We start from the raw sequence: 132,137 nt of genomic DNA on the forward strand, positions 1-132,137 counted from the left end.
TGCTTCCAAAGTTCCTTAGAGACTTATGCTATCCCTAACCCTCTCCCCATTTAAAAGTATGTCATCGCCACTTCTCATGACCCCCGTGCAGCTCTGTCTGCTGGCAGGCCCTGTCCCCATGCATTCATAAAACCACCTTTTTGCACCAAAAATGTCTCAAAAATTCTTTCTTGGCTGTCGCCTCCAAACCCTAACATCTTTCCTACATCATCTACACTGCCCAAAGCATCAAGTTTGCAACATTTTGCCACAAGGGGCCCCAAAATGATTGGCAGAGGTTCAGACCAAACGTGGCTGGATTCCATGTGCTTCCCTGAGCCTTTGGGGGGACACCGTCCAAGCTGAAGAGTCACACCGCAGCGCCCTGACCACCTTCCCAACACAACGGGCGGGAAACCTGCTCTTCTGGATGGATCGATTCCACTTGGGTGGGACAGAGGCTTAAAAACCTTCACCAGCCCTTCCCAGATCCACTCCAGAGTTTGGAGAGAAGGCTGCTGAGAAAGACATGGAGACCTTCTCCCCCTGGTGGAGAAGCACTGCTTGTAAGGAATGGTCGGGAGCCCTTTGCCGGGCGAACAGAGTGAAAGCAGAAAATGGAGTCACTGAGAAGGAACTGCTTAGAACATTCTTGCAATGACCTTCATGACTTGAATTTGATTTTTTTTCCTCCTTTCAGATTCCTGAGTCCAATTCTACAGTAGCTTTTTCTTTAAAGAAAATAATTGAAGACCTAGCAGTGGGGTCCCGGGCCTGGGCTTGTCACACATCGCCGTGTGGTCCCCGCTCTTCCTCCGATGGATAACCTCGGGCAGAGTGTGTGACATCCTGAAATTCGTTTTCTAAACCTGCAAAATGAGCAGTTCGGACAAGATGATTTCTAAAATCATCTCCAGCCTTAGCCTTCTAGGACTTGCATAGGAAGTGTTAAAAATTAAATATTAAAATGTGCTATCCATACCATCCAAATATGATGATGGGGCAACTGCCTTTGGCTCAGGTCATGATCCCGGGGTCCTGGGATCAAGTCCCACGTTGGGCTTCCTTCTCGGAGGAGAGCCTGCTTCCCCCTCTCCCTCTGCTTCTCCCCCTGCTTGTGCTCTCTCTCTGTCAAATAAATAAATAAAATCTTAAAAAGAAAAAAAAAATACGATGATGCTTGGGAGTTAGGCAAGCCCAGAAGGGATCCCTCAATAGGGCCAAATCAGTCCCTCCCCTCTCCTCCGGATTCCGCTTCTGCCCAGCAACCCTCATGTGAGAGACGGGTGGCTGGTCAGAAAAAAGGATCGTGCGTGTTTTGTCACAGTAACATTTTCTCACTTGGTTCATTGCCACTAGGGAGATGAAATAAATACTAACTAAAATACCCTGACACAGCATCTCTCGTCCTGACAAATACCTCATCCCCATCTTTACAATAACAAATCTAAAAAATCATCTACGGATCTGGAGAGAGTAAAAGAACAGGAGTCAGGGGGCACCTGGGTGGCCCAGTGGGTTAAGCTTCTGCCTTCGGTTCAGGTCATGATCTCAGGGTCCTGGGATCGAGCCCCTGCATCGGGCTCTCTGCTCAGCAGGGAGCCTGCTTCCCCCTCTCTGCCTGCCTCTCTGCCTACTTGTGATCTCTATCTGTCAAATAAATAAATAAAATCTTTTTTAAAAAAAGAAAAAAAGGACAAGAGTCAGGCCACAGGCACCTTATATGTCACCAGTTCCAGGGCGAGCCTGTGAATGTAGCTATTGCAAATGTAATTACCTCAGTCACCCCCCACTGCGCAGGGACTGTTAAGGTCTGCTCAGCTTCTAGTGCATGGCTGGTGCTCAATAAATGACAAATGCAATTATAATAATTAATAATTCATATATTAATAATGCAATCCCTTTCCCATGCTCGGTAATTGCCCGCCAACATGCCACGCATACACAGAAGAGCACGGGTTTGTTAGACATCCCAGAATTTCTCCTCACTTCCCTAAAGCTGTGTCCAAAGGTCACCTTGAGGAAGCCATCCGCAGCCTTCCTTATCCAAAAAGTGCAAAGACCAGGGACCGCGGAAATGTCCACGCCGACCCTCCCCCATCAGGGCCTGGCCTGGGAGCAGAGAGCCTTGAGCCGTGGGGGAGCCTCTTATCTGGGGTGAATTGGTGGGATCCTTACCCCACAGTGAACAGATTGTTATTTCGGAGGCAGTCACAAAAATCAAAAGCTCCAGCAGGTTATTAATATCCTAGCAAGTCTTCCCAGAAGAGGGCTAATGTTCATCTCTTTATCTCCTCTGTGTTTTCTTTTTTCCGGGCATTCTTTGATTTTTCACAATGCAGGTAATTCTACTCTGTTTGATCAGAACTCACTCAAGTTGTCTAATGAATTTCAATTTCCCGTTTATTTAGTTTTCCAACTGGCCTCTCCTCCCCGGACATTCCAAGCGATTTCCAAACTAGGATTAAAACCTGGTGTTTCTAACCGCCCCACCTTGAGCCCCCTCCCTCCCCACTCCCCCTGGGCTCCCCGCGCTGGTCTGTGGTCTGCAAGCTCTTCCCCCAGACCTGGCCGCTTTCTGCTTTCTGTAATATTAAGGCCTTCGTCCGCAGGAAGCGGAGAGACTGATGTCATCAGACAACTCAGTAATCCTTCTGGAGCCCAGAAATGACCGACCTTTTGTTATGCATAAAATCCACTCCTACACCCTAACTCCGAGGGACCGGGACCGAGGGACCAGGGACCGCCAGGCAAAGGAGTCCTTTAAACTGATCATCCTGCTTCTTACAAATTGCTTTCTCACATTGCTTTTTCACCTTTATTTTTCTTCCAGGCTCCAAGTAAAACCAAAGAAAAGACAGCTTCTGGTTTCACCCTCAGAGGATAAGGTGTCTATGAAACGAACTTTCAGATTTAATGTTCTGGGTGCTCCTGAGATCCCATTCATCAAGATCAGGTTGAGTAGGAGAGCTCCATCAAGCTTACCGCTGGCTCCGAAGCCCTCCAGCTAGCGGCGGCGGCTGCTAAGACCACGTTCCCAGCTCCCACATCTGCACCACTGGGGCTCACTTCGGCCTCTGCGTATGTTTTTGGTACACTTTATGCCTCATCGGGGGCTGAGAAGGAACCCTTTGATACCAGGTTTTCTCTCTCCCATGCTTCTAGTTCCGAAACAGAGCCAAAAGTATCCGCCTGTGTTAACACTCTCCTTCCAGACCATTGGCCTTCAGCTCGGTTCTTCATTTTACTGAATTTGAGATTTCTCATTGAACAAACACATTGCTCACTCATCTGTAAACCCATCTAGAAGAGAAAAACCCAACATAGCAAACCCGTCACCGTTCCCTATAAATCTGTTCTTCCTCTCCTATCCTTTATACTAATTCGAGGACACCACCATTCCCCTAATCCAAGCGTTGGCAGCCTTTTTCTGTAAAGATCCAGATAATAAATACCATAGGTCTTAGGCTGTATGGTCTCTGTCACAACAACTCAGTTCTGCTGGATCGGAAGAGCAGTCATCGATGGTTCATAAGGAGGAGTGTGGCAGTGTTCCAATGAAACTTTATTCACAGAAACAGGTGGTTCCCCAGATTTGGCCCTTGGGTCACAGTCTGTCAACCCTTTTGACTAGAAACCTGGGAACCAACATGTCTCCTTCTCTCTTTAACCCCATAAAACCAATCAGCCGATGAGAGTCGATCTTACCTCCTACGTATTTCTGAATTCTGTTCTTCCTAACCACCTTTACATTCTTACTTCACTTTAAAGAAGCTGCCACTGCGAACTACGGAAGATGCAAGAAAGATGCTACCTGACTGACTCTTGGTGGAGCAAATAACTCTTGACCTCAGGGTTGTAGGTTCGAACCCCACATTGGGTGTAGAGATTATGTAACATACACACACACACACACACACACACACACACAAACTTAAAAAAAGAAAAGAAGATGCAAAGAACACACCAACCTATGTTCAAAGGAAATTGCTCATGCAACAGAAGATTAGAGAACAAATTCATCCTCACCATATTTCATCGAATCTAAGATACCATTGGTTGTAAGATGTGCATTATTTTATGCATACTACTAAGAAAGAACAAATAATAGCCAAAACTATAACCAAAGCTTTACCACTTAGAATTTTTATTTTATACTTCTTGAAAAAATGATCTTAGGCAGAGAAGTCATTGATTTTTGTTATCAGTCTTGTGCGTATCAAATATACATACGTATGAAATTGAACTGGTGAAACTTCTTGACATGCAGAGCCTGTCGTTTTCTTTCTAGAATCAAAGAAGTCTGTATCTTTCAACCAGTACCCTCCCCTATGCCATCATATCCACACAGATGCAGCAAATTTCAGTGCTGTCCCTCTCTTGATCTTACTAGAAAGTATCAAAGGGATGTTTGCCAACAACACCTAGGACTCCTCTTCCTTCCTCAAAGGGCTCGTAAATGGTTTGTGGCTCAGAACAGAGAGGATCTGCAGTTGTCCAGCGGTGTCTCCGGGAATAGCAGACTGAGATGCTTGTGCTGACAAGGACAAAGACTTCCTGAATTTTGCCTGGCAGGCAGCAATTACAAAACAGTCCTGATTTCAGAGAGGCTAATGTAAAAACACGTGCCTCTTAGCATCCGTGAAGTACGGACTAGATTTTAAGTTATAACAAATGTATTATGGCATGTGTGTAACATATTTATGATGCCCCCCAACTTCAACTAGTTTTTTAGATGAACTATCTACCAGTCATTGTTATCTATAAAATAATAAGAGCACTTCTGCTGTGCCTGCCAAACAGTAATTTTTTTAAAGATTTGTTTTACTTGAGAGAGAACAGATGCGCGGAGGGAGAGGGAGAAGCAGGCTTCCCGCCGTACAGGAAACTGAGACATGGAGCTTCCTTTCGGGACCCTGAGATCCTGACCTGAGCCGAAGGCAGACCCTCAACCGACTGAGCCCCCCCGCCCCCCGTGGTCCTGCCAAACAGTAAGTTGACAAGATCAGTCTTTATCAGAGTCGAGGGTGTGGAGCTTAAATAACGTTCACTGGGTGAGTGTGTCCCCAGCAGCTAGACCATCTTGCTGGCGCTACTGTTAGCAATCAGGAAAAAGGAAGAAATTCATTTTTGCCCCAAAACTCCTCCCGATGGGCTGGAACAATTCTTACTGCCCTACCGATTTGGTTTGGAAAACTTCAGCCATGGGGACAGAATGAGTAGTAAGATTCTGGGGCCACTGTCTTCTAGTACAAAGATTATACCATGACGGCAAATTTGTGAAGTCTTGTAGGACTCACAAGATATAAAAGAGAAGAGCTAAGCTTCACTGGGAAAGCCCTCTGACCCTGAGAGCTGGATCATTCTTCCTTGGAAGGCACGTGCACTGATGAAGGAAAAGCGTCTAGGCCGTTCAGGCTTACACAGGACAGGTCCCCATCAGGAACGAGGGCTGCCTCCAACTTCGCCATAGAATGAGTTGCTAGCTCAGCTTTTGATTCCAGAAACAATGCCACTTATCAAACTGGAGAGCTAGAAGGGATCTTGAAAAGACACACCCCTAAGATTCCATCTGGGAAGACCGAAGAAAAGTAGAGAAGAGTCACGTGCCTGTGGGAGCACACTGGTCAAGGGCAGAGCGTCCGGATCCTTCAGCCCGTGTTCCTTAGAACACATCTTGGGACCCTTTCTGGCAAATTCCTTAAAATCTCCAGATAGAGCCTACCAGTAAGACAATTTCTGGATTATTAGCATAAAATGCCACTCACCCCAAAGCCCATGATCAGAAATAATATTTTCTTCCCTTTGAAATGTGAATGGGAGTGGTATGGCCAAAAGTCCTGTAAGACCTCTTCTTTTAAGCTTTAAATGAAATCAATTAAAGAATTTGGGGAAAAAAATACTATTGTTTTGATTTTTTTTGTGAGGTTTTCGAAAGAAAATCATTATAGCTAGGAGAACCAGCCCAGGCCAGGGCTGGATGAAGCAACAGAGCTTCTAATCCTGGCATTCAGCATCTGAACTGCTCCTGATAAAACAAAACAAACCAAGTTAAGCACGAACCCACCCCTTCTTCCGGAGCGCCTGGGTAATCCCGAGCGGAACCACGGGGTGTGCCTTCGAGACTTGCCGATAGGTGTGAAGCGATGGGGGGAAGCCAGAGGCAAAGAGGAAGGTGGGGTCACTTTTCTCTGTCTTATTTCAGCTGTAAATTTTCTGGGCAATACGACCGTGACAATTGATTTATTTTTCATTTAATACAGATTTATTCTATGAAGCTTTGAACACTCGCTGACTCAGAATGGAGAATTTTCAGTTTAGCAAAGCAAACGCTCAATAAACATGATTGGATATGAAATTTGTTAATCTGCACTTCCCCTGTTTGGAGATAACCATATTTTCTGCTGCCCCATTTGACAGATCTCCAGCCCCTAGCATCTCAATGTTAATCTGAAATGATAAGGGATCAAGGCTCATCACCTATTTTCTTTTCAGACAAGACTGACTTTTTTTTTTTAAATCACCTTCTTAAAATCGCCCAAAGAACAAGTCAGGAATCCCTCAGGAATCCAACCAGCTCTATTATGCTAACTACGAAGACACTCCTGCCCCCCAGCCCTCAAGAAAGGATCTTAAGGAAGTAGAAATTAAATTGCCAAGCCTAATGGATTCCCTGTGTGACTAAATCACTGTATTATTTCTCATGTTTGAGGAGATACACAGATTTCACGGCCAGGCCCACTCCCAGCTTAGATATTCCTGCTTCAACAGCTGTTGCCTTGCACTGTGTCTAAGGTCAAGTTCATCGATGGCGGAGCCCAGCCCTTCCCACTCTAGTGAGCTGAAGCAAGCATGAAAGGGTTTCCTGTTGACCTCACTCCCCCGCTTCCAGGAGACCCCTCCCCCAGTCCGTCCCAAGGAAGATCCTGCCTCTCCTCCTCATGATGGGAGGTGACAGCCATTAAAGGAAGGGGGTAGCTGAAAGTGCTTTCATCTTTGTCTGCATAGGGACCCTCGGGGTCGCCCAGCTGTCCCAGAGAGGCCCTCGGGGCTCCATCCTTCACCTTTAGCTTCAAGGACTTGCTTCTTCTTGGTCCCCATTGCTTATGAAATTCCAGAGACAAGACTAAGTCTACCTTCTTAAATCCTTTGGGGGAAAGGCTTGGTATAAACATATTCAACACCGAGTGCTAACAAACACTTGACTTTTCTCCTTTTGATCAGCCTGTTTTCGGGCACATCCCCAGGAGCAAAATCTGAAATAGACCGCAAGGCTGGGGGCGTCACGGACAGCTCTTCACCCCCACTTCCACATCTGCATTCACAGAATGGTTTAGATTTTATACATATTGGAAATCATCGTTTAGGATCTACTGAGTAATGAAACGAACATAATCGCAAGGTTCCCTACTAGCACACGTGTTTACGCGCATAATTTTTTTCAAATGGGTTACAAATAAGGTTAATATCTTTTTAGCTCAAAAGTGGACCTCTTGGGCGCCTGGGTGGCTCAGTGGGTTAAGCCGCTGCCTTCAGCTCAGGTCATGATCTCAGGGTCTTGGGATCGAGTCCCGCATCGGGCTCTCTGCTCAGCAGAGAGTCTGCTTCCTCCTCTCTCTCTCTCTCTGCCTTCCTCTCTGCCTACTTGTGATCTCTCTCTCTGTCAAATAAATAAATAAAAATCTTAAAAAAAAAAAAAAAGTGGACCTCTTTATCCAAACTTAGACGGGAAGCATATCCTTCTTACAAATCCTAAGCTTAGCAAACATGAAAAATAACACCACGCCTAAGTTTAAAGTTAGTTCCTCGGGGACTCCTTTGCTCTGATCATTTTTAACCATTTCTATCCAGTGATTTCCTTTCTCCAACGTCAGTTTTAGTTCTGTTTAAATCGGATCTTCCCTCCAAAATCTCCATATTAGAAAAAGAAAATCAGAAAACAGTACGGCGACCACTCTCAAGCTTCCTCTTTCTGTTGTCATTGGAAACGGGCAAAGGGAAGAGAACAGACCGTTCTAAGTCGAAAACCGGGTGTGCAACCGCTTCGGGAGGGGTTCATGACACCTCTTGAGGGCAGGAGGCCCGCGCTCGCGAGGTCAGGGAGCGCAGGCAACGGCAGGCGGCTGCCCCAGAGCCCAGAGCGGGGCTCGCGAACGCAGACAGGGAACCGACAAAGAACCCAGAAGGAGGACAGAAGAAAACACTTCCAAACTGTCACGTCACGCGTGCATTCCCAGAGAAGGGGAGAGGGTGTGCCTCAAATGGGGAAGAGCTCCATTCCAGGAGGTGGCCCAGGACCTACAACTCTGCCCTGTCTGCTGCCTGAGCGCTCTACTGTGCCCGCTGCCTCGGCTCGGGCTCCGGACCGCAGGCAGGGGGGCTCTGATGACAGATGCTCCCTTTCTCCGGGTGCCGGAGGCTGCGGGTCCAGAATAGAGCGGGTGGACGGCTGCCTTGAGCCTGTGTGTGCAAGGGGACGGAGGGGGGTAGAGAAAGAGAAGGATGTCCCTGGTGTCTCTATCCAGCTATTTAGTCATTCATTCATTCATTCATTCTTTCTTTCTTTCTTTCTTTCATGCCAGGAGCCCAACCTGGGGCTTGACTTCCCAACTGGGAGATGGAGACCTGAGATCAGAGTCAGACACTTTACCAAGAGGTGAGGTTACTAACCCCATCAGACCAGGGCCCCACCCTGATGACCTTATCCAGTCCTAATTACCTCCCACCTGTTCTCTCTCCAAAAGCCATCACACTGGAGGTTAAGGCTTCAGCGCACTGCGGAGAGGGGGCGACACACCAACATTTAGTCCATGACAGGACCACAGGCCCTGAAACCACCAACCACAAAGCCCAGAGCCACACAAGAAGAGCCACTGATTTCTCATACATGCGTGAGGCTCACTGATGTCATGTGGAGGCCCAGCTTCTGTGTTTGAGGTCCAACGCGGGGGTTAGCTGATCCAGACGCCTCACCTGGGGCCGGTGTCTCTTTCCTCCAGCAGGAAGGCCACGTGCTCCTGATGGTGGCAGAGGACCGAGAGAGAAAGCAAGCCCTTGCCCTCCTCGTCTGGTGGTGTCACATTTGTTACCGCTCCATCGGCCCAAGCCAGGCAGAGCATCTGAGCCCAGAGGCAGCGTGGGGGGTACGATAAAGTGACACTCGTCAGCAGGGTTCAGAGAGGAGTGGAGCCCCAGGGCCATCCTTTAAGTTTGCACAACCCCTCCGGGATTGCTCATAGGACCTTACCTCCCTGCAAGGGCCCTCTTCTTAGGGCCATCAGGATACGTATATTAGACCCTTCCCAGCTTTGTCCATCTGTGATGAGTTTAATATAATATTTCATGTATCATTTCATCCCACTGATGAAATAGAGAAGTAGTGTTTTAACCCTCGTTAAACGGTGTTTTAAGAAATATTTTGACAATATTTTGGGTGTTCTATAATGTTCGATTAAACCAAGACCTTGTGATAGAGTGCACCAGAACGAAATACTGCTTGGGTTTTGTCTCTCCCCTCTGTGACCCCTCATATAATTTTTCTCTGAAGAGAACAGGGATTGGCTCAAGCAAGAGAAGCATCCAATGGAGTCTAATTGCAGCCAGTTCAAGTTCCTGTGAGAAAGATAACACCACATCCTGAGAAGCTCCTAGGTGTGGGGAAAGAAAGAAAAAGACAAAAGAACTACTGTTCAGACATCTTGACAAATTTAAAAAAAAAAAAAAAACAACAACACTAGAAGGAGATTTAAAAAGAAAATCTAAGACTATGAGCTTTTGAGTTGTCAAGATAATTGAGAACAGGTAATTTCCTAGGTGATAATGAACTAATGGAGGAGAAGTATCTTTTTTTCAGCCCTGGAAACAGATTGTACCAAAATATCAAATTTAGGGAGATCCCCCAGAGACAGTCTGACGTGTGTGTTAAGCGGGGAGGATAGCATCCTGACCCTTCAAAGCCAGGCTCATTAGTGGCCATAACAGCTGTTTCCGCTCCCCAAAGAGGCCAAAGCCTACAGCAGACTCCAGCCGCCATAACCAGCCCTCTCTGCAGGGGCCCCTGGGAGTCAGCCCCGGAAGGGACTGAGCTGGCATAAAGCAGACCAGTCCTTGTCCCGCACCAGCCAAGGGTGTGGGGCTTTGCAGTTGGGGAAGCTGTACCCCCTTGCTCCTCCCTGAGCCCCGCGAGTTGTGACTCCCCTAAGGCAAGCCCCCAACAGGCCCTTTGACCCCAAGGAAATTCCTGCGTCCCCTTTTTCCTTCGGTAGAACAGAACCATTCAAGCCAGGTCCACTGAGAGCAGGCCGTTAGGGCCAGAAGTCACTGCCCCGTGGCCCCCACTATGCCAGGTGCCTTGGTAGCCCCTTCCTACCTATCCAGTCACGTTCTCCGAGAAGTGTCAGACCCCACATTCTATGAGAGCCGGCTTCCCACCCGCAGACAAACTAGCCTGGCAGCACTCATGGGGCAGAAACCAGCCAAAAATAAAAGGGGGGGGGGGGAGTAGCTAGGATGTGATGAGGGGGCCCAGGGCTGGGCTGCTTTTGAGGGAGGAGCTGGTGTCCTGCTGGGTCCTGGGGCCCCCGACACAACGCCCTCCTCCAGCAGGACGATGCACGTGGCCCAGGGGAGTGGCCTCCTTGAATGCGGAGGTCCGCACTCAGCCAGGTAGTGACTTGGGGACGCCTGTGAGCACAAGCTGTCACCCCTGTCACCACCACCAAACGATCTGGTGAAACGCCTCCCAGCACTTGTGGTAAAACTGCAGTCTCGCCAGCCGAGGATAAAGGACTTGGAAAGAGGACAACGAGAGACTCCAAAAACCCAGGGCTGGGAGATAAAGCAACCGCTATAAAATCCCTTTCCATTGAAAGAGGGTAAACATTTAAACTTTTTATTTTTAAGATTTATTTATTTATTTATTTATTTGAGAAAGAGAAGAGCACAAGTAGGAAGGAAGGTCAAAGGGAGAGGGGGAAGCAGACCCTCTGCTGAGCAGGGACCCCAATGGGGGCCTCCATCTCAGGACCTTGGGATCATGACCTGAGCCGAAGGCAGACACTTAACCCACTGAGCCACCCAGGCGCCCAGATTTTAAGCTTTGAATAAGTCATCATCTAACACACATTCAGTTTGATTCCATCCCTGGGTTTCTGAGAAACTATAAGAAAATGAAGGTTTAACCTCCCCCACCCCACAAAAATACAGCTAAAACTGCTTTGATGCTCTATGTTCATTCTTGTGCCATTTTTGGTCACTTAATTGATGAACAAACAGGTGGTTCAAAAAGAACAACAAAAATGAAACTTAGAAGAAACCCTTCCCCCCTATCAGAAAATCACTGCAACCTAAGAAAACCACAAACTCCCAAAGGGAAGGCAGTAGGAGCCGAGAGAAGCAGGAGCGGGCGTGGCTCGGCGTGGAAACATGGGAGCGTCTCTTCCCCCGGCTGCCTCTCCTCCCCCTTATCTGTACGGAGCACTACAAAATAGGCTACTTTTCTACTAAAAGGAATTCGATAAAAGTGAAATACATAAAAGCCAGTGCTTATAGATTTTTATTAGGATTCTTTTCAGCCAGGCTTTAAAAAAGTCTCTGATGTCGGGAGAAGTACAACGGACGCATCTTGCAGGAGGAGACAAGATGTCAGGAACGGAAGCCGATGCATCGGCACCAAGACCATCCCAGCCCCAGACCAAACCCCCTGCCCCGCCCCGAGAACCACTTTCCAGCTTCACCCTCCTCATCCCCACATGCTTTGGGACAACCTGCTTTTTTGTCGGTCCTCTGGATGATTTTAGGGACCGAGGAGGTGGTCCCCACAAACCGTGTCTTTTTATGACTCTTCCCTGCAAGCCTGTTTTTATTCATAAGCAGCGGTAATCTGATGTTCATAGAGATGGATGAGGGGCCTGGGTGACAGCAGAGAAGCAGACAGATGGCAATTTTGACAATAAATAATCGTAATGCTTTTCAGTCTCTTGACCTCGACAATTCAAGGGTCTCAAAACACAGCAGAAACTTAGAATTAGAGGGAGGGTGAGACCTTGGGGAAGGGCATCCTGAATCTCCTTCCAGCTTCTCACCCAGGGCTCTGACTCCGGAAGGTACTCCTGTCGGCACGTGGCCTCGGACCACCTTGCGGACTGCTGCGTTCCTGGGGAGGACACGGGGGCAGCCCACAAGTTACAGGACGTGCCCCCTCTTTGCCAGCATCAAGGAACACAGTGAGCTCCAGAGCCCTCCCGGGGAGATGGAGAGGCTGAAGGGCAGCTGGTGACCCCCCCCCCAGCTGTTGGGATGGTGCAGAAAGTGGCCATGGGGCCCCAGAGCCCTGTCCCAGCCAGAGATGGCTGCTCTTGCCACCAGGTAAAAGCAGATGCTGCAGAATGTGGCAGCGAGACAAGCCAGCATGACGCCATGGCTGCCCTGTTCTTCCCAGCAGTACACGGTCCAGAGACATGCCTCTTCGAGTCCAAGTCAGGGCTTCTTCGTGGGCTGTTGAGCAGCTGCTGAGAGGGAATGTGGCCTGAGACCCTACAGAGCTACTCCCCTCACCTTCCCCCTGCGAGCTGCCACGACAGAGCGCTCCATGCACCCCAGGACACTAGTATTTCAGATGTGTGGACGGGGAGCCGGAGGACTCTTGGTGCTGCTCAGAAAGGATGGAGGGCAGGGGAGGGAGGGAATGAAGTTTTGTCTTCAGCTACCCATGTCCACACACCCCGACACCAGGGCCACAGGCACGAGGACCCGCTGAAGGTGGATGTCTGATGCATTGGTTGCAAATATAGCGATATTTAATTTTCCCCCTTTTCATAAGGTTCAAGACCTTTTTAGAACTCCCTCCTCACGGGCCCTGGAACCCTAAGGATTCCATCGCAGAGGCTCAGGGTTGTTGTCTGGGCAGGGAACTCTCCTGAATTTCATGCATATCTTAATCCTCATCTCCTTTGAAAAAGTTAATCTTGTCTCTGACTAGAAAAGCAGAAACTATCCTGCACCCATAAAAATCTATAACAGTGGGGTGCCTGGGTGTCTCAGTGGGTTAAAGCCTCTGCCTTCGGCTCAGGTCATGATCCCAGGGTCCTGGGATAGAGCCCTGCATTGGGCTCTCTGCCCAGCCAGGAGGCTACATCCCCCTCTGTCTCTCTCTGCCTGCCTCTCTGCCTACTTCTTGTGACCTCTGTCTGTCAAATAAATTTAAAATAAAAATCTATAACAGTATCTTTATTCTTGAGAGCCAAATTAAAAAAAAAAAAAAAGTGGAGGTGATTTCAGGTTCTTCTTTATAATGTCCAAACGCTGAATTGGAGGAGTTTTAAAATTTGACGAATTTCTTAATTTACTTTTCCAATTTAAAAAATGTGGATGCTGGAGGCTTTTGAAAACCAACCTTTGACACCACAGATGCCAGTGAATTGTGGGAGCTGACCAAACCCGAGGGGAAAATGAAGCACTTTTTATAAAAGTCCCGTTTATGGCCCAATTAATAGATCCAGGCATCATTTTTTTGAAGATTTTTATTTATTTATTTGACAGAGAGACAGAGATCACAAGTAGGGGGGCGGGGTGGCAGGCTCCCTGCTGAGCAGAGAGCTCGATGCGGGACTTGATCCCAAGACCTGGAGATCATGACCCAAGCCGAAGGCAGAGGCTTAACCCACTGAGCCACCCAGGCGCCCAGATCCAGGCATCATTAAAACAAGATAGAACTTAATGTCCAAAGTGTTCCAGAAATACGGACTGCACACGTCCACAGCTACTCTTCTCTGGGTCTGCCACATAAACCAGCCGCAGGGACGTCCAAGCAGCATAACACGACAGTGCTCTGCCATCTGGTGGCCATCAGAGAAATGACTCCGAATGTTCCGCCAACAGACAGAACAGAAGCATCGTGTGAACCGCCCCAATCATGAACAAAGCGGTTTTCTCAAGCCCACTACCAATGAGCAGGGAAAGCCGAGATCCTGAAAATATAAATTAGATGTGGAAGAATCGTCTTCTCTCAGCCTCACAGGTATGAATGAAACGCTCTTAAATCCCTTGCTTAGTGAGGAGCCTGTCTAGTTACCAAACGGAGGTGTAGAAAAATAGCAGTTGTTACGTCTGCAAACCCCTTTGGTCGTGTGTGCACACCGACCATCTGTCCATGCCGTGCACATCTCTGGTGGTCGTCAAATGGAGAAACAAGGAGCTTCTTTGGGTGATATGGGAAGGGGGACCTGGGACATTTTGAGAGCCACCTGGGAATGCATTTAAGTAATTATGGCCCACATGAGCTGGTCTATGGAACTCCAATCCCAGAGACAACTTACAAAACTGGTCACAGAGGGTGCTGGGTGGCTCAGCCCTGGGATGGAGCCCCACATCGGGCTCCCTGCTCAGCAGGAAGCCGGCTGCTCCCTCTCCCACTGCCCCTGCTTGTGTTCCCGCTCTCGCTGTCTCCCTCTCTGTCAAATACATAAATAAATAAATAAAATCTTTAAAAAAAAAAAAAAAGAAAAGAAAATGGTCACAGAAATTTGGAAAATGGACCTCCCTCTCTCTCTCCAGCACATCTGTCATTTTTCCCTCCTTGGTGATTCAAAATGTACTTTAGTATGGGAGAACCTCAGAGAAGTCCCACAGAAGATTTGTCTAACTTGCTTAACTCAGAACAGCCTAAATTTCTGGGACCTCTGAATTTATTTTATTTGTTATTATTTGGGGTTTTTTTAGTTAGGTTTTTATTTGAGGATCCTTTTTAAAAATTGTTGTTTTTCATATGACCCAGAGAATTTGAGAAACTCGAGTGTAAATGCTGCGTCAGCTCTGCTGCGAGCTGAGCAATATTTGGGAAAGTCACCTAACCTCTGTGTGCTTTATCCTCCTCAGAGGGAAATCCCGAGTGGAAAAGGAAGAGACTAGAAAACACTTCACTTCAGCCATCTCCAAGCTCTACCATTGTTTCCCCGTTTGCAACCAATTTTCAACTCTCTACTTCGAGGGCTGTAGGAAGCCATCCAGCTGCGAGATGGCCAACGGGCAACACACGTCCGTTCCCTTCCTCCCCCAACACCCAGCTAGGCTGCAAAAGGAATAATAAGGAAGAAATTATAAGGAAAGAAGACTAGGAGAGGGAAGAGCCAAAGCCACACAACTTCAAAAAAATGCTAGACGGATGGAGAAATGGTAACTAGCTTACATCCTAACACGCAGTAGATGGTATTCTCTCAGATGACCACACACTGCTGATCTCACCAGGTCTTCGCCACTCTCCCCTCAAGAGGGATGGTCTAGTTTCTCTCCTCCTTGAGTCTGGGCTCACCGTAATGACCTTCCTGTAACCAACAGCAATCTTGCAGCCCTGCACGGGCCTCTTGGAGAGTTCTCTCCCAAAACATTCCCTCTTGGATCCCAGCTGCCATGCTGCGAGGAAACCCAAGCCACATGCAGGAGTGCCGTGTAGGTGCTTTGGTCCACAAGCCCATCTGGGCCAAGTGCTTGAGTCATCCCAGCGCACCGGGCAGATGCGAGAGAAAAGATGCCCCAGACAGAGAAGCTTTCCTGGGCTACTCTCCCTTAAACAACACTGTCACTCTGCTTTGTTTTTATTCATAGCCAGAATGTCCTTCATTTGTTTACTATTCTCCCTTGCTAGAATATAATCTTCAGAAGGTCAGGGGGCTTTATCTTATGAACCACTATCTCCCCAACACGTAGAACAGTACTTAGCGCATAAAAGGCACTCAATAAATATTTGATGAATAAGTAAATGAATAAAACAATCAGGAAAAAAAAAACAGAGGAAAATGCAATCAGTGCAAAGAACAGAATGAAACTTCAACAGGTATTAATTAATGTTGGCCGAGCGATAGCATGCACAGGAGAAGAGCTGGAGGCTATTGGAGGGGCAGGCACGTCAGAGTAGACAGCGTAGGAAGAGCTTGTACGGGAGAAATACGGATGGGGCGCCTGGGTGGCTCAGTGGGTTAAGCCTCTGCCTTCGGCTCAGGTCATGATCTCAGGGTCCTGGATTGAGCCCTACATCAGGCTCTCTGTTCAGCAGGGAGCCTGCTTCCTCCTCTCTCTCTGCCTGCCTCTCTGCCTGCTTGTGATCTCTGTCTGTCAAATAAATGAATGAAATCCTTAGAAAAAAAAGAAAGAAAGAAAGAAAGATGGAGTTGCTGAAATAAAAAATCCAAGAGAAGGCTTATTAGATAATGCTGACTAAATCTTTCAGAAAGCTGAATCAAAAGAAAATGAGATGGAAAATGAGGGGGAGGGGAAACATTCGGGGATCGGTTGAGGAGGGCTCACATCCAATAACGAGATGTAGACAAACTAAGAAGAGACAGAACGGAACATCACTGAGCGGCACCAGGAAGCCACGGGAAGCAGCGTGCGCATCCAGCCCGGGAACACCACGCTGACTGCCGCGGACCACAGAGGGTGAGGTCCTAAGGGAAACACAAGACAGACACATTGCGTGATTTGTCTGAGCATTTGGAGAAGCCGGTATCAAGCGTTTGGTTGGAAATTTCTGTTGAAGTATTTAGGGAGAAAATGTAGTGTGTAGAGTAGTAGACCCGTAGCAAACTACGAAACCAAAAAACTAAGGTAATAATTAACTCCAGCTAAAGCAAAACATTATACAATTTAACCGAGCAGTGAAAAGACATGGCTACCATCTAACCTCCAGCTGTGAGGTCACCATGCTGGAGGATGCGCGAGAGAAAGGCAGAGAGGGAAGAGACATGGGAGTTAAATCTCCCACCACCGGGAAGCCAGGAGATCAGGTCCAAAACAGTTAACTAAAATGTCATAAGATAAGCATGTTATTTAGGTAGAAGGAATAAATACAGAAGAACCATAGAGTTCTCAATGGGGACCCATGCAGAGTAGAGAGAAATGAGCAGGAAATTAATGTTTTTCTTTATAAGCCTTGGTTTTTCAGCTGTGCAACTGTATGTCTTCTATATAAATACATACAGGCATAGAAAAGACGGGGAATTGACTGGAAGATAAGAAAAACCAGAGGATGGGTTGTGGCAGTCCTGGATGGCAAGATCCTGGACATTGTTTAGCTTTCTCCTTTTTCAGATTTTCCAGATTTTCAATAATAGGATTGTAATACGTTTGCAATGGAGAAGTTCCAATAGACCCTTTAAAGAACATGCTGCAAATATTTATGCCCAAGTGACACTCCCAAAATGTTGCTAGGCGCTGAAATTACTTGGGGAGAGGCTTAAGCACAGAGGCCCAGGTCTCCCCTGCTCCACGCTCCGCACCCTCCTCGGGAGTTTCATAGATGCCCTAAATATACCAGAAGTGCCACAGCCCTCCCCTCCTCATATAATTCAAAATGTATGAAACGCAAGCCAGGAAATTTTCTTTTAATTTCGTAAGTCATGCAGTACGTGACACAGATCAGATGGATCGGAAGCTCAGTGTCTTTCAAGGCTGAGCCGTTTTCGGATGTGTGCGAGCACGTGTTTCTGCCCAGGCCCCCGCGCCGCCGCACCCCAGCAGGTGCAGGCTGGGTGTGCCGTTGTGGGAACCACTGCTCCGGGATCCCACTCCGCGGAAGGTGGGGGGGGTTCTCCCCATCTGGTCCCCGTGTCTCTCAGTCCATGCTAGCAGTTCCTCCCTCCACAACGTCTGGGAACACTCTGCGACCCCGGGGACAAGGGAGACACTTGGAATTTTCCTGGAAAGTACCATTCGGTTGAGAGCAGCAGCCGCTAGTAAATTCAACTGCAGGAAAGTGCACATGGCACAGCAAGTTCCCTCAGGCAGCGGGGGTCCCAGCACCACTGGAGGTGTTCGGGCATCAGTCACCCCCACCCCCAGGGGATGTTGCAGTGGGCTTCCCACAGCCAGGAGGCTGGATCTCCAAGTCCCTCATAACCCTAGTGTGGTGGTTGCCTAAAGTAATTTTGCTGATCCACTGCCCCAAACGCAACATTTAATGATGTTTAGAGACATTCGTGTTTGCTACAACGGGGCACTGGTGGTGGGATGCCACTAGTATCCAGTAGATAGAAGCCAGGGGTGCTGGAAATATCGTGCCATATACAGGACAACGCCCCTACCCATTCCAATAAAGTATTATCTGGCCCAAATTTTTAATAGAGCCCAGACTGACAAGCCATGTGCCAGAGACTGTGATACAATTATTCAAATGAGCTGAAAAGAGTAGCTGTTTTCTTCTTTCACCTCTATTATCTATAAATACTCAGCTTGACGGAATGTGTTCCAGGCCATGTGCACAAGCTGGGACCATTTGTAGACAGGTGCCTTTGCAGGAACACCCGTCAAGCCTTCCCAAATAGTATCAAAACACACACTATTACCATCTCTCCTTAGCAGGCACAGACGTCTCATAAAAGACACTTTGCATGACATGCTTTTTTTTTTTTTTTTAAGTCTTATTTCCCAGGGGAAGCTGGAGATGGTAAAAATAAATAAAATCTGTATACAAAACTAGTGAGAAAAACAATTTGACAGAGCGATGTCCAATGCTAAAAATAAAGTAAGAGGTGTCAGTTTCCTAGCGTTGAGGAGAATGTTAGATGCTGTGAGGCCAGTTCAAGACATCAGGATGACACTTGTTGGAATGAACGGACGTTATAGACAATGCTGACCTCACGCCAAAAATGAAAGATCCGGCAGTATGCTGGGGTAGAAGGTGTTTCGTGAGTTGTAGATATGATAGGCCAAGCCATCAGGAGATGCCTTCTCAAGAGGAAGTGCGCGCCAAGCCCCAGAACCAGGGAGGACGCAGAAGAGTGGATGTGGGCGAGAGTCTGTGGGGAAGGATGGGTGAGACGGAGCCAGATTCAGAACTGTTTCATCGAGATCATTTCAGCAGGCTCTGGGCATAGGGGCTGCTCCTCGTTGCCTGGTCCCTGGCCCCAGGGTGATCAGGGTAGGTGGAGAGGGACCCAACCAAGAAGGTGGTTGTGGTTGTGAGCTCTGGACTAGTCGGTATGTGTTTGAACAGCACCCTCGAGAGCAAGCTGGTTATTTCTTCTAGAAATTGGCTGGGAGAGGCAGTCCCTCCAGGGTCTTGAAGGCCCCAAATAACCACGTATCAGGATACAGAAAATAGGGGCGCCTGGGTGGCTCAGTGGGTTACAGCCTCTGCCTTCGACTCAGGTCATGATTCCAGGGTCCTGGGATCGAGCCCCGCATCGGGTTCTCTGCTCGGCAGGGAGCCTGCTTCCCTTCCTCTCTCTCTGCCCACCTCTCTGCCTACTTGTGATCTCTGTCTGTCAAAAAAAAAAAAGAAGAAGAAGAAGAAGAATACAGAAAATAAAAGCCAGGGCTGATACACCAATGGAATGTCAGAACGAATAACAAACTATGGAAAATAGTAACCTTATTCTCACTAAGTGTGCATGGGTCTGTGAAAAGGAGATTTTGTCCAGGAGAGGTGAACGGTGCCTGACAGAGTTTCCCCTCTGCAGATCGGGTTTAACTCAAACAACTGGGTCATCTAATGAGCGAACAAAACCAAATATACACCCAAATGTGCATCAGCTGAAGGCATGAGATTCTCTCTCTCCCTCTGCCTCTCCTCTCCCCTCCCCGCCCCCACTCCTCCACCCATGCCCCCTGTTCATGCACCTCTCTCTCTCTTTTTTTTTAAGATTTATTTATTTATTTGACAGACAGAGATCACAAGGAGGCAGAGAGGCAGGCAGAGAGAGAGGAGGAAGTAGGCTCCCCACTGAGCAGAGAGCCCGATGTGGGACTCAATCCCAGGACCCCAAGATCATGACGCGAGCCAAAGGCAGAGGCTTTAACCCACTGAGCCACCCAGATGGCCACATCTCTCTCTCTCTTAAATAAATTTAAAGGAAAAAATTAAAAGAGTAGACTTTAGGGGCACCTGGCTGACTCAGTTGGAAGAATGTATGATTCTTGAACTCAGGGTTGTGGGTTCAAGTCCCACACTGGGTATAGTAATTACTAAAAATAAATAAACTTTTACAAAGGTATTTTATGGTTTATGAATCCCAATAAAGCTGTCACCAAAATTTTTTTAAAAAATAAACAGGCTGTGCAAGGTTTCCCCTAAGACAGAGTGACCAATTAACTGAATGAGTAGGCAAGAAAGTGGGGCCCAAGGCTAGTAGCCCTGGGGAAGGGCCTCTGGTAGCCACTGCCTGGTGTAGTGAATTGTATTTCACCCTAAACCCTTTATTACTTTGACTCATGAAGGCTTTTGATAATCAAGAGCCTCCTATTAACATGCAAATACTTCCCGAAGAGTCTAGAATAGTGATCTCTCATGAAGGTAGAAAGCAGTCTTGCAGAGAAGCTGTTGGCCACCTGTGTTCAAATATGCTTGCACAGGTATTGCAAAAAACGCCGAGACTCAGCTGAGCCCATAGGCGCGGGGGCAGAGGCGGGGATTGCGACAGGGGCCATGTGCCTGATCCCAAAGACACTGATGGCAGGTGAGAGCAGGTGTGGGATGGATGTGGGGCAGAGACAGGAGGACATGGAGTGGGAAAGTCTGGGGCTTTCAGTGCATCCTGGGAGGTGAATGTAGGGCGTGGCAGAGACAAGTCCGCACAGCCCACACTGAGGTCCCAAGCCTCCCTGGACCACAGGGCACTCCGGGAGGTGACCCTGCCACCACTCACGTCCGAACTGGATGAGGGCAATACTAGAAAAGACCTCTATAGGTTCACAATAGACTGGGATATGACAGAACTCGGGAGGCACTGTGTCACAAGCCAAGGTGGCATGGCAGGGCCCCGGTGGCTTCATGCCAGGAAGAAGATGCTGCCAAGGATGGGGGATGGGCCATGAGCCACAGTGGCAGGGGCAGCACAGGAGGCCCAAGTCTCCCCCTACCTTGGGAAGATGAGTGTGGGTCAGTTCTGCACAATCTGAACACAAACAATGTTCGTGCGACAGCCAGCCCTCCCTTGCCTCAAGAGAAGGGTCTGCACGAAGAAATCTGTCAGTCATCAATGGATTGCCATTCCTGCCTCCCGTCAGTCAACGCCACGGAAGGCCTACCTGGCACAGGACTGAGAGCCGCCCCTGAGCTCCTGGGGAGATCGACCGACTCCTGGTCCCTGAATGCAGTGAGGACAGAGTCACATCCAGAGTGCAAAGGAAAGCAGAAGATGCTCCTCCTGTGTGGTCCTTGCCAGAGAAAGCCATCTCCTTTTAGACTCGGAGAACCAGCTTGGGGTTGGGGGCATAAACGGTGTTCCCGCCACCCATTCTGGGAGCAGGTCTTACCGGACAGGCCTGGTGAGAGGGCGTCCAGGAAGGGTAGAAGGCAGGCCCATCTGGAAAGGCGGCTGCTGTACGGAGAGGCAGGAAGGCCATCCGGCACCGGCGGCTCTCAAGCTCACACACATCAGAATCTTCTAGGGCAGATTCCAGTCCCTCCCCAGCGTTTCCCCTTTAGGAAGGCTGGGCGGAGTCTAAGAATCCACATTTCTAGGAAGTCCCCCGATAACACGGAGGCAGAAACTGCTGAGGGCCCCCTCCCTAGATAAACGGTCTCACCTGTTTTCTCAGGTCACCTGAGTGCGTGGGTCCTGTGAACAGACCCACAGAGGGCCGCAAGGATGGGCCCAGCCTCAAACAGGCTGACGGGAGAGCAACAAAAGAGATTCCATTAAGAAACACAAGAAGGGGCACCTGGGTGGCTCAGCTGGTTAAGCCTCCAACTCTTGATCTCAGCTCAGGTCCTTCTTTTATTTGTTTGTTTGTTTGTTTGTTTTAGAAAGAGAGAGAGAGTACAGGGGAGGGGTGTGCAGAGGGAGAGGGAGAGAGAGTCCTAAGCAGACTCCATGCCAAACAGGGAGCCCTACGTGGAGCTTGATGCCGAGACACTGAGATCACAAACTGAGCTGAAACCAAGAGTCATACACCCAGCTGACTGCGCCACCCAAGTCCCCCTCAGCTCAGGTCTTGATCTCAGGGTCCTGAGTTCAAGCCCCACATTGGGCTCCACGCTGGGTGTGGAGCCTACTTCAAACAAGCAAAAACAACAACCACCCCAAAAAACCTTAGTAGTAGAATACTAATAGGAGCGAACATTGATTTCTTGTGCGTTTACAATGTGCTGAGCACCCGGTGCTTTGTAATTTATCTCATTTACAACACACAGCAACCCTGCAGAGCTGGTCTCCTTGTGTCCCCTATTTGTATGTATCAGGAAATCAAAGCACAAAGAAGGGAATAAGCACTAGGAGGGCCAAGATTCAAGTCCAGCTCAAGGGCCCTCACCCTTACCCACTGTGCCCTGCAGCTAGCAAAGGATATAGGACTGACACCAGGAAGAGAGAAACTAGAATTTTCTTTCCCTCATGAATCTTCCCACCAAGCCTTCAGGTAAGCACCTCAACCTTGCAAGCCATTCTCTTTGGAAGAGAACCAAAAAGGGAAGTGTGAGTTTGCTAGGGCTGTCAAAACCAAGTACCCCCCACTGAGGGGGGCTTAAACAATAGAAACATACTGTCTCACAGCTCTGGAGGCTGGAAGTCCAAGGTCAAGGTGCAGGCAGGGTTCGTTCCTTCTGCTGGTCAGGAGGGAGAATCAGTTCCGTGTTTCTTGCCCAGCTTTGGGCCCTTTACCTGCCGTCTTTGGTGGATAGACCCACCACCCCGATCCCCATCTTCTTGTTCACAGGGTGTTCTTGCAGTGTGTGTATCTGTTGCCAAATTTCCCCTTTTTATAAGGACACGATCATATTGGATTGGAAGCCATACTCCAATATGGTCTCAGCTTAAGTAATTACATCTGCAATAACCCTAATTCAGATAAGGTCATATTCTGAGGTAAAGAGGATTGGGACCTCACTAGATGAATGGCAGGGCTGGGGTTGGGGGCCACAATTCAACTCGCAACAGGAAGCAAACATCTTCCTGGAACTAACTCCAAATGCCCCAGTCCTAAAGATATCAAAAACACTTCCCAGGGCCAACCTGCCACCCCATCCCCACTAAGTAAGAAGTTCCACTTTCCTCCAGGACTTGAAAAACCAGCACGTATGATGTAGAATCAACTAGGAAAAAGGAGGAGTGTGTTAAGAGAATTTTAATAATGAGAATTCTCTTTTTTTTTTCCTTAACACTTGCCTTCAACTTTAATGTTACTCTTTCAGATGTATGTACCACCCAATTATAAGATAGAAATGCAGCAAGTCAGGGGGAAAATCGTCTTTTGGTACCTGCCACTAACCAGTGTGTGAACCTCTCTCCTTTGAATAGCATTTGAATAAACGCTGAGCTCGTTTTTGGAGAGCAAGGTTGAATTAGGGAAGACGGATGTGAAGATTTCCCTGAACAAAGGTCTAAGAAGTAAAGTGAGGAGAGCTGATGTTCTGTGTCAAAAGACTGGGAAAGAGAGCGTCGTCTCTTGATTTCATTATTAGAGATTTCCCACGTCCTTGTACCACTCAGCATGGGATGGGCCAAATGGAGAAAACCGCAATTTCTGAATCCTACAAGAAGTTCCTACGGTGAGGGATGGGAAAAGCAAACTTCCTCCGGGTGGTTCTTTTTTTAGGCAAACACCCTAACTGGAGGGAGACCAGTGCGGACATTGAGAAGGCCAGTTCACAACGAATGCAGATGCAATTTGGTTGACTGTCCACCATGCTGCGGAAGACAGAGAGACTTGGGTTCCAGTCTTTGCTCGAACGCCCTCTTCTTTCCTTTATTTGCTGTTGATCGGACCCCTGTGACACGCCGGGCACTCTGAAACCGAGTGAGGACGTCAGCTGCGCCCCTCAGCTCCTTTCAGGGAATCAGTACTTTTCCTCGTGGTGAGTTTCGATCAGTAATGTGAAAATAGAAAGTTGAAGTATCCTAAGGACTTCGGTTCCATAAACATCCACCCTGTCCTCAGCGCGGGTCCAGACAGTGCATTCAGTGTGAGAAGGCCGGAGAGCGAGACAGAGGGATGTGATCTACGGTGAGCGGGATAGGACCCCTGCCTTGGAGACGCAGAAATAGGGTAGGGAAGATGGACCTGTCAATCACCGAGATCAGTGCTCAACAGACACCAAGCAAAGAAGGGGTGCTGGGGTGGCTCAGTGGGTTAAGCCTCTGCCTTCAGCTCAGGTCATGATCCCAAGGTCCTGGGATCGAGCCCCACATCGGGCTCTCTGCCAAGGGAGAGTAGGGGAAGGCTCAACGGAGTGAGGAAAACCGTGTATGCTGGGCCCTGAAGAAAGAGATGCTTTCTTTGGTAAAGAGCTGATGAAGGACAGGCGAGGTTCAAGGTAGCGTGAGCAAAGGTCCTGGACATGAAAACGCCACACTGGCAAGAAGGGCCTGGAACGAATGCGGTCCTCCTCAGTAATACAGCTCCTGTCTCCCAGCCCTTGCGTCCTGCACTAGGGACCCAAAGAAGCCATTCAGAAGGCGGCCAGGAAACTTGCAGCCGGACTCCAAGAGCCATCAGAGCAACTCAGGTGAGTCAGTCATTGGAAAAATTGGCATGGGGCGGGGTGGTGACAAAGAGCATGTCAACTAAAGGGGACAGTCCCTGCTCGGCTTGGCATGCTGCAGATTAGAGCCGCCCAATTCAGGGATCTTTCAGAGAAGCCAGAAAAACACAGAGTGTATGTATATATACAGCCACACATATGTACATGTATGGATATATACATATGTGTACACATACATACTGTTACATATTTCTGCTTTGTTTAAATTTTTTCTTGATTTTAAATATCCTTAATACATTGTAGAGGACAAATAAAACACATCTGCATCTGCAGGCCAGACGCAGACCCATGGACCGCTCGGTGCAAGTTGAAAGGGCCCGGAGGTCCCGAGAGGATGAGCAACGTGCACGAGGCCACGTGGTGGGCGCGGAGGCCGGGGCGGGGAGCCCGGGGCTGGAGCCCGACAGTCAGTCCGCAGCAGGACGGACCTGGAGGGAAGTCGCTCCGAGGATGCTGCTGCACACGGCGGGAAGAAGTGGAACGGAAGCCTGAGGGCACACGGCGGGGAAGAACTGACCATCGAGGGACAAGGTGTCCCGGCAGGGGAGTGTCTTCTGCATGATCGGAAAGTCTACACACACGCGCGCTCAGAGGGGTGGGGGGGCAAGAATGAAAATACTAAAACTTGGGCGTGGAGAGGGACCAGAAAGCCGGAAAAGAACAAACCTGGAGTCACCACAACAGGACGGCTATCAAATTGTGGGGATGGGGGGCTGGGGAGGAACGACGCCTGGGTGACAGAGTCATTTGGGCGTCTGACTCATGGTTTCTGCTCAGGTCATGATCTCACGGGTTGTGGGTTCGAGCCCCGTTGCTGGCTGGGCACTCAGCCCCCAGTGTGCTGGTCCTTCTGCGACACCACCCCCACTCCGGCTGACACACACTCTCTCTCTAAACTAAATAAGTGACTCTTTTTTTTTTTTTTTTTAATTCTAAGGGGGTTAGTATTCAATAGCAGTTTCAAATACTAAAATGAAAATTTACTACCAATTTAAGAAAAACAGCAACCTGCCCAAAATAAACCTGAAAAGAGAAACCGAATCCTGGGCTCTTCACCCGCTGCCTTCCCTTTCGGCCACGATTTCTTTCCACGAATAATCAGAACAACATCCTCGAGGAGCACGGGTCTGAGGTGGGACCTGACTGGCTGTTCCCGCCGTCCGTGGGTCCCTGCAGCAGCTACGCATTACAGACAATGTGCAGAAGCTTCTTTCTTGCAGTGGCTGGCCACCATGATAATCCAGTTTCTGAAAGGGAATTTTTGCCGGCAGGAAATCAGAGTCCAAAGATGATCATCGTCATCTGAACCAGTTCCCAGCTCACACGGCTCTTGACCTTGTAGATGAGAAGATGTGGCTCCTCGAACAACACGCGCTTGAAAACCGCAGACTAGTTCAAGGAGTGGTTTGTTTCCGCATGTCTGACTGCAGGTCCTAAAAGACTTCCTATGCTTCATGACGTAAGGCAAGAACACGGAATAAAAAACTTCATTGATGTCTGTGATTTATACATAAAGTCTGCAATAAATCCATTTTATGAACCCAATTCTCCTATGGGATCAAGTGCATTTAGCAGAAACGTTCAGTTTCTCGGGAAGAAACATCTTTACGGTTGAATGCAGAAAAAACTGGACATAAACAATGTCATGACAATGGGGAATTCTCAGGAATGAGTACAGGGCAAGTAGCTTGATTAAATAGCTATGAAAGAAGGAAGGAAGGAAGACAGAAAGGAAGGGAGAGAGGGGGAGAGGGGGGAGGGGGAGGGAAGGGGGAGGGGGAGGGAAGGGGGGAGGGGGAAGGAAGTGGGGAGGGGGAGGGAATGGCATAAAGCCATTAAGGCTGAAGGCACAGCGGGTCGAACCCTATGGGGTGCGAGTAGCCAAAGAAAGCTTCGTCCCTGTCAAGGCTTTACCATCATCACACACACCGTTCGTGATTTCAGTGGAAATGAAGCTCAGAGGGCTTCTTGGGGCAGACTCACAAAAACCACAGAGCACATCTCTTTGCTAAACATCCGGGTGGTAGGGGGGCTGATTCATGGGAAATAAAAGGGGCAATGAATTATCCTTTGGTATTTGTGAAAAGTGAGGACTAAACATCTGCCAAGTGTCCTCCGGGCAAGCCACCTGCCTTCCCTCTACAGGTTTCCTCCTCTTTTACGAGGGATCCTCCCCCCAGCGCCGAGCTGTGTGAAAAAGGAAGGCGACACTCCATCCAGCGCGGCCCTGGGAGGGAAGAGGTCGGGCCCGGACCACCGACAGAAGCAGGGGCGGGGGGCAGCCCGGTGCTCGCGAGCTCCCCACGGAGGCCAGGCGCACAGTGTCAGGCTGTCCCCCCGGATCTCAAGGGTGGGGACGATTCCTTCTTCCCACTTTGGTAAAGACTTGTTTCTACCGGACCCCCATTTTAAAAGCTTCTCCCTCCTCTACACTGCATGCTGCTGCCAAAAATTCATTCAGGCGACTTTTTGGATGCCTTCGTGGTGTGCCTGTCTGGGCAGCTGCCTTGGGTACCGGGTGCCGCCTGCAAACCTGCCCAAACTGGGCAGTACTGAGGCCGCAGAAAGGAATGAGCATCGGGTGGCGGGGGAGAGCCAAGCACGGACTCCCCAGCAGAGAGGGACAGGGACATCCACAGCCGGGAGCCCGGTTCCTCCTGGCACTTCTGGAATCGATGGCAGACCTCAGCCGCCTGGAGTCATGGGAGGCTCGATTTCACTGACCTTGTATGTCTCCCTTTCCCTCTGCCTGATTGATGGCTTATGTGTGCGAGAAAGACACCTCCCAAAAAGTCCTGTCAGAAACCATGGAGTCCCACACATTCTGTAGCTGAGAAGCATCATCGTTCAGGGCTCCAGCTCTGGGGTCAAACACATCTGAGTTCTTACCATGGTTTCATCACTTTCTACCCACAGGAACTTCCATGCGTCAGTGGACCTCTCCAAGCCTCTATTTTCTCACCTGTAAAATGGACGACCTGATAAAGTTTGTGTCTGGAAAGAGAACATGGGGGAGGCAGCGAGGTCAGCTCTTTTTTCATAAGCTTTCTTGAAATACCTGACACTTTAAACCATTTTGGTTAAAAGGCAAAAATAATTTTAAAATATTAAAATACTTCAAGAAAGAAAAAGAGAAAGGAAAAAAAAAAAAGTCCTGAAGGTTGGAATAAGACACTTCTTTCTAACCAAAAAAAGAATATACACAGACACATAGAAATGAAATGGGTATTTGCATCCCTCAAACAGGTTTTCTCAATTATGTTATGAGGAAAGTGAGAGTAGAAGGTAAAATAGAGGGGCGCCTGAGTGGCTCAGTAGGTTAAAGCCTCTGCCTTCAGCTCAGGTCATGATCCCAGGGTCCTGGGATTGAGCCCCACATCAGGCTCTCTGCTCAGCGGGGAGCCTGCTTCCCTTCCTCTCTCTCTACCTGCCTCTACTTGTGATCTCTGCCTGTCAAATAAATAAAGTCTTTAAAAAAAAAAAAAAGATAAAATAGAGTGTTAATATTCACATTTCATTTTCAACCTGAGGAGCTCACTGGGCTTGAGCCAGCCTGGGTCTGTTACCTACTGTGTGCTGGTTAGTCATTTCTCTATTACATCTCTGATTTTTATTGCACATATATTTATTTTCTTTATGAAAATGATAATTTCTACACACAGCAAAATATCCATTTTAGTTCTCCCTCAGGTCTCTTAATTCTTTTTTCTGAATATTAAAAAAAAAATCTTTATCAGAAAAAGTTGATTAGATTTGCTTATTGGATGAAAAAATCCATTTTCCAAGTATAAAATGAATTATAGTATGAAAAGAGTTATTTGTAAAAAAATAGAAATATCAACTCTAGATTTGTGTAAAATAGCTTCTACTGCAATTTACTGTGAAGAGAGATTTAAAAGATGAAATAACATCACAGTAGCTGAAAATTTCTCTGGGAAAATATTCTCTCGTTCTGAAAGAATTTTGACAAACAGCATTTCAGAGGTAAGTTTGAGTCACGTTATAGGACAAAAACAGTTAAATGTCCGCAATTTTGTATGATTGAATTTCTAATGAAGGTGGACTCAGGAAAGTGTCATTACTTTTCTTCTTCGTTATAATGAAAATCCTACTCAGAACATACACTTAAGACGTGTGTAGACCTGGTGATTCACAGACCTGTACCCCTGGGGATAAAAATATATGTTTATAAAAAATTAAAAATTAAAAAACAAAAGAACATACACTTAAAACGCGTGAATTTTATGGCATGTATAGTGTGTCTCAATCTCATGGACTGAATGTTGGTGTTTGCCCCAAATTCACAGGTTGGACTCCTACTCCCTCCATGTGGGCTTTGGGAGGGAATAAGGGTTACATGAGGCCAGGGGGGGCGATGTGTTCATGAATGGGATCAGTGCCCTAAGGAGAGGGAAGAGAGAACTTGCTTCCCTCTGCTTCTGCAAGAGAGCCTTTCCCGGAACTCTGACCCTGCCGGGTACCCTCGTCTCGGGTTCCCAGCCTCCGGAACTGTGAGAAATAAGCCACCCAGTCTGGGGTACTTTGTGATGGAATCCCAAACCCACTGAGACATTCAATAAAGCGGTTTTTAAAAAAAATCAACTTCAGTCATTCATTCATTACGATTTTCAAAACCCTAACCCATAATTGATCGGTGGGCGATCTCACAGACTTCCCACGAAGCTAAATGACTTGTCGGATTCATTCAGAGACAGGCAGAAAACAAGGCCACCAGGAAGAGCACAGACCTTGTCCTTCTGGGCTCAACCCCCTCATTCATGAGACTTGGATATGAAAGGGCCCCGCCTACTGTCAATGTTTGCAGTACTCCAAGACGAGAGGATAATTAAACCAAGGCCACGGAAGTTTGTAGAAAAAGAACCAGAAACTAAAGTCCACGGTCTCAACTGCTTCTTCCTCCATGGTAGGTTAACCATTACCTCGAGACCAAACAAGGATCTCGGATGCCTCCCTCCTTGACTCTGAAGCACCTGCTTTACCCCAGCCCACCCCCCAACCCGCCCATGTACATGTTATCAGAGGACAGACAGCCTCACTGCAGAGTCCAACTCAACCCAACCAATCCATGCTGGGGGACCGAAAAAAAAAAAAAAAGGAAGAAAGAAAGAAAAAGACAACAAGATCTGGGTAGCAACATTCACAAAGCCTTTTTTGGTGGTTAGTAGCCACATTGCAGGGCTCGATGCGTTCCTGGTAGCAGAGAGGACCACTAAGCCTACAGGAACCCCCCGGGGCGCGCCGTGCTTCTCAGGCTAGCACATGCATCTGAATCACCCGCGGACCTGAATAAAACAGAGTCTTACTCATTAGGTCTGGGGAGAACGCTGAGATTCTGCATTTCTTTAACTGTTTTCTTTTTTTTTTTTTTAAGATTTTATTTATTTATTTGAGAGAGAGACGGATAATGACAGGTAGCGAGAGCACCCACAAGCAGGGAGGAGAGGGAGGAAGCAGGCTCCCTGTTTAGCAAGGAGCCCGACAGAGCCCAGAGCCCGATGCAGGGCTCAATCCCAGGACCCTGAGATGGTGACCTGAGCTGAAGGCAGAGGCTTCACTGCCTAAGCCACCCTGGCGCCCCTGAGATTCTGCATTTCTAAGAAGCTCTCAGGAAATGCTGATGCTACTGGGACTGGGACCACCCTTCAAGCAAATTCTAGGGCGGCTCTGTTCAGTAGAAGTGTTGGCTGCTGCAAAAATGCAAGCCACATATATGATTTTAAATTCTCGGGTAACTACATTTAAAAAGCCAAAAGAAATAGAGAAAATTAATTTTAACAGTGCATTTTTATTTAAGCCAAAAATTCAAAATACTGTTTCCATGTGTAACTAAGAGGGGAATTTATTTATGAGATGTTCGACATTCTTTTGTTCCTACTAAGCATTTAAATTCAGTCTGTATTTTATGGGGTGCCTGGGTGGCTCAGTGGTGGCTCAGTGGCTTAACCTCTGCCTTCAGCTCAGGTCGTGATCTCAGGGTCCCAAGATCAAGCCCCACATTGGGCTCTCTGCTCTGTGGGGAGCCTGCTTCTGCCTCTATGCCTGCTTGTGATCTCTGTCTGTCAAATAAATAAATAAATAATTTCAGCCTTTTTTTTATTTTTAAGATTTTATTTATTTATTTGATAGACAGAGATCACAAGTAGGCAGAGAGGCAGGCGGTGGCAGGGGGGTGGGGAGCAGGCTCCCTGCTGAGCAGAGAGCCTGATGTGGGACTCGATCCCAGGACCCTGGGATCATGACCTGAGCTGAAGACAGAGGCTTTAACCCACTGAGCCACCCAGGCACCCCTTCGGTCTGTATTTTAGACTCCCAGGACATCTCAGTTCCCTGCTGGGCATGTTTTGGGGGCTCCGTAGCCCGTGTGACCTGGGGCTGCTATGTAGGACAGCCAGCTCTAGGGCCTTCCTCAACGTGCTCGGGAATGCCTAGACAGGCACACGACAAGCTAGGGGAAATTATCCTCACCCTACTCCTTTGTTTTCTAGTGTGAGGTCTGCTAAGGGGTCCTACAGACTGAGAAGTGGAGACAAGAAATGTCTAGACTTTTGAGGTCTCCTTACCAAGAACAGGAAGGGTCATGATGGCAAGAGACAGAGGAGGGCATTTGCAAGGAGCAGCCTTCCCATGGGCGAGCGGCAGAGCCTGTAAGAGGCCCCAGGGCCCCTCCGTCGCACGCTTGTCTCTGACCCCTCACCACCCATCCCGGACCCCAGACACTTCGGCCACAGCCAAACTTACCAACCCCGTGGCTTGCATATAGTATCGAAAACGAAGTCAAAGAGGGAAAGGAAATATATATATATATTTAAAGAATAATGTAAAAATTTAAAAAGATTAAAATGGAAGGTGAGGCAAGGTACCTGGGTGGCTAAGCTGGTTGAGCAGCCAACTCTCCCTTTGGGCTCAGGTCGTGATCTCAGGGTCATGAGGTAGAGCCCCGTGTGTGGCTCTGTGCTCAGTAGGGAGCCTATTTGAGATTCTCTCTCCTTCTCCCTCTGCCCCTCCCCACCCCCACTCTCTAGAACAAATGAATAATCTCTAAATGGAAACTGAGGTTAGCAGGACATAACAGAATTCCAAGAAGAAGAAAAACTCTTCTAAACACTTAACCCCTACTGGTTTCTCACTCTTAGTTCCCAGGCTACACACAGCCAAGAGAAATTTGGGAACTTGATTTTTCCTGTCTTCACCTAGAGACAGGAGGAGGCCTGAAGTCACAGCCTTGAGCCCTCATCAAACCAGCCTGAGAGGCTCACTCTTGTCTCTTCTGCAGATTCTGCTTATGGAAGTCACAGAACCGGAGGGCTGTTGACTCCCAGCTCCATTCCAAGCAGGAATTATTTGAGAAACAAAGGCAGCCAGCCTCTCCCTGAAAACTTCCACAAAAGGCTTGCTACCTCAAGAAGACAGCCTTTTCCATTTTTGAGAAGTCTTACAAAGTCATTTCTGTCAAGCTGAAGTTTACCTTCATTTAAAGTTCACCCATGAGGGCGCCTGGGTGGCTCAGTGGGTTAAGCCGCTGCCTTCACCTCAGGTCATGATCTCAGAGTCCTGGGATCGAGTCCCGCATCAGGCTCTCTGCTCAACAGAGAGCCTGCTTCCCTCTCTCTCTCTCTGCCTGCCTCTCCATCTACTTGTAATTTCTCTCTGTCAAATAAATAAATAAAATCTTTAAAAAAAAAATAAAAAAATAAAGTTCACCCATGAAATAAAAATTAAATAAAAAATAAATCAAGTTAATCCACTAATCCAAGTCCTAGTTCCGGAACTAAGCAAACCACTTGTCATCCTTATTCTTTAAGTAATTGAAGACAGCTGTTGAGGCATACTGCTCCTAGATCTCTTGTTGTTCAAATCTGCCAACACCTCTACATCAACCCGAGACCTATATGTGTAGGGTAATTGTCCAGAAAGAGGATTAGTTAACTAAACTGTTGTACACCCACGCAATGAATTATTATGCAGCTATTTAAAAATGATAATGGAGATGTAGATTTATGGACACTGGAAGACTTCTGCTGTATGTTAAACAACTAAAAGGCAGGCTAGAAAACCATACGTATAGTAGAACCCTATTTTTTAAAAATCTATAAGTATAGTCTTACAGTGAGAAAAGTCCAGAAGAATACACACTAAAATGTCACGGAGGTTATTTACAAATGAAGGCATTACAGATTTTTTTGTCTTTTTTCTTAACCACATTTTCTAATTCTTCTATGTGAGCATGTGGTACTTGTATAATACTATTAAAGAATGTTCTGCATAAATAAATAGAAATTATAACTAGTCTTCATAGCAGATAGGGAGCAATGACAAATCATTCCTTGATTCCCTCAACGAATGAATACTTGTCATATGCCAGACACTGTTTTAGGTGCAGCTGTAGGCACAAGACAGAGAAAAATCCCCACTCTCTGGAACTTACATTTCCACGAAGGAGGCAGATGTTAAAAAATAAATTAGTAAAACACATTGTATATTAGTCGTGACAAGTGGTAACAAGAAAAAAAAATCTAGGTAGGGAAAAAGTAGCAAGTATTGGGGGAGATTGAAATTTTAGGTAAGATTGTCTGGGAAAACCTCACAAGAAGGTGCCAATTTAGTAAAGACCTGAAGTCCGTAAGGGGATGATCTATATCTAGGTACCTGTGGGATAAGAGCTCCAAATCAAAAGAGATTTAGTACAAAGCCCTAAGGCAGGAGTATGGCCCACATTCTAGAAGTACCAGAGAACTCAGCACAGCCACGGTGGAGGGCGTCGAGGGAGTGTCCAAGGTCAGGGTGTAGGCCCCACCAGCCGAGCCTCACATCAGCCTAAGACAGGCAGCCACACAGGTTTCTGAGCAGAGGACTTATGTGATCCCACTTAGGGTCTTAATAGAATCACTCTGGTTGCTTTGTTGACAACAGACTAAAGTGGGACAAGGACAAAATCTGGGTGACCAGGCAGCCACTGAAATAATCCAAGCAAGAGTTGACAGTGGCTTGGACCAGTGTGGTAACCAGTGGAGGTGGCGAATCAGACGAACCACTGGTGGCCAGAGTGTATTGTGAGAGTGGAGCCCCCAGGATGTGCCCATGAACCAGATGTAGGGGATGAGAGAAAGAGAGGAGTAAGGATCGTACCAAGGCGTTAGGTGGAAATAATGAGACAATGCGGTTGACTGTAGAGGGTTCCAATGGGTAGACACCAAAAGTTCAGTTTTGAACACTGAACTTGAAAACCTCTTGGACAATCAAAGGCAGATGTCAAAAACACAGGTATATATGTCTGGAAATCAGAAGAAAGGTACTGGATAGAGACGTTAAAAAGCGAAATCCAACCAAGTAAGTCTTAAAGATCTTACTGGCTTTATTCAGTGACTCATGAATTGGGCAGCATTCAGTCTAGCAGGCAGAAAGGAGTTCCAAGGAGCTGTACAACATGAAAGATTTTATAGGCAGAAGGAGGCAGGAAAAAGGAAGTTATACTAGGCAACACAGTGAATTGGTTATTGGAAGGTTACTTTCCTTGGATGGAAGAGAAGGGACCTAGCAGGCAGATGACTTAACCAGTGGTGACCAGGCAACTCCTAACTGGTTTAAGATGCTATTTCTGGGAGAACCAAAACTGTAATTAAGTTAAATCCCACTTTGGTGATGTGGGCTTAGCATAAGCAACTCCATTTGGGGCCTGTTGTCTTGGTTTTTTGTTTGTTTGTTTGGTTGGTTTTGGGTTTTTTTTTTTTTTTTTTTTTTTTTTTGACAGAGAGAGAGATCACAAGTAGGCAGAGAGGCAGGCAGAGAGAGAGGAGGAAGCAGGCTCCCTGCTGAGCAGAGAGCCCGAGCCCATGCGGGACTCGATCCCAGGACCCTGAGATCATGACCTGAGCCGAAGGCAGCGGCTTAACTCACTGAGCCACCCAGGCGCCCGTTTTTTTTTGTTTTTTTTTTTACCAGATATAAATCAGGAGCTATCAAATAGATGGAACTTAAAGCCAAGAGATTGGAGAAGTCATCAAATATGAGTGTGGAGAAAAGAGCTACAAGGTTTGGGTTCCGGAGCACCCCGTGTTACAGGAGCAGAGAGAAGAAGAGGGTCCAGAGAGAGACTAAGAAGCATCAATGAGGTAAAAAGCCCAAGAGTATCTAGCATCCTACATGTAAGAAGAGACAAATATAAGAAGGGTTTTAAGATGGCAGGTGTGGTCCCCCATGTCTAGTGCTACTGCTAGGCTAAGTAGAGTGAGGAGCAGGAGCTAACTTAGCAACACAGAGGTGTAAATGACCTTGAAAGGACAATTCTTTGGCCCGTGGGGACAGGAGTCAGTGGTGAGGGTCTCACAGGAGTAGGTTTGAGAGGGAATGCGAGAAGAGAAACTGGAGATTGCAAGCACATACGATTCTGCTCCAAGGAAAATAGAATAATAACTAGAAATAAGGAGGCAACAGAGGCTCTTGTTTTGTTTTGTTTTTTTCTTTTAAGATGTGAAACATACACCTGTTTGTATATACGTGGAAAATGATCCAGTAGATAAGGAAACAATAGGGAAGTGAAGGAAAAGTTCCTGGGGCCATGTCTCTGGGTGAATGGGATCCAAGTCCAAGGGAGGGGGGGGTCTTTGCTAGGAGCACAGACACATCACCTACGGTACCAAGAAGAAGGGGAGTAAATGAAATCAGAGACATCTGCTAATGAATAGAAGTGTCATAAGAGCATGTAGGACTTGTCTTTAACTGCTTTACTTTTGTTAGTGAAACAGGAAGCAAGGATATCTGCTCACGGTGAGGTATGAGGTATGAGGTAGGGTTGAAGGACAGAGGGGAAAGTATGAACCTGTCCTCTTAGGAAAGGGAGAAGCATAAAGGGAATACTTGTTTGCTAGGCAACATTAAGAGTATGCTTGAATTTAGTGACTACGAGTCATGTTTGAGACCTACTATTTATGATTCCATTTTTAAGAATAACTAGGAATCGGGGTGCCTGGGTGGCTCAGTGGGCTAAAGCCTCTGCCTTTGGCTCAGGTCATGATCCCAGGGACCTGGCATCGAGCCCCGCATCGGGCTCTCTGCTCAGCGGGGAGCCTGCTTCCTCCTCTCTCTGCCTGCCTCTCTGCCTACTTGTGATCTCTGTCTGTCAAATAAATAAGTAAAATCTTTAATAAAAAAAAATTATAACTAGGAATCAATAAATGAAAATACTGACTTTCACTACTTAAATAAGAATATCCTAGACTTTCTGAAATGGAAGCTACTTTAAAGTACTATCATTCTACTTCTTTCTTTCATAGAGAAGGAAATAGAAGGCCAAGGAAGTTAGGACATTTGCTAAACAAGGTCCCTAAAGAGGTCAGTGGCAGAACCTCTATGTTTATTGTGAAGAAGAGAATGAAAACTTGATAGGTGTGTCCCCCAAGTACAGAGGACACCCCAATGGCTGGAATGTATAGGGTTTAACTACGTCCAGAACTGTCTTACTAGAGTTGCACAAGAGAAGAGTTTACCTGAGGGGGTGAAAGCAGAAGACATCTTTTAAGTGTAGTGAAGAGGGGTTCCTATATTAAGGTGTTCGTCTAAATTACCCTTCCACTTCTGATATTCTACACTTCAAAAGGAGTCTTCAAGAATATTGTTCACAGGGGCTCCTGGGCTCAGTCTGTTAAGTGTCTGCCTTTGGCTCAGGTCATGATCCCAGCATCCTGGGATCCAACCCTGTGTCAGGCTCCCCGCTCAGCAGGGAGTCTGCTTCTCCCTCTCCCTCTGCCCTACCCTCCCTTACCCTACTCATGCTCTCTCTCTCTCTCCCTCTCTCTCTCAAATAAATAAATAAAATCTTTTTTTTAAAAAAAAAGGAATATTGTGCACAGGCTATGAGAAAAAGAATATCAGGAGCAGCATTGCGATGACTAATAACTAATGCCCACAGCCCCCTTAAAAAGCTTCCTCCAGGGATGCCTGGGTGGCTCAGTCAGTTGAACAATGGACTCTTGGTTTGGGCTCAGGTCACGATCTCAGGGTCATCAGGTGGAGCCCACGCTTAGCGCAGAGCCTGTTGGAGATTCTCTCCCTCCTTCTCCCTCTGCCCCTCCCCCACTCACATGCTCTCTAAATGAATACATAAATAAAATCTTTTTTTTAAATAGCCTCCTCCCTTAAATTCTTCAATTACAACTCTTGACCTATCAGAACCTCCTGCAGCTGCTTGCTTCCCCTACCCACACCGCGCTGTGCACACCTGCTCATACAGCTAGAAAGGTCTGTGGGACCGGTCGCTGGACCAAGAGCAGGGAGACCTCAGGAGCTCGGATCAGATAATAAACAGAACAGATAATTAGTCCTTGAATAATTGATGAACTTAGGCTTTAAGGCTATTACGCCAACAAACATTCTTAATGGCACTAAAACTAATCCAAACATCTTCCCAAGGCCCACCAGTGAATGGATTATAAATTTGCTCCAAGGGAAACACTGTTTAGAGATCATGCGTGTGTTGCTATTGCTACAGATGGAATTGCCACAGCAGAGGAGATGTCTTTAAAATGCAAGCAGGGGAAAAAAAACAAAAAACAAAAACAAAAATACAAAAAAACAAACAAACAAACAAACAAAAACACTCTCCAATCTAGTTTGTGCTATGGCACCTTCGTGCTTTTTAAAAAATTCTTCTGCAGCATATCTGGGGACGAACTGAGCGACTAAGCAAGGCGAGATACAAGGTGTCCACAGATGTAGCTCCGTGTGTCCAGTAAGGGCGGCAGAGGCGGTCAGTAGAGCAAGCAGCGGCCCCGTTAGATTTCGTTGGTTAATTGATACAGACGCGAAAACGAGCCCGAGCGCCAGCCCCCGCCACCCCCCACTCCCGGTGTCCTCTGTCCCGCAGGCCAGGCCTGAGACAGAAGGCGCGAGAACCTCCAAGAGGCAGGACGTCCTTTTGCTGGGCAGCCGGTGCCACAGCCCGCAGCTGAGGACGGGGGACCCGCCCTCTCACCTCCTGCGCAGCCAGGAAGCTACGAGAAACTCAAGAAACTCACAGGGCGACTTCCTGGGAAGACCAGGAGGCAAAGAGCGTCTCCGCACTCGGGTCTCGCGTTCCGGGACGATCGTGGGCCCCACGTGGAGAGAACCTGCCTCCCCGGGGTCAAGGGCAGCCCGTCCCGCACCGCGGCGGGTGCAGAGTCTCCTGGGAAAGATGATGGAAGAGAGGGATGCAGGGCGCCTGGGTGGCTCAGTGGGTTAAGCCGCTGCCTTCAGCTCAGGTCATGATCTCAGGGTCCTGGGATCGAGCCCCCCATTGGGCTCTCTGCTCAGCGGGGAGCCTGCTTCCTCCTCTCTCTGCCTGCCTCTCTGCCTACTTGTGATCTCAGTCTGTCAAATAAATAAAATCTTTTTAAAAAGTGAGGGATGCAGACTCAGTAAAAAGAGCCAAAGGGCTCTGAGGGGGAAGCTGGAGCACTGATCTGGCGGCAAGGGAAAGGGCTGGCAGGGTCCAGAGGTGGGGTCCGGGGGGAGGGGTGGGGGCGGTGTGGGGGGGAGAGTTAAGGAAAAACCCATTGGACACCGCGCGACAGGAGAGCCCGAGCGTCCCCAGTACCGGGATCCAGAAACACCACTTAGATCAACAACACCAAAAGCAGAAGCGGTTAAGACTTTCAGAACAAGGAATTTTTCCAAGCTAACAAAACAACAACATACTTTGAGAATACTGTCACGTTAGGGTGCATGAATATGCATTTGAAGAGTTTCCTCCGCGATGTGATAATCCCTAATTACCGGACTCAACAGACTTCGTTAAAATTTGGATCTTCCTAATCTTCAAGATTTTACAAAGCTAGAATCTGGTAGCATAAGGAGGGAAAAGTATGATTTTTTAAAAAAAGAATCCAAAACAGTTAGCTTGGCATATCTGTACTTCATAGCAAAGCTATTATTTTCAAAACAAAAAAATAAAAGTTGGGGCGCCTGGGTGGCTCAGTGGGTTAAGCCTCTGCCTTCGGGTGGGTCATGATCTCAGGGTCCTGGGATCAAGCCCTGCATCGGGCTCTCTGCTCGGAGGGGAGCCTGCTTCCTCCTCTCTCCCTCTCTCTCTGCCTGCCTCTCTGCCTACTTGTGAGCTCTGTCTGTCAAATAAATAAGTAATTCTTTAAAAATAATAATAAAATAAAATTAAAAAGTAAAAGTTGTTAGAATTTCAGATTTGGAAGGAGACGCAGAGACTATAGAATCTGAAGATATACAAACATTTTAAATCTCCGGCTTCAGAACTCACTGGTCATAATAACTCATGAAAAAAGGAAGGGGACCTGGGGATAAAAATATATGTTTATAAAAAATAAAAAATTTTAAAAAAAAAGGAGGGGGTGCAGAGCATTGACATCCCCCCCCACCCCCCGCCACCCCTCACCCACGTTGCAATCCTACCCACCACTCTGAGGGGCCTGGAGGACCTCCCAGAGCAGAACTCAGAAACCACTCACCTAACCCAGTGCCCTGTTTATGGGCGGGGACACTGAGGGTGAGTTTATTTTCCCAAGGTCAAACCTCTAGTTTAGAGAAGCTCGGACCCCTGAGCTCGCCTTTCCCATACAGGACTGTTTGCCGAGCAAAGAAAAGGGTTTCTGGAGAGGGAATCTGCTCCCTGCAAAGATGCTGTGAAGATTGTTGAAATGGCAACAAGGGATTTAGAATATTACAGAAACTCACTTGATCAAGCAGCGGCAGGATTTGAGAGGTCGGGCTCCAACTTTGAAAGAAGTTCTGTGAGCGAAATGCTATGAAGCAGCATCACATGCTACAGGGAAATCGAGTGGGAAAGGAAGACTCAGTCAAGGTGGCAAACTTCACTGGTATCTTATTTTAAGGAATTGTCACTCCCACTGTCAGCAGCCACCCCCCCCCCAACCAGGCAGTCTGCAGCCATCAACATCAAGGCAAGAGACCCTCTGCCAGCAATAAGATTATGACCCACTAAAAGCTCAGAAGATGGTTAGCGCTTTTTTTAAGCAATAAAGTATATTTTAATTAAGATCTGTACATTGTCTTCTTAGACATAATGCTATCACACACTTAATATATTTCACTATAGTATAAACATAACCTTTACAGGCACTGGGAAACCAAAAAATACATTTGACTCGTTTTATTGCAATATTCACTTAATCGCCGTGATCTGGAACTAAACTGCCAGTATCTCCCAGCAACGCCTGTATGTGGTTTTAATGTTTCATTACGTTTTCTACAAAGGTTTTTATTTAGTCTTAGACCCAAAACACTTCCCAAAGGAGATCATCTCCAATTTGGTAATTTATGTCAACAAGAAAATCTGATTAATTAGTATAGATCAGATTTACTGCCAACTTTTCAGGAATAAATTTATTTTGTCAAGAAGTCTATTAATTAAACAAAAATATGGTAAGAGAAACAAATGATAAAAATACAAATACATGACAGCCCCAAGTTTTTTATTATTTTCAGAAAGAAATATTTTAGGTAAGAGCCATGAGCGGAAAAAGATGTTACACTTAATTTTTTGTTTGTTTGTTTAAAGCAGGCTCCATGCCCAACATGGGGCTTGAACTCACAACCTCTAGACCAAGAGTTGCAAGCCCTGCTGACTGAGACAGCCAGGCACACCGAAGATGTTATATTTAAATATCAAAATTCAAATACAGTTTTAGCACTGCTAGTCCATCGGTATATAAAAGTCAAACAAAAACGATATGATATGCTTTTTTTTTTTAGATTTTTTAAAAATTTATTTGACAGAGAGAGATCACAAGTGGACAGAGAGGCAAGCAGAGAGAGAGAGGAGGAAGCAGGCTCCCTGCGGAGCAGAGAGCCCAATGTGGAACTCGAACCCAGGACCCTGAGATCATGACCTGAGCTGAAGGCAGAGGCTTTAACCCACTGAGCCACCCAGGTGCCCCATGATATGCTTTTTGAATGATTACTACTCTGCACAAATTTTTAAAAAGATCTTATTTAAGAGAGAAAGCTTGCGGGGTGGGGAGGGTTAGTGGGAGAGGGAGAAGACCCCCCCTGAGCAGGGAGCCAAATGCAGGGCTCGATCCCAGGACCCAGAGATCATGACCTGGGATGAGGGCAGATGCTTAACCCACTGAGTCCCCCAGGTGCCCCACTCTGCACATATTTTGAGGGCGATAGGACATGGATAAGTGAAATGCTGACAATCTAGCTTATGCTGCGACCAAGGACCGTTAGAGACTAGGTCCCCAATTTTAAATATCAAGATATATTGGATGGTGCCTTGTTTTCCCCCTACACAAAGAGCTCAGCTGTATTACTTAGCTTCTGCTGGTGTGATAATGAACAACAATGCTTTGAGGTTCTTCTGTAGGCATTGGGCCACCTCCCAAGCAATAAAGATTTTAAGAAAAGTCATTACCCTAACTAATGTTGCTCAGTCTTCTGGAGGGGGCAGTGGACATAGATGACTATCAGTCAGGGAAACATGATGTATAGCAAGTGAATGCTCCGGGCAAGGGGTGTTGCCAGGGAACAGTGACTCAGGGTTTCTCCGGAGGCAGAAGTCTTCCTGAGGGCAGCAAGGCTTGAAAGCAGGCTGGAAAGAAGGTGGCACTCGGATAAGCAAAGAGACGGTCTACATAGGGGTTGGGTATTCCCGGAAGTGCGTGGAGAGAAATTTGGCTGGAAGAGGAGCTGTGAAGGCAAGTACGTTTGCTATCGATGATCACACAACGAAACTGGGTTCAAGCAGGTTATAAAAAAAACATTCTGAGGAGCCTTGAAAATCAACCCATGCTGGGACCCTCCACGAAGGAATGGGAGGAGATTGAAGGAGGTTCAGATCTGAAATCAGAAATTAGTCCTGGCCGGTTTTGGAGGGTCCTGGGAAGATCAGTCTGGCGGGGTGTATGTAAAGGGCCAATGGGAAGAAGGGGAGGTGGGAAGTAAGGATACCAGCCGGGAAACTACTGAGCTGGTTTAGTCACCAAGTGATGGGAAGCTGGGAGAAACTGGGAGAAATCAAGATGACTGGAGATTCTAGTGTGGGTAACTTGGAGTCTTTATGTTTGCTGAGGGACTAAGTGAACAAATGAACAAGGGCAAAAATTCAGGTGCAAACTGGCTTAAAAGGGTGAGATGAGGGGCGCCTGGGTGGCTCAGTGGGTTAAAGCCTCTGCCTTCGGCTCGGGTCGTGATCCCAGGGTCCTGGGATGGAGCCCTGCATCGGGTTAGCTGCTCAGCGGGGAGCCTGCTTCCTCCCTCTCTCTCTGCCTGCCTCTCTGCCTACTTGTGATCTCTGTCTGTTAATAAACAAATAAAATCTTTAAAAAAATTAAGGGAGAGATGAGGGGCATCTGGGTGGCTCAGTCACTTGAGCTTCTGCCTTCAGCTCAGGTCATGATCCCAGAGTCCGGGGATCGAGGCCTGCATTAGACTCCCTGTTCAGCAGGGAGCCTGCTTCTCCCTCTCCCTCTGCCTCTCCCTGCAACTTGTGCTCTCTCTCCCTCTCTCTCTCTCTCTCTCTCTCATTCACCCACTCTCTCTCTCAAATAAATAAATAATAAAATTAAAAAAAAAAAAAAAAAGAAGGAAAGAAAGATGAGCCACTCTGGAAAACTTTTTTTTTCCTCAAAAAGTTGATTAAAAAGCTACCTTAAGATCCAGTAATCTCACCACTAGGTATTTACCCAAAGAATACAAAAATACTAATTCAAAGGAATACATGCACCCAGACGTTCATAGCAGCATTGTCTACAATGGCCAAATTATGGAAACAGCCCAAGTATCCATCGACTGATGAGTGGATAAAGAAGATGTAGAGTGTACGTAAATGGAGTATCAGCCTGAAGAAAGAATGAGATCTTTCTGTTTGCAATGACACGGATGGAGCTGGAGTGTATCAGGCTAAGTGAGGTAAGTCAGTGAGAGAAAGACAAGTACCAAATTCGCTCATATGTGGCATTTAAGAAACCAAACAAGCTAGCAAAGGTGAAAAAGAAAAGAGAGAGAGACAGTCATGAAGCAGACTCTTCACTACAGAGAACAAACTGAGGGTTACTGGAAAGGAGGTGGGGGGGGGTGAGACAGGTGATGGGGATGAAGGAGGGCCCTTGTGAAGTGCACCAGGTGATGTAAGGCAGTGACGCGCACCAGGTGATGTAAGGCAGTGACGCGCACCAGGTGATGTAAGGCAGTGATGCACACCAGGTGATGTAAGGCAGTGACGCGCACCAGGTGATGTAAGGCAGTGATGCGCACCAGGTGATATAAGGCAGGGCCCAATCGCTATATTTACCCCTGAACCTAATATTACCCTATATATTAACCAACTGGAATTTAAATAAAAACTTTTTAAAGGGGGAAAGCTAAGTTTGGATTTAGACAAGCTAAATTCATAGCGATGGTCAGCTCTGAAGGTGGAGGTCATCAGGAAGCAGTGGGAGATGGGAGGCTGAGGTCTGAGACCCGCGGAGCTATGCATGTGGGTTTGGAGTTCATCTCCAGGAGGTCAGAGTTTAAGCCATGGGAGTAGGAGGATCCAGCATTGGGAGCCTGGTGCAGGGGAAAAACAACCAGGAGGGCTGAAGAATGGGTTGGAGATGTGTTCAGACTGAGGTCGAAGAAAGAGAGTTGAAATGAACAAGGAACCCAGAAAAGACGCGTGAGAATTAAGTGGGGAAACGGGACAATGGCGGGTTGTCAGGACTGACTGGTTCGGAGAGGTTAGAGAGAAGGACAGCAAAGGTCACTGGTGGCCCTGGCAAGAACGGCTTCGGGAAGATGACAAGCTGAAAGCCAAATTGCAGTGGAACCACGAGTAATGGTGGAAAGAGCAAGTACGATGTTTAGCAGTGGAAAGAAGCGACAGCAGTTGGAAAGGGAAAAGAAGTCGAGGGAAGATGTTAGTCTTCAAGAAATAACCGTGGTCACGAGCGTCAGTACCGCAGGCGGCTTGTTTAGCTTCCACAGACTGTGAAGGTGATATATGGACTGGCTCTTTTTTTTTTTTCTTTTTAAGACTTTATTTATTTATTTGAGAGAGAGCAAGAGAGCACGAGAGTGGGGAGAGGCAGAGGGAGAAGCAGATTCCTTGCTGAGCCAAGAGCCCAACGTAGGGCTCGACCTGAGCCTCCGTCCCAGGACCTGAAGATCACAACCTGAGCCAAAGGCAGACGCTTACCCCTGAGCCACCCAGGTGCCCCAGAAACACAGGAGAAGTTTTTTAAAGTTACAAAGCAGAAGGCAAAGTTGTATTGCAGTTAACTGGATTTTAGTAACTGATTACATCCTAGAATATTTTGGAATGTGGTTGAGTAAAAGTAACCCCATCTGTATTTATGTCCTCTTGTATTACAAAAATCAGCACCCCTCGTCAGAAACTTCTTGACTAAGTTCCTTATCTATCCCTATCTTCCCCCTAATCTTTGTTCATTTGCTCATTTTCCCCTAGACACTTATTTTAGGAAGGAGCCTATGTTGCTTGTATCTTCAATCATTTCCTCTAGTTACAACATGAGCATCACTAAAATTTACCAACGCTCAGTAAGTGCCAGGGACGATTCTCAGTGCTCGCCACGGGCTGTGCCCAGTCATCCCTGCGGTGCACTCTACAGAGTAGGAAACCAAAGCAGGATGAGGTTAAGTGACTCACCTGAGATCACACAGTTCTTAAACAATGGAGCAAAGTTAGAACTAAGTAAGTCCTGTCCAGAGTCCACCGCGGTAGCCCATCGGGCCACTGCCTCTCACCAGATGCTCCCAAAATGTGCATTCCTTCTGTTCACAAACGTCTTGAGATTACTGACTCCCGTCAGAAATATGTACAACATACTGTGGGCAAACACTCCGTGCTTGGGGCCGGCGTCTCAGGAGCTAGCACTGTGGGCACTGGAGCATACCGTCCGGACGGGGAGGCAAGCAAGAAGACCATGGTTCGGATGGACTGTGGGGTGAGCGCACCCCCGCAGGCTGGGATCGGGGCATGGGGCTGCCTTCCCACAATGCCGCAGCTCCTGGGGGCGTGTGAAGGAGGCAAGTCAGCTCGCTAGTCTATGCATACCAGCTCCACGTTCCCCGGGTGTTGGGAAAGTGTTTGCACTCTTTCTGGGCCATACATAAAATAGAGTAAGAGACTGCACAGAGCTGCTCTCCAAAATCTGTCCTTTGCGTTCTTCCTTGATCACTTACATCTGGCTTCCACGAGGAGCTCTCTGCCCATAACGTTTCTACCTCTACTTCCAGCTCGAGCCTCCCTTCTGCCCCTGACCACACTGGATGTTGTGGTTGTCCATGCCCCCTGGATGTCCCTGCTTGCAGCTCTGGCTTTGTAAGTCTAAATCTCACTGGCTCAGGGTGCCTGGAGGGCTCAGTCGGTTGAGTGTCCAACTCTAGCTCAGGTCATGGTCCTCAGGATTGGGAGGTCGCGCTCCCCACGGGGCAGGAGGCCTGCTTGAGTCTCTCTCCCTCCCCCCTCCCCCACTCTCTCTAAGGTCTATATAAACTCATTGGTTCTCTCAAAACCCTTGGTCTTGAATGGGGCCCCCCACCGTGCCGCTGGCCACAGCACTCTTCCAGAAGCCTGGGGGAGGTCTCTTTCCATTCCACATGCTCCCCACCCTCGCTGTCTCATCAGTCTGTTTCCAAGTCTTTGAACTCCTCCCTCCTTTACATTTTACTGCCATGACTAGTTTCTGCTGAAGTTTCTACTGCCATGACTAGTTTCTGGTGAAGCCTGACTTGCGGGAGCCTCCTCCTCGCTCACCTCTCTCCCAAGAGCCTTCCCGAATCCCAGCCGGCCAGCCGTCTTGTGCCCCTGCCTGTTCCGCCTTCCACGCTCCCTACGCAATAGCCATTGGCCTCTCCCTCATCGAATTCAGCTGCTCCCTGCTCTCCCACGACCTGCTTACCCGCCTCCTCCATCTGGAACATCCTGCATTCTCCCAGCACGACTCACCCTTGCCTGCGCACAGGCACTGCGCTCTACACGCTTTTCTCTCCTTGGTTGGAAATCCTCTCCTTCTGACACGAACGTACAAAGCATGTTCTCTCTCTTCTAAGCCCTTGGCAATCTCTACCTTGTTTGTACAGCGACGCATCTTCTCTCTTCCACTACATGGCAAAGTCTTTGGCTGTCAAATCCGGGCCTGATTCATTTTCCGGTGTTCCGCTGCCTCTAACACCAAGTGCTCAGAAATCACCGTAGGTGAATAAGGAAAGGCCTGAAAGACAGAAGACTGGAAAGACGGGAGGCCAGAAACGGCACTCACACGCCGCCATGGGCTCCGCTGCACGCGGAGCGCGAAGCCATAGACATCCCTCCATCCCAGCGACTTCAAGGAGCAAAAGTAACAGACCACAGTCACATGTCAGTTAAAGAATTTTCCAGGAAGCCAGTAAGTGAAAGGAACAGAATAGTAGCACCTTAATGTTCGGATCCACACACTGTGGAAAGGTACAAATGAATGCAGGTAAGCAGATTTTTAAGTAATGTAGCCTTTCCCACCAAGAATTGACGGGGGCACTGGCTGGCTCAGTCGGCAGAGCAACTCTTGATCATGAATTCAAGCCCCATGTTGGGCAGGGAGCTTACTTTAAAAACAAACAAAACAAAACAAAACAAAACATATATAATGAAACAGAGCAAAGAACAAGGAGGTGAAGACATGCCAACAAAGAGTTAAAAAAAGGTTCTCCTCTAAACTGAAAATAAATTTTCTAAACTCTATTTTTGCTTTCACTTGGTGACCATAGGCTCTCAACACCAAGCTTTTAAAGATGTGGCCTCAACCCAAACATTTCACTCATGAGACTATCTCCTTAAGGCAGCTATTCTTAAAAAAAAAAAAAAAATCGACTGAGGTAGGGGGGCACTCAATCGATTAAGTGATGGACTCTGGATTTCAGCCCAGGTCATGATCTCAGGGTGGGGAGATGGAGACCCACTTGGGGTTCCATGCTGGGATGGAGCCTGCTTGAGATTCACTCTCACTCCCCCATCTACTCCTCAAAAAAAGAACTGAGTCAACGCAATCTCCAATTTTGTGATTTGTGCAAGTATTGAGAAAAGGAGCATCCTGAATAGATATGACAAGAGTTTAAGTCAACTGTCATATAGCCGAAGAAGTGGAGTGCCCAATTCCAAGCATTCTTCTTCATATATTGTCAATTTCAGAAGCAGAGCCTGGGATGGAGGCATTTGTCCCCACAGGCCATTTTCTTAGTACTGTGGGTGGGCACCTGCTTCTAGTCTCAAAATGTGAACTTCTTTTGGAGAAGCAAAAGCAGTCTAAATGCCCCACAAAAACGAATAGTAACTCTCTAACAAAAGGAATGTGATTAGATAACTAATTTTTCCTTATGAATTTTTATCCTAGCCTCTATGCATACCACAAAATCCTTTGGCAAAAGACAGCACAGGAAATGAAAACTTCCAATCTGCATATTAAAAAAATAAAGTAACATTTCAATTCCAAGGAGATACAAGGAAGACACTTGGCAATGCTTTAAAGGAAAAGAGTGTTTCTTCGAGGTGTTTTGGCTTTTTTTTTTTTGGTTATACAGTATGAAGTTCTTCTTGTACTTGTGAAGCTATGAAAATGAAGAGAGAAGGGGCTTGATTAAATGAGATAGAAATTGGCTTGTAAGACCTCCATCATGACATGTAACAATTTCATGTTACCAGAAATGTAACTTCTGGTTGGATTTCAAGGATCTAGATACCACATTAAGTTCACCTAGCATTTAATAGATCCATAGCTGTTACAAATATTAATCCTTGTTGGTCTCACCATAAAGAACTATGAATATATCTCCCTAGATTACTCTATTTAAATAACTAAGTGTTGGGGGGGGGGGGCGCCTGAGTGGCTCAGTGGGTTAAGCCTCTGCCTTTGGCTCAGGTCATGGTCTCAGGGTCCTGGGATCGAGTCCCACATCAGGCTCTCTGCTCGGGAGGGAGCCTGCTTCTGCCTCTCTCTCTGCCTGCCTCTCTGCCTGCTTGTGATCTATGCCTGTCAAATAGATAAAATAACATCTTTTAAAAATAAATAAATAAATAACCAAGTGGGGGCAGGGGAGGATGGATTTGCAGCTTCGATCTATATCCAGGCAAAGAAAATTGTACGCAAAACAAGGCTACTTCACAGCAAGATTTATTAATACATCCAAAAGAAAGAAAGAAAAATCATTTTGTCACACTATATACAGATAATACATACAGTGTTTTATACACATATTACATCAGTTTTTACACAAGAAAAATATACATAAAAATGTAAACTTTTGTATACAAAACCCTTAAACAAATTAAACAAGGACCAGATAACAAAAGGAGACCAATCCATTATTATTTCATCAAATTTTTAAAACAGTAATACAGTACATTCATTGAGATATATATGGAAAATGTGAGCCATCTCTTCACGTTTAAAGGGAAATTACAAACCAACAGCCTATCACCTCCCAAAATGTGGTCCCGCCCCCCCAGCCACACCACACTCAGTGCCACAGACCTGCCTTTCTGTCCGAACTGGGGGGCTCTTCACCAAACCTGCCGACGTCCTCATCTGGCTGCTATAGTCTGCGCAGAAACGGGTGGCCCCTTAGCTTTTGTGCATATAACTAAGCTTCTAGCCACTATTCACGCAAATGCAGACAAGATTTTCGGTTTGTAAGTTCCCTTTAAGCAGCTTTTTTTTTTTTTTTTGTAAATATTTTTAATGTATGGCCTGTTAAACATACTTGTGTGCCAAGGTGAATGAGAACACTGAAAAAGAAGGGCTCTGAGAACTGCTAGTCCTTGCTACCGTGCAGTTACTTCGTAAGAAGACATTTGAAAACTGTGCAACGTGTCTGTCCCTTACTGGATCCAAAGAAGCTATTGCCTCACCTCTGATTTCCCACTGCAACTTGGTTTCAATTTACACCTCTGTACTCCAGTTAGTACCATAACACGGCCAAGAGGCTTTGTTAAAGGCTGCTTCTGATATCAAGTTCCAGCTCAACTACTCTACGAAATCACTCAGACCCCAACCTCTCTGTTCTGGTCTTCAGGGGGTTCTCCTCCTTCACTGGCTTTTTTGTTTGTTTTGTTTTGTTGTTAACTTCTTAAAATTTAGGATTGTCCATCTACGTTCCTCTCTCTGTAAGGTCTTGAAATGTCATCTGCTGCCAACTCATCACAAAATAAAATATTTCACGTTTTCTTCTTCATAGTCTTTCCTTCAGTGTGCCAAACTGATGTACGGATGAAGACATCTGCAGCTGTAGGGACTAAGAATTAAATCTGTGGCAAGTGCATGCAGACTTGGAGTTCTTTAAAAAGAACAACAACAAAAAAAAAGTCTGGGAAGACCTTTAACTAAATAAATGCAAAACACGCTTAAGACAAGCTTCATGAGAGCTGCCTTCTCACAAAGTTGAATTTTGAACAAGGCAGAATAACAATTAGGGGATAGATTTCCCTGCAGCTAGAGAGTAGTTAACTTCCCCCAGGCAAAATGATCTCAATGATCATTATTTATTAATGAAAGGAAGAGGCAAATTGGTGAATTAAGTTGATCTAGAAGATGGTGGTTGACATACGCTAACGGAAATGACAGGATTGTTTTATAACTGAAATAAACAGGCTGGTTTGTGGTACATCTCCATTTCAGAGAGAGGAAAAACGCACCAGGTTCCTCAAGTGAATCCCCAGCTCTCTCTTTCTCCCATGGGACAGATGGCATTTTTAAAAATGACAGTCTCCCTTTCAGTTAAAAAAAAAAAAATGTAACAATAAAAAGGAAAAGGAAGATAAATAAATAATGTGTGGATGTCTTTAGATGAGACTTTTAAATGTTTTTTTTTAAATAATTTTTGATAATGTATTTTTAAATCATTACATACAACTGCCATTGCAGTGACAATATTCCAGTAGGGGCAGCATTTTGCTAAATGTAAAAGATTGCCATTTAAAACTCATACATATACATGTGTATATACAGTATATCAACACTATTTATATACATATATATCTAGAAAGCAACATTTCATTGCCTCTGAATATCTATATATTCACTCCCACAATATATACGAGACATACTGTGTGAGTATATACGAAAGTATATGTACACATGCTCAGACATGTATATATACACTTTTGTCTTGTGTGTGCATAAGAGCTTTAAAGGCACAATATATAGGGATGCAAGTTTTCTAGAGAGCTGCAGCGAGGTTAAAACAGAATGTCACAAATGTGGGAAAAAAGTCGAAAATATAGCAAAATTCGTTACGTAAGAATTGGCTGAAGCAGGGTCATCATGAGTAAAGTGAGTTACTTCTAGAATTCAGGAGGCTTATGTGTGACTTTGTATGCCTTCCATTAAAAAGAAAATGGTAAATGGATGATTAAAAAGACACAAAGTAAACCACATTTTTAGATGACAAATTGATGAGGATAAATGAGAAAATAAAGCTAACACTGTTATCAGTACTAAAATCAGTTATGTTCTTTTCCATTGTGAGTGAAATGTCCCCAAATTATCCAGGTAAAACTTTCAAATTAGTCTTATTTGAATGTTGGTTTTTTGGTTTGTTTTTGAGACAAGGATGAATGCCCAATCCTCAAAATTATTATACAAACTATTACCCAAAGTGACACCTTCTGGAAAATATCAGAGATAAAGATCTTTAGAAGACAAGACCGAGACGTTAATGAACTATGCTTAAGCCAAACGCTTCTGGCTAGAGAGGACATCATAAAGGGGAAAAAACTACCATGATGTGTGATGAGAGACTGCTTGAGAAGGCAGTGAAGACGAAGGACAGTGGAACTGGCAAGAAAGAACAGTTCTAGCAGGAATTCACGTAGAATAACCATAAATAAGACTATTAATCCAAAGGACTTCCATCTTGGTATGCACCGATAATGGACTCCAGACTGTCTCTTCCTCTTGCTTACAGAATCATCGAGTTTTCCATAGACGTATAATCTTAACAAAGGCTGTTAATCTATTACACACACACATTTTTTAGGGAAATATATGTATATAGCTTTATCTATACACACACATATACATACGTGTATATATAGATTTATACAAATGTATAAATAAACGTAATACTTTTCAATCTTTCCATTGACAAGGCAAGTTCACATTCAGCAAAGTGCCACCACATCCCATATACACATCTCTGTACAGATATACACAAAAGGGTCTATTTTCACCCTTCAATCAGGGGGAATTTATTCTAGCAAATCCCATTGAACCAGTAACTGAAGGGAGAAATGGCACCAGTACAAACTCCCTTCTTTCACTTGCATGCATATGTACAAGAAATATGCAGGATTTTTTTTTTTTAATTCATAAAGCAAGAATGAATGAAACTGGGAGATGCAGAAATACAACTATAAAAGGAACGACCTGTAGAGCTTTCCTAGGTCTTGGCTATACTTAAGATGAATGAGGCTTCAAAGAACTACAAATTCTGGTGTATTCTCAGAAGTTGTTTTGACATATATCCAAGTACATGATCTTGTCATATTAAAAATAATTGTGATTGGAGCATTTAATAACAACTCTAGTTTTGTCTACATTAGACCACCAGTTACTCCAGCAATGAATGTATAGCAAAATGACAAAACTCAAAACACAGGAATGTATCTTTTTTAAAATTCCATATGAATTAGGTAAAAGTCAAGGGTAGCATAATTTTTCTTATAACCAAAATATGGCGGTTGGGGGCACATTAACTTCATGAGTAATAGCACAACTGAGTAACTTTTTAAAAAAAATTTGGAAATAACTGAAATCATCCCAGCTTTGAAATATGCATGGTGAAATGATCCCACCAACTCTTCCAAAAAAGCACTCCCCCCAAAAAATGGTATTCTTTATAAAAAGCCTTTAATTTTCTTAACTTCACCAAGAAAAGATGATCACTAAGCTTTACTAACTCAGAATACGAAGAAATCTATTATTAACATTAAAAAAAAAGTTGTTTCAACTGGTCTGGTCCCATCACCCCAGTAGATAAACACAGCTTGTGTCTGGTTCGTCTCTCTCTCTCTTATTTTTATGCTCAAAAGTGAGAGGCTTGTCTTAGAACCTGTTTCTCATGTCATTTGAAAAACATAGCATAATATAAATTAATCAAAAGGTTAAAATAAAATGCACATGATATCAGAGCTAGCCTTTTAACATAAGATAGCATAATGAAGAATTCGGTGTATTTATACTACAGAGACAATGAGAAAAAAACTCTGATAGCCTCATCTAAATAAATTGTATTTCTACAATACATTCTGTTACCTTCCTCTATTTTTACCTAAGCACACATTCATCTCTCTCACACACGTGCCCCCGATGTATATTTTTGCATGTGTGTAAAAACACAGACGAGACATGCACACAAGTAATTTAATTCTATTTTTAAGTCACAGTGGGAATTCCTTAGTGAGGAGGGAGAAAAAGTTCCTGAATAAGACACTGAGAACATCTAGATTTATTATTTTCTCTATTTTTACTTCCCAACTTACAGAATAAACTGTAAATTAAAGAATAAATCCATAGGAACTAAAAGAGGTCTGAAAAACTTAGTTTACAAAATCCAGCTACAGTAGTTGGGGGAGTTTTGCTTGATCTATTGTGTATTTCTATATACCCTGTAACTAAGCTTCTAGCCATCTTAAGTGTAAACCACAGATCATTTACTAAAGAAACACGATTCCCAACAGTTCTATGAGCAGTAATAAATGGTCTAAAGGTGTTCTACATTTTGAGGCCCCAGGATATCCTTTTATTTTATATATCTGCAAGGTAGCAAAGGATAGCTATACACCTTGACACGGCAGAGATCCAGTGTAAAAAGGTGCTTCACTAGTTTGTTTTGTCAAAAAAAAAAAAAAAAGCTCATATATAATTTTTTCAGCTATTAAAACACATAGGCAACGTAATTCATTACACTCAATACAGCTTTAGTATAAAACTTATAATTTATGAGGTGATGTTAATAGTATAAATTAATATACCTTTTCTCTTAAAATCTACAATAAGTATTCTGAAAGCTCATTGGGGAAGGAAACTTTTAAATAAAACTTTTAAAGCTGTGCGTGATGGGAAAGGATTCTGTTTGCTGAAGCGGAGATGAGAGGCTGAAGGAGCAAGGAAAAAAACCCTACGCGAGACACGGTGGGCTATGAAACCAAACGTTTTCTCTTTCTTGCGCTCTCTTCAATGATGAGTCACCTTTAGTTACTTTTAAAACTATTTTCTTATTTTAAAAACTGCCCTAATTTCCACAAGGAATCCCTGAGACATACTCAACACTATACAGTGAAAAGAACAATGACTGTGAAGAGAGACTGATTTGAACCCTTCTGAGCAGATGAGGACCACGTCCCAAGCATCCAACGTCCCATCACTTGCACACGCATCTGCTGCAGGAGCCGACGGGGCCTTAGCGACACCGGGTGGAGTCAGTTCAGGGCAAATCAGTCTATTCCCCAAGCAAAAGCAACGGTGTGGCATTTCGCTGCACTGAATGGTGAACATCTTTCCAAGGGGAACTCTGGGTGCACACAGAGCTTACTTCAGTGGTCCCCAGCTCAAAAATAAACAAAAACAAAAAAACAAACAGAAACAAAACAAGTGAAAGAGGCAGCTTCTATTACTCTTAGGCCAGGATCAGGGCAGGTCAGGGGTGTGTGTGCAGACATGAGGACCCGGGTGGGCACTGAGGCCGCAGGCAGGAGGGAAAGGGGATGGGGAGCTGGGCTGCCCGACAAAGGTTACCAAGAGTTAGGAAGCTTTTCTCTTACAACATTGTTTTTCAGACTCAATTTCAGATTCCCCCAAATTCCGCCACTCAAGTAGTCAAACATTCCCAAGATATGGGAAACTGGTTTCCACTAAAGAAAGTCATACCAAATTTGCTCTCTCTGAAATGCCACCCGTCCTTTCTTGGCTCTGTATCACAGTGCAGAGAGAGGGAAGCGAACAGAAATTAGAGCTGAAGGGAGACTTTTTGCTATAGAAATGAGGCTCTCCAAGTCGGCCCCACGATTTTTGCATTAATGACACTGGCTATTAGGAGACATAATTACTCACTTGTATTTTAGGGTTTTTTTCCCTAACTTATTATTGGTCAGGGGGAAATGCTTAACAGACAGATACTCAAATAGGTTCTTCACTGGTATTTTATTTCACATCTTTTTCAAAATAAAATAGATTTTTCAAATCTATTTCAAATCAAAGATAGCATTTAAAATGTTACTTTAGTCTACTAAGCATGGATTCTGGTTCCCTCCAGAATAGGATACTGGAAAGCTCACAAGGCTCCAGATACTAAGATGTCATTCTTTCACCTTTCTACAGAATGCCAGTGATGAGTCCGTATTTTCAATGTACTGTGGGAGGGAAAAAGAAAAAAAAACTATGTTCTGTCACACATATATGTCCACCTCCCACCTCACCCCCAAGAAATGTATTTCTCATCAGGAATAGATCCTTGGAATGATGTAGGTGTTGGTGATGAAAGAGATACAGATGAAGACTATTCAGTATGACCACATTTTCTTCCAAGGGATCTTTGAAATCGCCTCTGTCGCCCGCACAGTTCTGCTGACCGTGGAGAAGACCACTGCATTAGATTAATCTATATATACCAGATTAAAAACAGAATTTAGTAGAATGCTAAAAGGCTAAAAAGAAAGAGGCTGAAGAATCTGGAAACTAGATACCTAGATATTTTTTAAATGAATTCCAAACCTATTAAATAATTAGTTTAGTGTTAAGAATAGCCTCATCTTTGTGCAATCCCAATCCACAACCGCCTACAGAACATGGAGAAAAGGCGATCGACCAGCTCACAAGAACACTGCCGACGCAGCCTACCATGACCGCCATCACCACCCCCGTGACGCAAGGGCAATGTCCCTTGCCTCCCTAGGTAACTCTGATGGGAGTTACCTACACAGGCTCCAAGTCTAAGGCCAACTAATACAAACTGAATGGTACCGGGGTATGTGGCTGGTTCAGCCGGTAGAGCATGTGACTTTTGAACTCAGGGTTGTGAGTTCAAGCCCCACACTGGGCGTGAAGCCTACTTAAAATAGAAAACCAAAACAAAACTGAACAGTATAGGTCAAGAGTAACATAAATTCTTTCACATAAGAAGAAAGCTTACAAACTGGGCATGGGGATGGATCACAGACACCGTTTCCGTCCAAATCAAAGCACTGTCTTTGCCTCTGGGTTGGGATCATGGACTGCGAGTGAGCTCGGATAAGGAAAAGCTTTAGTGTTAGTCACAGAAAGTGAGGATTCTTAGCTTGCAGTTGAGACTGGGCTTATTGAAGAAATAAATCTTATAAATAATTATTTGGCAAGGATAAAGTATTCACTTTCTTTAGCCTGATGCCACTCGAGACGGTAACTACAATTTTAAGGAAAAGAAACACACGCACACACGCACACACACACACACACATTTTCCAACTTTATCTCCATCTCTACTATTTGCTTCTCATTAAATTATCATCTTCTCGTGGAGGGACACTAGACACAATGCAGTGCCTGCCAGCATGAAATTGCTCAGGAAGTCATTTATAAAGCAGTTCTATCTCACATGGTAGGTTACTAGAGGAAAAAAAAAATCCTTCACCTTATAAGCTATGTGACAATAATTACAAAATTTTTCCATTGCATAGTCTGTCATTTGGTGGGTTAAGTGTAAATGCTATTTACTATTGTGAATTGTTTACTAGCTACATAACCTACGCAGATGTGCAAATTACTAAGCCATTTTTACAGAGGAAAAAAATCAATGTCTTAAGTACTTTAATTAAAATAATATTAACCATTATGTAGAGAGAGTAAAGGAGAGAAAAACACTTCTTCAATGCTCTAAGATCACAGCCAGTATCATTCCTTAGAATGGAATTCAGATTCTCCGAGCACAGAGTGTATCTATGAAACCGCAGCAACGGTGTAAGTAAATCACATGAACACAATCTAACTGGCCTTTATATATGGTCCCAAAGAACTACAGATATGGAGTGAACTTCTCTGCCACTATTTCTCCTGAATTTCACACTAGCATACAAGCTAGTTTCCACCAAACCAGGACCTCCTGTGAAGTTTGTTTGCGATTCCAGTACTGCCTTACGATAGGCGTAAGTGCTACTTAAAGACACGAATTTTCGTATTTCCAGAGTGAAAGACACTTCATTCCTTTCTCTACACATGAACAGCAAACCTACTAACAACAGACTAGAATTGCCCCACATTAGCTAAAAGAAAAACGTTAACAGGTTATCTCTGGGTTCACAGGATGTTCTTCTCTCTTCCGAAAAGGGACTCACAAGAAGCCGCGAGAGCAAAGCAAATTGCAAGCAGGGATGCTGGTTTTGAAGGAGATAAGATGAGAAGACAAATTTGTTTTTTTGCTAATTCCTCAAACCTACAGTGGTCCTTCCTACGGGAGCCCCTTCTTCAGCTATCCCTGTGGGCATCTAAACAAAAATGAACTGACTCGAAGTTTTTGGTGTGAAGCTGAAACTGGCAACATTCCTGATCATTTCATGCCTCCTTACTAGAAAGCAGGAAAGGGCTTTTCAATGCACATAAAACAGAAAATTGCAAACAAGAAAATGTGCAACTTACTGCAAACTCAGTTTTGATAACTGAAGAGTTTTAAGCAGCTACCACGAGAGACGAAGAGCCAGAGAAGTTCAAACCGACTACCCAAGACGTTCCCTTTGCTGTCAGAGAAGGGCTGGTAGGTTAAGACAGTCGGTGTGCTGCTCTGTTACAACCTTGAATTAGTACACAACGGAGACTAGATCGGACTGCTGGGAACGGGATGGTTATCTAGGGATGCTGAGAACAGGAAGGGAAAGAGTGGAGGAAGACCAACTGATACTTCTGAGCAGAGGGAACTACTCATAATCATTCCATTACAGTACATTAAAATAAAAAAGCTTCCTAACATAGGTTCACAGGTGAGAAATACTCAAATTATCTGTCCTCACCATTCAGAATAGAAATTTATGGTGATACCAAATATAATTTTGCTTTGTGACATAATTTATAATTTAGAAATTTCTCAATCTGCAAAAAAGGCAAAGCTATTCAAAAATAAATCTTCCAATCAATTATCATGATTAAAAAAAAAAACTAAATATATTACAAATGTATTTTTGGCCCACAAAAAGAAAACGTCAATAAATACAAAATAGGGCATATAATGATTTCATACAGTCATGTGACATTTCCCCCTCCATAATCTCAGGCACGTCGTATCTGCATAATGCCTGCCGATCACCATTATTCCTTTAAAAAGCAGAGAAAGAAAAGCTTTCAAAAGAAGGGACTGGTTAGAATTAGCATGGCATAAAGAGATTACATATAGGAAGTAGGAAAATACATCCAAATCTTTACCTATTGAAAAGGAATTAAGATCAAATATTCCCTGACAAATGAATTATTATATCACATCATTAATAGATATGTTCTCTCTACTCATCTTTTAAAATATATATATGTAAATTAGACTAGACTCGGGTATAAATAGCCAATGGTATCTCAGGGGACAGTGAGGCTTCTCAGCAAAAGCAGAGCACAGACGCCTTTCGAATCTAGTTCCACCCTGGGGGACGGGGCCAGGGCCGGCGCCGGGGCCAGGGACAAGGCAGGTAAAAAGAAACCTCACAGATTTATTTCATAGTCACCAACTTACTAAACTACCAATATGATTTTTGAACCCTAAAATTCTGGTACTTTAAAAAAAAAAATTCCCCAAAGTCAAACCTAAGTACTTCAATTATTTTAAAAGTACCAAAGGGTGGGTAGTCCATATTCTGCTTTGAAAGAAACTTTAAAATGTGTATCCTTCAGATATTACACATCACTTCACAACTGGTACATTGATTCTACAAGTGTCGCTGACAAGTTACAAATTTACCGAAGAACCACTACTGTAAACATGAAAAAGCCAAAAGGAAAAGACACACCAAGGAGTTCAGAGATCCCATCTTTCCGAACCTAGCTGACCTGTCCTGCTCTTCACATCAAAATGTGGTCTTTTTGTAATTACACCTCGGGAAGGTCCTCCGCGAGAGAGGGACGGAGAAACCAAATGCGCGTCTAAAAAGGCCAAGTGCCCACCAGACCTTGGAATCTCAGCAACCGCATGGTCGGTGCACGTGAGCTCGCTGTGATGTCCCCACAGCCCCGAAGTGAATTCGGCTTTCTGCGTTCCCCGATCACCGAGCACAACGGGGTTGTGCAATTCGCATCATCAGCTTGCCACTCTCTACACGCGGGAGACCTCACTAATTCAGGGGGAAAGAATGACTGACCCGATGAGGGTTCTGAGATGTGGGAAAGGAGAAGTCAGAGCCTTATCCTCTTTAGGAAAAAAAACAAAACAACAACAACAACAACAATGGGACAGCTGCTTCCTGCCCTGCACAGACACACACGGGCGCACACACACACACACACACACACACACGGTCAAAAGACTAATTTTTTTTTCTTTTTAATCGAACATGATCACAATTCGGAATGGAATCCTGGCCTCATGTGGTGTCTAGCAGGTGGTGCTGGGTCAGAGCCCCGACCCGTCCCCCACGCACCATCTGCTATCGCTTACACGGGAACTCAGTGAATAGGACCATTCTCTCTAGAACCACCTCCGTCAAGACCTGGTCACAGAATGGAAAGCATTGATCTGAATACTAGGAAATAGTAAAGGGCACTGGTAATCTGAGGTATCTTCCACTTCTAGGACTTGCTGCTAAAAATCAATTCTATCCAGTCACTGTGCTGAGCCACGAAGGAAACCATCGGGGGAGGGTGAACCTGCCAGGAGGGGATGAGCACCAGTGCGAAGGGGCACACGGCAACACTGAAGCGAGGTCCGCCGCAGGCCGACTTGCTGAACCGGAAAAGGGAGTCCCCCTGTAGTCCCCATCTGTTATTTTTAAAATCTCCGTTAGGAAAAGGGGGAGAGGGATGATACACAGGAGACGGAGATAGAAAACGCCAGGCTCCCCGCCTGCCTGCAAATACACAGACACGCTCAGTTAGGGGAGGGAAAGGGAGAGGACGCATTATTGGTACTTGTAGCTGTGGCACCTGTTACTGTGAAGCCTGTAGGAGGGGCTATCGAGCTGTGGCTGGGCTGCAGGTCCTTAGGGATGCCACTGTGAGAACTCAGCTGGTGGCCGAAGGCTGCGCTGAACTGAGGGAGCTGCTGCTTGGGGGAGGTGGAGGCCATGAGTTCAGCAGAAGGCCCCATGCCACTGAAGCTGGTCTGCGGTAACCCCGGGAGCACGCTGGAGCTGCTGGGGGTCACAGTGGCGAAGGCAGGCTGTGTGGTCTCTGAGTTCGAAGTGGTGGGTGGCGTGGAGAGGGAAGTGGAGAGGAGATGGCCATCTGCGCCGAGAAGGTTGCTGAACGGAGAGGGCTCTCCGAGGTTGACAGGGAGACTGCCCCAGTGAGTTCTGGGGTTGACGACTCCTCCAAGGGGCACCTCGAGTTGGGCTGGGAGCAAGTGCTGCGCCATGATGGGCATCTCTGCCGAAAAGGTAGCTGCCATATTCTCACCAGAGAAAGACGTCGTGTGGGGAGAGGTGATGTGGTCACTGTAGGGAGACGGCACGTGCTCGCTGTCGTAATGGCTTCCATGGGGCGAGGAGTGTGAATGATCACTGCTGTATTGCTGTCGTGAGGTGATTAGGTCATCTGCCTTGCTCAGCAGCTGGGCAGGATGTGGCCTCTGGGAGGCATGGCTGCCGTCGTGTAGTCCGTGAAACTGTCCTGGGAAGGCTCTCTCCCCAAGTGCACTCTGGCTGATCAGAGTGGCAGAAGTAAGGCCAACGTTGGCTGGGGCAGAGAACTGCCCCTGGATCTGCCCTGCCAGGGGTGTAGGTGGGTTAGACAAGGTAGCAGAACGGAGCAGGTTCTCATCCAGCTCTAGACTAGAAAAATTATCATGTACTATGCGCCCATTCAATAGCTCCCCTAGGTCCGTGTTCACTTCTCGGCTCAGGGACTGAATTCCTGAAGCTCCACTACCTGTGGAGAACACCCCTATTCCTCGATCGGACAACTCCTGGACTGGCACACCGTCTGACTGGGTAAGTACCCCAATGGTACTCAGGCACTCAAGAGAAGTTACAGCCTGCAAGGCCCGTTCGAGTTCCTCGGCCTCTTCGGTAGTCGGAAGGAGGTCTCCATTCTTTCCTGAGGAAAACAAAAGCCATCAAGAATGAGCAGAGCTTCCGCTGGGCCCGTATTACAAAAAGTAGATGCCTGTATTTATTTTTCAACAATATTCTGTATTAAAGGGGCACCTGGGCGGCTCAGTCAGTTGAGCTCTGACTCTGGATTTTGGCTCAGGTCATGATCTCAGGGTCATGAGATCGAGCCCCACATCGGGCTCCATACTCAGTGCCCGAGCCTGCTTAAGTCTCTCTCTCCCTCTGCCCCTCCTTCCCACCGCATGCGCGCTCTCTCTCTCAAATAAACAAACAAATCTTGTATAACCTGGATGGCTCAGTGGGTTAAGCCTCTGCCTTCGGCTCAGGTCACGATCTCAGGGTCCGGGGACTGAGCCCCGCATCGGGCTCTCTGCTCAACAGGGAACCTGCTTCCCCCTCTCTCTCTGTCTGCCTCTCTGCCTACTTGTGACCTCTCTCTCTGCCAAATAAATAAATAAAATCTTTTTAAAATTGGGCCCCTGGGTGGCTCAGTCAGTTAAGCGTCTGCCTTCAGCTCAGGTTATGATCCCAGGGTCCCAGAACACAGCCCCACATCAGACTCCCTGCCCGGCAAGGAAATGTTTCTCCCTCTCCCTCACCCATGTGCATGTGCGTGCTCTCTCTCAAATAAATAAATAAATATAATCTTTTTAAAATAAATAAATAAAATGGCCACCTGCATGGCTCAGTTAGTTAAGCATCCGACTCTTGATTTCAGTTCAGGTCATGATCTCAGGGTCGTGGGATCAAGCCCCACATTGGGCTTCATGCTCAGCAGGGAGCCTGAGATTGTCTCTCCCTGTGTTCCTCCCCCTGCACACGTGAGTGCTCTCTGATAAACACATAAATCACTGAAACCAAACCAGTATTCTATTAAAGAGGGTCCCTGTGGAACAGAGAAGCTTCCAAGGACTGGATTGGAACGTGCGTCACATCTTCCATTTATCCACAGCACCCTCTACACCCAGCTCATCAAAGCATTAAATTCTTAAGGATTCCAAGCAATACCAACTTAAAATGCACGGTGACCCGTCTGACTACACCTGTGTTTTTACGTAAAGTTAAAATCATTAAAATAGGAAACATATCCGTTCAGACTGGAGAAAAAAGGCTGTGTAGGCGTCCCCCTTGGTTCTTCTGCTCTTGAACTCGTTGCTCCAGCAGGAGGGCGCTGTGGGCGACTGGACACCAACTCATGCCTGCGCGTGAGCAGCCCGCATTTCCGTCCACTCACACACTATCTTTTCAAATGCTTTTCGCGGCCTGCTAATCCTGTTCCTCTCCTTCTAACTCACTTCCAGAGAAGGGAAGCCCATGGTCTGCTGCTGATTTCACTTCCAATATAAAAAATCTAGGGGTGCCTGGGTGGCTCAGTCGTTAAACATCTGCCTTCCGCTCAGGTCATGACCCCAGGGTCCTGGGATCGAGCCTGAAGTAGGGCTTCTTGCTTGGTGGGAAGCCTGCTTCTCCCTCTCCTGCTCCCCCTGCTTGTGTTCCCTCTCTCGCGGTCTCTCTCTGTCAAATAAATAAATCTTTAAAAACAAAACCTAACAAAAAAAAACTATACAGTTGGGAACTTGACTAATCACCACAAAAATATCCAGTTTGGTTTTTTTTTAATGGGGAAGAAACACTCTAAGAATATAAAAGGTTTCCCCTGAAAGCACCAGAGACCTGGTGAGATTAAGCAAACTTTTGTTTTGGAAAAATGCACTTCAACTGACATACGGGTATTACGATTGAGACAAGTTCCAAAAGGCTTCAATAAATTCAAGTTTAAAATGTTTTTGTTGGGAGGCCTGGGTGGCTCAGTCGGTTCAACATCTGCCTTTGGCTCAGATTGCAGGGTCCTGGGATCGAGGTCCCATGTGGGACTGACTCCCTGCTCAGCGAGAAGCCTGCTTCTCCCTCTGCCCGCAGCTTCCCCTCGTTGTGCATATGCGCATTCTCGGTTTCTCTAGCTCTGACAAATAAATAAAATCTTAAAAAAAAAAAAAAAAAAAAAAAGTAGTATGTTTTTGTTGAAAAAAAAAAAAAAGTAAAATGACTCATTGTAAAGCAACAAAGTTAAAATCCTAGCAATCAAATGATCAATCTATGAAGCCTATATAGCAGGGTGAGACACACCACACAGCTCTAACGTGTACAAGGCAAAGAGCTTTAGCAGCGCTGAATTTTCTGTGAGGAGGGGTACTTCAAACACATCTCAGAAACACTATTTCCCTTTTAAAAAGCTCATTAAAAAACAAAACAAAACCAAACAAAAACGGTCTTGAATCAAAATGTTGAGCATACCTTCAAAAAAATCAAAATCTTGTAAGTCATCAGGTAGCCGTGGCAGGACGTCGGAAAAGTCCTCCTGGTTCAATTCCAAGTCATGTGGAATGTCAGTGATCTCATTGGCAATGTCATCCGGCAACTCATCAGCACTCAGCTCTGGCGTGGACGGGCTCCTGGGGAAGAGGACATGGTTGGCCCCAGCACTCTCCTTGCCCCTTCGCACCCGGGTCCCCAAGACAAGTTCGTCAAACACAAAGATGGGAAATCCTAACCCAAACTTCTAACTTTCAGAGAAGGACATGTGAAAGCAAAAGGAAGACCTCGCCATCCACAGTCAGCATTTCTGCAGCTTTTAACCAGGTATTGAGAGAAATTTCGAGATAATAGTTCAACTTCAAATTAGTAGAATGAATTATAATTTTGGCACTGATTTCTGGTAAATTTCAAATCTAGTCGAAATAATAATTTTTAGAAACAACATAAACAAAGTGGAGATGCTGAGCTGAAACAGAAGCCTCATTCTTCAGGGGCAAATGCTAAGCCCTGCTGAAACTAGTAGTTCATCAGGATTCTGATGGAGTATTTCTGTTGAAACGTACATGGAACTTCTGTTAAAGCAGGAAAATCTTAGCGGACAATTAAATGCTCCATTTCAGCATCTGCTTTCTGCGTCGTAACAAAATGTTTTCCTTCACATCTCTCACTCAAACGTTCGGTAAAAATTATACTGGAAACTACAAAGCCTAGGCTGATCTATCAGATGCCTTCTGGAGCCCACGCACAACACTAGAGAAGAACGTGAAATTACACGTTCTGAGAACCACCCAACACAAGAAGGAAACGGGAGCTTCCGCGCCGCCACTGACCGGATCTGAACAGCCTCCACTGGCAGTGAGACGCTGGTGGGCATGCTGAGGTTCCCTTGGGGTACTGCAGGGGGGATGGGTTTTTGGGGTCGACGAGGTCCACGCCTTCTCTTCTTCTTGTGTTTTTTGGTAAGTGCAGGAGGCTTGGTTTTTTTCCTGGGTTTCCTCTGCTGCTGGTGCTGAACTTTACGGGAGCTATCTCCTCTCAAGAAATTATCCTTCGGAATGAATAAATGGGTATTTTTAAACTGAGACGGTTTGGGAAAAACCTAACAGCTACCTGGAAAAAATGCATCATGTAACATTCTTTGGAATGCCTAAAGCATCCTGCATGCCTACAGCTATGCACAGCAATAAAGGAACGAATAAAGAATTCATGTTTTAATTTAATTCAAATCAATTCAATATACACGTACAGTTCATCCCATACTCATACCCAGACACCGTGAGACCGTGGCAGGCCGAGGGGGAGGTGCAGGTGGGTAGAAGAGACACAGGAAAAAAGAAGACATTGGGATCGGTGTTGGAGAGTAAAAACATAATGAATGAAACCTAATGCACTCTCAAAGAACTTACTCTTCCATAGGAAAAATAGGAATGCAAGTATACATAAATATAGTACAGAGAAAACAAGGTAATAATGACCTTCTATGGGTATACAAAAGGAGCATCAATTATTTTCAGTTGCATGATTAAAAAGAAATGGCACAATCAAGAAAAAAGAAGAGCAAATAACCACGTATGACTTGTGTTTGGGGTGTGGCATATGGGGGACGGACTGTGGAAGTCTAAGCTGTGAAATTGAGCACCGGATCATTTATGACTCTGAATGCTGTTAAGGATTTTCAACTTCATCTTCTAGGCAATGGGAAATGACTGTTGATGAAAGGATTAACACAACCTGACAAATGTTCTGAAAGGAGTAACTAGGCTCGTAGCAATATAAAGGGACAGACAGACAAGGCAAGTGGAGGGAGGCATTATTTCCAATCAGAAGCCTACTTCAGCGGTCAATACAAGATAAACGACTAAGGCGATGTGAGTGCGATTGGAAAAACAAAGCCCTGTAGGGACAGAATTCTTAAGATTTGACAGCTCCTTGGCTGTGGTGCGGATGAAAGGAAGAGAGCACCTGAAGAAGGCTCTAGGGTTTCTAGGGTTGACTGTTAGATGAGATCACTAGTGGGGTCAGAGCACACAGCAGAGTAAGGATTCCGAAGAAAAGTTAAGGAATTCACTTTGGCTCACAATTTGAGGTATGAACATGTCCCAGGAGATAGGAAAAATCAGCGTAAGGGATAAAGAACGGGGTGGAGATGTAGTCTCAGAAATCACGACATGGTAGAAGTCCTTCCAGTCACTGACCTGGGCCAGGGAGACAAGGTGAAGAGAGAAGGCCGTGGGACCGCAGCGTTATAGAACTGTTCCAACTGAGTGGGTGGAGAGAGGAAGAACCAGCCAGGAAGAACCAGAAGTTGACAATATAACCAGCTTTCTTCAGCAGCCACCCTTCCATCTCATGACTGCATTTCACTAGTTCCAAGACACACACTGGAATGTGTCTGCAACTCAGGTGCATCTCACAATAATGGCATCTTAAAATTGCTGTTGACCCAGTGATGGTCATGATAGCTGGCACTCCCTACATGCGTGCAAAGAGGGTAACAGTTCTTGGTACTATGGCGGTTAGAGTCTAGGTATGTACATTGTTGCTTTTATATGAAGAAGAAAAACCGAGTGTGCGAAAACACAAAAAGAAACAGGACATACAACTGTCATACTGAAGCAAATACTCATTATTGAAGATCTGATCACAATTCCTTTTTCTTTCTTTTTCAAAGCAACAACCAAATGATAAAGGAATATAACCACAAAGTAGACCAAACTGTGTTCCAGTTGATGTACGTAGAAAACACTGCCTTTCCCAGTCAAGTAATACAGCAGAAACGTTAGACCAGCAGCATTAGAAAAGATAAAAATTAGAAAAGATAAAAACCTATGCCTGATTAAGTCTAAAGAAGCTATTTTGATAAATATAAAGCAAAAATTTTAAGTGGTAAGAAATGCACCATGCGGGTGCCTGGGTGGCTCAGTGGGTTAAGCCACTGCCTTCAGCTCAGGTCATGATCTCAGGGTCCTGGGATCAAGTCCCGCATCGGGCTCTCTGCTCAGCGGGGAGCCTGCTTCCTCCTCTCTCTCTCTCTGCCTGCCTCTCTGCCTACTTGTGATCTCTCTCTGTCAAATAAATAAATAAAATCTTAAAAAAAAAAAAAAAAGAAATGCACCATGCCCCATTTTTAAAATCTCTTGGTGGTATATAAAACAATCGTGGCTTTTACAATGGATGCCACCTTTCGTTTAATGAATTCATTAATAACTCATAACAAAATACATAAAGAGTACAGACAACAGTACTTGAAAACGAATAACTAAAACTAGTTATTAAGACTTAAACAAATTTAAGACAAGAAAGAATAAAATTAAAGTATCAATTCAGGAAATCCAAAAGAAGGTGAACACTAGCCAAATATTTGGATCGAAACACAAATACAGACTCCAGTCACAAATGTACAAATTTAGAAAACAAACAAAAAAGAAAGGCTGTTTTCCAGCATCTACAGTTCTTTGGCTCAATATTTGAGGTCTACTTTCACTAGATCCAGTATTTAATTCAACAAACAGTATCTGAGCAACCACTGGTACCCACCAGGATGCTGGGCACCCATCCCAGGCTCTCCCTCTAGGACCAGTGTTAGGTAGGAGAAAGTCTGTCTAGCCCAAGAGCTACATGTCCTACTTGTAAGACACTCGATACCACCTAGTTCTGGTTCTAGATGTGTGTCTTATTCTCCTAAGTTTATGCCTTGTAGCCCAACAATGTCGTGGTCATGTGCTAGGTACTCCACAGAGAACTGCCCCTGACTGAGGCCCTGCCGTCTCCTGGTAGTCCCCCAACATAGCTCCTCTAGGGTGCTGGCACCCCCAGGCCCTGGAGGCTTTCCTCATGCCTTCTGTTCATTGCCTACACTATTCACTCCCAACTTGTTCACGGCCTCCTTTTACCATGTTCTGTGTGTCAGCCTGGACTTCCTGTAGCTTGAGCTGCTTCTACCAATGGCTGTTCTGTCTACTGGTTGAACCTAATTCTTCATTTGAACCCTTCCCAGCCACGTGTCTGTTACTCAACAGTGACTTCCTGGGCATCTTTGTTCTAAACACCAGGGATAAAGCAATGAACAAAAAATGTTCCTGCCTTTGTAAAATTTACATTTTAATAGAGGGATACTGGCAACAGACAAACTAACTGAAAAATCATATAATAGGCTGATGCGGCTGGAACTCCAGAGGTGAAGGGGGTACAAGGTGCAGCTGCAAAGACCAGATCAGCAAGTCTCACAGGCCAGGTGAGAAACCTGGATTTGACTCTGGATGTGATGGAAAGCCACCGGAAGGTTCTGACCGGGAAACTAAAACGATCACGTGCACATTCTCAAAGGCCTGCTCTCATGGCCACATACTGGAGGATTCCAATTATACGACATTCTGGAATATGTAAAAATTATACGGGCAGGAAGACATCAGCAGAGACAGAGGAAGGGGCAGACTGCAGGGGTGGGTGCAGCCCAAGAGAATGTAGGCGGTTAATGGTGCATCTGGCTTATGGCGATGGTTACAGGACTGTGTGTGTTGTCCAACTCAGAGAACTGCGGACCAAAAAAAGTGAGTTTTACTGCGTATGAACTCAAATGTCTGCGGGGCGGGGAGGGCCACAGCAAGAGGAAGGGAGACCAGTGTCATCCGGGCAAAGGTGAGGACAACTAAGGCTAGAATGGTGGCAGCCAAGCTGGCACAATGAGTTTGGATCCAAGACTGTCTGAGAGCAGGGCCAAGAGATTTGTACACCATCCACTGTGAGCCTCTCACTGTGGGACTGATGGGCTACAAACGTTTGCTATCCTCAGTTGTGACTTTTAACTTACAACAGTCCCTGATACACATTTAGCTGGTGGCAACACCAGGAGCACAGCCTTGTACTGTGACATCCTGGTCCGGGGGCCATTCGGCTACCCTGATGAACCCCTGAAAGTGCAAAATGCTTACAGAGAGAAAGAATGGTCTTACTCAGCTTTTTACTGCCTTATACCTTGCATACTACCTAGCAAATAGTGGCACTCAGCAAGCATCTGGGTAAAAACAAAAAAACTGTACTTAATTACAAAAGAAATTGGCTTCTGGCTGAAATTCCATCAAGTATCTATGACATTCACCGAATTGTATATATAAAAAAGCAAAAATCTAGAGAAATGGGGCAAAGGAAACTTGAAAAAAATCTGTTAATCTGTTAAGTGTAAGAAAATGTACCTTGAGGGGGAGGGAGGTATGGAATAGGAATTAATAGTAAACAAAATAACCATATATAAGTAACGACTAAATACCTTCTGGAAAAGTTTTCTTTTAAATGAGGCTATGAAATTAATCCAATTGATTAGGACCAGCATATATATATATATTAATATTTCATATACATATTTCTGTATTAACATATATATTTACATACACACACAGTTTTTAACTAATGCAAACAATACTTTTTACTGTGGATTGCTGTCACAAGTTTGAAAGTCTTTGCTGCAGAAAATCAAATCTGAACTCACCATTTTTTTGGCATGTTCTTCACACAGCGGGGTCTGGTGTGTAATGTCGAACACGGGCACAGAGCACTGCTGTCCGTCTGCGAACTTGGCTGTGCAACTTGAGAAAAGCTGCTGAGAGCGGTTCAAGAGGATATCTGTGGTTTTCAAAGTTAGGAATATAACGCACTGAAACTCAAATTATTTAAGTTTTCAATTTTTATATAAAACCTGCTTCTGGGGCGCCTGGGTGGTGTAGTTGGTTAAGCGCCCAACTCTTGGTTTTCGCTCAGGCTGTGGTCTCAGGGTGACGGGAGCAGACTCGGTGCTCAGCAGGGAGTGGGCTAGAGAACCTCTCCCTCACTGCAGGCCCGCACATGCTCTCTCTCTAAATAAATAAATTAGTCTTTAAGGGAAAAAAAAAACCTTCTTCTTCCCTTATTTGTGTTTCCTAAGTAATACATTTTCTTATCTATAAAAGCTGAAGAACCAAGCCAACTACTGATGTGAGAAATGATCATTGTTGAATTTATCAGAAGAGATTTCTAAAATGAGTCTACTTTGCTAAAAGTCTCCTAATACGAATCTCCTTTATAGGCATTCTGATTTTTGTTATTCGGAAAAAGCAGGGTCATTTCATTCTTAACACACAACTCCTAGAAAGTCCACTACAATGGTTAGAAAATACCACTTTCTTTTAAGGAAAACTTTCATATATAATCCTCATCAAGAAGAATAAAAATTTTAAGACATAGTTATAAAAGCTCATCTATCCAAATTTGATTTTTCATTTCCCATTTCCAACATCAAACTCAAACTCACAACTTACGGAAAGTTACTTTTAGATCAAAACTTTATCATTAAAACTGGAACATCAGCTTTACTTGATCAACATTTTTAAACATCCAAACGTTTCGCCCCTAGCTGCATTTCCTCAAGACATATTTCCTACCTATCAAGGGACCACCTTTGTTTTTCCTTTATACTTTAATAGTTAAGGCTATTTATAAAGCCTTGAGTGCATAGAAAGTGCTGCTGAAAAAGTTGTGAAAATTTAATGCCAGGAACAGAAAGGAGGGCAAAAAGTCAAAGATAATAAAGAAGAGCAAGTAATTGCCACTGTATAAATTTTTTAAATGCTACTCAATTTTAAATGTTTAATAAAAGTGAGAGTAATAAGATTTCAAAACCAGCCTGAAGCCCTTTACCGCAGGTTTTCCTCGAGTATATTCTGTCTTAATGTATCTTCTTTCCTAGTCAGTGATGTTTATCTTTCTTCCATTTCAAATCAGCATTATGTTCAATACAAAGAGCAAATTCTTCCCAGGGCAAAAGGGACACCATAAAACTATGTAACTTTCTGGGAAGACTAAAATCAGATTTTGAATAATACAATTTGCCTTCTCCATGAACGGGTGTTGTAGTTGCCTCCTAGAAGCTATGCAGAACCACGGCAAGCACAAGATTTCCTGCAACTGAGTGAGCGCAACCGGAAGAACCTGCTACTTGCTATCAATTTTTCAGATTCTGATATAATTCTTGAAAAAGAATCACAACAGAAGTGGAAAAAAATTAATCGGGAGACTTCATGAAAATGCAGTTACACAAAAATTTTAAACACTAAAAATAGTTAAGATTTCAAAAGTCATCCACTCGGCTTAAGAATGAAAATACTAGCCCTGAATGAGTTAATACTTTTCAGTGCACACCCCATTCAGTTAAGGATACGCTGGAAACAGTGTCTGGTGAATGGAAGGGCTTTGTTAGGGCATCGTTCACCCTTCACGGTTCCACTGCACGCGGCTGGCTCTATTGCCCTCAACTTGGTCCGGCTCATGCTGAGAAAGCAAAGAGACAAAATTCATTTTTAAAAGAATGCTGGGAGAATCCAGGGCGACTTTACAACACTAGGCTGGCAGGCTGTAACACCAACATTTTACCTTCCTACGTTCATTCAATAAAAAGGTGACTATGAGGTACAATGACCAGTTCCAGTATTTCTCCAATCTGCTGACAAAACCAGTAATTATATATTATCATCAATCTCAACGACGCCTATTTTTTCTTTTTAAAGTGGTATTTTGGTTCCTTTGACGTCAGAAAGGGCCAGTAAGGAGACAAAAAGGGATAAAGAAAAGGAGACTGGATTATCAGACCTAATTCGGAATCTCAGCTCTACCTCTTCCCAGCTGTGTGACCTTGGGCAAGTTACTTAACCTCACTTAAGCCTCAACTTCCCCACCTATAAAGTGGAGATAAGAGTACCTTTGGGGGACAGGTAAGCACCAAAAGATACAACACATCTAAAATACTTATCCTATATGATATGAAATACTTATCATATAGGATAGTTTCTTACCTAGTAAATAGTTAATGGTTGTTAGTTCTTGGTATTATTATCCTCATTAGAGTCTGGTCATGTGAAGCTGCTAAATAGTAAATGTGCAAGAAACTTGACCTAATAGAGAAGAAAGGTGTAATGCCGTGGAGAAATGGTTGATTTGCTCTCATCTTCCAAAATGAACTCATTTTGGATATATGTTTTAAACTTCTTAAAATATGTGCAATTCCATCTTTCATTAAATGTTACCTCCCCTCCATACACTCAAAATTTAAATATTTGACTCTTACTTTTAAATTCATGAGTAGGCAATGTATTTACATGGTCCCAGAAAAACCAAAGAATAAAAAGCTAGGCAACAAAGAGTTGCCTACTTTCAGGGCGCCTGGGTGGCTCAGTGGGTTAAGCATCTGCCTTCCGCTCAGGTCATGATCCCAGGATCCTGGGATCAAGTCCCCAGTCCGACTCCGTCCTGGGCTGGGAGCCTGCTTCTCCCTCTGCCTGCCACTCTCTCTGCTCATGCTCTCTCTCTCACACACACACAAATAAATAAATAAAATCTTAAAAAAACAAAAACAAAGAGATTTTTATAAAAGAAATAAAATGTTTTAAAAAGTCTTTCTAGCTACCCTTGTCCCAATTTTCCAGTTCCCACTCCCTCTATAATGAGTATTCGTTTGAATAGTTTGTGGATCTTTCCATAGTTTATTACAAACATTAAAAATTAGAAATATATAATATTCAAGTTTAGAAGTACAAAATTGTCCTGTGATATCTGACTCTCTGAAGCATCACAAACTGGTAGGACTTTACACCTATCTGAGGGTAGACAAGGAAATCTACATGATATGCTGAATCATACGTCAGGCATCACGAATAAAATACCTTTTGAACTGTTTCTATATCTAAGGATGATTTTTTAAAGATTTTATTCATTTATTTGACAGACAGAGACCACAAGTAGGCAGAGAGGCAGGCAGAGAGAGAGGGGGAAGCAGGCTCCCTGCTGAGCAGAGAGCCCGATGTGGGGCTCGATCCCAGGACCCTGAGATCATGACCTGAGCCAAAGGTAGAAGCTTAACCCACTGAGCCACCCAGGCGCCCCTGTATCTGAAGATTTACACTAATCAGAAGGTTATTCAGAACCAAAAGTACGTATGAATCCAAAGAAAATCTAAATAAAATTTCTACTCTAACTTTCATATAAATAGTACATACAAATAGAGAACCAGGTACTGCCATCAAAGGCATTTTAATTAAGGGTTCTGCCAGATGTGTCAGAATCACAAGAGTGGGGAAGGGAGCCAGTAACTTATGTCTCTAAACCGGACAGACTATTTCAAATAAATGAAGCCATACTATTTTGGCAGCCTACCCCAATTCTCTTGGTCTAGATTTAAATAGAAGGCATTTCTCTATATTGAATAGATTATTTTTGTGGAACACTTCAAGAATCTGCTCAGCCATTCACCAAGCCTCGGGTACAATACAGTCCCTCGCTTTTTCTTTATCCTAGACTTTGAAGGGAACTACCGGTTTCATTTTGTAAAATTGCTGGTATGTTCCAACTCGCCAATCTTTCTCTTAAACGGTAACATAAACTCGAAGTCAGAATCTCAATACCCCCTCCCCCAAATGATTAAGATAAAAATGCCTGATGTTAGACAGATTTTTATTATCCGAATAATCTCAACAAAACAAAAGGAGAATGACTAAAACATTTTGATGTTTTTAATGTGAAAACACCTACTATGAGTTTCCCTTTTGTATGATTAGATCTCCCTTTTACAATAAAATTTCTATACAAACAACACTAGTCTCTGCAGGACTGTGGCTACAAGATAACTAGATCTGAGTTTACATACTTAAGCTATTTCAGTGGTTTAGTCCACATAGTCACCAATATATATGACAAAGCTCTTAGATGAGAAAGAATAATGTTATTCAGTTTAGATCCAAACTCTATGTTAAAGGATATCTACTAAAAGGCAGTCATCAAAATTTTAACTTCTAAAACATTTAAAGGCAACTTTTTAAATGTCTTTTGTGGAACCAGTCTTTGAAAGCAAAAACATCAAACAGAGGACATTATCCAACTAACAGCTGATTTTTTGTGAGCCTGAAATATAACTTAAGTAAAGCAGTAAACCACCCATCACCAACAAAGAATTATGGCACACTGTTAAGTGATTATCAGAGAGGCTCTGACTAATAAACTTTTTACTAATCATGAGTGACAGAAACAAATGACATCAAATTAATAATTAGAGTTTGTATTTGTTTAGTAATATTTAATTATCATGAATTTTTTTAAAAAATCACTAATGAAGGTTTGGGAAATGTTTTAGAAAAAAAAGGGGGGGGTGAGGGGGATTCTGCCAGTTAAAAATCATAGATAGATACAGTCTTCTACACAGATACCGAGTGTCTCAAACTCAGAGGACAGTCCCTTACATCTTTGACAAGATCCTAATAATATACTAGATTCAATGTATACAATGCTCTACACAGACAGCTTCACGCCAGACAAAACTGGTCTCTACTGAAATTATACACTTGAAAGCATTATCTAATGTAAATGTTAGATATCATTATTTCAAAACCTATGTTAAACCAAGTGAATTCTTTCGACAAATAGAGAACAGACACTCTTCACTTGTTTAATTCTATCCATTCATTCGTCAATACCAGAGACTTAAGAACAAAATGTACATTGTTCCTGCCCTTGCAAAAATGACTGTCTAGCTTGGGGCACCTGGGTGGCTCTGTCGGTTGTCTGCCTTCGCCTCAGGCCATAATCTCAGGGTCCTGGGATCCAATTCTGTGTCTGGCTCCCTGCTCAGCAGGAAGTCTGCTTCTCCCTCTCCCTCTGCCTCCACTGCCCCCACTGCTTGTGCTCTCTCTCAAAATAAATAAAACCTTAAAAAAGAAGAGACTGTCTAGCCTGACAGAAATATTAGTACACAACTGGACAGTGAAGCAGAGTACGAAACACAATAAGCATATGTAATTGGGGACCTAATGTAGTGGAACCTGGAAATGTTTCTCTAAGAAAAGTTAAGTCTCTTGAGTATGGAAGCTAAGATTTAAAGGACATTCTAGGGGCGCCTGGGTGGCTCAGTGGGTTAAAGCCTCTGCCTTCGGCTCAGGTCGTGATCCCAGGGTTCTGGGATCGAGCCCCGCATTGGTCTCTCTGTTTCTCAGGGAGCCTGCTTCCTCCTCTTTCTCTCCCTGCCTCTCTGTCTGCTTGTGATCTCTGTCAAATAAATAAAATCTTTAAAAAAAAAAAAAAAAAGATTTAAAGGACATTCTAGAACGGACACTACCTCCCCCCTACACAGGAGTCGGGGCTCTAAGAGTGAGTAATATACTGCAGGCAGCGGTCATTACGTAGTATAATAGTATACGTATTACTACATATACAAGACACACACACACCAAGTTTCAAACAACTCTAAATGTCCTAAGCAGCAGAATACTCTTAGGGGTAGAGTATCTTTCTGATATATGCAACTGAAAAATAGGTTATTTTTTATAACAAATATTAACAAAAACCAAAATACGTAAAACCAAAATGACATTTCAAAAAATATATAGGTACATAAGAAATATGATCAGAGGCTATAAATAAAGGGTTTTTTAAGTTTTGTTTTAAACTCCTTTTCCTCAGTGACTCATGATAACTATAGGAAAATTTTTTTAAACTTTCATTTATCAATAATCCTACCCTCTTGAGAAAGCTACTGCTAATATTATGGTATACAAACTCATAAAAGTGTCTGTGTGTGTGTGTATTTCAAGGTTGTTATCTGAAAAAAATAGTAAGTAAAAATTGTGAAATAATAAACTCCATAAAAAGCTATGTCTTCTGGGGCATCTGGGTGGCTCAGTTGGTTAAGCATCTGCCTTTGGCTCAGGTCATGATCTCGGGATCCTGGGATCCAGCCCTGCATTGGGCTCCCTGCTCAGTGGGGAGCCTGATTCTCCCTCTGCCCTCCTCTCCATGTGTGCTCTCTCTCTCTCAAGTAAGTAATAAAAATCTTTAAAAAAAAAAAGAACTATGCCTTCTAATCTGAAAAAAATAATTTTCAAAAAATAATTAAGGAAATAACCTTAATTAAATGTGAAGATATTTTGGAAAATTTTAATTCAATTAAGCTAGCTTGTTTTTAAAGATTTTATTTATTTATTTAGCAGAGAGAGAACATAAGCTCGCTTGTGGGGCTGAAGGAGAAGCCGACTCCCTGCTGAGTAGGGAGCCCAACACGCGGTGCTCATTCCCACAGCCCTGGGATCATGACCTGAGCTGAAGGCAGACGCCTAATGACTGAGCCACCCAGGCGCCTCTTAAGCTAGTATTTTTAAAGGTATATAAATAACTAATTATGATTTATGATTTCACCACCTAAACTGATTTCCAAAATGATAACACCATCAATTTCTTCATTGAAGTATCAGGTAACTTCTACATGTCCAATTTATGGATTTTCAGACAATAACATACTACGCACACATTATAAACCATATTTTTGAAACAAGTTTTTGAGAATATAGGTGAATGGCTATATGATATATTTTTAAGGGAAAAAATGGGCACATTGCTTTTAAATAACATAGACCCAGTTTTACTTAAATATATACCTAAAACAGAGAAAGCCCAAGGGCTGACATCCATATTACAAAGTCATTAAGAGCCATGTTTTAAAGAATTTGTATCATGAGAAAACGGTTATAATCCAATGTTACATGGGCAAAATTAGGAAATAAAATATACCTAGGGCATGATCTCAATGTTGCTTTTTAATACAAATACATGGCTCAGTGGAAGATTTCATACACACACAAACACACACATGTACACACACACAGAGAAAAAAGACTACAAGGAAATAATCAAAATGTTCACAGTGCTCATTCTCTGTTCTGTGCACAGTGATGTTACGGAAACCCACAGTGATGTTACGGAAACCCTCCTCCCATTTTTTTTTTTATATTTTCTAGATTTACAATACAACAAATACTTGGACTAATAATATAAACAGAAAAGATTCTCCCCCCCCCAAAGAAATGCAATGTAATGAAGTCTTCTGAAGACATAATATGCAGGATAATGGAGATACTAACAGAAAATACGCTGGAACAAAATTTTTTTTTTAAATGTAAGTAAAAAATATAAAATACTATTTCTCTAGTAAGAAAAAAAAACTGTAAATATCACTTTTAAATAATACATGAAATCTCTAAGCATTGTGATTGTTTTAGCATTCTCAAATACTTTACCCAATAAATTCTCATCAAACTCTGGCAAAGTGACGGCAATACTTTTACGGGCAGCTCGTGGCGATGATCTCTTACCACGTGATGTTAAATTTTCTTTGAGCGATGAAAACAAAACGCAATGCTCAAATATTTGAGGCTTAGATGCCCACTGTCGGCGGCGCCTCAACGAGCCTGTGGCAACCCAGAGAAAACGGAGCGGGCGGCGGCGGCGCGGGGCTCTCACCTGGTCCGGCCGCACGCAGCCCGCTGCAGCTCCTGCATCAGCTGGCCGGTGCTCTCCGGTTCGCGGCTGGCCGCCTGCAGCAAAGCTTTCCTAAACGTGTGCCGGCATTTCTTTTGACGAGATTCTGCCCGCTCCAGGCGGCAGAGGTGCTTATATTTCTGCTGAAAGTAAGTGCAAAGTTGGGTCACCCTGGAGCTCCTACTCTCCGTATCATCGTCATCGGACCTGGAGAAAGCAGGGAGACAAGGGAGGGACTGATGAAACGTCCGGCTCGGTTAAGAGAGGGGGAAAGCGGGTCAAGAAGCGGGTCGGAGGCACAAGGGTCACAATTTGGGGCAGGTGAGCACATCACAAAATTCGAGGAGAGAATTCCGGTAGGGCTGAAAGGAAGGACACTATTTCGACAATGAAGAAGGCAGCAGAGCCCACCCTGCGCTTTCAGACGCTTCACCTCTCCAGCATGTCAATATCAACTCAGTGCATCAGGGTCTTTTAAATGTTAAGGGACTTGGGGTTCTCGGGAAGAAAACAGTTTCTTTACCTTTACTTACCAAAACCTCGGAGTAAATGACACGGCAGTTATGCGGAAACACTCAGTGTAATTTCATAACAGGTCATACCAGAAACGGAGCAGTGAATTCCACCAGTGCCTTATCAAAGAGCTGCCTTTTTACATGTACTGTTTTTTGGTTGTTTTTTTTTTTAAGATTTTATTTATTTATTTGGCAGACAGAACACAAGTAGGCAGAAAGAGAGGGAGAGACAGGCTCTCCACTGAGCAGGGAGCCCAATGTGGGGCTCGATCCCAAGATCCCGGGATCATGACCTGAGCCGAAGGCAGAGGCTTTAACCCACTGAGCCATCCAGGCGCCCCCATTCTATAATAATTTTTATTATTTTCTTAACATGAGATACCATTTTAAAAAAAGATTTCTTAAAAAATTTGAGAAAGAGAGAGGAAGCAGAGCGAGTGAGAGGGCAAGGGGCAGAAGGAGAGGGAGAAGCAAACTCCCCGCTGAGCTCAATCCCAGGACTCCAGGACCATGACCTAAGCCAAAGGCAGACACTTTAAGGGACTTAGCCAGCCATGAACTCCCCACTTTGCAAATTTCTGATCTAAGAAGTAAGTCCCAAGAAACATGTTCTCTTCAGTATAGCAGCTGCTACAAAAACACCAAATGAAGGATCTTACTTCAATCTTTTCATTTATTTAACATTCAACATTTGCTATAACGTCTATTACACAGAGTCCTATAAAGGAGAAAAAAAATTTAAGCAGTTTGCAGTGCAGTTTAGACAAGATAAACAGATCCCCAAAGTTAAACAATTCAAAAGACAATCAAAACAATAACTAGTAACAGTAACTAAAAACAAGAACTAAAACAATGGAGCAGGCTGACCAATGACTCAAATATCTGATGATCTCCAATTAGAAAAATCTAGGAGTTTTTCACAATTTGAGATCCCAAGACCTACCCTAGATCTACTGAACCAGAATTTCCACGGAATGGGGCCCAGGAATCTTTATTTTGAATTGTTCCCTGAAGTCCCACACCAGGTTTTCATTCGGGAGTCCCAGTCGAGCCGGTAGATACTATAAATATCTTCAATGTGAGGCAGAGAACATAGAGAGGTCTAGGTATGGCTAACGTGCTATTAAAGTTCACGAGCAAGACTGCTGGATGAGAGGCTCGGCACAGGAGATGCCAACAGAACCGAACTGTGAAGGAAGGGTAGAATCTGAAGAAAAAGGTACCTCACAAGGATAAACGAATACAAGCCGGGCTTCAGAGATAGACAGGATAGAGAACATGAAGTACTAAGTAGCTTGCTTCGGCTAAGACGTGGCGTACATAGGGGAGTGCAGTGGGTAAGGCAAACTTTCTAAACCTAACCTTTATTCTACCAGCAGTGAAGAACCTTATAGAGTTTGAAGAAAACAGGTAACAATAATAGAACCGTGCACAAGGAAGACTGCACTGACAGCAGGCAGAATGAGGAAGACGGGCGCCTGGGTGGTCGTGATCTCAGGGATCTCTGGGATCGAGCCCCACATCGGGCTGTCTACTCAGCGGGGAGCCTGCTTCCTCCTCTCTCTCTCTGCCTACTTGTGATCTCTGTCTGTCAAATAAATAAATCTTTAAAAAAAAAAAAAAAGAAGAAGAAGTGAGGAAGTGACAGGAAAGAGGGCAGGGAGGAAATTAGTATAAAACTCCAGGAACCAGGTAACAAGAACCCACACGAGGGCAGCAGCAGCCGGACTGCATTAGAAGAAAGGGATCCTGCACGTATGAAAGGCAGACCTTGTCACCCGGCATGGGAGGATGCGAGGGACACTCATCATGTGGCCATTTCCATCAGCCAAGACCGGGAAGAAGAACACGAGCAGACCCGGGGCAGGAAATACATCGCATTTCAGACGTGAAGAAGGCAGAGTGCAGATGAGGTGTCCAACAGCAGTGGGACAAACTGCTGGAAATGATAAAGAGGAGCCCAAGAACGAAGGGACTGACTTCCGAGCCAGCCGCTGGCCAACTCAAGGACGGGCGGCACTGCAACTGAAAGGCCACAGAGATAGTGGAAAGAACAAGACCGTTACCATAAGGCCATTAGCATAGAAGAATTAGCTCAATTTGGTGCCTGGATATGAAGGATAAGAAGTTGATAATGGGGCGCCTGGGTGGCTCAGTGGGCTGAGCCTCTTGCCTTCGGCTCAGGTCATGATCTCAGGGTCCTGGGATTGAGTTCCGCATCGGGCTCTCTGCTTGGCAGGGAGCCTGCTTCCTTCTCTCTCTCTGCCTGCCTCTCTGCCTACTTGTTGTCTCGCTCTATCAAATAAATAAATAAAATCTTTAAAAAAAAAAAAAAAGAAAGAAAGTCGATAATGACTCAATGACTTTGAACTTGCATAACTAGGAAAATGGAAGGGCTATTAATAGAAAAAAAAAAAAAGAGAGGAGAAACTGCAAGTCTTAAAGGGAGAGTAAAGCTCAGGTAGATTATCACTTGCCTAAGCTGTTATTTGGAAAGACTCTCTTACAGCGGGGAGGACACACCAGATCGACAGTTCTCAAGTTGACAGTGAATGCACAGATGCACCTGGATGTTGAGGCATGCGCCATCATTGTAATAAAAATTTTCAGGGGCACCTGGGTGGCTCAGTGGGTTAAAGCCTCTGTCTTCGGCTCAGGTCATGATCCCAGAGTCCTGGGATCGAGTCTCGCATTGGGCTCTCTGCTCAGCAAGGAGCCTGTTCCAACCCCCTCTGCCTGCCTCTCTGCCTACTTATGATCTCTGCCTGTCAAGTAAATAAATAAAATCTTTAAAAAAATTTTTTTTTCAAAGCTTATGCAGAAGTTTCACGCTTCTCTTGCTGAAGACCAGTAAGATGCAGTCTGCAGACCCGCACAGGTCCACGGACTGTCCCCGGCATGTCCTTAACTAGAAAATCTCCAACATGCCTCCCACTTCCAAGATGCTGGTAACACTCGTATTTCACACCTGGCTGTGGAGGAAGAGTAGCATTCCAGGCAGAGTAAGGCCAACGGCCACTGTTTCCCAGCAGCGACAGGCCTGCCGCCTACTGCATTCTCAGTATTCTCTCTCCCCATCTGTGCAATGAAGGAGAGCGGGCTCACCTACCTCCCAAGGTTGGGAAGAGAACGGAAAGAAATGACCTAACTGAAATCACAATACAAGCATAAGTATTATTATTAGATACCGAAACCCGTATCTATTATCTAGAATCAAATCACTTATTGAATACATACATGCAAAAAACTCCTGGCCTAAACACTTTTACCATGAGCTCTAGCAACAGTCAAAGAAAAAAAATAATTCGAATCACACACAAAATATTCCAACTGTCCAAAAAGAGAGGGATTTTTTTTTTAAGATTTTATTTATTTATTTTAGAGAGAGATCAAGCATACAAGCAGGGGAAAGGGCAGAGGGAAAGAAATCTCCAGCTAACTCCACACTAAGCATAGAGCCCAATGCAGGGCTCGACCCCACAACCCTAATATCATGACCTGAGTCATAATCAGGAATCTAATAATATACCAACTGAGCCACCCACGTGCCCCAAGAGAATATTCTTTTAATTAAGCTAACCTAAACTTGACGCCAAAAACTTATTAACAAGGACTATATAATAAAAGGAAAATTATAGGAAAATCTTATTAATGACTTCAGAGGCAAAATATATTAATAAGTTGAATCTAGCAGCATAGAAGAACAAGAAGTATCCAATCTGGGTTAATTAATGTAGGAACGCAACAATTATTTTTCAGTCTGATCTTACTAGATCGCTCTCCTGCAGAAAAACCATTTATTCTTCTTTCATCTTCCAACTTGCTGCCGCCTTGCTTCCTCCCGTTGTTTTCCTCCTTTCCTTCTCTCTCTGCCCAGACCGCATCATCAGTTTGGAAATTCTTCATGTTCGTAACTTCAACACCACTTAAATACTGAAGACACGAGTTTGTTCTCTAGCCCATACCTACCTCACAGTTACATTTCAGACACAAGGTACTTATCTGGCGAGCGCAGCCACATCTGACTAACCCAGAGATGCTGGAATTAGGCAGAGAACTGGGGAGGAGAGAGGGGCACAGAAGGCGGCATCTGAAGACCTACAGGGGCCTTTCAGTTCTTCACTTGGGCACTGATCAGTGCAGGAGGGGGTGAACCGCCTGGAAAGAGAAGGCCAGACTCCCACAGAGCAGGCCTAGTTTGTGTTTTCATCATTCAAGGGGAAACACCTGCAACTTGCTGGGCACTGCGTAGCCACTCAGGAGCAGACCGCCGCCGAAGTGGGGGTAAAATGAGCCCTCCGCTAAAGGCCGGAGGAAATCTAAAAGGCGAGACTCTCATTTATTTCTACGTATTTTAACTATGTCCCCAAACAAAGCTCTTAAAGGAAGACAAAATACCAGAATCAAGTAAGTAAAATTAACAATGTCTGGCATCTAATAAGAAATTATCACATTCAGGGGTACCTGAGTGGCTCAGTGGGTTAAAGCCTCTACCTTCACCTCAGGTCATGATCTCAGGGTCCTGGGATCGAGCCCCACATCGGGCTCTCTGCTCAGCAAGGAGCCTGCTTCCCCCTCTGTCTCTCTCTCTGCCTGCCTCTCTGCCTACTTGTGATCTCTGTCAAATAAATAAACAGAAAACTAGGACCCATAAGAAAGAAAAATCAGGGGCACCTGGGTGGCTCAGAGGGTTAAGCCTCTGCCTTCGGCTCGGGTCATGATCTCAGGGTCCTGGGATCGAGTCCCACATCGGGCTCTCTGCTCAGCAGGGAGCCTGCTTCCTCCTCTCTCTCTCTCTCTCTCTGCCTGCCTCTCTACCTGCTTGTGATCTCTGTCTGTCAAATAAATAAATAAATAAATCTTTAAAAAAAAAGAAAGAAAGAAAGAAAGAAAAATCAAACAGAAACAGATGTAGAAATTATATAGATGACAGAATTAGTAAACCAAGAACCAAAGAACAGTTATTATAATCATATTTCACATGTTTGAGAAGGTAAAGTAATCATGACAGCATTAAGGAGAGACATGGACAATATTCCAAAACAAACTTCTAGAGATTAAAAATACAATGTCTAATATGAAAAAACAGACTGAATGGGATTGATGGCTGCTTAGATGCCACAAAAGGAAAGATTAATGAACCTGAAGATAGCTCTAGAAACTTTTCAAATGAAACACAAGGGTGCTTGGGTGGCTCAGATGCTTCAGCATCTGTCTTTGGCTCAGGTCGTGATCCCAGGGTCCTGGGATCAAAACTCGAATTGGGCTCCTAGCTTAGCGGGGAGCCTGCTTCTCCCTCTCCCTCTGCTGTTCCCCCTGCTTGTGCTCTCTCGCTCTGTCAAATAAGTAAATAAAATATTTTTAAAAAAGAAAGAAAGAAAGAAAAGAAACACAGGAAAAAATGGACTCGGGAGAAAAATGAATGCAGTGTAAGTTTTTTAAAAAGTGAACGGAAGATCAATAATGGAATAATTTCAAGTGGCCTAAAATATGCCTAACTAAGTCTCTCAAATAGAAGGGAGAAGAAAAATAACTCAAGAAAACTAGGGTAACATTTTTCTTAATTTCATGAAAATCATAAACCTACAGATCCAAAAAGGTCAATGAATCACAAGCACAAGAAACAAAGAAAAAGAATTACACAACTGGTTTAAAACTACGGATGATGGGTATTATACTAAGAGAAATCGGTCAGAGAAGACAAGTAACATATTTCACTTATAGGTAGAATCTAAAAAACCAAACCAAACAAAGCAGGAATAGACCCATGAAGAGAGAGGACAAACTGGTGGTTGCCAGAAGGGAGAAAGGTACGGAGACGGGCAAAATGGGATAAAAAAGAGAGGGAGGTGCAGACTTCCGGTGATGCGGTAAGTCATGAGAACAAAAGGTACAGCCTAAGGAATACAGTCGATGGTAGAAGGGTTGTATGGTGACGAAAAGGAGTTACACTTGTGGTGAACAGAGTGTAACATATAGACTTGTCAAATCACTGTTAGACGCCTGAAACTAATCCAACATTATGGGTCAATTATACTTCAATTAAAAAATGTTAGAAGGCATGTAAGGACGCTTGGGTGGCTCGGTCAGTTTAGTGCCCAACCCTTGATTTCAGCTCAGGTCAGCGATTGAGTCCCACGTCAGTCTCCACGCCAGGCTCCCTCTCCCTCTGCACCTCCCCCAACAGTGGCCTAGTCAATTATACCTCAATAAAATTTTTTAAAATGAAGGCAAAAGAAAGACTTTTCCCGGCATAAAAGCTAAAAGAATTCACTACCAGAAGCGCGGCACTACAAGAAATGTTAAAGTGAACCATTCACACAGAAAGAAAAGGACATCATATAGAAATATGGAACTAGTCAAAGAAGAACGAACCCGAGAAATTGTAAATATATGGGTGCAATACAAAAGAGTATTTTTCTTTTAAATACCCTTAAAAGACAATTAACTGCTTAAATACAACAGCAATGCATTACGGAGATCGTAACACATGTAGAGGGGAATGCACAGCACCAAACGTCTAGGGTAGGAAACAAGGAAGATCCCAGGTTTATGCTATCCCCTCAAAACCTTGAAAAAGACAAACAAATGAAACCAAAACAAAGAAGGAAATAATACAGATAAGAACAGAAAGCAATGAAATAAAGCTGAAGGAGAATCAATGAAACTAAAAGCTGGTTCTTTAAAAACCAATGAAAAAGAATAGAAAATGAACAAAGAGACATACAGATTCATGCCAAGGGTTCCAACGCAAGATCAACAATGTTTTCAATAGCACTGGTTCAAGAGAAGATCCACACGGGGAAAAATTGTCCTTAGCACCACACCTCACATTATATATAAATTATACAAAAATAAATTTCTGCAAAGATTGTCAGTAAAACAATAAAGCTTCTAGAAGATAGTATTAGAGAACAGTTTCATGACTGTGAAGCTGTGGGGTAAGCAATGATTTCTTAAATGGGTCACAAATACATTACCCATAAAGAAAAAGACCAATAAATTGTACTCATTAAAATTAAGAACTGGGGCCGCCTGGGTGGCTCCATTGGTTAAGCGTCTGACTCCTGGTTTGGGTTCAGGTCATGATCTCATGGGTCATGGGATGGAGCCCTGCATCAGGCTCAGCGCGGAGTTGGCTCCAAGATTCTCTCCCTCTGTCCCTGTCCCCACTCACGAGCGCCCTCTCTCTAATAATAAATAAATCTGGGTTCCTGAGTGACTCAGTTGGTTAAGCATCTGCCTTTGGCTCAGGTCATGATCCCAGCCAGGGTCCTGGGATCGAGTCCCTTGTTGGGCACCCTGCTCAGTGGGGAGCCTGCTTCTCCCTCTGCTTCTGCCCCCACCCCATGCTAGTGCACCCCCCCTATCCTCTCAAATAAATAAAATCTTTAAAAATAAGTAAGTAAGGCTCTCTCTCCAACCCCCGAACAGGTGACCGCGGCGACATAGGCCGCGGCCAGATGTGGGGCAGGAGAGCTGGCGCCTTGCTCCGGGTGCGAGGCCTGTGGCCGGCAGGGGTCCTCGGAAGGAGACCGCTAAGCTGCAGTGCTGCGTCTCTGGCGGGAAACAGTTCCCCCCAGTGTTGGAACTGCGGTGGCCCAGGGAGCCACATGCGTGGGGACGGGTTCTTCTGTCCACAGTGCCACGCGCTGCAGCCACCTGACCCCACTCGAGATTACTTCAGCCTCCTGGACTGCAACCGTGCCTTCAGAGTTGACACAGCAAAGCTTCAGACTAGGTACCAGGAACTACAGCGTCTTGTCCACCCTGATTTCTTCAGCCAGAGGTCTCAGACTGAAAAGGACTTCTCAGAGAAGCATTCAACCCTGGTGAATGATGCCTATAAGACCCTTCTGGCTCCCCTGAGCAGGGGACTATACCTTCTAAAGCTCCATGGAGTAGAGATTCCTGAAGGGACAGATTATGAAATGGACAGGCAGTTCCTCATGGAAATAATGGAAATCAATGAAAAACTTGCAGAAGCTCAAAGTGAAGCTGCCATGAAAGAGATTGAATCTATTGTCAGAGCTTAACAGAAAGAACTGACTGACAATGTGAGCAGAGCTTTTGAACAAGATGATTTGGAAAAAGCCAAGGAAATGTTAACAAAGATGAGATACTTTTCAAATGTAGAAGAAAAGATCAAGTTAAAGAAGATTCCCTTCTAATGATTACTAGTTTAAAAGTTTCAAAAATAAAGTTCTTGTATATTTATAAAAAAAAAAAAATAAGTAAGTAAAAATAAACCTCAAAAAATTCAAGAACTGGGGCGCCTGGGTGGCTCAGTGGGTTAAGCCGCTGCCTTCGGCTCAGGTCATGATCTCAGGGTCCTGGGATCGAGTCCCGCATCGGGCTCTCTGCTCAGCAGGGAGCCTGCTTCCTTCTCTCTCTCTCTGCCTGCCTCTCAGTGTACTTGTAATTTCTCTCTGTCAAATAAATAAATAAAATCTTTAAAAAAAAAAAAATTCAAGAACTATTCTCTATCAAAGACACAATTAGGAATATGAAAAGGTAAGCACCTACTAGAAGTTAATTACTATTCATAATCTACTTAAGATTCCAACTTATTTCTGCTCTTGAGATAGAAATAAGAGCCTGGGAGATCTTCTTCGGTACATGCATCTACAGCTAAACTAATTAAGCAAGAAATCTTTCCCAAAACAAGGCCAGGGGTGCCTGGATGGCTCAGTCAGTAGAACATGTGACTCTTTTTTTTTTTTTAATTTTTTAATTTTTTTATAAACATGTAATTTTATCCCCAGGGGTACAGGTCTGTGAATCGCCTGGTTTACACACTTCACAGCACTCACCAAAGCACATACCCTCCCCAATGTCCATAATCCCACCCCCTTCTCCCAAACCCCCTCCCCCCAGCAACCCTCAGTTTGTTTTGTAAGATTAAGAGTCACTTATGGTTTGTCTCCCTCCCAATCCCATCTTGTTTCATTGATTCTTCTCCTACCCACTTAAGCCCCCATGTTGCATCACCACTTCCTCATATCAGGGAGATCATAAGATAGTTGTCTTTCTCTGCTTGACTTATTTCGCTAAGCATGATACGCTCTAGTTCCGAACATGTGACTCTTGAACTCTGGGTCGTGAATTCAAATCCTTTGCTGGGCATAAGGCATACTTGGGGGAGGGGGGTGGAGGAAGCCAAACTTTCTCCCTAAAATTTCTTCAAGCATAATCCTGGTTTAGCAAGAAAATTCATGAAAAGCAGGTTTGGGGGGGAAGCAGGTGGGCAGGCGGCAGAGAATGGTGATCAAACTGCTATCAGTTTTTCTTCCAAAAACTGGATGAACTCCTGGAGGAATTTTATTTTATTATGTGTTAAAAGATTTTATGTATTTATTTGAGAGGGAGAGAGAAAGAATAAGTGAAGACAAGAGCAGGAAGAGGGAGAAGCGAATCCCCCTCGCTGAGCAGGGAGCCCAACAAGGGACTCGATCCCGGAACCCTGGCATCATGACCGAGCCAAAGGCAGACACCTAACCAACTGAGCCACCCAGGCCCCCGTCACGGAGGAATTTTAAATGGTAAAACCGTCTAAGAAATTTTAAATGGCAAAAACTTCTTAAAGATATAATGGACAGGCTAGGTGGGGCCCATTTTCTATAGCTGTCCATTCTCGGCTATACTTCAGAACAAGGTAAAATAAAAGACAGGTAGCTTCAACAAGAAACTGAAACGTGTTCCATGGGTGGTTTTGATACAAGACAAAGGTTCCCACGACAGGGGCACAGTGGCGGACATAGACATGGAGGCGCAGACAAGGAAAGGGCCGGGAACCAAGTCAATCCACGTTTCACCCAAGGGAAACAATATGGCGTGCCCCGTGCCTAGCACGTGAGAATTCAACGAGAATACACTGAATGAGTGAATAAATCAATGAATAAATGAAGGGAAAAGACTAAAGTGACAGGGGGACAAGAAGTGAGGACAGCCGTGTAAAAAAAGACAAATACTCTAAAGGAAAAGAAGAACTAGGAAAAGTGCATCGTGGTAAGGCAAAGAGCAAGTCAGCTGGCAGAAGCAACCAAGAAAGCAAAACGCTACAGGGAGGAAGGAAAATGAAATGGTTGAAATCTTCTGAAAAGTCTGCCGGAAGAGAGGACAGAAACAGAAACTGTGTCTCTCCTAATAAGAGCAAACCCAGCCCATACCGACATTCAGGTCATCAGAGAATTCCAACGGGAATCTTCGCTACCACTTACATCCACTTCCTAGGCGCCAGGTACTGTGCTAAGCTAAGGTACGTTTCCTCAGTTACAGCCATTTGCAGAATTAACTCAAAATATCCTAAATCAAGCTGAGCTGACACAAACAACGACCTGAGGAAGCATGACTGATCGCATCTGTAACTGTGAGAGTGTTAAGTTCAACTGTCCTTTATCTGTAAAAAAGAATTATGCTAATGGAAAGGATACAGTCTTGACTGATACATAAAATGGAACCTTGGAGAGGGAAGAAAACAGCAGCATTCTCCAATCCTACTAGGAGACAGGGAGGGCCGGGCCACCTGACCTTAGTAAATCCAGCTAACTCTTCGTCCAGGCCCAAATGAGCTCCCCATGTAGTTTTGCTTAATGAACATTTTTATTATTTAATGATTACTTCTCACTGTAAACTGGCATTTTGGTGTTTACATTAGTCTCTAGAGAATCAGTTCTCTGAGCCTCATCAGCTCTGGGTATACTAACGCATCATATTTTAAGCCTATAAACCAAAAAACCAGGCTCTAGAGAATTTATGTCCATACAACGATACCGTGAGAGTCTAGGAGCTGGCCTGGGGCAGACAGCTGGCCTCACCTCTATCTTACCTAACATCTATTCAAACCATAATAGTAAAAAAAAAAAAAAAAGAGAAAGCTGAGTCTGAGGGCCATCTTTTGGCTCCACAGACAAGGATCTATCTCGGAATGGCCCCACTATACTAAGTGAATCCCTAGGACAGTCCCCTGAAACAGAAAGGGCTTTCTCACGGTCACAGAAGGAGTTGTGTATTCATCAATCCACAGCTTTCGGATAAGGCAGAAAGAAAGCACCTCTAATGACATTATCGTGAAAACCCTTTGGCACATTAGAAATACCCAGCGCTTAAGAAAGGATTAAAGAATGGCTCAATCTTGTGGAAGGCAGAGCTGAAGTAAACTGTCCTAGCTACTATAGGGATCGGCCAAAGACGATCAAGAGAAGTCAGGCCTCGGGACTCAAGTAGCCCTGGGGCCACAAGCCAGTTCTTTAGACTGCCTCGCCCTTGGGCTCCTCTTCTGTAAAATGACTAAATGGGCCTAGGTATCTCAAAGGTCCATTTTCATTCTAAAATTCTATTCCAATCGGTTCCTTCGGTGATAAATGGGAAAGGTACAGAAACAAATTTACCAAGAAAACTGAAAAGTAGCTTTCCTCAAACAAAATAGTACATTTCTTCCCAAGTGGAATCTGTTTTACCTCCATTACAATATAACTAGATCCAATGAGATAAAAGAATTAGCATAGAGAGTAAAACATCAGGCTACTACAGGTGTAACTGGAGAATAAAACCAAAAAGGAAAGCTTACGTATGTCTCTCGTATCTGAGGGTTTCTCGGATGGACCACGCCACCCGGTACGGTGAGGCCTGCTCTGAGTCCTCTGGCTCCTCTCCGCTCTCTTCCGACCAGTCCAACCCTGGGACGTATGACAAGATATTGCAAGTTAGACAAAAATGCATTTTTATTTAAAATTTAGGAAAAAAGCTACCCAAAATGTATAACCCAAAGCCTACAGCACATACTACCGCTGTATGAATAAATGCCTCCCTATTCTGATAAAAATATTAATAATGATGTGTAACACAGACTCAGGTTTCAAAAAATGACACTGTAACAAAAAAAGCTGTATTGCAAGGATGAACTTCTTTGTCAGACACTTCACAGACGGAGCAGAAACATAAGCAGAGAGCTCAAGTCTTTCCATACATTAAACATTACACGTAATGTCTGAAAAACTATAAAACAAGGGTAATGTATGTTCAGGTAAGAAAGAAGTCGAAATATATTGGTGGATTCACACTACACTTCCACGAAGGAGGGCCCTAGGATAACTTCATCCATCCCCTTTCCCAACACCTCCAGAGGAAAAGGACTCCATCCACCAGGCAGGGCCATGCCCCAGCTCTTGCCCTCTGCAGGGAGAGGGAAGGGTAAGAGGTCAATATTCTATTTCTACTGTGGCCTGGGCTTTCTTTGAATTCTTTTAAACAAGAGCTGTCACATTTTGCAGCATTTTGAAAAACAAGTTTAGAGGGGAAAACAAAGAAATACAGGATGAACAGTGCTTACTTATTTTGTTAGAGGCTACTAATTCTAACGATTGGATAATTATTAGCTTCCAACATAAAGGTTTAACCTTCTTGGAAGTTTTATCTTGAAAAGGCCTCAATAAGTACCCACGTTGCACAGTCTAACATGCGTTGCACAGTCTAACATGCGTAACTTTAATATCCTTATACCACTACTACACTTGAACGAGATACCTTGAGAACTAGTAATCAGTCTTCCTTCTTGAGACTCTCAAAAATCAAAAAACCATCTTCATTAAACCTCAGAGTTTGCTCCTATAATTTAAATAAGTTTGCATGGGCCAAATAGGGAAATTAAGAAAAGGGGAATCGAAATGCAAATTATAAATGCTTAAAATTAACTAACACATTGCCACTGGCATAAAGAAACCTCAAATCTAGTTCTAAGATGACTACCCAAGTTAGGTCACCTTAAAAAGTAAATTTCTCAAAAAAAAAAAAAAAAGTTACTTTCTTTTAAATAATTAGTGGTTTAAAAAAAAAAGTAAACAAGTAATCAGAATAGCATTAGCTCCAGGACAGGATATTGAAAGGCGAGGTCTTTCAAACTTTCAAACACAAAGTAACACTTAAGGTATCTTTTAAAATTAGGAAATGAATTATTTTTTACTTTTGTGTAATTAATAATAATTTCTACTAAGTCATCTCTATCTTCTCTGAATAAGTCAAGACCTAAGTTGTAAAAACTAAGATGGAAGTGTTTCTTTTGTGAAATTAACTGTCCAATAAAGCAAACCTTTGATCTTGGCTTCATTATCACTAGTTTTAATATAACTAACTGAGATAACCAGTGCAGACAAGACTGTAAAACCTGGTTATAAGACTGCATTTTTCTTCAAGTATTCTTTGCTGACATGAAGGCAGGCTACACTTGGTCATAACAGTGCATTACGATTTCTGGCTTCTCCAGAGTAACCTTTGTTTTGAAAACCTGGGTCCCTAATATGCTTGAATTTTAAAAAATTAAAATAAAAATAAAAGGGGGGCTGCCCTCGACTTAGGTTATGATCCCAAGGTCCCGGGCTGGAGTCCTGTGAGGGACACCCTGCTGCTCCCTCTCCCTGTGACTTTCCTCCCTGCAGTGGCACCAAACGACACAAGCCGTCACTCTGTTTCACACCACGACGTGCAGTTACATGAATAAATAATAAGTAAATAATAAATAAGTTTTAATATTATCCGTAGGGTGCCTCAGTGGCTCAGTCGCTTAAGCATCTGCCTTCAGCTCGGGTCATGACCCCAGGGTCCTGGGATTGAGCCCCACACTTTGGTGGGGAGCCTGCTTCTCCCTCTGCCTGTCGCTTGCCCTGCTTGTGCTTTCTCTCCCTCTCTCTGACAAATAAATAAAATCTTTTAAAAAAAAAAAAAAAAGAATATCCTTGAAAATCTTGGTATATTAAAGACTTTATTTTATTAAATCTTAGTTCTTGACAACACATCCTCACACCAGTCTCTGTAACCCCATGTGAAGTCAGAAGGCCCCCATGCTGCATCCCGAAGGCGTATGGTGGTTGTCTTGTAGGAAAGCACTGGCAGCACTGGTGTAACTGTGACCTCAACCAGCTGTTTTTCCCATTCAACATCATTTTTATTTGAAAGAGCTACTGACAAGCGCTGGTTATTAAGACTTGGATTTTCTAAAATGAACACAGTGAAACTGTCACTTCAAGGAGAACAAGGGACAGGATTTGCTGCCAAATTCAGATTTTCACTTGAACGCTTGGTTTTTGTTTTTTGAAAACTTGCAAGTCATCACTAAGTCTATGACAACTTTCTAACACAGTTTTCCAATGAGACTGCTGGTGGTATTAATGAACGTGATTTTGTTTTGTTTTTGAGTAGGCTTCACACCTAGCATGGAGCCCTGCCCAGGGCTTGAACTCACAACCCTGAGATCAAGACCTAAGATGAGATCAAGAGTTGGATGTTTAACTGATGAAGTCACCCAGGGATCCCATGAATGTGGTTTTTAAAATTTTGTATAATTAAATATGTCCACATTTGGAACATGTGCTTAACTAGGTAAACCAGTATTTTCCAAAATTACCAGTGTATGGTGTTACAAAATCACGCATTGGGTAAAAAGATCCATTCAAAGTGCAAAGCAGATCAATGGATTTTAATGTAATGGCTTCCAAAATTCCTTGACATGGTTTCAGATTTCACAACTAATCTTTAAGAAACTACCATTTGTCATATTTTGGCGTAGGATCAAATAAGAATATCCACAATTATTTTTTTAAAAAAGCTAGTAAAATATTCTTTCCTTTTCCAACTACAACATGTAAGCCATATTTTCACATATTAATCAAAACCACATATCATGACAGATTGAATGCTGAAGCAGACAGGCGAATCTAGCTGTCTTTCAGCAAATCACACATTTTTTTAAGATTTACAAAACAAGGGGCGCCTGGGTGGCTCGGCTGTTGAGCGTCTGTCTGCCTTTGGCTCACGTCATGATCCCAGGGTCATGGGATCAAACCCTATATCAGTTCCCTGCTCAGTAGGAAGCCTGCTTCTCCCTCTTCCCCTGCTTCTCTTCCCTCTCTAGCTGGGTTTCTCTCTGTCAAATAAATAAATAAAATTAAAAAAAAAAATGATTTACAAAACAATGTAAAATAATCATGCTCTTCTCATTATATTTTTCAGAAAACATAGCTATTTCATAAAAAGAACACGTTACCCTGTTTAAAAAATGCACTAACATTTTAAAAATTTCTCAATTATAACTTCTAATTCAGTAAATATCAACAAATGTAACTCACATACACAAAGGCTCTATGGTGTCCTCAATCATGTTAAGGTGTAAAGGGATGCTAAGGCCAAAAATCTGAGAAGCACTGATCTAAGGTATGCAAATTAAAGCAAATTTTCTATCATATTTGCAAAGGCACAATAATAACCAATATCCAGTACTGTAAAGATGTAGAGAAACTGTCATGCTCATATCCTGCTGAAAGAAGGGTATTGTGACAGAACAGTTCTGAGGGAAAATCCAACAACATGTATCAAAAAGCTTTTAAAAAAATGCAAAAGCTTGGATAGCAATTCTGCTTCTAGGAATCTGTTTGAAGGAAAAATTAAAGATGTGACAGTAATCATTTTACTATGAGGCTATACAGAGCTACAACACTTTATAATAATATAAACTGGAAACAACCTAAATTAGAGAAAGAATTCAGCTGTGACAAATTACATTGTGTATGAAAAATTACTACCTTCACAATACATCATGAAAAATTTTAAAACAGGTGATAAAACGTATGTATAGCAGGAACCCAATTTTACAGATATGAAATATACTAAGGTATTAACAAACGGGTATTAATAAGATTTGGGTGTTCTACTTTTTTTCCTCTATACCTTTTCTCTAAGTTTTATTAGTTGTTTTAATTATCAAAAGTCACACATGGTTTAATAACAGGTGAAATAATATAAAACTCTAATATCAGAGGAGCTGCCATCCCCATCTCCATAAAAACATCCAGTCTAATTCTGTCTTCCCCTTGATAGTCAGTGTTAACAGCCTGGTCGTGCATAACAACTCAAGCTTTAGAGACCTGGGCTTACACCCAACAGGCAAACATCTATCTGTCCATATGCCTGATCGATAGATAACACTGATGTCCCTTGTTTTTTTATTTTATTTTAAGATTTTATTTATTTATTTGACAGAGAGAAAGAGATCACAAGGAGGCAGAGAGGCAGGCAGAGAAGCAGGGGGGCAGGGGTGGGGGGGAATGCAGGCTCCCTGCTGAGCCGAGAGCCTGATGCAGGGCTTGATCCCAGGATCCTGAGACCATGACCTGAGCTGAAGGCAGAGGCTTAACCCACTGAGCCACCCAGGCGCCCCTTTTCACTTTTATTTTTATAAAAATGGGGTAATATAATACCTATGGATTTTTTTCCTTGGTAATATAACATGGGCACATCTACTTATATTGTTTGAGGACTTTTAATACTACCAGCAATGCTACAATAAACATATCCTCACATTCTGGTATTTTCTTCACCCATAGGAATATAGTCCCCAAAGTGAGTCTGTTGGCTATATACACTCTTAATTAGTAAATAATGTCACATTACTCACCAGGAATGTAGACGCTTCATCAACACTGGATATAATTTTTGCCATTCTGATAGCAATTGTTAGTCTAATTTGCATTTCCACACCTGCTATGGGGATTGAGGTTTTCACTGGTTTACTGACCATTTATATTTCTTCTTCCTCTATTCCCATCCTTTTCCTATTTTTCTATTACTATCATGTCATGCAAATGATTTTTCCTACAGTTAGAATCATAGCTCACACCATAATTAAAGGTTGAAATAATTAAACACAGAACAATCAAACTATCAATAAGAAAATATAAAATACCTAGATAAACCTGGGATCGGACAGATTTTCTTGAGTAAGAAAATTCAGAAGCAATGAAGGAAAGACATTTCACTACATTAAAGTTTTACCTGTATTTTTTCACTTTTAAATCATGAATAGGTATTGCTTGGGGAAATTTTTTTCTTACAATTTTTTTTTTTAACTGTCAGCAGGTATTAACAATGCTATCATTATTCCAAAGTCCTAAGATAAGACATGTCGAAAAGTTCATCAGACACAGGGGCAGAGAACCACACAACTGCCTTCTAATACTACTGGTGCAGTATTAAGAACTGTGACTGTCGTTCCAAATTTCCCAACTCCTACTTCCCTATCCTGGCCACCAAGGATCATCCTCTCCCCCCTAGCGTGCTGCCTTTATGATGGTCTCCCCAAACACAGTCCTTCCCTGGACCACAGGGTCTCAAGGTCCCTCCAGCCCTGTGATATACACGGCAGTTCTGAACACAGAGCCTCCCATGGAAGGGGAGGCACCTTCCGTGCACGCGAGCTGGGAAACAAGAGAACTCACCTAAATGGGGAAACAGATCAGTGTCCAGCTGATGTTTCTGGGTGCACAGTTTCACCAGTCTCTGCAGGCGACTTATACAGGAGAAGTGTGGCGAGAAGGCTGTGGCTTTCATGAGGACCCGGTCAGTCCTGGGCGGGTCCGCGGCGGGAGCCCTACTGGATGGCAGGAGGGGCAGCGGCCTCTTGTGGGACCACTGCCTTGCTTGTGCTATAGTGTGCGTGGTGGGGGCCACTCCCTGCATTGGTAGGCTGGTGTTCGGAGGTGGAGGCGACTTGCAGACTAAACCCTGCGGTGGCGGTGGCGCTGGAGGTTTCAAAGAAGTGGATAAAGGGGACAGGCGGGAGTGCTGCTGCGGGGGCTGCTGCTGTGAGGGCGCAGGAGGGGGACTAAAGTGCTCTTGTCGGACTTTCAAAATCTCGGTCTCTCTCTGGCGCTGCCGATTCTGGGCCAACTTGCTCTGCAACTTCTTTCTCACAGTTGCCCCTTTCTTTAGGTCGTCATCTTCCTCGTTGAAAGCGAATGGGTCTTCCAACTCGGTTTCCAGGTAGTGGAGAGGGACCCTAGCCCCAGGTGGAGAGAGGGACATGCCATCCAGTCCATTGGGCATCTTCAGGGCCAACGGGGGCACCGTCAGGCTAAAGGCCATGGTATCCATCTGGTGCCTGACCTTCACCTCATCTATAGGATCATTCTTTTTCTTCCTCTCTTTTTTCGGGATAAAGCCAAGTACCTGCAAGTGGCTGTTGCAGTACCTTTAAAAAGACACACACACACGGGGAAATGTACATGATATACACTAAGAGAAGTCGAATATAAAACTACATAGTACAAAATGTAAATCCTACCTAATATATTAAACATGCAGGACTATAGGAACTTTTGGCACTCACGGATTTAATACCAACAACCGGCACTACTCTCAAGCAGGCCTCAATGTCTGCAATTTTCCTGAAGCAAAGAGTGGAGTTGTGTGCAGAGGCTGCCAGACAGAAGCCAGTCGTGCAAATACTGAGCGGCCCTGGATAACCATCCAGCTGTGGCTTCTCACTCTGCTTTGTGACTTTGTATTCGCAGCACAAAATAACTCATCAAGTCTAAAGGATCTCTAAAAACTCTTGTTATGGGGAGGGGGAAAAATATGTATATATATATAAGTAGCATATATATATATATATATATATACACACATATATTATATATTCCAATGTCATTCAAGTATTTGCAGATTCCCAACGATCTTATGACATAACCCCTAAAAATATCAAGTGTCTACACTATATTCTACACACACACACACAGACTGAGAGAGAGAGAGAGAATAAAGAAGGGAAGGAGATAGTAAAATAATAAAACTAGTTAGAGGGATTATAGATGAAATGAGTTCCTCAGTAGCCAGAGAAGTACATGTTTTCTACCTGCAGCAGGTACTAAAATAATGCCCTTTATACAGATGAGGAAGCTAAACTTGATAAAAATTAAGTAACTTGCCCCAAACCCCAATCTGGAAACTGACAGAGCTGAGACTCAAAGGAAGAATCAAAGCCCAGAAGACTCTCCCTAGTCTTCAGCAATGAGGTTACTTTTGTAATGTCAATGGTATTTTCAAAATACTAAAAAGGACAGAATCTTCTACTTAATAAGAAGGCAGAATGCATGTTGTTCCCATAAACCACACTGAAAACCTAAGGAGGCTTTTAACCGGTAGAAAAGTGGTGCTTCCCAGACTGGTACTCTTTACGCAGTTCAGGTCAGCAAGTAGGCCATAAAAAGACTAGTCCACGCTTAAATAAATTCAGAAAGTGCTGGCTTCAACAGAATTAGTAATTTTGTTGTTTGCTTCTGCTGAACAACTTCTCAAAGCATTTTGTATGATAATGTGCATTATGCTCCAAGGTGGCAATATACCTGTCTGGCAGTGTTTCCCAAACTTATTTGAAAATGCCATCTATTTTTATTGTAGTGCACCTGTGATATCTCTACAGAACAGGGTTTGCGGGAAAATGGCAATGAAGTAATTAATGTCAATCCTCAAACTCACTGGGCTGTATCAGACAAATTTTTAAATATTTGTTCAAAATACATATTCACCAAAAAATCAAGAGACATGTGGTTTTGTTGGTTTGTCTTAGAAATCAATCTCTCAGAAACACGCCTCAATTTTAATAGGACTATTAAGAAAAAGCTTTCAGGGCAGTCAGGAAAATCTGTACCACGTGTATGTGCACATGCCTGCACATACACACGTAACAGGTTGGGGTCAGGTCTCACATAGACCTTGAAACAGAATAGATTTATAAAGCTGCAGCCAACAAGGAAAAAAAGTTTCAAGGGGTAACTGCATGATTTTTGTTGTTTTTTCAAGTCATTTTTAAATTAACAAAAGGATTGGTAGCGGAGAAATGAGATGGGATTCAACTTGGAAACGGAATATTTCTGCTCATTACACGTGGGCAGCGTCCACGGGAAACGGAGCTTCCTCCATGCCACCGCCGGGCAGCGGGCAGAGACCTGCAGGCCAGCTCTCCTTCCTCACCCTGGACTCCTGCTTCAGCTGCGCTCTCAGCACTACCACCACCGAGCCTGAACCTGTAGAACACTTCCTCCTCTAGAAGAAAAAAGCCTTCACAGCTAGAATTACAACAGCTTCCTTCATTATGATCAGCGTTTAAAAGAAGTACGCAGGGATGCCTGGGTGGCTCAGTCTTCAACGGAGCCTTCAACTCAGGTCTTCAACTCAGGTCTTCAACTCAGGTCCAGATCCCAGCGTCCTGAGATCAAACCCCACGTCTGGCTCCCTACTCAGCGGGGTGTCTGCTTCTCCCTCTGCCCTGCCCATGCTGTCTCTCTCTCTCTCTCAAACAAATAAATAAAATCAAAAAAAAAAAAAAAAAGAAAGAAAGAAATGCCCTTAAAAAAAAAAAAGATACACAAATACGACTGAATAACTACACAGGGGAGTGACTGCTAATGGGTTCTTGCGAAGGGATGAAACTGTTATAAATCAGACTGTGATGATAGTTGCACAACCCTGTAAATATACTAAAAAATACTGACTGGACGCTTCAAATGAGTGAATTTTATCAGATGTGAATGATATCTTAATTTAACTGTCTAAGGAAAATAGTAAACATACAAGAAACAAAAAACTTCTTGACAAATATACACTATTAAAAGTATATAAAATTATAGCAAACATATTTAAAGTATTGTATAAAATAATCAATTTAATATAACCACTTATCTGAGAAACGAAGGCTACAGTAATAAGCCTTAAGCTTCCTACCGTACAAGTACATTAGAAAATGAACTTTACTTTTTTAATTATGCCAGTACTCCTACTAAAAATAACACAATTCTACTCCAAAGAGGCAGCATCCCGTAAGTTAGCATTATTAATACGTACCAGAAGTTAGACATCAGATACTAAGAAGCTTCCTTTAGCTGACCACCAAAATGAGATAATCTTATCAACTAAAAGTCCTTGGGAATTTGTTTTCTAAAATAATACATAAAACCATCTCAAATTCCTAAATGTCCGAAGAGTTACTGCATTAACAATAATGAAGGCTTATTTTCAAAAGAATATCAACCTTTTCTACATTATGTCATACAGTGTAGTTATTAACTATCAATATTTACACACATGCTAGACCTTATAGCAATTCAACCTGGATTTCTTGAGGCAACACAAGAACATTACCTCCTACTGATGTCTACTTTAATCTATTTCCTAACAACCCTACAAATATAGTAAAAATATTAATACCATTTGCATTGGTTTGAACCAATTTTTTAAAAAAATTTATGTAACTTAGTAAGCCACACAAAAGGCCTTCCCCTTCTTTTCTTGTTCTGAAAAGAGGAAATTACTTTGAATAGCAAGGTGAAGACCTATGATTCAGAGAATTAAGATTGTGGAGAAATTCAGAGCAACTCTTATTTTACTTCTCCCTGCTAGCTATTAAAATAGTACTTGCTTCTACTAAAATGAAAAAAGAAAAAAAAAAAAAAAAAAAAAACCCAAGGTGGACAACTGCAAATGTGGTAAACTAAATTTAAGACAAAATTAAAATTTTTGTTTTAAAAATTTAATGTCTGGCTGGCTCAGCAGGAGGAGACTGGGACTGTTGATCTCAGGGTTATGTATTTGAGCCCTGCATTGGGTGTAGAGATTACTTAAATAAGTAACTTATTTAAAAAAAAAAAAAAAAAAAGGACAAAATTATAGATGTGTTTACAGTGGAGTCTGGAGTAAAAAATGAATCCAAGTTCATCAATTCTTCAAGTTAAAAAAGGCCAGGGCTGCGGCACCTGGGTGGCTCAGTGAGTTAAGCCTCTGCCTTCAGCTCAGGTCATGATCTCAGGGTCCTAGGATTGAGTCCTGCATCAGGCTCTCTGCTCAGTAGGGAGTTTGCTTCCCCCCCTCTCTCTGCCTGCCTCTCTGCCTACCTGTGATCTCTCTCTCTGTCAAATAAATAAAATCTTAAAAAAAAAAAAAAAAGCCCAGGACTAAGAAATGGACAGGTTAAGTCAGCTAGAAGCAGCTGGACAGGTATGTTTAGCCAGGTACAGTGGTCCCTTTCTCAACAGAGATTAAAATTTTATTCCTTGCCTCACTGAGCAGCTGCTTCTAACTTTCAGGTACTGTAATGTGAAGCTTTAAGTGCTCATTAGAAATTCCAAGGGAGTATTCCCAAATCACCACATGATGCTATCTACACTCATTTTGGTGGGAGCTCTATGAACACAAATTATTTATTTATTTCCCTGTAAAAGTGTAAAAACTGCTCACCAGGACATACACAAAACATGACCTCTTTTCAACCAATTTATGCAGGAGACATCTGCTTATGCATAGGAACAAGGACCAAGGTTGTACATACATATTTGAGAGATAAAAGTAAAAAGTTCCCATTTTCTACCTAAAGATAACAGTATTGGAAACTTTTGGGAAAGTAATTGTGCATCTGTCTGTAATATCCTACAATGACCCACAAGGTTTCTGGAGAACTGAAGAAAAAGAAATGAAAAAGAGATTATGAAAGATAAGTATCATAAGACTCTCTAAAAACATCTCCATGTTTTTTAATTCAGCATAGTAAAAATTCATAATCCTAGTGATAAAGCCTACTCTTACTCTGAACATACCATTTCCCACTTATGTTAAACATACTTTATATGGAACTTTTTTAACCAAAAGAGGCAAGATTAGAGAGCAATGCCAAATACTGTTTTGAAGTCTGATAGAATGTAAATCTTCTTCATAATTCAAGTAATCATTCTTCTGAATAATTCTTTTTCAGTAAGTACACACCCTTTGCTACCTCTCAAGCACAGATTAAAAAATTCCAAAATCATTACCATTAATTATAACACCTAATAGCTCCTGTAATTTCTGTTGCGTAAGCAGATTTCTATCGTCATCAGGAACTACTTTTTATAAGACTGCAAACCAAACACAAGCAACGATTTTGAGGGAAAAAATTCTTTTAAAAGTCTATTAAATCAATAATTTAAAAACAAAAAAACACACTCAAACTTACTTTTCAAATAACTCTTCAAGTTCTCTACTCCCATTTTCTAGAATGTTTTAATTCGCCCCATTTAAAAAAAAGAAAAAAAAAGACACCCCCCCCCCCAAAAAAAGAGAGAGACAAAAAAGGGCAATTCCAAGCCTGTGGATGAAATCAAAGACGGAGTTCCATGATTAGTCTTACCTACGATCCTCTGATTTGGGGATGGGGTTGGTGCAACGTTGGCTGTTATACTTGGCCACATATTCACATTGCTTGAAGGGGGCAGTCTTGTCCTCCAGAACGTGTCTGATACAGAAAGCGTACCCGTTCAGTCGCCGCTGCTTGCACAGTTTGGGGCTATATGAGCACAAGGGCTTATTGTCAACCTCAGAGAAGTGTATATGTTTCCCTTCATACATCACGTGACTCTATTCCTTGTGAACATCAGCTAAAAGACCACCACAAAAAAAGAAACCCAAAGGATAAATCAGAGAGTGTAAGGCACATTTAAGCTGAGAATTTCACTGAGGGACTTCTGGCCCCACAGCCATACCTGATTTTAAATCTTCTGCACCATAGCAATGTTAAGAGAACCCCAAGGATACCACAGTTTGGAATGCTGCAGAATCAAGATGAAGCAGATTGTCTACAAAAATATCAAAAGGCCTAGTTAACAAACAGAAACGAGAAAGGCTTGCTCACCTGCGAAGTGAAATAAATACGAGGATATCACCCTTCCTAACGAGATGGATTCTCCTTGGTAATCTGTCATCCCAATATTAAATTAAAATAGTAAGAGACATTATAACGTATCAAGTTACCTCACCCCTCCAAAGTGCAGGAAGGAACTTTGACTCTGGGAAAGGCCTGTGAGTACCTCAAAGCAGCGGGCTCTTCCACCAAACCAATGTCGGAAGGCGGCAGGTCTCTGGATTTCATTACTGGTGGCTGAACACCACCGCTATCTTCGGAACACACAATACCAATGCAATGAACCTATAGACCTAAAATGTCCCTCAGAAGTTCGACATTTTTTGATGTCAGCAAAATATTTGGCCGTTTGCAACAAATGTTTCTATGAAATACCAAAAAAGGGGGGCAACCCCTGTTTTAGAAGTCCCTTCCCCATTATTATTTACCCACGTTGATCCCATCCAAACCGTAACTTCTTAGGCCCAAAGACTAGTCCCCTAACTATGCTTCGGCCACCCAGGGCGCGGCTCTCCACCACATGCTGTATCCAATGACACTATTAAATAGTTTAACAATCAGGAGTGAAGAAATATTTGGAGTTTTAGTAACAAATGGAAGGAAGAAACCGTGTTAGCACCCACTACTGCTCTGCACGCAGAATGGCCAGCAGTAACGTTTACATATTTTAACACCAGACAGTCTACAGGGAAAAGTGATTTGTCAAGTTGGGCTACTGGGGGCGCATGTGATTTAACCCGCTTTCTCCAGAATCTACAAGTCATCCAGATGGGCTGATGGAATAGCTTGAACACATGGCGACAGAAAACTCGAGAACACACTCCTCTTTACAAAGCTGAATATGAAATTCCTTATATCCATAAATGTCAAGACACATGCTTAGAGGAGTCAGAAGACAAGTTTGCCAAAACCTGCCACTTAGTGTTACCTTGAATAAATAATACCACCTCGGGTTTTCTCACCTACAATGGGGATAATAGTTAACTGTTATCAGGCTGCTCTAAAGGCAAGTGATACAAGGTGCACAATGCATCAACTACCTTGCCTGGTGCATGTTAAGACCAAATGAAATTATTAAAAAATGTTAACCTCATTACTTACATTCTACCTGTTGGAGATAAAGATAAAGAATTTCTATTGTTCTTAAGCATTTCACTGCAGCAGAAAAAACTGTGAAGTATTAGCTTAGTTAACAAACCTAATTAGAGATCAATGTAAATAAAAAGATAAGAGCTTTCGGGATGCCTGAGTGGTTCAGTCTGTTAAGTGTCTGCCTTCTGCCCAGGTCATGATTCTAGGGTCCCAGAATCAGTCCTGCATTCAGCTCCTTGCTCAGCAAGGAGCCTGCTTATCCGGCTCCCTGCCACTCCCCTTCTTGTGTTCACTTTCTCTTCCTAACAAATAAATAAAAGCTTAAAAAAAAATCAAAAGTAAGAGCTTTCCCTTTTTAGTTTATTAGGATATAAGGGAAAAAGTTGTATTAAAAATTTAACTGCCGGGACACCTGGGTGGCTCAGTGGGTTAAAGCCTCTTTCTTCGGCTCAGGTTATGATCCCAGGGTCCAGGGATCGAGCCCTACATCGGGCTCTCTGCCTGCTTCTCTGCCTACTTGTGATCTCTCTCTGTCAAATAAATAAATAAAATCTTAAAAAAAAAAAAAATTTAACTGCCCTAAAGGTCTAGATGTTCAAGGACAGAAAATATTTCAAAGCAAACCCATACTTTTTTATTTTTGCTTTTTTTTTTTTTTTTTTTTAGAGAGGGAGAGAGGGACAGAGGGAGAGGGAGAGAGAGGGGGAGGGAGAGAGAGAATCTCATGCTCAGCACATGGGACTCCATCTCACAGCCCTGAGATCATGACCCGAGTCAAAATCAAGAGTTGGACACTTAACAGACTGAGCCACCTAGAAGTCCCTGCTGTTTCATTTTTACACTCTCTCTGGCTTGCTCATCCACCTGGTCAACATTAAATATTTCGTACATTTCGTTAAAGTAAACTTGTATGAACTTTGGGGAAAAAAATACACTGGATATAAGTGACAAGGGTAGCCAATATAACTATCTATAGGAGAATATTTCATAAATCACAGAAAGAAGAGTGGCGGCGGGGATGGGGGGTATGAAAGACAACCTTCACTTTTAAGACATATTCTAGATCTACAATCACTTGTTATGTATTTAGACTGATGATTTCCCCTTTCTTTCCAATTTTCATATATCTCTTTTTTCCTATTTGAATTGGCCAGAACTGCTGGAATAATGTTAATAATGGGGACCACGGTTATTCCTGTTAACTGAGAATTGCTTACAGTCAATGGTAGGAATCCTGCGAACTTTTGCCGTTAAGACTTATTTCCTGTTATGTTAAGGAAGTATCAAATAATTCGTTTTTATTCAGTTGTTTCTTTAAAAAAAACAAAACAAAAAACAAAAAACACCCCATCAGGATTGATGGTTAATTTTACCAAATTTTTTTTCAGCTTCTTGAAAGAAAATCATTTTTCTCTTTTGTACTGTTAAAAACATGGCATTTAGTACTTCCTAATACTGATGTATTAATATTTCCTGATAGTTCATCCTGAGAATGTAGCCATTGTGTATTATCCTTTGATAAATTACATTTGCTAATTTTTAGGATTTTTGTAATTTGAAAATGGTCTAGAGCTTGGGTTTTTTTAATGTTTTTTTCAGAATTTGGTATCAAAATAATATTTCAAAAAATAACTTAGAAAATCCTTTCCCTTTTTCTGTGTTCTGGAAAAAGTGAAAAAGCACTGCAGTTATAATGTTCCTTAGCAGGTTCCTGGGCCTCATAGTGCTTTTTTGTGCACATCAGGTTTTGAAATTACCTGCGCACAATTTAGCAATATGATCACTTTAATTTTCTAAGTATCTGGGATTCATTCTCATATTCTGAGTGCATTCACACACAGAATTTTTGTGGGGTTTTTTTGTGTGTGATATTTGTGTTTTGTTCCTTTGTTCATGATTACGCTCAACAGTTTATCTGTTTAAAATTGTTACTAACATCTTCAAAAATATAAATAAAAAGCCCAAATCTCTTGGATTTATTAGTACCTCCATGTATATTTTCTAAATTCACCAATTTCTGCCTTTATATACCTTCTTTCTGCTTTCTTATTTTTTTTTTTTTTGTAACTTCTTGGGCTGAACTACTTTACTATCTCATTCTTTTCTTGGTTAGTCATTTATTTGTATTTATGAATTTTCCTCTGAATACTGCTTTAGTCATATCCCAGAGGTACTAACACAGATGTTTGGCTATCAGTACTTTCTAGTTAATGTGGATTTGACTTTTCAATTTTTCATTTGCCCTGAGAGTTACTTAATTTTTCTCAGATGGCAAAGTTTTATATTTTCTTTTGCTTTAGTTCTAGTTAAGAATAAAGAGCACAATCTGCACATATCTCTGCTTTTTGGATTTGACTGATATTTTCTTTGAGGTCCAGGGGGTGTGCTTGAAAAAGAATGTTTCCAGGGTATGTTGTTATTCCATGTATCATGCTATTATATTAACCTTTTAAAGTCTTCTGCTAATGGGTCAGCAAACTGGCTTTCAGAACAAACGTGGCCCACTACCTGTTTTTGGAAACAGTTTCATTGGAACACGGTCCTGTTCATTCATTTACATGTTGTCTATGGCTGCTTTCCCACCGTAACAATAGAGCTGAGTATTTGACAAAAGAGACTATGGTCACGACACCTAAAAAATTCACTAAATAAGTGAATAAATAATAAACTCACTAAAATATTATTTGCTGGAACCTTTTCAGATACCTCTCTTAATGGATTTAATTTTTTTTTACTCCAATCTGTCATTTTCTTCTAATAAATGAGTTTATCCATTTTATAATTCTGTATTTGTTTATATGACAAATAGTTTGTCATAATTTTATCTTTTAAAAATCCTTTTAGCTTTTAATTTTTTATAACATATTTCACTATATAGTCTGTTTTTTTGGAAGATTTAATCTATGTTCTTTAGATAACATCTCTTTACTCCACACTAAGAAAATTAGTATATAGTTGACCCTTGAACAATGCAGGAATTAGGTGCACCAACACCCTACATAGTCAAAAACCGAAGTGTATCTTTTGACCTTACTTACCTACGAAGAGCCTACTGCTGACCAGCAGCTTCACTGATAATACAACAGTTGATTAATACAAATTTCCCATGTATACGTATTATATACTATATTCTTACAATAAAGTAAGCTAAAGAAAATCATAAGGAAAAATATTACACTACTGTATTTACAGAAAAAATCCAGTTTGGACCAGCACAGTTCAAACCACGCTGTTCAAGGGTCGGCTGTACTTAGCGTGACTGTTATTGATCTCATGTTATGAATGATGAAAAAAATTTTCATTTTTGTAACCACCTACCCAATCCCCAATTCTGAATTTTTCCTTCTATTTCTACATTGCCACAATATTAATATTAGTTCTACACTTAAAATTTATTTAATGCGAATCACCAATTATGTTAATTCATATTTTTTCAAGATTTTATTTATTTATTTGACAGACAGAGACAGAGTGTGCATTTGCACGTGCACAAGCAGGGGGAGAGGCAGAGGGAGAAGCAGGCTCCCGGCAAAGCAGGGAAAGCCCAATATGGGATTTGATCCCAGGACTTCGGGATCATGACCTGAGCCAAAGGCAGTGACTTAACCAACTGAGTAACCCAGGCATCCCCAGATTTTGTCTTTTAAGATTTTATGTATTTATTTGACAGAGAGACAGCAAGAGAGGAACACAAGCAAGGGGAGTGGGAGAGGGAGAAGCAGGCTTCCTGCTGAGCAAGGAGCCTGATGTGGGGCTTGATCCCAGGACCCCAGGATCATGACCTGAGCCAAAGACAGACACTTGCTTAACAACTGAGCCACCCAGGAGCCCCTTAACTCAGTTTTCAACTCATCTCTTGACTCAATAGTTTATAATTACGCTCCCTTCTCCAGCGCTATCACCCCCCAAGTCCCCACCTGCAGAGATGACTGACTGAGCACTAAGCCCTGGCTTTTTGGGGAAATATGTGTCAATTTATATTAAGCTATAGCTTGCCTGGACATAAAATTCTTGGGTTCTATTTTTTTCTCTAGTGACTGTGTAGTTTTTTCCACATGTTGCAAAATGGAAAAGCCTGTAAGTCCAGTCTCTTATTTTATAGGAGGCTTGATTTTTTTTTTCCCCCATTTTGAACCAACAATAGTCTTTACATTGAAAGACTAGAAACCGGGGCACCAGGGTGGCTCAGTGGGTTAAGCCGCTGCCTTCAGCTCGGGTCATGATCTCAGGGTCCTGGGATCGAGCCCCGCATTGGGCTCCTTGCTCAGCAGGGAGCCTGCTTCCTTCTCTCTCTCTCTGCCTACCTCTCTGCCTGCTTGTGATCTCTCTCTGTCAAATAAAAAAAAAAAAAAAAAAGACTAGAAACCATTCTAAAATATCAAGTCTTTTATTGTGATAAACTCTTGCTGTCTTGACAAATTTCTCTGCGTCAATGATTCTCTATGTCAGGGATATCAATTACTGGGGTGCTAAATTCACTGTTTCATATCTATTACTCTCTAGTCTTTCTGAATTTTTACTTTTTTCCATTTTGGATTGCTCAAATCTCTCGAGCTTACCTCCATGATTCCCAGCTAGAGTGTGTATCTGCCGCTTTGAAAGTGACCTTCATTTCTATAATGATTAGATTCTTTTATTTTGTAGCCTCGTTCCATCAGTTCGCTCTTATCTCTTCCTGTTGCCTTATCATTGATTTCCAGAGCTATTGTGTCTCATCTTTAGTTTAGACTCCTGCCTCAGAGAAGCCAGACCTCACTCCCAACCTCACACGTCACCCTTCACCATAGGGAACTCTGTTCATGATTTTCACTTGCTGTGCTGCTTCTGGAAAATGGTTCTCAGCAACACTCTTCCCTTGAAGCTTGGCTCAATGCTGAACTCATCTCCCCAAGTCACAGAGGCCCACATGCCACAGATTTTCGGGGCATGATAATGTAGGCTTTATTTCTCTTCAGTTGACCAAGACTGGCCGCTGTACAGCTGCCTGCTGCCAGTTTCTCCTCTACTCTAAACTCCCTGCAAAATTCGTATGACTGCACGGTCCCTAATTCAGGGAGCCCAATGTACACACCAGCTTGGCCACTCCACATATGCGGCTTATGGTGGGTCAGCCACTTGGGAGAAAGCTGGGCCCTCACCTTGCTGGAGTTCATATTCTCCTGTCGTCCTCCTGTCTTGGTTCAATTTTCACTGCACTTACCTGGACTAATTCACATACTCTGGTTGTAAGATTTCGTTAGTTATCAAAGAATGAGCTGCTTTTCTGTTTTTCATGCTCCTTATTATTTCTAGTTGGTGAGAGAACAAAGATGTCAGTACTCCACCATCATTAACCAGAAATATATTTTAAAATTCCATATAGTAAAATCTATCAAAATAAAACCCAAATTATAAAACAAATGTATTATCTAATTTTTTACAATAAACACATTACTTTTATAATCTACTTTTTAAAGAATCAATATGCTATTTAAAAAGTTAATAATCTTGACTCAATTTATTTCACTATGTGAAATCCACAAGACTCTAGCTTTCATGGCAAGTGTTTATTAAGCACTTCTGAAAAGCCCATCATTTTCTCAGAGACTGTGAAAAATTTAATAGCAAAAGACAGAATTTTTAACTAATGTGTTAAAATTAAATTGGTTAAAAACTAATTTTTAGGGCGACTGGGAGGCTCAGTGGGCTAAGCCTCTGCCTTCGGCTCAGGTCATGATTCCAGGGTCCTGGGATCGAGTCCCGCATGGGGCTCTCTGCTCAGGGGGGAGCCTGCTTCCCTTCCTCTTTCTCTCTGCCTGCCTCTTGCCTACTTGTGATCTCTGTCAAATAAATAAATCTTAAAAAAAAAAAAAACCACAACTAATTTTTAACTGTGTGTTAACTGGAATTAAAAAAAAAAAAAAAGACACAATTTTCACGTTTAGAAGATACAGTCTATAAGATGCATTCGAAAGGAAGTGCACAACTAGAGGACCTCACCCCAGCTCAGCACCCAGACTCCTCTAGTCTCATCAGATCTGAAAGGCTGCCCTCTCTGCCCACAGCAGTGGACATCTTCCCTGTTTGTGTACCCCCAACCTCTGGCCAGCCCAAGGCCAATATTGCAGGACCCAGCTTAGTAGGGCCACATGCAGATTCCCAAAGGCTACATTAGTTCTGTGCTCCACGCTTTTCCCCTTTTGGCAATCATCACATTCTACTGTAATTGCCTGTTCTTCTGTTGTCTTCCCACCTAAAACATAAAGGTCCTAGAGTGACAAGCAATTTTCTGTTCATCACTATATCCCAGGGCCTAGCATGGTGCCCAGAAGTTAATAAGTGCTCAACAAATATAGCCATTTACATAAATAGCTTCTGTGACAGTAACTCTTAATTCCTGGTGCTCTACCTAAAACAAACATTACTAGATTCACTCAGGGATCATTAAATGATTTTCTAAAAATTGCTAAACTGGAACTTCAGATAGTCTATACAATAATTTCTAAGAGCCACAGTCACACAGCAAGAGAAAGTAAAATTAGAAACTTGATAGTTTCTCAATACTCCAGTACATCTCATGAACATCAAACAGGTACCCAATGCCTATTCAGCAAATAATGTGTAAAAAATATAGAAGAATGCCGGGTACGTGGCTGGCTCAGTTGGTTAAGGGATTGCCTTGCTCAGAGCCTGATCCCGCAGCATCCGACCGACTTCCTGCTTAACCAGAGTCTGCTCATCCCCCCCCACTCATGTGGGCGCATGCTCTCTCTCTCATAAATAAAACTTAAAAATCTTAAGCTATCTCTGTATCATTCTTTCCATCCTCCTTTTGAACAATCAACACTTCATTTTCAAATCCCTCTTTTAAATGCTCAATTTAGGGGCTCCTGGGTGGCTCCGTCAGTCTAGTGACCAACCCTTGATTTTGGCTCAGGTCATGATCTCAGTCAGGGCTGTTAAGACTGAGCCCCGCATCAGGCTCTGTGCTGGGTGTGGAGCCTGTTTAAGATTCTCTCTCCTTGGGGGCCTGGGTAGCTCAGTGGGTTAAGCCTCTGCCTTCAGCTCAGGTCAGGATCTCACTCAGGGTCCTGGGATCCAGTCTCGCATCGCACTGTCTGCTCAGGAGGGAGCCTGCTTCCCCATCTCTCTCTGCCTGCCTCTCTGCTTACTTGTGATCTCTCTTTTTGCCAAGTAAGTAAATAAATAAGTAATCTTCAAAAAGATTCTCTCTCCTTGGGGCACCTGGGTAGCTCAGTGGGTTAAGCCTCTGCCTTTAGCTCGGCCCCTGATCTCAAGGTCCTGAGATCGAGCCCCACATTGGCTCTGCTTGGCGGGGAGCCTGCTTCCCCCACCCCCAACCCCGCTTGCCTCTCTGCCTGCCTGTGATCTCTGTCAAGTAAATAAATAAAATATTTTTTAAAAAAAAAGATTCTCTCTCCTTTTCCTTCTGCCCCTACCCCTGCTAGTGTTCTCACTCTCTTAAAAAAAAAAAAAGCTCAATTTAATCTTCATACTTAATATTTCCAATCCTGTACTGTACTCAGACTCACTCTGTATACCATAAAAAGTAACAAATGTTGGAGGAAAATGGCCCTCTGCCTCAAAATCGAACTTCCTACTATATGAGTATTATTTAATATCAAAATCACTTCAGGTATAAACTGGAAACAACTATTCATCTGGTCTTTACGTTAATGGGTTTTTTTCTTTTTAATTAAAACAAAAGCACTAAGGCAGATCTCAGGGGAAAAAAAAAAAAGACTTTTTTTTCTTCATTTGTTCATGTAGCCTCCTACAACTGAAGTTCTTTACCCCAACTCCAAAGGTGAAGTTCACAGAGCCTCCTTCACTCCTTAACATCTGTTCTAAGACATAAAAGAGAGGAGGGGCTCCTGGGCGGGTTAAGTGTCTGTCTCCAGCTCAGGTCAGGATCCCAGTGGTAGAGCCCTACGCAGCGCGCCCTGCTTTAGCGGAGTGTCTGTTTCTCCCTCTTCGTCTGCAACTCCCTCAGCTTGTGCTCTCTCTCTCAAATAAATGAATAAAATCTTTTTCTTTTAATAAAGATTTTATTTACTTATTTGACAGAGAGAGGGAGAGAGAGAGACAGACAGTGAGAGAAGGAACACAAGCAGGGGGAGTGGGAGAGGGAGAAGCAGGCTTCCCGCTGAGCAGGGAGCCTGATGCGGGGCTCCATCCCAGGACCCTGGGATCATGACCTGAGCCGAAGGCAGACGCTCAATGACTGAGCCACCCAGGTGCTCCTCAAATAAAAAAACAAAATCTTAAAAAAAAAAAAAAAGATATTGGGGCACCTGGGTGGCTCAGTAGGTTAAGCCGCTCCCTGAGGCTCAGGTCATGGTCTCCGCGTCCTGGGATGGAGCCCCGAAATGAACAGGGCCTCCTGCTCAGTAGGGAGGCGGCTTCTCCCTCTTCCTGCTCTTGTCCTCCCCGTTGCTCTCTCTCTTACCCTCTCAAATAAACAAATAAAATCTTTTAACAAGTACGTAAATAAATAAAATACAAAGATATAAAGAGAAGAAACATATAATGCCCACATGATCTTAGTCAAATAGTATTTAAACACTATCACATGGTCTAATCCATGAAGAAAAGATATACCCTAAGCTCCATTTTTTTAAAAATTTTCTAAAGATTTTATTTATTTATTTAACAGACAAAGATCACAAGTAGGCAGAGAGGCAGGCAGAGAGAGAGAGGGAAGCAAGCTCCCTGCTGAACAGAGAGCCTGATGCGGCGCTCGATCCCAGGACCTTGGGATCATGGCCTGAGCTGAAGGCAAAGGCTTTAAAACCCACTGAGCCACCCAGGCACCCCCTAAAAGCTCTACTTTTTAGCACATGATCAGCATCACTTCAAAGAAGAAAAAAATCCTAACCATACTCTACTTATTAACAGCAACTGTAGTTATGATCTTCAGCTATGGAAGTAACTTGTTGGGAACGTCAGTGGATCTATGCTCCCTTATAGAGAATGCAAGCAATTAAGCACTTCAGAGCAGAGCAGAATACACACCCTTATTTATTACCAAAAGGCAAACGTAACCATTACTGAGAGTAGTCTCACAGAATGAGTATTTTCACGGCAAACATGTCCATATACTGGAATTCAAGAGCAGGAAATAATGGACAGGTGTAAGATCTTAAAAACTCCTTCCTAGGAGCATCTGGGTAGCTCAGTCAGATATACACCTGCCTTCGGCTCCTTCAAGGTCATGATCCTGGGGTCCTGGGATGAAGCCCAGTGTTGGGCTCCCTGCTCAGCAGGAAGCCTGCTTCTCCCTCCCCCCCTGCTTGTATCCTCTCTCTCAATCTCTCTGTCTAATCCCAGGGTCCTGGGATCAAGCCCCATGTCAGGCTCTTTGCTCAGGGGGAGCTTGCTTCTCTCTCTTCCTCTGCCTGCCACATTGCCTGCTAGTGCTCTCTCTCTCTGACAAATAAATTAAAAAAAAAAAAAAAGCAACCTATCGTTTATTATAAAAAAATAAAAATTATTAAAAATATCTGTCTCGCAAAAAAAAATTTTTTTAAGAAAAAAGTTAAAAGGAAACTTAAAAAAATCTGTCTCTCAAATGAATGAATAAAATCTTAAAAAACAACAACAATAGGAAAAAAAAACCAACAACAACAATAGGAACAACAAACCTTCCTTGATATTCTATGCTGAGTTTAATTGGAAAATAAAATGATTCTTTTCCATAGTTTCATCTTTGCAGAAACGGAGGAATAAGACATTAGCAGGGAGAAATGGAAGACAAGCTTTTAACAAAAGCAACCTATGGCCCTTTCAGTCTCCCACAGCAATGCATAAACCAATCTGACCAAAATATGAACATTACTCTCTTTGGGACTGCAACGGTACCACATCCGTGTGGAAACTCTGTATGTCCTGACTGTTCTTTTGAGTCTCGTGTTTCAGAAGCATGTTCATTTCACTGCCACAGCATTTCCCCTAATTGCTACCTGTAATTTTATATTCTACCCCCTTTTAAGAGCTAGACCAACAACATACCTTACAATTTTTTTTACATCCACCACCTAAATTCCCACAATGTTAGCTTTCTAATATATTTAATACAATTAAAAAAACAAAATACTTATCCCGAGTCATATACTCGCGGGTCTTAAAAAACTTGTCTCCCCATTCTAACTTATTTCTGAAACAAGTTTTAATTCAACTTCATGGAGCTCAAAAACATAATGAGATACTAAATAGCTGAGTACATTCATTAAAAAACAACAACAACAACAAAACTAACAACCCACATACCAATGTGAAAAGTGGTAAAATTAGACTCGGAAGTGATGAAAATCTGCCCACTGATGTGATCTGAAAACAACGATCAGGGAGAAAATTGCCTATCACCTGTAAACATAGATAATACTCAGCATAATTAAAGTTCAAAATAAAATATTTTAAAATAAACCAAGTAAGTGCTTACTGAATATACGTTTTGTGACAAATACTGTGCTCAAACAGCACTATACAAATAAGTCTGCATAATGAACTGAAATTAAATACAGCCTTTACACTAGTTGAGTTCCTTAGCGGATTGATTCATTAGAAAGGTAAGGATAGTTTCTGCAGCAGTTGGGGAGGGCACTCTTCGGCTCTGGTGGGGATCAGAGATGGTGCTCCAATCTGGTTCTGCTAATTACTAGGTGTGTGACCTTGGGCAAATTATTTAGGTTCCAGTTTCCTCCTATGTAAAGAGAGAACTATAACAGCATGTACCTCATTGAGTCGTTTAGGAGAATTAAATTAGGTATTTCATGAACCGTACTTAGCATGGCACCCGGCACATAGTAATCACTTAATCTTAACTACTATTAAAAGCAGTAAGTAGTAGTTTATTGGTATTATCATTTTAATCTAGAATCTGCAGGGCTAAAATGCTCTCTCCAGCGGCTAGTGCTTTTCTGAATGGTACAGGGTAATTCTCCATTAAGTCAGGCCCTCCCACCTCCTTGGGGCTTGAGTAACAGAACCACTAAGAATTGTTTCCTATAATCTATATATTTTTTTTCTATAATCTATATTAAGAACCCAATGTTAAAAGTATAATTTTTACATTTTCTAGAGCATCTATATAGTGATGGAAAATACCAATGAGCAGCGCTTGATTCGGTTACAGCATTGATGAACTCCATTTAACTATCCTTTACAACAAATGCTGAACTCCTATCCATGCCACAGTCACTCTTCATCATTACAGAAAGCCTGTACTGCAGGACCAGAGGAAAAACTAAGTTATAGCTCTAGTCCTCAAAATTCTTTCCTTCTAAGAATCTGAAACGAATGGTTTCTTTGTTGCTAAATTTCACATACACTTTTCCATCCTTCTCTTACTTAACCTCTCTGCCGCTTTGACACTGTTGACCACTTTCTCTTTCTTGAGACTCTCTCCTTTCTGGCAGCTCAGTGGCTTCCTTTTTCTTGCTTCCACCCTTAAATGTCCCTGTTCCGCAAGATTTTCTTCTTCTTAGTTTGTAGGGTTGCAAGATCAAATGCCTAAACATGCCACAGGGGCCGGCCAGAGGCGACCAGCAAACTTTGCTCATCTAAAGGAGGCTCACTCTAACCAGCTCCAGCAAGTTGTCGGGATTTAAAAAAAAAAAAAAAAAGAAAAGAAAAAAGGGAAAAAAAATACAGACCCAAGGTTTCTAAACCTTAGCCACTTTTCAGAAGGAGAAATCCAGGTTTCCACACAAAAATGCAAGCAGTCCATTAAACTGTTAAAATAAAGATGCCAGACCTTGACCAAGTAAATCTATTTCCTTATCTATGAAATGGCAGTGATCAAGTCACAAACATATAAAAAGTGAATCAAGCAAAACATTTCTACAGCCTTTCATGTGATCTTCCACTCTACATCTACCCCAAGACCACAGGTTATGAACCCAAGCCACATGCAGAACCGTAAACATGCAAAAATGCATTCTTCTGGAGAAGAATCCAGAGAGTTCATCAGATTCCCCCAGAAGATTAAGAACCAGACTAAGCCAAATGTTTCTGCTTCTATGGCTGCAGCTGTCAGCCCTGTGAGGGTGATCCCCCCGCCCCCAACAAGCTACGTCTGGCCAACCTATACAGACCGCTTTACCTCAGTGAGCAGCCTCTCCACTGACTTCTCTCCATCTCCACTGTCAATGCCAGGGCCTCAGTTCAAACCTTCCATCTCTCCTTAGTAGCTGCCTCACTGGCCTGTTCCTTCCACTCTGTACAACTTGGATCCTCTAAAACGCAAATAATTTACTTGACCAAAGGCCTTCAGGGTCCGCGTAGGAACATAAAAGGAATCCAAACTCCCGAGCCCACCAGAGCCCACCAGAGCCCACCAACACTTAGGACGGAGGCCTGGCAGACTTCTCCCCTCCCACTATTTATTCCTGTTCCTACTACTCCTACAATTTGCAACACAGAATACTCTTTTGTCCTCAGGCATTTATTCATAGGAGCAGGTCCCACCTCTTGGAATGCCTTTCTAACTCCTCCCCTTCGCTTAGGGCAGAAACCTTTATTAAAGTCTAGAAATCCTGGAAAGTCCTTCTCCTCTTTAAGGCTTACCCCTAGGCCAGAAGAAATAGGTTTTCTCCCTCCAGGCTAATCTATCCCTTATCATTCAATGATGAATGCCAGCCTTTTTTTTTTCCCCCCACTAGACTAAAAACTCCTCAAGGGCAGAGAACAGTGTCTTTGTATAACAAGGCCACAGTGACCAAGAGGAAACTGATCTGGTAAGTGAATGGAACAGCCCTGGTTCTGGCAACTCCCATCATGCCTCAGGTAAACATCCCACCCTCCCCGGATAGGCCATCCAAAGTCACGGACTAGGGCTTACACCCTAGGCCGCTTACACCCTAGCAGGCCTAGAACTCCAAGTGTCAAAGGAGCAACTGACTACAAGTAAACCCACCTTTCTTCCCCACCGCACTTACCAATCTGCACTTACATCTGCCAACTCACAGAATTCATGGTGGTGAGCTAGACCACCACGAGCTGCTGAGACTTCTAGGAATACACTGCCAACTTTTTTACTGGCACAAAAACAGTTATTTGCCCCATGAAGGTAATTACACTATTATATCTGCACTCAAATACTTACTAGTATTAGTAATATCTGCGGAGCCAAGAACTTACATTGGAAAAAAAAAATCTCATACCCAGAATAGTAAAAATCTTTGGAGGAAAATATTATATAAAAGTCATGCACCCGGCACCATTCTAGAAACTGTGCGATTCCAATCATTCAGTGGCCACAGCAACCCATGGAAAAGGTATTACTATCACCCCTTTTCACAGACGGAGAAACTGAGACTTAGTGAAATTAAGCAATTTGTCCAATCAGAGGAGCTACAAGGCCAGCAAAAGCGCTTAGCCAACAGAAAACTACACAACACTGTTAAATGGGAGATCCTAAGATTATGCTGCATGTACACACAATCACACAACAAAATATGTAAACAGTGGTGAGTTATCTCCTGAATATGAAAAACAGGTCTGAGCGGGATGAATAAAAGCCTGTATAACTTTAAGTCAGAAAAAAAGCAAACAAGCCAATAAGAGAGATGGTATTTAAATGGTTTTAATTAGGGGCACCTGGCTGGCTCAGTGGGTTAAATAAAAGCCTCTGATTTCGGCTCAGGTCATGGTCCTAGGGTCCTAGGATTGAGCCATGCATCGGGTTCTCTGCTTAGCGGGGAACCTGTTTTCTCCTCTCTCTCTCTCTCTCTCTCTCTCTCTCTGCCTGCCTCCCTGCCTACTTGTGATCTCTGTCTGTCAAATAAAAAAAATAAAATCTAAAAAAAAAAAAGTAAATTCTTTTAAAAAATAAATAAATAAAATGGTTTTAATTTAAAAAGGGTAAGGTGGATTAGGGGAATCGTTAACCAGGACCTACTAAGAGCCACGTTGCACATGGGCCATCTCATCTAATTCTTGCATCACAAATGTTGTATTTCCATTTTACAGATAAAGAAACCAATGATTAAGTAACGCACCCCTTGAAGAGCTGGGATCAGAACCCAAAGCCCAGTCCCCATGCGTCTGACTGCAGGATACACAAATAAAATTTAACTGAGAAGCTGTTTAAAAACAAAGCACATTCTGGGAAAGAATCAGAACCAGGAAACCTGGCGTATTGAGTGAGGGTGGGAAAAGATAGAGAGGCCTAAGGTTTTAACTTTAAGCTTTAGTTAACTCCCCAAGTGTCTCAAAAGAGCCAGAAGCATTCTCTGGAAAATCAGCCAGGACAGGGAGGACTCTGGGACAGACCCGTACCTGAGGGGAGTGGGAAGGAGATTCCCCTACTGTTTGTTTTGCAAAGCAGAATGTCATTAGCATAAGTTACAGGGAATTAAATGTGACTCCATTGTATAAACTGCAGAGTATCTGCTTTGGGGAAAATTGGCGGCCTCCAACTCAGTCTCACCTATTCATCTATTGTCTACAAGTCACCAGGTGTGTGTGGGGTGTTGCGTGTCCGACAATATTGCTAACTGTATTCAGATATAAATGACCTCTCAGGGCGCTTGGGTGGCTCAGTGGATTGGGCTGCTGCCTTCAGCTCAGGTCATGATCTCAGGGTCCTGGGATCGGGTCCCGCTTTGGGCTCTCTGCTTGGCGGGGAGCCTGCTTCCCTCTCTCTCTGTCTGCCTGCCTCTCTGCCTACTTGTGATCTCTATCTGCCAAATAAATAAAATAAAATAAAAATGACCTCTCATTATTCATAACTGCTGTTCCAAACCTGGATAGTGAGAGCTATGAACTCTTGGGAAACATCTCAGGTGAGAATGAATGGATCAGCACTTTTTTTTTTTTTTAATGACATATTTAATTTTGAGCGCTCTGACTTCGAAATTTTAAAATCCATATAAACTAAAATCTCATTTCTCTAAAATAGTAGTGTTTCAGTTTTCTAAAATGACTTGCTGAGGAAAATAGCTGGGGTGGGAGTATACAAATTTCCTTATACAATCTTTCAGAGGAAATAAAATATGATTATTTCAGACTTACAAATTAAAATAAACATCTACTTTTGAAACTAAATATTTAATAGTGAAAAATGCATTATCTTTGCAATTTAAAATTAATTCAGTATTTGCCCTGAAAGTCTCATTAGTTTTGAATAAAATGTAACTTAGAAAAATATCAAATCCTCCATTCCCTCAGGAGTCAAGTAGCCCACAAGGTGATTAGATTAGGAAATTATGTAGGTTTGGGACAGGATCCTTCTGAAAGCTTAGAAAACTAAAGTCGGATGCCTGGGTGGCTCAGTTGGTTGGACGACTGCCTTTGGCTCAGGTCATGATCCTGGAGTCCCGGGATCGAATCCCACATCGGGCTCCCAGCTCCATGGGGAGTCTGCTTCTCCCTCTGACCTTCTCCTCGCTCATGCTCTCTCTCACTGTCTCTCTCTCTCAAATAAATAAATAAAATCTTTAAAAAAAAAAAAAGAAAACTAAAGTCGACAATATACCTTAAAGATCTTAATTTATGGGGCAGAGAGATCTTTTTAAATCCTAAAATGTTGTAGGAAAAAAAGAGACTCCCTGAATGATTTCTTCTATCCAACATGCTCTAAAAATAAGGACGAGCTAGAACAGAAGTAACAATTCTGGGTACACAAGCTTATGAAAATGTCGGAGTCAATACGCAATTTCAATTCATCAATAAAGTTAAACAACCATTAAATGTAATTTGCATTTTTGAATGAAATCCATACAACCTCAAATATCAAGCTTTCCTTAAGTAAAATGCTAACTGGCTGGGTATCTATCATTGTGGAGAAACAGAAGGAGTTTTATTTTAGGCAGACAAAAGGAAAAGAAAGCCACACTTAGTAAGAATCACAGAAGGAGTCTCACTTCCACGCCTGACAGAAGTCAGACCAAGTCATGGGTTATCTCTTGCTCTGCAAGGGGCAGCTTTTCACTAGGTAACAGTGCTCTGGGGGGTGTGTGGTCAGAATGTGGAACACCTCTGCCAGCGAACTACAGCCTGATACCAGGCAGCACACACGCAGATACACAGCACATAATACCACAGGTCCACTAAAAAAAGAAAGGGGGAAAAATAAAAGTGAAAGAGGAAAAATAACCTCCAAACTTGCCCACACCAGGGGCTGGTAGTGGGGGGCAGAGGACATTAACATTTCCATTTCCATACTAAAGAACAACCAAAAGGAGGTTAAGTGTAACCACAGGAAACATCCCATCCCTGAAAACCAGGAAATCTAGATTTGGAAATTAAAGTTTTTGACTTTTTTTTTTTTTTTTTTTGCAACTTTCAAAGCTCATGGCACCAAAATAAAGCTAAAATTAAATCCGTTTAAACATAGGGAAAAAAAAAAATTACCAAAACCACACTGTGTCAGCTATGTTCAGTTCCCTGAGGGCTCTTCCACCGACCCTTCCGAGTTGTGGCAATAACAAGTTTCCCTAAAATCCCTATTTTCTATCTCTAGGGTCAAACATAAGAATATCACAGAAATTCAAAGAGTTATGGTCAGAAGAGAGAAACTGCTCATCCTCAAACCGCAGACCTTGTTTCAGGAGCTGCCCTGCCCACCTCCTCTCCCTCCTCCGAAATTGTAATGCTTCCAAGCGTGCTGACAACCGGGGTCTCCCCCTTGGGTTCTGCTCGTGTGTCTGATGTCCCAGACACTGACCAAATAGGGCAGGAAACTCCTACGTCTGGGGGCTGCTCCAGAAATCCAGCCCCCTCTCATGACAGTCTCCTCGCCGGTCCCTACAGTCTTTTTCCCTCTGCGGGGACCGTCCAGAAAAGGGGGCCTGAGACCCAAAGGAGTCCGGGAAGAAAGGCGGGGGGTCGCTTAATCGGAAATGAACACCCCCGGTGTCTGGAGTAAAGGGCTAAAAAGGCGATCAGGGGAGCCTACCCAGGAGAAATACCACCTGAATGTACCTCCTCCTCTCCCGCAGCAAAAGCCCAGTCACTAACTAATACGCTAAGAAAAATCCCTGGAAAACTTTTCCAGACGGGCAGAGAAGGCCCTCTCCCCAGCCCGTGGGGGCTCCAGGGGGACGGGCTGGAGTTTGCAGCCCGGGAAGGGCTCGCCGGGGAGTGGGGTGGGGCGCGGGCGAGGGGGACAGGGGCGGAGTACCTTCAATGGACAGGAACTGGCAAAGAGTTGCAAAATAGCCGAGTGCTCTCCCCCCACGCCCTCGGGGGTCGCGGGCGCTAGGACCAGGGCTCCCCGAAAGGAGGGCAACCCCCAATTCGGGCCTAAAAGGAAACTTTCCGGGCCGCGGCTGCACCTGACTCCTCACCGCCCCTCCACCCCACCCCACGCCCGCCAGGCCGCCCGCCCCGCCCCGGCCTGGCCGCCCGGAGCGCAGAGACGGATAAATAAATTCAACTATTACCGGAATCGAGGGGGATGGGGGCGTCTGCGAGAGACCAGGGCGAGGGGGCGGAAGGGTGCCCATTCCCCACTCCTAGGCCCTGACGCCCCCGTCCCGGCAACCCGGGCCTGCCGCCCCGCGGGGAGCCTCCCGGCCCGGCGCACGATCCGGCCCCGCAGCGCCGCCGTCCCGCCCGGAGGCCCCGGGGGAGCCGGAGGGGCGCGGGGAGGCCCGGGGTGCTGGGGCAGGGCGCGGCAGCCGCGGGGCCCGCCGGCCCGAGGCCTAGCCGGCTGCCCCCCCCCACCACCCCCCAACCCCAAACGCCCGCCCCGGCCCACACCCCCACCCCGGCCCGCGCAGGCCGCGCTGCTCTCCCGGCTCGGGCCCCGGCCGGACCCCCGCCCGCCCGCCCGCCAGCCACCGCCGCCCGTGGGCGCCCCCAGGGCCCCGCGGCCCCCAGCCCCCGCCGCCCCGGCGCCGGCCCCTCTCACCCTTTCATTCTCTGCCCGGGGCCTGACGCGGGCCGGCGAATCCCCGGCCTCACGTAAGCGCGCTCGCCGCCCGCCCTGCCTGCGCGGCCCTGCCCGCCGCCCTACGGGAGCCCGGGGATGTGGGCCGGGCCTGGGGCCGCCTCTGCTTACCTTTCAGCTGCTTTTTTTTTTTTTCTCCTTCCCCCCTTTTCCCTCGGCCGGGCTGACAGATCAGAGTGAGAGGCGCTGGCAATGGACTAGGAAGCTCGGCTGCCGCTGCTACTGCTCCCCCCTGGGCTCCGGCGAGAGCCTTTCCCTGTCAAGCAAGAGGGGTGAGGATCATATTTTTATTTTGGAAACTAAAAAGTGCTCCCAGGGTCGGTGATTATTAAGGGGAAATCCCTGAATATACTCTCCAGCCAAGAAGGCAGGGCTGCCGGGGCTGCACAGAAGAGGCAGCAGCCTCCTACAGCACCACTACAGGCACTGCGAGGACATAACACCAGAGAGCCGCTCCTCTGCCCTCCGAAACGACAACTTTCCTACCATCTTGGAGGCAGAGGAAAGGGGGGCCGGGGGGAAAAGTGCACCCGCTCCCGATAAAGTACAAATTTCTACTTCTCATCTCTGGAAAAAAGTCCACACCGGCCGTCTACACCGGCGCCTGGGGGAAAAGGCGGGGAAGAAACTGGGGGTGCTTGAGAAACGTTTTCATGGGCACCACGGGGCAAAATGTTTCTGCATCTTCTGATGGAGAGAAATCTTTACAAGACACAGGTTTTCCGGTGATTATTGTTTTCTCTTGTCTATTTAATTTTTTTTTTCCCGTGTCGGGGGCAGTGGTATTTTATTTTATTTTATTTTATCTTATTTTATCTTATTTTATTTTATCTTATTTTATTTCAGGCTAATCCTGATTTTTCTCCATTGCAGATCCAAGTTCTGGGGCTGGGGGTCTGTTTATAAATTTGTACTTCAAGAGACTTCATAGCCACGTTATCTTCATTTGTCTGTTTATATTTTTTTACATGTATCTGTACAGGTTGTCTTATATACAAAAATGTGTGTTATTTATTCCCCTCAAAACTGAGATTCCGAAAAGACAATTGTAAAGGGATGTCTTTTGTCTCCTTTTCTCAAAGCAATGTAAATAAAACCTATTGAGTGTCCAGAAAGGCTGGACACAGCTGTTTATTTTTCACAGTGCAAATAAAGGCAGAGATCAGTGAGAGGTTAAATACAACTTCAGGGTAACTGACCAGATTTCTGGAAATAATTCTGCTAGGCTCTCCTCAGGAAGAAAGGTTACTGTGAAACTGGAAATAGATTTGAAAGCTTTAGATTTTCTTTAAGACTGCTTATTAAGAAACTGCTTATTATACCTAGATACTGGACTTTCTCATTGGATTCTTTAGATCTTTGGTGACTCGCACGTGTTGCTGCCCACTTTTCTGTGTCACAGAATGGGAAAATGTGTGTTTTTGTTCGAGTTGCTGTGTTGTTAGTTTATAACTTCCAATGTGCTGCCGGCCTCTATAAATTACTTTTAATATATTGCAGTGGATGTCACAGGTCTACTTTTTTTTAACGAGCAAAGCTTCGTAGGTAAGTGGGATCAAAGTTGCACAAAGCTGAGGTAGCACAGAGGTAAGAGAAGGGATCCGCCCCCTTGCAACAATTCCCACAGAGCTCTTATTGGAGGAGAATAAATTCCAGAGATATTTTTCTATTTTTGCCAAGAAAGGGGAGAGTACCAAAAAATGACTAAAGGATCTTTTTGTGGGTTCTACTGGGAATGATGAATTGAATCTTACACTAAGTTATTTTTCTGACATATGTTTGCTAACCTAGTGGGAATGGATTTGTAATATTAGTGCCTCGAATCAGCAGAATATTTAATTTCTTTCATTTAAAATGTATTGCAAAGCACTTAGAAATAACTGATGACTCCACTTAAAAATGTTTCTTCTTTTGAGCGTCCAAATTTAGAAATTCCCATAATGTTAAAGTGAGTTCAGATAATGCATATATCAAATACTTATTATTTTCATGTTTATCTTGATCATCTTTACCATCTTTATCATCTAAATTTGAATACAGTACCTGAATAGTCTGGGTTTTCTTTTGTGGGCTTTTTTTTTTCCCCTCCCGTTAGTAGAAAAATCAAAAGTTGTGGGGCCTGGGTGGCTCAGTTGGTTAGTGGCTGCCTTCGGCTCAGGTCATGATCCCGGGGTCTGGGATCTGCTTGATGTGGAACCTGCCTGGAGCCTCTTCTCCCTCTCCCTCTGCCGCCTCCCCCTGCTTGTGCTCTCTCCCTTGCCCTCTTACTCTCAAATCAGAAAAATCTTAAAAAAAAAAAAACCAAAAAGTAATTCAAGTAAAATTAACTGATTCTTATCTTGGAAACCTCACTGGGAAGTTGTATTTTATTTACAAGTTTTTAAAAAACATTTGGAGATCAAACGCATTGGTCATGACAGGGAAATTACTTCCCTTAATATGGAACCTTAGTGGACTTGAAAAACGGGTTTCAAACTTGTTCTTCTATATGATGTGACTTTATAGGTATGCTTTGCATTTTTGAAGAAATTAAGATGTGTTCACTTTAAGCTGACTGCACCCTTTTATGCAATCCCTCTTGTGTCCCACAAACTTATTTGCACGAAAAGGATATGGGATTTGATGCATAATCTTAGTATTTCAGTGTCTTTATAAAACTTGACTTATACATGCCTATAATCCATGATGTTTATGCACCAGCTGCAGACTTGGGGAATTACAGCCTAACCGAGAAAGAAATCTCACTGCGTTCGCAATATTTGGTGAATTTGATTGGTCAGTGTTTCAGTTGCTCATTGAACTTGTATTAGGAGGTATGTCTCCGGAATTCCTAGAAGCTGCAGGTAGTAACAAAACTACTGACCTAACTGGGACGCCTGGGTGGCTCAGTCAGTTAAGTGTCTGCCTTTGGCCCAGATCATGATCTCAGAGGATACAGCGCCCCCCTCTTTAGACTTCCTGCTCGGCAAGGAGTCCGCTTCTCCCTCTCCCCTACCCCTCCCCCAGCTCATGCCCACACTCCTGCATGCTCTCTCTCAAATAAATAAGTAAAATCTTTTTTTTTTTTTTTAATCAGAGAGAGAAAGGGAGAGAGCGAGCACAGGCAGGCAGAGAGGCCGCAGAGGCGGAGGGAGAAGCAGGCTCCCAGCCGAGCAAGGAGCCCGATGTGGGACTCGATCCCAGGACGCTGGGATCATGACCTGAGCCGAAGGCAGCTGCTTAACCAACTGAGACACCCAGGCGTCCCTATTTAAATAAGTAAAATCTTAAAAACAAAACAAAACAAAAAAACTGGGCACCTGGGTGGCTCAGTAGGCTAAGCCTCTGCCTTCGACTCAGGCCATGATCTCAGGGTCCTGGGATGGGGCCCCACTTCAAGCTCTCTGCTCAGCAGGGAGCCTGCTCCCCCCTCCCCCGCCCCAACCTACCTTTCTGCCTATTTGTGATCTCTCTCTCTGTAAAATAAATAAAATCTTTAAAAAAAAAAAAAAAACCGGGGCACCTGGGTGGCTCAGTGGGTTAAAGCCTCTGCTTTCGGCTCAGGTCGTGGTCCCGGGGTTCTGGAATCGAGCCCCGCATTGGGCTTTCTGCTCAGCAGGGGGCCTGCTTCCTCCTCTCTCTCTGCCTGCCTCTCTGCCTACTTGTGATCTGTCAAATAAATAAAATCTTTAAAAAAAAAAAAAAAACCTGCTGACATAATTAACCTTAAATAACCCTATTTTTGTGCGCCCCCCCCCCAAAAAAATCCCAAAACTCAAATTTGGCTAATACTATTGAGCCCAACTGCATTTTGGTAACCTTGCTGGACACTTTATGTATGTGCTCTCATGTAATACCCCCAAAAGCTCCAAACAGGATTATTTCTCCTTCTTTGCTCTCCTCCTCCTCTTTGTCTTTTCTTCATTTAAATACAGTTGGGGGGCGCCGGGGTGGTTCAGTGGGTTAAAGTCTCTGCCTTTAGCTCGGGTCATGATCCCGAGGTCCTGGGATCGAGCCCCACATCGGGCTCTCTGCTCGCCAGGAAGCCTGTTTCCTCCTCTCTCTCTCTCTGCCTGCTTCTCTGCCTACTTGTGATCTCTGTCTGTCAAATAAATAAATAAAAATTTTAAAAAATAAATAAATAAATACAGTTGGGATGACTGTCTATACTTTCAAGGGGGTGTAGACCTTCTTGGCCTTAAAACTTTCTAAGATTTTAAATTCTCCTTGTGCTCTAGAAGTGCTGAGGTGCCTACCACAGCTCTATGTTGTGTATCTGGAAATGCTAGATTCCTGCCCTATGCCCTCTGCCAAAAAACAAATTTTGAGTAGCCAGCAATCAGAACCCTCGTTAGTGACAATCAGGGGCCTATTTCACCTTCCTGAGGTCTAGTAACTAGGTCTATGTTATTGTGAGGAATGCAAGTTGTCAGCGAAATAGCACTGTGAAGAAGAGAGGAAAAAATTGGGACGCCTGGGTGGCTCAGTTGGTTAAGCAGCTGCCTTCGGCTCAGGTCATGATCCCAGCATCCTGGGATCGAGTCCCGCATCGGGCTCCTTGCTCAGGGGGGAGCCTGCTTCTCCCCCTGCTTCTGCCTGCCATTCTATCTGCCTGTGCTCGCCCTCTCCCCCTCTCTCCCTCTGGTAAATAAATAAAATCTTAAAAAAAAAAAAAAGACAGGAAAAAATTAACAGTGTATGTTGTGAAGTACTAGCATAATTAGAAATGCTATCTATGGTTGTAAGGTTATGCTATTTTGTGTTTTTTTTAGATTTTATTTATTTGACAGACAGAGATCACAAGTAGGCAGAGAGGCAGGCAGAGGGAGAGGGGGAAGCAGGCTCCCCGCAGAGCAGAGAGCCTGATGCGGGACTCGATCCCAGGACCCTGAGATCATGACCTGAGCCGAAGGCAGAGGCTTAGCCCACTGAGCCACCCAGGCGCCCCTATAAAGATCTAGTTAATGGACGACAGTGACCTACAGGCATGAATAAATGCCAGAGTCTGACCAAAATGATACTTGAAGCAGTAGTGTCCTATTTATTCTGTTACTGTGCCTTCGTTTCACAAGCAGTTTGGCCTTTTGTTGAAATAGAAAATGTTTGACTTAATTTAATATTTTTGCTGTATTAGAATCTTTAACTGATCTATTTAAGTATTAATTATTTTAACCTTGTAAAAATTAGCCACCTTATGATGAACACTTACTGTGAAGTCATTACGAAAATACCACCTATATCCTTAAAAGGTCTCGTCCATAGATTGTGTGGATTTAAAATGAAAGATTTATACATGTTTAATAATATTACATGTCTTTAAGCAATAAACCTATGCCTTTGTTGGCAAATGTTTGCTGACAGAATCAAGTGTTTTAAAAGACACTGACAGCAGACGTGGTTATACAAATTATACATGGGGTTTTTTTGCGGGGGGGGGGGGATAAGGGCATGTATATAAACATTCTCTGATCATACATTTCCAAAGACAGATGCTAAAGTCATCAGGAGTCCCTAGCCAGGGTAAAAACTCCCAAGGGGGTAAAAAGGTAGAAGTAGGCTATGTGTACAGAGCCTAAAAGTTTTCAAAACCACACTATTATGATGGCCATAGACACAATTTTTTTTCACTTTAAGCATTTCTGTTTTGGAAACATTTGTTGGTGATGTTTCTATCTAAAACAAAGATCCGGTTTTATTGTGGTTACGGTGCCCTGCAAGAAAATGTTTCTGAGGCAAGCGTAGTTGGCAGACATCCAGGTCATGGTTTTAGATTATTTGAGTATGAAATTTCTGTAATATAGATTTAGCTGTAGTCAAAACACACACGATCAGGTCGTCTCCACGTTCTAACACCTAATCCAGGGGCACTGAGACCTGGGAATTCCTACCTGATGCCAAGACAGAAACCAAGAAAGTCTCCCCCTTGCCCCCCGACAAGTCCCAAAACATACCCCCTCTAGGAACCCACTGGTCACTGGCAGCACCAGGAACGGGATGTGTCCCTAGTGCCATCTAACTGCCTTATCACACTTTCGGCAGAAGAATGTAACCTCCTAGCCTAGGCTGTTGGCATTTTGGAGGCTTTCTGTGGACTAACCAACTCTAACCAAAGTTGTGTAAGTAATGATCAGTAAAAAAGAACACCCAAAAGCAGTATTAATGATTGGATTTGAGTACAATTATAAGTGATTATCAACCTTTTCTAGAATTAATAATGAAAAACTGTTCCAAAAGTGCTGGTTAGTTAAAATATTGTAGTAAGAAGGAAAATCCATTGAGTCCTCAGAATAACAGGCAAAGGTCAACACAAAGATTACAGTGTTCATTTCTGCTACATTCCTGGTAAAGCTAGCTTTTGTAGACCCACTGGGAACTTAACCACTATTTCCATGGGAAAATAAATTCTAGGTTCCAAACAGCTAATGGACAGTGATGTTCTGGAACACGTTCATTAATAACTTTGAACTTCCTGTACTATATGTGATGTCTTTGTCATATATTTGTTACAGACGGCCAGGGTTCAATAGTGAGGCTGGGAAAAAAGGGAACTTCTCTCATTCAGTTAAAGCAAGGAATTACAATTTTTTAAAATATTTTTTAAAAGATTTTATTTATTTCTTTGAGCTAGAGATCACGAGCAGGAGGGGAGGAGCAGAGGGAGAAGCAGACTCCCCAGTGAACAGGGAGTGGATGCGGGACTCCTCACAACCCGAGCCAGAACAGTCAGTCACTTCACACCTGCGCTGCCCCAAGCACCCCACTAAGGAGTTACTCTTAACACGATTCAAATAGCTTGATTCAAATTCGGGTGAGGAAGATTATCAAATTCTCAAGGGGTAAGGCCAGTTGTACACCAGGAGAAAAGGCCTCAGTAACCGAAATTATACTTTTTACCTTAACTGTATACATTGCTGTTTCTGTTCTATGCATGTCTGGGTGCTATATGAGCTTACAAGTAGGTATTTACATTTTGCTTTATTTGTTTGTTTATTTATTTATTTATTGAGAGAGGAGGTCAGAGGGAGAAGCAGACTCCCCGTGGAGCTGGGAGCCTGATGTGGGACTTGATCCCAGGACTCTGGGATCACAACCTGAGCCGAAGGCCGAGGCTTAACCCACTGAGCCACCCAGGTGCCCCTGCATTTTGCTTTATTAAGGAAAACCAGAAAGAGAAAGAAATGAGGGGACAGAAGTCGGTTAGATTCTACTCAAAATGATCCAACCGGGCGCCTGGGTGGCTCAGTGGGTTAAGCCGCTGCCTTCGGCTCAGGTCATGATCTCAGGGTCCTGGGATCGAGTCCCACATCGGGCTCTCTGCTCAGCAGGGAGCCTGCTTCCTCCTCTCTCTCTCTCTGCCTGCCTCTCGGCCTACTTGTGATCTCTCTCTGTCAAATAAATAAATAAAATCTTAAAAAAAAAAAAAAAATGATCCAACCTCATCCTTCTGTTAGGCTGACGCTGTTTTTTGCCCCACACAGCAAGTCATGGCCATTCTTGTCTGGATGCCCGCGTTCCCACTCTGCTTTGATGCCTGGCTCAGAATCATGTCCCCAAAGCTTTCTGATGCCACCTGAGTCTACAGTGACCGTGTTGTTACTTTGTGCCTTGAGTTGTTTTCTAGGATTTGGGGGGTTTTGTTTGTTCATTGGTTTCCATGTGTGTTCCTCTTGTGCAAAACAGCGTGAAGTGGTTAGGAGCCCGATCTCCTGTCAAGGCCATCTGGTTCAGGAACTTGGCTTTACCACTTTCCTTGGTAGTGTGATGCTGGGCGAGCTTTTAACCTCTCAGTTTCCTCATTTGTCAGAATGAGAATAATAATAGCACCTACGTTACTGTATTATGGTAAGGATTAAGTGGCACAGTGCGCGGAGGGCCCAAGGCAGGGTCTCCAGCCCTAGTAAGTGCTGTGTAAAGTCAGCTGCCCTTTTTGGTTGCTTGCCAGTAAACACCTTACAGGCAGTATGGCTCAAGGTCAGGGAGTACTGTTTTGTTATTGTTTTGTTTTGAAACACTACCAAGACAGTGGGCTTAGCAGCACTCGTTACAAGTTGACCTCAACATAGGAAAAGATGAAAGGAGATTAAGATTGTGGCATACTCAATATCTACATTAAAACAGAAATAGTCCATTGATTTTTTTTCCCAGATTCTTTTTTTTTTTTTTTTTTTTTTTTTTAGGTAATCTCCATACCCATCGTGAAGCTTGAACTTACAACCCCAAGATCAAGAGTCTCGTGCTATACCAACTGAACCAAATGGCCCCTCCAGGTAGCTTTGAATACCCAGATAGTTGGCAGTCTACCACAAAGAATTTTAAGTTTAGCTGAGATCTTGGTGTCCCTCAGACTCAATCAAGGTGTTAAATATAAAATGGAGTACAGGAAAAGTACTCACACAATGCACGACAGAGTACCGTGACCGGTTAAACCCTCTTCCATTAGCCATTCTTAAGAAGGAGAAATGCATCTAAGTATGAGGTATTGAAGAAGGATTGTTCTGACAAGAAAGCATTAAAAAATATGAAAAAAATATTTTTTAAGATTTATTTATTTTATTTGAGAGAGTGAGCTTGGGGGGCATGGGCAGAGGGAGAGAGAATCTTCAGCCGACTCCATGCTGAGCCTGGAGCCCAGCAGGGTTCAGTCTCATAACCTAATGACCTAAGCTGAAACCAACAGTCGGATCCCCAACCGACTCCACCACCCAGATGCCCCCGATTATGAAATATCTTCAAAAAGGGCCATCCCATAAGGGAAGCAGTGGATGTTTGACACATGTAACATTTCCAACTAACTGCATTATCAGACAGCTATTAGTGAATTGTTTTAAAATGCAAATACAGGGGGTGCCCGGGTGGCTCAGTTGGTTAAGCAGCTGCCTTTGGCTCAGGTCATGATCCCAGGGTCCTGGGATCGAGCCCCACATCAGGCTCTCTGCTCAGCAGAGGGCCTGCGTCTCTCTCTCCCTCTGCTGCTCTTTTTACTTGTGCTCTCTATTCTGTCAAATAAATAAAATCTTTTTTTAAAAATTCAAATACAGGGGCACCTGGGTGGCTCAGTGGTTTGGGCTGCTGCCTTCGGCTCGGGTCATGATCTCAGGGTCCTGGGATCGAGCCCCGCATCGGGCTCCCTGCTCCACAGGAAGCCTGCTTCCCTCTCTCTCTCTCTCTCTCTGCCTGCCTCTCTGCCTACTTGTGATCTCTGTCTGTCAAATAAATAAATAAAATCTTAAAAAAAAAAAAATTCAAATACAGTGTTAGGTTGAAGTGTGGGGTTTAGAAAACCATGTGTGAATCCCATAGCTAATATTTGTTTAGTAGCTATAGAAGTGGGCAAGTTCCCTAGACTGTAAAGCCTCAGTGCCCTCATTCTTAAGGCCACTGCCTGAGTAAGATAATTTCTAGGACCATATGTAGTATACTGTCTGACACTTAACAGCCATTCCATAACTGAACATTTCTGTTTCTTTTCTCTGAATTCACAGAAACTGACTTTAATCAAAGTAGGACTTTAATTAGAAAACTGAGAAGAGGCCTTACTCTAGAATGGATTTCCAAAGGATTGAAGAACAAATAACAAATTAGTTAAAACCCTATTTACATACTTATTATTTTCTTGGAAGATTTGTGTGAGATTTCTCTGTGATTGAAGAGTACTTGAGTAAATGAAAGTTTAATTTTTATACTATATATTTTTCCTCTAAGACAGCCTTAACCAACACAGAGCCACAAGCATGTGGTCACGTGCTATGTGCCCAGACTCCTAGCACTTGGCTCTAACGGAAAATGATCACAGGGGTCTTCTTGTACAGGATGCTAGCTGATACCCTGCCCGGAGAACTGACCTCAGCTCTGTGGCATATATTGTGTTTGAAACAGGGAACTTAAGAAATCAACTCAGCAGCTAATCACCTACTAAAAAGAACAGAATGCTATAGAATAGAAAATATCCAGAGTCATTGTGGTCAAAGTTTATTTCATGAAACAGTTCTCTTCAGTTACAAACACATGTATGTGCCTTTATGGCGGATTGGGACAAAAGTTTGAAGATCTCCCGATATATCTTATCAGGCTGAAATTTGTAGGATCCTGCAGTGGTTAAGGAGCGAACCAGACAGGCCTTGTCCTCTCATTGGCTTTACAGTTGAGGTATAGGATAAAGGTCTGAACTGGCCTGGTGGAAGACGTAGGGAGAGGTGGAGCCCAAGACCTTGAGACCACTGGGCTTAAAAATGTTAAGTTTCTTATTTTTTTCTCAACTGCTGGCCGAGCTAAACGTGTTGAGGGCAAGTCTGGCTGGTGAGAACCCGTGACGCTGGATAGGTTATCTCATGAAAACGCAGGTTGTCTGTGCAAGTTTACCTTGTCATACCTCAAAGGCGTGAAGAGGCCATTGTGTGGTCAAAGAATGAAAGAAAACCAGGAAACCGTAGGACTTCTGTGCTGGGAAAATAAACTGAACAGGGTTGTGATTAAAGTCAATGAAGGAAGTAGATCAGCTGAACATTAAATTGTTTACCTGTAAGTCAAAGACACTAAAATCTCAGGTGAGGTATTCAAGACTAAAGGAAGTATTTTTTCACAGCAGTAAGTTCTGACTGGGTAAAACTTAATTCAAAAGCTGAAATTTGTGGGGCAGCTGGCTGGCTCGGTAAGTAGAGCAGGCGACTCTTGATCTTAGTGTCGGGAGTTCAAGCCCGACCTTGGATGTACAGGTTGTACTTGGATGTACTTTGAAATAAAATCTTTAAAAGGAAGAAAAAAGATGGAATTTATTGCAAAGATTAACTTGTAACAGTTGAAAATAGGAGACTCAGCCCAAATTGCTTAGCCTTCCTTCAGTCAGTTGAGTGCTTGCTGGGCATGGCATTCAGGCTCTGTGGCGGAATAAAATAGGGCACCCTGCTGGGCACAAGGAGCTTAGAGGCTAGGTGCAAGGTAAGTAAGGTTGGGGAAACCCTGGGGAACAAGCAGGGGCTCATAGTAGGGAACCGAAGGGGCAGAGCAAGGAGTTACGCTGCTTTGGGTTGTTGTCGAGGCCCGCCTGGGTCACTGAGTGACCCTGGGCCCCTCTGGGAGCCTCTTTCGCTCCTTCTGAAAACTGGTGAGAGTGCTTGTGTGGAGTCAAGAAGGTATGTGGGAATCTCTAGCAGTCCTGGCACGAAGAAGATCCTAGATCAGTGTTTGCTGAATCTAAACGGAGGTTTTTACTTACCTGGGGCAGAGGAAGTGGCATGAAGTAAAGCAGAAGTATGTCTTTCTCTGTAGAATGACAGCGTATGTGCTAGAAAAGAGTGGAAGATAAAGAAGTAGGGTAGGGCCAATTAAGAGAACTTTCAAAGCCAAGCTGAAAAGTTCGAGCAGATACAACAGACAATAACCACTATTTATACTTAAGCAAAAAGGATTTGCTATGTAATTATTCAAGGAGTACCTATGAATCACTTATAGAGTGCTAGGCCCTGCGGTTAGGATACTGGGGAAACAGTAACCCCTGCCCTCAAGTGGCTTCCGTCTGGCAAGGGAGAGAAGAATTACTGTTTTAGAGATGTTTTATTTTATACAGATCCCACTTTAAAAAATAAAAATTCTGCGGCACCTGGGTGGCTCCAGCCCTATATTGGGCTGGGCATAGAGCCTACTTAAGAGATATATATATATAGATATATATATATCTATATATATATTCCATACATATATATTCCATAAAAGCTAGGGGCTTTTTCCTTTTTAAAAAATGTTTTTAATTTTAATTTTTTTTTTTTTAACTAGGTTCCAGGGGCACCTGGGTGGCTCAGTGGGTTAAACTAGGTTCCATACCCAGCATGGGGCTTGACCTCATGATGTCGAGATCAAGAGTCAGATGCTTTACCAACTTAGCCAGCCAGGCACCCTTCTTTTTCTTTTTCTTTCTTTTTCTTTTTTTTTTTTTTTAAGATATTTTATTCACTAAGCATCTAGAATAGTACTTGCCGCAAAATCTGCACCGTATTTGTTAAATTAATGAATATTTAAGATTTTGAATTCTTAACCAGTTTAATGTCTTTGAGATGATTTTATAATTAGGATAGGGCTATTTGAGGCACCTGGGGGGCTCAGTCCATAAAGCATCTGCCTTCAGCTCAGGTCATGATCTCAGGGTCCCGGAATCAAGCCCTGCTTCGGGCTCTCCACTCAGCGGCAAGTCTGCTTCTCCCTCTCCCTCTGTGATCTCTCTGGCTTTCATTGTCTCTCAGATAAATAAAATCTTAAAAACCAAAAAAAAAAAAAAAAAGATATGACTATTCGGTTAAATGAGAAGCGTTCCGAGGAAGCAAATTTGGACTTTCTGTCAATCTCACTGAGAGTCTAAGGTGATTAGTAAAATAATACATGTACAATTCTAACCATGCTAGTCCCTTAAGCATTATATTCCAACTGTCCGTATTATAGTCTCACTAAAACATCCGGGAGCAGTGCTTTTTCTATTGGCTATTTCTGTGGTACATTCTTTATTACTAAGACCACTTAAAGTGTATGCACACTCTATTTTTAAATGACTAATGTCACTTAATATTGAAAACTCTACAGGTTAAAAAGCAAAAAATACAATACAAGAGAATAGCCTGAGGTAAAAGCAAACATACAAGAGGAGAGAAATATGGTTTTCATTATAGACTTTTGTGTGGAAACTCTGTGGCATATTTGAGGAAATATCTTTAAGTAGTCCCTCCCCCCATTATGTAGGTTATGATCAATTATACCATCTGCTCCTCTAGGTAACTTGGCAGCTGTTAATTGACTAACATTATTCCCTGAGTTTTGCTGTAGCCATGGATGGTTCTAGAACATAAAAACAAGAGATTTGTAAGAATGGCTTTTGTGGCGTGGGGGGTGAGGGGGATGGGTGAAATACGTGATGAGGATAAAGGAGTGCACCTGTTGCAATGAGCGCCGGGCAATGTACGGAAGTGATGAATCACTACATTGTACACCTGAAACTAATATTACACTGTATGTTAACTGGAATTAAAATAAAAACTTCAAAAATAAATAAGTAAATGGGAAGAAAAAAGAATAAATATTGACTAACTGGGAAGAACAAAGTAAATATGTACATAGTCATAAATCATTTTTGTTTTCCCAGAGGTTTTATGATGTTCTATATATCTGAATGTTTACATGTATTAATGTATACAGCAGAAGCAATTAAGTAATTTAATACCAACAGAATTTATACTTCAAATGGCGAAAGAATGGATCATCTCAGTTTGTGGTGAGATACCCAGATGCTTCCTGTTACTCTGTCCAGAACGATGTTAACATTAACCTCAGAGGAGGCCGTTAAGCCAGTCTTGAGCTAGACATGGCAAGCATCATGTTTCTGTCTGTGGAGGAAGGAGGCAAGAATCGTGTGACCTAAAATGTACGAGCCGCAAAGTTAGCGTAGGTTATACAATAATCACTGATGATGTGATAAACTATCATTCAGTCCCCGCGGTCTATGTCCATTTCTCTGAAATAAAGCTAACGAGCAATTACCAGGACAGAGACTCCCGATACCATTCTTAGAACGTTCATGCAGAGACCCCGCAGGCCATTTGTCCATTTCTTCTTCTTCAATTGGAAGAGGATTTCTATCTTTTCTGAATCAAACTCTTTGAATGGTGTGTTACTGAATTCTTTTTTGCTCCCCTCTCTTTAACCTGACTGGAGTTCAGAAAATTTCTGAAATGTTCATTCTTTTAAACTACAAAAGGGGCTTTTGTGTTATTTGTTGGTTATGCCAACTCCTTAATTCGAAGTAAAAGAAAAAAAGCAAACAGCAAAGCAGCAACCACAAAAAGCCTCCACAATGTACTAAG

The 132,137-nt window shown here is 43.6% G+C and overlaps 3 protein-coding genes and 1 pseudogene across 8 annotated transcripts; 3 read left to right on the forward strand and 1 right to left on the reverse strand.

Annotated features, from left to right (window-relative positions):
• Positions 1-25,646: 25,646 nt before the first annotated feature.
• On the forward strand, positions 25,647-26,066 carry LOC123391675 (annotated as a pseudogene).
• Positions 26,067-47,568: 21,502 nt separating this feature from the next.
• Positions 47,569-118,560, reverse strand: INO80D (INO80 complex subunit D). 6 transcript variants are annotated; one of them, XM_004764221.2, is made up of 11 exons: positions 118,429-118,560; positions 99,172-99,264; positions 98,820-99,066; positions 93,103-93,854; positions 87,408-87,516; positions 75,306-75,530; positions 69,190-69,299; positions 67,486-67,619; positions 62,831-63,048; positions 61,980-62,137; positions 47,569-59,667 (listed from the first exon to the last, which is right to left on the reverse strand). In XM_004764221.2, the coding sequence occupies exons 3-11, from the start codon at positions 99,035-99,037 to the stop codon at positions 58,502-58,504; spliced, it is 3,090 nt and encodes a 1,029-aa protein (XP_004764278.1). In that variant the 5' UTR covers positions 99,038-99,066; positions 99,172-99,264; positions 118,429-118,560; the 3' UTR covers positions 47,569-58,501. The 6 variants fall into 6 exon arrangements, with proteins under 6 accessions (XP_004764278.1, XP_004764277.1, XP_004764279.1 ...); XM_004764220.2 differs by having other exon boundaries at positions 118,279-118,497; XM_004764222.3 differs by lacking the exon at positions 118,429-118,560 and adding an exon at positions 117,809-117,905.
• Positions 83,255-84,040, forward strand: LOC123391649 (iron-sulfur cluster co-chaperone protein HscB-like). The gene has a single exon (XM_045078640.1). It carries the CDS (start codon positions 83,302-83,304, stop codon positions 83,872-83,874), a length of 573 nt encoding a protein of 190 aa, XP_044934575.1. The 5' UTR covers positions 83,255-83,301; the 3' UTR covers positions 83,875-84,040.
• Positions 117,266-119,458, forward strand: LOC123391676 (basic proline-rich protein-like). Its single transcript, XM_045078933.1, has 5 exons — positions 117,266-117,287; positions 117,396-118,331; positions 118,488-118,589; positions 118,677-119,042; positions 119,164-119,458. The coding sequence occupies exons 1-4, from the start codon at positions 117,266-117,268 to the stop codon at positions 119,006-119,008; spliced, it is 1,392 nt and encodes a 463-aa protein (XP_044934868.1). The 3' UTR covers positions 119,009-119,042; positions 119,164-119,458.
• The last annotated feature ends 12,679 nt before the right edge of the window (positions 119,459-132,137 follow it).

This window comes from Mustela putorius, unplaced genomic scaffold, assembly GCF_011764305.1.
Source record: "Mustela putorius furo isolate JIRA1106 unplaced genomic scaffold, ASM1176430v1.1 tig00000275_pilon_pilon_pilon, whole genome shotgun sequence".
In the NCBI taxonomy this organism is placed as follows: Eukaryota; Metazoa; Chordata; class Mammalia; order Carnivora; family Mustelidae; genus Mustela; species Mustela putorius.

Excerpts from the sequence above, each read along its gene's own strand:
- LOC123391649 (XM_045078640.1), top strand. The coding sequence starts at position 83,302 with ATGTGGGGCAGGAGAGCTGGCGCCTTGCTCCGGGTGCGAGGCCTGTGG.
- INO80D (XM_004764221.2), bottom strand. The coding sequence starts at position 99,037 with ATGTATGAAGGGAAACATATACACTTCTCTGAGGTTGACAATAAGCCC. Across the intron at positions 69,300-75,305 it reads GCTGCGTGCGGCCGGACCAG|CATGAGCCGGACCAAGTTGA; the intron begins GTGAGAGCCCCG and ends TTGCTTTCTCAG. Across the intron at positions 67,620-69,189 it reads CACCAGACACTGTTTCCAGC|ATATCCTCTTGAACCGCTCT; the intron begins GTATCCTTAACT and ends TGAAAACCACAG.
- LOC123391676 (XM_045078933.1), top strand. The coding sequence starts at position 117,266 with ATGAACACCCCCGGTGTCTGGA. Across the intron at positions 117,288-117,395 it reads GAACACCCCCGGTGTCTGGA|AAAAATCCCTGGAAAACTTT; the intron begins GTAAAGGGCTAA and ends TAATACGCTAAG. Across the intron at positions 118,332-118,487 it reads CGGCGAATCCCCGGCCTCAC|ATCAGAGTGAGAGGCGCTGG; the intron begins GTAAGCGCGCTC and ends CCGGGCTGACAG.